Source organism: Nuphar pumila, chromosome 4 (assembly GCF_984573655.1).
Source record: "Nuphar pumila chromosome 4, dmNupPumi1.hap1.1, whole genome shotgun sequence".
Classification (NCBI taxonomy): domain Eukaryota; kingdom Viridiplantae; phylum Streptophyta; class Magnoliopsida; order Nymphaeales; family Nymphaeaceae; genus Nuphar; species Nuphar pumila.
The window spans coordinates 110,521,363-110,665,541 of NC_143252.1; the positions used below are offsets into that span (position 1 = coordinate 110,521,363).

Genomic DNA, 144,179 nt, shown 5'->3' on the forward strand with positions numbered 1-144,179 from the left:
GCAAAGTGTCCAAAGTATTATGGGCAAATGCAACTCAATTAAGTATCTACCAGATAAATCATATGCTCTAAAGTGTACTTAAGGGTATATCTCCATTTCAAAAGTTATATAAACAAGCTTCAAATTATGATATGACGAAAATATTTAGCCGTATATGTTGCTGCATAGGGCTGCCATTGCTTTATGGGCATGCAAGGTTGAATGGTTATGCCCTCAACCCCAGAGTTTTACCTCGCAGGAGGAAGGTAGCCCCATTAAGTGACCTGATTATTGGTAAGGGTTTTCCTTCATCATAAAAAAAAACACTACTAGCCGCCAAATTTATTTAAATTTTCTGGTCAATATTACCTATCTTAACCTGGTCTAAACCCAACCCAATTGGCAAATCTACCTAGTTTGTTTTCAAATCAAACCAAAATTGAACTGCCCCCACCATGCCAACCCCCCTTGGGGCAGGTCACAGGTGTTGGTTTTAGAATTAAACCATTAGAAGTTTGGACCATTGGGTTGGTTTCACGTGGAGCTAGGGTTATGGGTCAAGGTGCATGTGGGTCAAACTTAGATCAGATTTCATCAAAACTGATTTAGATCCAAACCCAAACCAAACAAGAATTGGGTTTGGGTTTGGTTGTGGCCTTGTGGGTATATTATTTATTCTACAACCAAATGGGTCGTCAGGTTTGAGTATAGATGGGTTGAATAGATAGCAGGTCAAGTATCTTAAATATTTGGATGTGAATTGGGTCGGTATGGAATGTTTTGGCATGTTTGTGCAAGAATAGGTTCGGGGTTAGGCAGTCAAGAATCCATTCTCATGGGTGTCGCCCTTCTGCGCAAGCCAACACCTAAAAAAAACCCCAGGGGCAGGGTTCCTAGCCTCAGAGTTTTATGCTGCCAGCACAACAACTGTAGGTATGACAGGCTGAGCCAGCGCAACCAGGTCTTTGTGCCGGGTGCGGGTTCTTTGAGTTATAAATATAAAAAAAAACACTTGTGACCTGCTAATTGCTCTATTTAAACATGATTGTCACATGTAACTATTAATATGCTAAAATAAGCAAAATTCAATAAAGAATGAGTACATGATTAAAAAGGTTTTACGTTTTTAACGATGAATGAAAAAGTGACACAGAAAATAAGTTTAAAATTTGATAAATAGCATATACGTTTTAATTTTGATACTAATTTTATAAAACAAGGTAAAAAATTTGACCTGCATATATGAAATTTCTCTTTTAAAAAAAAATTAGAATATGATAAATACAGGATTCAAATTTGAGGTTAAGTACAATTCAAGCTGAAGATTTTTTATAGACTTTAAGTTTTTTTGCTTCAAAAATGTATATATCTAAATATAATTTTTGGTGTTCTAAGCATTTCTCTCAAAAAGGAATTTATTTGCATTGAAACAGGCAGAGTTTTTTTTTAATTAGTATTGTCGAAGGCATGTTTTAAAACATAAGCTGAATATCAAAGTTGTAATTGCAAAAAATAAGTACATGTAAGGGTACTGGTATTGATACGTGGGAGTTTATAGAGTTTTAGCTATACAATTTAAAATGCCGTTGATATAGTTTCAAAAGAAATTGATACAAATTTCTAATAAACATTGATACAATTTTTAGAATAATTGGCATAAGCTTTTAAAAATTTGATAAGTATGCATTTCCTAACAATGCTTATGAATTCAAATATTTAAACATGCATATTTAATCAATCATGTATAATAATTTATTTTTAATTCATAATGCTTAAAAGTCTTGATGAAAATAGTGTTATTACAGGAACTGTGAAAGCATTCCAAAGCAGCAGTACTGAACAAAGTTCTGCTCAGCCTTAGAGACTACATAACTCAATAGAAAAAGCTAGAAACCAGCTTCTTAACAAACAGTTGATCTTTCTATTTATGGTTTAGTTTTGTAGAGGTATCTAGTGTAAGGTAGCCAAAAGACAACCATTGGGAGGGCCACTCCAACGGTTGGCCAAACCGGACATGTTAACTATATTAACATAAATAAACATACATCAAGATAAACTAAATACAGTAATACATGGTTATTTAGTCTGGTTCAAGGGTTGTGACACTTGGGGTTGAAGGGACACTTCTCCATTGGACATGTCCCAATCCAAGCTCCTTTTCAGGAATACAAGAATGACCCTTGAGGCCAGATTTACAGGATGATGCACAAAATTGCTTAGTTACCTATTTCTGAAAAACAAGAAATCAATCTGAAAGGCTAGAGGTTGTTAGTACAGATCAATTCATGGCGATTTTTTGCGTCACTGCGCATGCCTTCAAACCTGGTTCCACTCTTCCACGCATGTTAAGGCCCTTACAGTGGTATCATAGCATCAGGCAGGCTCTTTTGATAGTGCTCAAAACGTGCCCGGCGTGCACACATTGGCGTAGGAATAGACCACCATCGTTCTCAAAAAAATAAAAGGGCTTTTTAGAGAGAGGTCAGTGCAATTTTTTTTTCAACAAACAGCGAAAAAGAGCAAATCTTGTTTGTGTAAAGCCGAAGGGGTTCGTTCCTAAAGAGACTTACCCTATTTGCGGTGAACGACGCTGGAGTCCTCATCATCGGTTGCCCATATAGTCGGAGTGCTCTCGGCGAGCTCAAGTTCACTCTTCACTGTACATCAAAAGATTACAGAGTGTGATTAAATCAAAAAACACAAAGGTTTTTTTGTGCGTCGCCAAAAAATCAGGTGTTGCCAAACCTCTAAGAGCAGCCTTCTGAGCGCTCGAAAACCACCCATTGCGCTGTGGTGTCTGATTGCCCAAAAGAGAGATAGAAACCCTCATTCGTAGAAGGAGGAAGTAAGAGAGAGAGAGGAAAGAAGTGGCAGTCGGAGTCCGACAAGTTAGGGGCGGCGGGAGCCCTTGATGGAACTCTGAATAGGCCGTCCGGTTGGAAACCGCTGAAATTTTTGCTTCTTACTGATAGTCGCCTTTTCTTTTGCTTTGTCCTTTTGCCTATATCTGTGGAGGCAGAGCAATAGACACCTCACACGTCACAGAGATGAGAGGGCTCTGTTCTCTTATTTCGTGGTCTATTTTAATAATTTTAAGTTGCCTTTTTAGTATCACATATTATTGTTAGAATTTTTCTTTTGGACTACTTGTAAAACTATATCGGAGGTTCTATTTTTGAAAATTATAGTAAGAGACCTGTCTGCCGGAAATGTTTTAATAGCGCTTCTGTCTGTCATTTCTTCAAAAATAGACTGCCTGACTTTTATGATATTAAAGAAAGGTGCGTGAAACTTTATTAAAACAGAGGAGAAAGATTGAATACCTTGACATGTATTAAATAAAACAAAACCTTCAAATCAACTGAGAAAATAAATAAATTATTTAATAAATTCATTGAGGATGACCAACTCTATGCAGAATAACTCTCCTTACTTTCACGAAAGATCATCTCATACAGGTAGGATTATGACTTCGTCCAGAAAATGATCGAGGCAATTAAGAAGAAGTATGATGGTCCTAAATTTTATGAAATAGATTTTTAAATATGTATTTTTGATAAAACGTTTTGTAAAAAGTTAGACACCAAATAATAAAAATCGACTCACACTAGGGTGAGATCTGAGTCGAACTCAGAAAACAGAGCGAAAAAAATTGTGTTCAACAGAAATGCAATCTTTATTGCCTTAAAATAAAAATAAAAATAATTAACTAATTACAATGAGTTATCCTCTTACAAAGGGCTCAAAAATAATAAACAGACCTTATTATAAACTCAATTAATTGAAAATAACCTTAAAACTAAAAGAAGAAAAAAATAAAGGGTCTTCTTGTTGCTTGAGCTCTAGTCTCTTGATATGCACTACTTCTTGTGAACCAACAGACTTATAAAAGCTACTAATATTTTATCTTGAGGGCTCACTGAGAGACCTTCAGGGGACTCGAAAGGCCTTTTTGAAGAGTTTGAAGGGTCTTTCTGAGGGTTTATCGTACAGGCAAATGCTTTCCTGCAACACAAAAAGCACAAAAACAAAAAAAAAAATAAGAAAAAAATTTATCCCTAAAACTAATATTAGTCAAATCCAAAATAAGAAGCAAGAATCTAACAAATTTTAACAAACTTATAATAAATAAACTAACATGTAACAAAATAAGTAACAACTATGAAACAAACTAACTAACTAGAAGCAAATTAAAACAAACTTACTAACTCAATTCAAGAAAAATGAATAGCACTAATTAATTTAACAACTTAATTAAATCTAAGTATGAAATAAACTAAAACAACTTTTGGCTAACTAAAATCAAGAAATCATTAGATCAAAACTAAATAAATCTAATAATTAACTATAACTTGACTAATTATGAAATACGCTACACTAAATTCTAAATAACTAAATCTGAAACACGTTGATTCAAAAATCAACTAAACAAAGTCTATGAAATAGGTAAATCTAATCTAATTGATCAAACTTAAAACTGATTTTAATAATTCTAATTGATTTTACCTAATTAACAAAATAAGCTAAACTAACTCTAAGTAAAGGAAGACGTCAATTCAAGTATAACTACAAAAAGAAAAGATTAACAATTAAATCGAATATAACTAATCCAAATATTAATTTAACTATGTTAATTAATTAATGTTGGATTACTGTATTAACTAAGTGATGGGTAAGATGAAAGAAAACGCAAACCAAACAATAAACTAACTAGGCTTAACAGTAAAATCTAAAATAACAACTGAAATGAAAAACGTTGAATCAAGTGACCTAATCTAAATAGTTAAAAAAATGTAAATCATGCTAACTAATTAATGCAGTGACTACTATATTATACATGTTGTGAGTGACCAGCATCAATGACGTTGGTGTGCGTGATTGACGGTGGGTTCTGATAAAGCACGCAGATTAACGGCAGCAGGGTATGCTAAAAAAATCAAATCTAATTTATTCTATCCTACGCTAAAAGCGACAATCATATTTACGCTATATACAATAAAAAAATCATGTTTAATCTATGCTAACAAAATATTTAAATCTAACTACATGCAAAAATAAGTAAAGAAACGGGAGAGAAGAAATAAAACTTATGGCTTGCTTCCGATGGAAGGGTTGTGAAGAAGAAACGACCGCTCCCGTGGTTAAACGTATACTCCGACGATGAGGCAAGAAGGCACTGACGAAAGCAAAGGCTCGAAGAAGGATGAAATCGAGATTGAAGAAGGGAAGAGAAGAGGGAGAATCGATGATCGAGCGAAGCAAAGAAGGAAGAAATAAAGAGGAGAGGAAGAGAAGAGCACCTGCATTTTTTTCAAAGGGAGGATGCCCCCCTCCTTCTCAAAAATTATATTTATACTAAACATCTAGGGCAAAATACAAATTTTCTAAAAACTACATTGAATTTTCTACAAATTCTAAAAACTACCTTGCTAAAAACTTGTTTTCAGAAATACTCAATCCTAAACTGATTAAAATACGCAGGAGAGGTTTAGAATGTGCATTTTTCTTTTATTTTGAATTTCATACAGTATTTGGAAAAACTTCGATAAGAATGGGTTTTTAATGCCTTTTTTATGGATCATGCATAAAAATATGTATCTAAAATGCAAAAATTATGCATGATCATATGACCTAATATATAAAACACATATTCAACTTCTCTTGGAGCAATACAATTTGTGCAAGATAAATGAATATAAAAGTAGTTGATCATGTAAATCATATGTTGGTGATTGCCACAGATCTGGCTATAGCTGAAAATGAAATTCCAAAAAAATGCATATTTTCACCACACTGAACAACCTCTCTCCATCATGAAAAAATGTGTCAGTAGCTATACGGTTAAACTAGAAAAGCCTCACCCTAATCGAGTTTCTCCTGCAACTGGCTTTTGAGCAAAAGCACGTGAACAAAGATAAGAGGAGAGGAGTCATGAATGCACAAACTTCTTTCCAAGAATCATCTCGAAAGTTCAAACCTAAGGGTCCATTTTTTAAGAAATTTAAAAAGAATTTCAAGGGGCGTCAAGTGCAAAACAAGAATCCACAAGTTGCACCAAAAGGCTCATGTTTTTCTTGTGGAAAACTTGGGCATTTCAAGGACTTCCCAAACAAGTCAAAGAAGGAAAATCTAGAAAAGCAAGTGGAAGAAAAATGTGAAGTAATCTACATAGTATTTGAATCATTAATTAGAGATGGTGGCCACTCAAGATGGTGGATTGACTCAGGGGCAACGTGACATATCTTAAATATTGTGAAATTATAGGAGTTGAAGCTAGGTGACCACGTGTGTATATGAGAAATAACACCTATAATGATGTGGTCGGGATCAGGGCCTATAGGCTATAATTAGATGAGGCAAGTTTATTTTTAACCAATGTCTTGTGTGTACCTTTCATGAGAAGAAATCTATTATCTGTGGTAGGCTTTGTCAAGAAGGGCTTCAAAGTCTGTTTCTTTGCCGATAAGGTTACATTTGGAAAACACAAAAAGTTGAAGCTCAGGGGACACTATGATATAGACCACATTTTTTTTTCATTTGAATTTTATACCACCTTCAAATAGTAATGCAATAACTATTTTTGTTATATTGATTATGCAATGAATGTGTATGCACATTTATGACATTTGTGGTTAGGGCATGTGAATATGAATAAAATAAAAAGGATAATAAGCATGAGGGTGTTACCTTCACTAAAAAAGGTAAATTTTAAAAAATATGAACCATGCACATATGAAAAAATGACTAGAAAATATTTTTCTAAGGATAGAAGGGCATCGGAATTGCTAGTCATAGTGCATACTGATATATATGGGTCGTTACCAGTAGAAACACATCAAAAAAAATTTATATTTTATCATATTCATAGATTACTATTCTAGATATGGTTATATATACCTAATTTCTAAAAAATCAAAAGTTCTAAAAATGTTTAAGACATAAATATGAAGTTGAACAATTGTTAGGAAAAAAGATCAAAGTAATGAAATATGATAGAGGTGGTGGTGAATATAACTCATATGAGTTTAAGTCTTATAATAATGCTAACAACATAATTCATCATACAATTATGCTTTATATACCACAACGAAATGATGCAGTTGAAAGAAGGAATATCACCCTAATAGATATGACCAGATCTATGTTGGCACATGCAAACATTCCCAAGATATTTTGAGAAAAGCTATAAGCACTACCATGTATATTCTTAATCGAGTTTCTTCTAAGGTTGTAGAACTTACACCTTATGAGTCGTGGACTGACAAGAAGTCAAATTTAAGTCATCTAAGAAAGTGGGGTCGTCTGTATATGTATTAATTTCTAGTCATATGAAGGACAAATTAGATAGTAAAACTATTAAGTGCATTTTCACGGGGTACCCAAAGAGTTATCGATTATATAATCTTGAGAAATAATTTATAGAAAGCAGAAAAGTGAAATTCTTAGAAAGTAAAGAATGTATCTTTGATCCTGAGAAAATAAAGTCACTCTTGATATCTTAAATGATTTAGGGGTACCAATTCAAGAGTTTGAGCATTATGATCCAATTTTCAATGACGAGCAATCTTCACAACCTATGATTGGGTAGAAAAGGTTGAGAGCTCCTCCATCTTATTTAAATAGTTATTACCTTTTTTTTTAGTAAAGAGTTATGTTATTCCATGGACCTAGATGAAACTCTTGATAATTTAAGTTATAATGATCCAGTTACCTCAAAAGAATCTGAACATTTGTTAGGGATAATAAAAAATGAGTTAGAGTTCACAGAGAAAAATAGAGTTTGAGAACTAAGTACATTGTCTAATGGTACAAGACAATTGGTAGCAAGTGGGTTCTTCAAAAGAAACTCAAGGCTGATAAAACTATTAATAAGTTCAAGTCAAGATTGGTTATGAAAGATTATTCATAACATGAGGACATAGATTATGAAGAAACTTATTCTCCTGTGGCAAAATTGGCTTGTATTCATATTATTTTTGCATTGGTGACTTATTTTGTTCTTGATATGTATCAAATAGATATGAAAACAACTTTATTGAATGGTGAATTAAAAGAAACAAGGGTTATGGGGCAAATAATTTGGACCACTGTGTATATGCTAAGAAAAGTAAGAGTAAGTTTACTATTTTATCTCTCCATGTTAATGATATATGAATTGCATAAAATGATATAGAAATGATAAATGAGATTAAGTCTAGGTTTAATTCTCAATTTGAGATGAAGGATATGAGTGAAGCCTTATATATCCTTAGAGTTAAAATCAAGAAAGATAGAAAACGAGATTATTATGCCTAAGTCAAGAGAAATATCCTAATCATACGCTAAATAAGTTTAGAATGAAAAGTATCAAGATAAAGTCAACTCTTATGGTTAAAGGCCTAAGACTAAGCAAGAATGATTGTCCAAAAGATAGACAAGAGAAATTAGATGTTCCCTATGCTCAGGCAATTGAAATCTTGATGTATGTTATGCTATGTACTAGACCTGATTTGAGCTTTGTTGTGAGTCTAGTAAGTAGATACCAGAGCATTTCAGGGTTCCCTCATTGGGAAGCAATAAAGAAGATATTTCAGTATTGTAGATCCTTAAAATTTTCAAAACAAAAACAAGGGTTTCTATGAAAAAAGTTTTAAAAATGAGCCCAGAATAGGATCCAATTTTGAGTATTGTGGGGTCCATTCTGCAAGGTTGCACACATTTCTTCATCTGTTGAGCAAGGATCAACCGAACCAAGAACACTCAATCATCATTTTTAGAGCTACGACTTGCAAGTAAACGTACCTCGTATGAGAATCCTAAAAAAAAAGTGAGTTTGATAGCTGGAACCACCAAAACTAAAAAAAATGAAACAAACAAAATATATAAACATTAGGGCTTTCAATACTTATAAAAATACAATAAAACAAAAAAAGAGGAACTAAATCTTATATCGAGATTAGGAAGCCCTTTCTACATTGATGAGCATGAGCGAGCATACCTCGAGTTACAATGATCTTGGAAGTTATATGAGGATGATGAGCTTATGGCATCTATGGACGAGATTAGATTCGAATGTCTGGCTCACTGTGGGGTGACCAAGGCCAACCGAAAGCTGATTTTGGCTTTGATCGAAAGGTGAAGGCAAGAGACCAATACCTTTCATTTCAGTTGGGGTGAGATGACCATCACAACTACTGAGGTGCACTTCCTTTTGGGCATTCCGATGGGTCCTAACCCCATGGTGATTTCAGGCGAGGATCTGGTTAGGCTTTTTTATCAAATTTTGTGGTGATTGCCTCCTTTAAACAATAAGATTTGATTGCATTGTTGTGGGGCAAGTATATGACCCAGGAGGGTGGCATTCGCCACAATGTATATGTTAGTCGAACTGCATATCTTCTTTACTTGATGGGGTCAACCCTCTTTCCTTCAAGCAATGGTACTCATATGCCACTTTGATACATGGCATTTGTCGTGGAGCTGAGAAGGTATGACTGGTGCTCCAGTATGCTGGCCTACTACTACTTCAGTCAGTTTGTTTTGAGGTGGATGGATGATGCTTTGATGGGTTGCACCGTCCTTCTTAAGGTATAAAAACACCTTTCTTTTTTAACATTCTTTCATTGTTGTCTTACCTTTCTGATGCATACTCTTGATTATGCATGATTCTTCTTTGCATTTCTCAGTTGTGGGGATACAGGAGGATCTTTGTTAGCAAGATGATTCTTCTGCCTTCTAATGGTCGTTGTACGTTGAGTTGGTGGGTGGCTCACTATCTGAGGGATGAGTAGTTCCAGTTGATCGACTTGCTAGATCACTCTAAGGTATGAAATTTTTGCTTTTCTTCTTTCTAACCTTTCATACATATTGTTCTTCTTGTTCCTTTCATGCCCTAACTTTTCTTTCTTTTTTTTTCTTTGCTTTCAGATGGTGTGGAGGCCTTACACCGTGGAGGAGGAGCAGTTTTGGGGCATAACCCTTCGATTTGACTATGCCCCATGTATGCTTATTTTTTATTGGATTAATGAGCCTTATCACCCAGATCAGCTGATGAGGTAGTTTGGTTTTTGTTAGAGCATTCCAATGACACCAATCGGGCACAGACTCTTTACTTGTCCCTATATTGAGTCGGGGGCTGAGAAGATGGCAGTGGCCGAGAATGCTTGGAAGAGTCGGGGCGCTTGGGTGCTACAGGCGACACCTTGAGAGTATCTAGAGGATTACCTAAAGTACTTGAGATGGTACCCTTCAATTCAGTTAGTTCCACTTCATAGTCAGCTTGGAACAGAGGAGCATAGGCTTCTGAGTAGGACATAGCAGCTTTTAGTGAGACCTTGCTAGAGGAGGGCCAGAGGATGGATGGTGACATCGTTGTTTTTACTTACTCGAAGTTGATGGTTGAGTCACTGAGGCCACAACATACTTGTACTGAGCTTGCGGAGGGGGAGGAGCCACCTAGACAATGTATGCATTTTAAGCCTGCCCTTGATCCTCAGCCTTCTCGAGGACTTAAGGTACTTTTTCTTTTTGTACTCTTGTCACTTTTTTCCCTTGTACTATGACTTGATTATGTACTTGCTGACCCTATTGTTTCCCTTAGGGAGAAGAGAGAGATGTATGCGGCACATATTCAGAGCTTGGAGAATGCCCTAGTTGAGTAGACGGTTGTGGTGGACCAGTTGAGGTTTGCCCTAGAAGAATCCTAGAGAGCTCATGACATGGCCTATAAGGAGGGTGTGACGACCGCTTAGGCAAAGCTAGCGCAACTTCAGGCCACTGTTGCTTTTGAGGTATCATCTATTTCATTTATTCTTCTCTTGTTGTTGATTTTCTGCTTTTGGAAATATAGGTCTTCAACACTTAGGATAATGATATAAAGATCATACCCTATCAGTGCTCATAGATTCACTTTTATTTTTATATAGATTTTTTTATATAAAAGCAACATTTTTTTGAAGACACTGACATTGATTTTCTAAAAATTCTGCATAAAGAAAAGCATATGGAGTATCACGAGAAGCTGCAATATACACTTGAGGAGTTGGCACTCACAGAGGAGTTGCATGCATGAACGAAGATGTTGGTGACGCTACTCCAAGAGAAGATAGACTCTCTTAGTGGGCGAGCATCAACACCAAGAGTTGGGTCATCCCGGGGATGAGCGTTCCAAACCGACCAGAGGTATCCTCGTCGACCAGAGGCACGACAACTCAAGGGTTTGCTCTGAGGATGGTAAGTGGAGACTCTCAAGGTGCGCACTCCTACAAACCTATATGGAGGCTTATGTATTCTTTATGATTTCCTAAAAGTACTATATTCTTAATTTTCTTTGCTAGAATATTATTCTAAGGCATTTGGATGTCTATCATCAGTTATTCTTCTATACTAGATAAGTAAAGGACCACCATTAATGTTATGAGACTCACTACACTATATGTTATATTGAAGGTCAACATTAACAACATCATTGTTGTTTAACACTTTATCATTACTTTTAGGAGAAAATCCAAAATTAAATACATTATTTTCTTTGATAGACATATTTAAATCAAAATAAACTTTCTTGCTCTATAAAGGTAACATTCCATAATATATAGAACTTATCATTTTTAAAATCATAACATCTAAATCACTTTTGTGTTTTCCCGTAACCAAGAAAGATACAAGAAATGACTCTTGGTGAAAGTTTGTCATTTTTATTTCTTAGAATAAAACATTTATATTCAAAGGTTCTTAAATAGTCAAAGGTAGTTTTATAAGTTTTTTCATAAGAAAAAATATTTTGAAGTTTGGTTGAAGGAAGTCTATTTACAAGGTATACCGAGGTTAGCGTAGCTTTAGCCGAAAAATGTTCTGGAACATATTTGAAAATAAAAATGGTTCTAGTGGTTTCTACTATATGCTTGTGTTTTCTTTTGGCCAAACCATCTTGTTGACGTGTGTTTGCACAAGATCTTTGATAAAAATTGCCATCATTTTTAAAATATTCTTTAAAATCATTTGACATATATTCTCCATCTGAATTAGAATAAAATATAGAGATATTAGTTTTAAACAAATTTCTAACAAGGTTATGTAAAGTTTTGAAAGTTTCAAAAGCTTCATATTTGTGCCTAAGAAAGCAAATCCAAGTAAAACAAGAATAATCATTCATAAAAATTACGTAATAAGTAAATTCTCCTTTAAAGGCAATAGGAGCATGACCCCAAACATCCGAGTGTATTAATTCAAGTAGTTTGAAAGCAAAAAAGGTTCCCTCCTGATAAGGAATGACTTTCATTTTCCTAAAGATACATTCAGTATATTAGATTTTTTCATTACAACATGCAAAAACACTATTTCTTTTAACAGAAAAATGTTTTCTCACGGGAAACTAGTTTCTAAAACAGATTAGATAATGAATCCAAAGTGAAACCATTATTCGAAAGGCTTATCCCAATCCAAACGCATCACACAAGCAAACAAGGATAGAAAACAAACAACGGGTAATGGGATCGTGAGATCCCAAGACTCAAAAATGAAGATCTGATCCAAGCAAGGGATTTTACTGGATTTTCTAAAAATCTAAGATCTATAACATACTTTTTCAATGATTTCAAACCTAAAAAATGAATTATTCTATAAAAATATAAAAAAAACAGAGAAATTAGACAAAAATACCTTTATAACCCAAAGAAATCATTAAAAGAAAAGAGACATATCAAGACGTTAGCTTTCCAATGCCACCAAGATAATCTTGATCTGATGATCGATTGGGAAAAAATATCCTCTAGAAGATAGATTGTTCGGCTGTTAAAATCTGCAGAATAGTTTTCTGATTCGATTTTAGAACACAGAAACAGAAACCCTAGAGAGGTTTTTGCTTCTGACCCAAAATAGTAAAGTTCTATATCTATGTCTCATTTTTTCAACGACTATAAAAACTCAGGCTTTCGTCAATGGATCGTTGAGATACAGGCCTAAGAACAGAGATTGTTCTATAGAAAATAGTCAAGAAACTAACCATTTTCTATGTTCACCTATGTTTTCGGAGACCTTAAGTTTGGAATCTGAAATTGAGGTAAAGACGAGAATGAAAGAGCCAAATGTCTATTTTCTAACGAGCCCTAGAACATTGAAAAATGACATATGAACATGGAGCTATGATTTTGTTAACCAGACAATGTCAGACATGACATAATACAAAAAATGAGATTTTGGATATGAGGTGAACCCAATATCCAAAAATAAAAAAAAAACAAATGAAACTACTAACCTCGCAACACTAATTTTTCAGAAATTTTAATCTTAAAGTTTAGATAAATGGTTCCACCGTGAAAGCCATTCTGGATCTCTGATTTTTTTGAAAACAAAAACAAGGGTTTCTACAATTTTTTTTTTAGAAATGGGTACAAAATCTTATTCGAATTTCAGTGTTGTGGGGCCCATTTTGCAAGGTTGCGCACATTTCCTCCTCATTTGAGAAGGAATGAGCTGAATGGGGAACCTTTGATCTTCATTTTTGGAGTGATGGCTTGCGAGTAGGCGTACAGTGTACGTGAATCCTAAAAAAGATGCGAGTTCGATGGCAGGAGCCACCAAAACTAGAAAGACAAAATATACGAATGTTAAAGCTTTCAATACTGATAAAAATACAATAAAATGGAAAAAATAAAAAAAAGAAGAGAAACCAAATCTCACCTTGGGCTTAAATAACTTTTCTATGTCGGCGAATACGGGAGAGTACGGGAAACACTTCGAATAGGCAAGCACTAAAAAAAAGTGTGTGAGATAGGAGATCTTAGTCCTAGGCTAGGCTAGATTGGTTCAATTAGGCTAGGTTTGCTAGGCTAGACGTGCAGGGATTCTGGCAAAGTAGGGCTATAGCTAGAGACTTGAACTCTAAATACTGAAATAAGGGGAGAGTGGACCCTTATTTATAGTTTTTCTTGTGGATCTGAATACATTTTCTGCGTATCTGAGATCCACTACTCCAGATTACAATGGATGACTTCTAGTAGGCAGTTTTGGAATGAATGGTTGAAATTCGTCCAAGACATATTGTCTAAGATAAAAAGTTTTATTTTTGTAAAAGGATTTTGGGCTTTGAATATTTTGTTCTGATTTTGGAAGGGGGTAGGGCGAATAAGGTTGGCGACTGTCTTTCTCAAACATGCAAGGAGCTGCTGATGACAATTTATTTTGTCATCACCGACACATGTTGGCGATAATTTATGGGGAATGACTCATTCCTGACGGCAAATGAATGTCGTTAGGAAATATTGATGTCACTCCTAAAAAGGGCTAGTTTTTTATGACAATTCAAATAGATGCTAACAACAAACAATGTATCGTTAGCACTATCAAACATTTTGATCATAACTTTTTGATCTCGATGTTAAAAAACTAAAAAACCTGTTCATTAATTTTTTTTATCAAAAAACTTTAAAAATTTATTTAAAAAGTAAAAAATTATATTAAAGTTATCATTGTTAAAAAATAAAGATTTTTGGTATGGAAAATATTTTAGTAAAAAATAGAGTGCTTACAAGTATTTAAGGGAAACAAAAGAACTCAAACTATGCTATGAGGCTGATAAGCTAAAGCTTGTAGGTTGTTAGAATGTAGCTTTTGCCGGTGATAGAGATAAAGTAAAATCAACCTCTCTTTGTGTATTTGTTTTAGAAGCTGAGACAATTGTTCTTTTATAAATCTTGCAAGTATGATCAACACCATCAAACCCGAGAGCAGTTATGGTCATATAGTATGTAACCGCCGGTTATATTCAATCCTCACCCCCACGTCTCATTTGGAAAACCTAGAAACATCCAAAACTTAAGCCCAACAGATCTTAGTCAAGTCAGATGTGCGGTCGTGATGGAATATAATCATATAAAATAAAGCAATAACTGCTATCGTCAAACCCTTTTTGTAGCAAGCGAAAAAGAGAGAACTGAACGTTTCTCTCACCCCAACAAAAAAGCAAGAGGGACTATGATCAGCCCTCCCACGTAGATAGAAGCGTCTTCTCTGTCAAATAAAACCACCCAAAAGCCTCACTCTTTGCAGCCTCCATCCACTCACCACCGTAATCGTTCTCAAATCTACTGTCTCTCGAGTCTCGATCACCATTTACCCTTTCTCCTTCATATTCATGTTCCTCCATGGTCTTCACAAAGATGGTTCCCTCTTTGCCTGAACCCCAACCCCTTCCCTCTCTCCCCTTGAAGACGAGGATGAGATATGAATCTATCGTTTCTCTCTAAGACCACCACCCGAAAATCCCTTCATGAATCTGCAGCAAGGGTTCTCTCATCACCACCATCACCCTTCACACCATTATCACCACGACCATCATCACCATCCGCCCCGATACCACCACCACTATCATCGCTATTCATGCCATTACCGCCACCACCATCTTCATGTTCCGTCGTTCTAGACGGCAAGGAGCTCTCTTTTTCGCGGAAAATCGTCGCGATCCTGAATGACGATGGGCCGATCGAAGACGCGTTCAAGAAGTTCGCGGATCTCCTCTCGCAGGAAATGGTGTCTTGGATCCTCGTCGAGCTCGGTAACGTGAAGCGGGAGTTCCGTTTCTTCGCGTGCGCGATGAGGGAGAAGCGTTTGAGGAGCTGGGATTCCCACCACTTCATGATTCAGTCGATCGCGAAAGGGCGCAGGTTCGATTCGGCGTGGGAATCGCTTGAGGAATTGAGGAAGGGAAGGCATCTGATCGTTCCCCAGGCGTTCACCGTCCTGATCTCCGCCTACGCGGGCTCCGGCATGGCGGAGAAGGCGGTGGAGGCATTCGGAAGGATGGGGCAGTTTGGTTCTCGGCCCAACACACTCACCTACAACACAATTCTAAGGATTCTAGTCGAAGAGGAGGTGTTCGAGCTCACCCTCGCCGTCTACAACCAGATGGTGAAGACGGATTGCCGTCCAAATCGGTCCACGTTCAACATTCTGATCGATGGTCTCTGCAAGGCCGGGAGGACGGGCGACGCACTCTTACTGTTCGACGAAATGGCTGACAGAGGTATTCGTCCGGACACCATGACTTATACTATCGTGCTATCTGGACTATGTAGGGCTAATAGAATTGATGATGCACAACTGTTATTGATGAACATGGAACAGAAAGGGTGTAGTCCTGACACCATTACTTACAATTCGTTGTTGAGTGGGTTCTGTAAGGTTGGTAAGATCGATAGAGCGTTGGAGTTGCTTCGATCGATTAGCAAAAATGGTTTCAGTCTGGGATTGAATGGTTACAGTTGTTTGATTGATGGGTTGTTTAGAGCAGGCTTGTTTGAGAAGGCCTGCAAGTTTTATAGGAACATGGTGGAGGAGAATATAACTCCTGATTGTGTACTCTATACTATTATGATCAAAGGGTTATGCAGTATGGGCAGACTAGAGGAAGCTTTTGGAATGCTGAAAGAGTTGACCGAGAAGGGATTTGTTCCTGATACATATTGCTATAACTCATTGATTAAGGGGCTCTGTGATTTTGGTCTTTTGGATCGAGCTCAATCCCTCCAGCTCGAGATCTCGAAGAACGATTGCTTCCCAGATTCTGCAACCTATACTATTCTCATATGTGGGTTGTGTAAGGAAGGCTTAGTTTCCGAGGCCGAGCAGATATTTGAGGAGATGGGGAAGCTCGGATGCAGTCCGACAGTGGTGACATTCAACGCACTGATAAACGGGCTATGTAAGGCAGGGGATCTGCAGAAAGCTCACATTTTGTTCTACAAAATGGAAATGGGGAACAATCTGTCCCTGTTTCTTCGCCTATCCCAAGGCGCAGATCGCGTTCATGACAGGACTGGACTTCAAGACATGGTTGAAAGGCTATGTAGCTCTGGACAAATCCTCAAGGCCTAGAAGCTCTTGAGGGAGCTTGCTCAGAGTGGAGTTGTTCCAGATATAGTAACTTATAACATATTGATCAATGGCCTGTGCAAATAAAAAAACATTCATGGAGCATTCAAGTTCTTCAATGAGCTTCAGATAAATGGCTACAAACCTGATGTAGTCACCTATAATACCCTCATTGATGGTCTTCAAAGGGTCAATAGAGATGACGATGCTTTTGGCGTTTTTGAACAGATGGTTAAGAATGGCTGTACTCCAAGTCTGGAGGTTTACAATGCACTGATGGGCTCTTTGTGCAGAAAGGGAAGAGTAGTTCAGGCTTGCCATCTTTGGTTGAAATATATCTCAACACAGAAAGGCCCTCCCTCTGATGAGGAAACAAGAACCATAGAAATAGTGCAGCAATATTTTGAGCAGGGAAACATTGTTGGTGCAGTGGAGGAGTTGCTAGATCTGGATGCCAGACGCAATATTGCTGATTCATTTCCATATTCAATTTGGCTTGTTGGGTTGTGTAAAGCAGCAAGACTAGATGAAGCCCTAAGGGTGTTTTCTATCCTTAGAGATTACAATCTTGAAATCACTCTCAGGACTTGTGTAATGCTCATCAATCGCCTTCTTCAGGAAGGCAAGTTAGCTTTAGCTCTAGATGTTTTTCAGTACACATTGCAAAAGGATTTTGTTAATCTTTTTAACTTGATTTGGCGAACAAATAAGATGCCTAATGAGTGGAGGAAGAGTACTTTGGTGCCTTTATATAAGAATAAGGGTGATATACAAGATTGCACAAACTATCGTGGTATAAAACTCATGAGTCATACTATGAAACTTTGGGAGAGGGTGATTGAGTCTAGGTTGAGGAAGGTTGTCATGATATCGGAGAATCAATTTGGTTTTATGCCTGGAAGATCAACTATGGAAGCTATACATCTTCTTAGACAACTTATTGAAAGATATAGAGAGAGGAACAAAGATTTGCATATGGTTTTTATTGATTTAGAGAAGGCATACGATAGAGTACCTAGGGACGTTCTCTGGTGGACAATGATGAAGAAAGGTGTTTCTCTCAAGTACATTAGTATAATTAAAGATATGTATGAAGGAGTAGTAACCAATGTCCGCACTTGTGGAGGGGTGACAACCAATTTTCCGATAACGGTTGGGTTACATCAAGGATCTGCTTTAAGCCCTTTCCTATTTGCGATAGTGATGGATGAGCTTACGAGATCAATTCAAGAAAATGTACCGTGGTGTATGTTGTTTGCTGATGATATTGTTTTGATTGATGAGTCTAGAGCTGGGGTTAATGCTAAGTTAGAATTATGGAGACAGACATTGGAAGCTAGAGGTTTTAAGTTGAGTAAGAGTAAGACTGAATATATGGAATGTCGGTTTAGTAAGCAACGAAGTAGTGATGGGAGTGTAGTGAAGCTTGGTGAGCAAGATATACCGGTGAATGATTATTTCAAATATTTGGGATCCATCATTCAAAAGTATGGAGAAATTGATGGAGATGTAAATCATAGGATAAAGGTTGGGTGGATGAAATGGAAAAGTGCTACTGGAGTGCTGTGCGATCGTAGAATGCCATTGCGGTTGAAGGGAAAGTTTTATAGGACGACTATTAGACCCGCTTTACTATATGGTACGGAATGTTGGGCTGCCAAGCGACATCATATTCAAAAAATGAGTGTAGCTGAGATGCGGATGCTTAGATGGATGTGTGGAAATACAATAAAAGATAAGATTCGGAACGAAGAGATACGTAAGAAGGTAGGTGTTGCACCCATTGAAAATAAGATGCGAGAGAATCGTTTACGGTGGTTTGGACATATTCGGCGAAGGCCTAATGATGCTCCAGTTAGAAGGTTGGAGAAATGGGAAAATATATTAGTTAAAAGAGGTCGGGGTAGGCCTAGGAAGACTTGGATGGAGATGATAGGAAAGGATATGAATGCTTTGAACCTCACCGAGGACATGGCGTTGGATAGAAATGATTGGAGGAAAAGGATTCATGTGGAAGACCCAAAATGAATTTCTTTTTTGGTTCATATCGCTGACCCCAATTGTTTTGGGATGAAGGCGTAGTTGTTGTTGTTGTTGTTGTTGTATTGCAAAAGGATTTTGTATTAACACCCCCAATATGCAATAGATTGCCGAGGCACCTCTGTTTAAATGATAGAGAGAAGGAGGCTTTAGAAACTGTGCAGAGAATGAGTGTTGCAGGGTATGATTTGGAGCTCTATCTTCATTGTTCTACAAGATTTCTTGTATATGGTTACGGGAACAGATAATAGCCATGGGTGATTTTGCCTTTCCCCAAGTTCATTTTTGTTCAACAATCACCTGCTTCTGTATCAATATTTCAATTTAGTGTAATTTTTACCATGCCAATTGCTATAAGATGTTTTTCCACAGATTTTTCCCGAGCACAAATTCTTTGTCTGAATCACATGATTCCATGACTGTTTGGGGGTTACATTGATATCCAATTGCTATAAGATGTTTTTCCACAGATTCTTTCCCAAGCACAAATTCTTTGTGGTGTTATCTTGTTACTTTGCTGAAATTATTTATGTTCTAGAACCGTGACATGTTTCGAATCATAAACCTTTTCCTCATGCTAGTATGAACATTACTACAATTGGCTGAAACGCTTCGTATCTCCGTGTCATGCAGATTTTCTACATTTGCAGGTTCGGCTCCAGGCACAATCTTTGTCTGTTATCTTGCTGAAATACTATAGGTTCTGAAGCATCATTTCTTTGTGCTTTGTTTTTTGCTCTCTCTCTCTCTCTCTCTCTGATACATTTAGTTCAATATAGGCATTCTTGAATAATTTTCCCTACTTTAAACACGTTTTGACCATGGTCTGAATCGTAAACCTTTCCCCCATGCTACTATGACTATGAACATAACTGCACTTGGGTTAAAATTGCTCGAAGAAACTGCATCCGAGCATGAAGACATAGTCGCACTGGCTTAGCCTGCCATACCTATGATCGCTGTTCCGACGACGTAAAACTCCGAGGCTAGGACCCTCGCTCTGAGGCCTATGTTGTGCGTGGGCTTGTGCAAAAGGAAGATGCCCATAAGAATTGAACCTTGACTGCCCTTCTAACCGCCAAGACCCACCCCACTATGCCACCCCCCTTGAGGCTCCATATTAATGTGATCTGGCCATGATAATGTGAGTGCACTTGAAACTCCCTTAGCTGCGATAGGCTTGGGAGGCCAGACTTTTGGAGGGGCATATCTCAGCAACCACTCATGCATTTTGGGAGATCTTTGGTGCATTGGAAAGCACGCGCAGAGGAGATGGTGTTGGTTCTATTTGCACACAGCAGAGGTGTTTGTCGCCTGGGGTCTATCCCAGTGGAATAAGCGCCATGTAACCTAAGCCAGGATCAGGTGCCATCACATGGCACACTTTGAGGTGTACGCTGCATCTGATGCCCTTCTTCTTTGGCTGACAGTCTGTCAGTTGTAGGGCCCAAAAGCAGATGGAGGGCAGCCAGGCGCAAAGGCACACTCAAAGTGTGCCATGTGATGGCACCTGATCCTGGCTCCTGTAATCTAGCAGCACCCCTTGTTTAGCCTTGGGTTGGGAGTTGTGTGTAGGCCAATTTGTAATCTTGGACCCTTTCCCACTTGTTCCTAGAGCTCCTAGGTGTCTCGGGAGGTCCTAGGGAAATTTGGCCTTAGTCTGGTGCACAAGTTCTATTCCGAGCAAAAGAAGGATCGGCAAGAGCAAGCCCAAGCACAGTCCGGGGTAGAAATGGCTATGTCTAGAGGGGTCCCACCAGCTTCAAGGTGACATTTATAATTGTGCTCGGGTCTCCCTTGGATTGTACGACTTTTTACCAAAATAGCTATCACGTTGGATCCCAACAATTGTTTACCTTCCTAACTTGCATACCCTAATTCAGAAAATGGTTCACACCCATTAATTTTGTTCCATCCTTAGTCTTTCCATTACTCCATTTGATTGATATTGTGCTGACATTTCTACCAAAGAAGTTCTTGTATCTACATAAAGGGGAAAAGAAAAAAGAGAGAGGAAGAAAAGCCTACAAGTGCACAGACAAGAAACAGAAAAGAGTCACTAAATTGACAGTCAGACTCTGCAGTTCTGTGGCAAAGGCACCACTCCATCAAAGAAGTCCCCAAAGTAGCCAGGAGGTTCCACAACAAGCTTAGAAATGATATCTCTTAATGTTATGACCCCCTCTAGATTTCCCTCCTCATCAGCAACATATATCCTCTGGATCTTTTCTCCATCAATTTTTAAAATAACATCTTCCAATGTGTCATCCCTTTTGCATGAAATTGTTCCCAGGAGTATGGGGGAATATTCATGGTGCTCTACCAGGTAGCCTCTAACTGCAGTGAGGAAGTTCTTGGCAGTGATTGATCTGCATACATGCAACAGACCGTCACTAATAGCCACCCAAAATTCCACATTATCAATACTTTACTTTTTCTATGCCGAGTTAAACAAATCAAATGTTTAACAAACTGAGTCACGCACAAGTTTCTATTTTAGAAGCTAATGTGAGATACAAACTTATCAAGTGACCCAAAAGCTTGCCACTGCAATTGCCAGGACATTATCAAACGGATTCAGATATACTGAATGAGGTCACAAGACGCCATTATGGAGCTTTATCCAACTCAAGGCCAATCATGGTCATAACTTACATACACATTTAGAAAGAGATTGGATTGCGACAACAAGCTTATCAATCAGTTGTAGAAAGGTTTCTGTTCTGTGAGATTCAGCTCTTGAATGAGCACATGTAACAAGAATGAAGAATTGTATCACAGCAAACACTGAAAACAAGAAACCTCTGTTTGGGAGCTGGGTGTTGGAAGAGTTTGAGGGAAAACTGAGTTTTGTTTCAGAGAGAAACAAAAAGTCAAACACATGTTCCAAAAAGTAACATTATATTTTAGTAATTCGAATTTGAAGAATGAAAGTGACTTTTTTACCCTAAAAAGTAAAATGACAACAATTTTAAGGGTGCTATGGTTATTTCAATCAATTGAACGCTGCTAATGTTAACTAATCAAAAGTTAGATAAGCCGCATCTCTCTCTCTCTCTCTCTCTCTATATATATATATATATATATATATATATATATATATATATAGAGAGAGAGAGAGAGAGAGAGAGAGAGAGAGAGAGAGAGAGAGAGAGCATAATACCTGAAATCCTTGTAGATCTCAGGTGCAGTAATAAGATATTGCACATCTCGTATGCTAATATTCCCAATGGGTTTCCATCCACTATCATCAACAACAGGAAGCCCACCTATATCCTTTTCTCTCATCAGCTTGAAAGTCTGAAGAACAGGTTCATCCTCATAAACCTGGTACAGTTCAGCACCAAACAAGTTTCATTTGACGTTAAGTCTCCAAAAACTTCAATAGGCATTGGTATGCTGCTATCTTGTTTCTAACCATAATGATCATGGAGAAGATGTAGAAATTGGACGCTTTGCAGAGTCATAAATGCAGAAAAGTACAAGGAGAAGCACCTTGACTAACTAATTTGGTTTCATAACTGGAAGGCCAAGTTCAAACAGTTTCTTCGTGCCCCAATTCTGAAACCAAGGTAGCCTTACACATTCAGCAAGTACATGGACAACAGAAGATTGGGTGATGATGTTATCAATCTTTCCTTCACCAAGGTCAACCACAGGAAGGCTTTTCATACCATACTTCGATAGTAACAAGAGCATGGTTAGGAAAGAGTCTGAATTCTGCAGGGCAAGAAACGGGGCCCATCGGAACGATCCGGATATATCTCTAACCTGTTTAAGCACATGCACAGTTTAGATTTTTAGGTCCTTCTTAAGCTGCACCAGCATTAAAAAATCTGAAGAAGTGAGGCCTTCAAAAAAATCTCCTCCTTTTGATGCAGCAACATTTGAGTGTCCTGATCTTGCTGCTGTAGTCACACCAGCACCAACTAAATCACCATTAACAAACCCCGCTACTGCCGATCCATCCATCATCCTATGTTCTGCAACTTCAGACTGCAATAGAAGAAATGCGAGCATAGCTTGTTTCCCTCATCATCCTGGAGGAACTTCATATCAGCAGGAAAGCAAGACACTACCACAACAGCTATTTGATCGTGTAGGCAGAAATGAATGGAACTTCCACATAAACTCTTCCATGATGCCTTCATTTAAGGCTACTGAAACTTGGTGGAATGTTGTATGCACTTGCAGACTAATGCATGCTGGACATAAGCATCAAAACATCCGTTACTAGATTAACAAGCCTTAAATACAAATGGCCCTATGTCACCTGGGTACAGGTGTGGGTACAGGTACTGAGGGTACAACACGGCAATTCCAAAAAATGTGGGTATGAGGTCATGGCTATATATATATATATTAAATCTCACATAAATACAAAATAAATTCAAATTAAACTGAATATAATCTAAATATATATGTTATATCTAAAATATATATTATATACTGAAAATATAATTTTAAATTATAAATTGAATGCAAACTTGTATGTACGGAGGGTAAAATGGCGTGTCCAGGTGTTGCCGCGTGTCGACACGGGTACAAAGGGCAAAATGGAGTGTCCGTGTGACATTGAAATGACCTCAATAATGTGTGTGCACCACATGGGCATTCACGTGTTTAGACACCAACTGCTGGGATTTGTTGGCTTCAAGATTTGCATGTGACTAATCCAAAGCACGTGAGTGAGTAAAGCCGGAACTTGTTGGACCATCACCTCTTAACCTTCACATGCAGACAACCCAGAGGATTACATCCCTAAATACAATGTAAAGATCCTGCCTTGTGCTTTTTTTGGCATGGTAAATTTTCAGAGATTCGTCTTGCACTGTATGAAATATATAACTGGTAATAATTTTTACTTTTCCTACCTTATACTACAGTTACAGAAAAATTATTGGCAGCGTTATCCAAGTGGCATCTGACCTTTGTTTTCTTTGTTTATTTATCCAAGTGGCATTTGTCCTTTGTTTTCTTGGTTTGTACATTTTATCTCATCAACTCTCCGATTTCACAGCAATTCACATAGTTGTTTGACATCTTCTTCTATTTGCTTATGGATAGGGCTACCATTGCGGCTATTAATCTGTTTGCATATCCAGGTTCTCTGATGGCCATTTATATTGACTCTTGAAAGTCTGCTATTGTGTTCTATAATTTCTGTTGCATATCTCTTAGCCATATAACTTTAGGAACTCACCACTTTGTAAGTATGATGTGGAAGTAAATAATAACCATTAGGAACATGGTCATTCTTAAGCGTCTTGAATTGAAACCTTCTCAATATATAAAGTTGCACTTAACTGTCCTGGACTACTCTTTTCATTGATTATATAAGTTCTGCACATTAAGTTCTGCACATTTCGACAATCTAGAAACCTGTTTTGTATTCTAAACTCAATGAAGTTGATTCTCATTTACTGGGAACTTGGGAGAAGCTCATACCCTGGATTTCTCATGCTACCATATGATTCTATCCATTAAAACCAACAGGAGAGGACCTTTCTTGTGAGTAGAACTCCACTAGACACATTAGTTCTTTCTTGAAAAGCTCTCTTGATATGTTCTGTTGGTCTCTATGTAGTTGTTTTGATTGTTTAAAAGTATGAAGTACCTGCCTTTGTGTGAGGTTTAGAGTTGTAGGCATGTATTTATTTATTGATATTGTTGGGATCATCATCACTACTGGTAATTATGTCAACAATAATGACTCTTTGTTTATTCTTTTCTTGCTTATGTTCTTCTTGGTTCAATTTGGTGGCATCAAGGTTATTCTCATGATTAGAGTACAGAACATTGCATTGTTGCCTTCGCCTGTGTTTGCTAGGAAGGTCTTGCTCCCCTGTATGCATAGTGGTATGTATATTGCTAAATCACTAGGTGTTGTACACACCATGTTTTGTAAGTAAATTTATTATTTCTTGTTATGTTTCTTTTAATTTTTGGTGGCCTGTGAAAATGTGTTGTGCACTTCTTTTTTGTCCTGGTGAAAGATATATTTTCATATGCATAGCCCACAAGTTCCATTGTAGGAGCAAGTTCCATTGTAGGAGTCACTACATTCACGTGCATGAGTTGAAAAAATGCTATGGGAGAACAAATAAATGTTTTTTCGAGATAAAATTCCTGCATGGAACTTTCAATAAGAAATTGACTGTCTAAGTTTTGTGACAAATCACAATTATCTCAGGCCATTTGTTGACAAAGAATACAGTCGAGAACACAGTGGTATTTGAGTCATACTTATTTGTGATTACTTCTTATGCTATTAAACATATTGATGAGCCAGCCACAGTTCCAGTGCAGTTTGATCTATCATCACTTTTAGTACATCAGCGTTCTCAGGGCTCTGAGATGTTCCTATCTTAGATTTGATACTCCAGGATCTGAATTATTTGTGTCAAGTGTAAGGCTGTGTAGTATCTCCAGAACCACATTCGCATGTTTTGCTGGCGTCCAGACTTTGGATACATTTCACATTTTAAATTAGGAAGTTTCCTTTTCTCTAGAGTATAAATTGTGAAGTATGTTGAGTTTGTTTAAGCATATATAAATTCCTTTTAGAATGTTCATGTGCCTGTATACGTGTGTGTTGTGTGGGCAAGGGTAAGGGTGTTTTATATGTTGCATGCATGTGCCTACTATTTGCATGTGTATGAGCATGTATTTCTATGTCATGTAGGTGCGGGTGCGGCACTTTAAAAAAACTTGGGTGTGGGGGTGCGGGGAGGATATATATATATATATATATATATATATATATATATATATATATATATATATATATATAATTTTTAACAGTTTTAAGTTAACACTACGTGTATTTGTGTACATTTATGTATATATATATAATATAGATAAAAATGGACTTGATTAGGGTTAACTGAATCTACTTTTGGATAGAAATGGACCTTAGTGTGGTTGACTTCACCTAACACAAAGGAAGTTGTGTCCAAGTGTCGCACCCGCCTGGGTGCAGGTGCGATGCGGGTGCGGTGCCCTGTTAGAAGAGTCCGTGTGACATAGTTGAAAAGTTGATAATTCGCAAATCACAATGCTCCCAAATTTCATTATTGAAAAAAATCACATTGACCTTTTTTTTAATGTTTCTTTTCAGAGTACCATTCTGTATTGGTTGAGAATTTTAGTAGTTCCTATTGTTAAGAATGCATGTTGTGTCTGTATATTTGTTTATGTATGGATCAGATTACATAATCTGGTCTTATATCAGATCTGGAGCGGGTCTTATGCATCGTAAATTGTATTATGGGGCGGCTGGGGTATGTTTGTATGTGTTTTACTTATTAAGGGCATTATTGTCCGATATGTAACTCTATTTATATGTTATGAATAGACTGCCGCAGACCTAATAGTGTAAGGTCTGAGATTGCCGCAGACTCTTCCCCTCTTTTTCTTGTTTCCTGCTGCAACGTCTTCTAATACTCTACCATTTTTACATGGTATCAAAGCAGAGATCCTAAAGGGCGTCAACAGACTCTTCCAGAAAGTGCGTCCAAGAGGCTTCTTCTTCTACCGTCCTCTTACTGTTTCAGATCTGTCTTCACCTTATTTCTTCTCTCCTTCTCCCTCTATTTTTGGTTTTACATCAGAGTAGTGGGGTGAATATTGATTTCTCTTGGTTAAGTTTTCTCGATCAGTTTCATCTTTTCTTCCTCTAATATTTCCTTCTCTCAAACCCTTGTCTGTTTCTTTTCTCTCCTTTCTCTTAACGTCTCTATTCCTTTCTTGTGATTCCCAACCTCATTTTGAAAGAAACCCTATTCTTTGTTATTTCTTTATTTATGCTATTAAATTCACTATTCTTTTGGGTTACTTTAAATTGTGATATGATCCTATTTTGGCTGTCTTTTCATTCACGATATTTTTTGGGTTGCTGTTAAATCATAAAATCATCGTATTTTTGGTTGTTTCTTGGATTCTGGTCTGCATATTTTGTCATGGGTATCTTTCCTTGTATGTATCTCAATCTTGTAATCCGATACATATTTTATATATATAAAAGGTACTACATATACATATATTATATATATGTATATACTTTTTATATATATAAAATATGTATTTCCTCATTATTAGCCGTAGGGGTAGTTTAGGTATTTTCTATATTTTTGCGCATATTCACATTACGAATATGCATGCAATTTTTATACTTTTATTCTTTTTATTTTTACTTTTTTTCTTTCTTTTTCTTTTTGACTTTTTGACCAGCCTTGGGGGCCCAACCATATAGACGTTGAGCCCTTCCAACGGTCACAATTATTATCGTTGGAGGGGCTCCAACGTCTACATGTTGGCCCCTCCAAGGCCTCTTGATGTGTATAAATAGGGGCTCTCCCCTTTGTAAAATGTATTGCTTTGGGTCTAAGCCCAAGCTAGTTTTTTTATTAATGTTTATGATTCATTTGTATGTCTTTGTGCATTTGTGAGTTTTGTATTGTGCTTTTGTGCACAAGTGTTTCAAGTGTTTTTGATTGTGCGTGTGTGCACGTGTTCATTATCAAGAATATTGTAATCTTGATCCCAATATCTCGTTGAAGATACTTTTACATGGTATCAGAGCCTCGTTGAAGAAGGTGGATCGTGCATTTTTTCACTTTTTTGAGTGCCTCAAAAAACGTGTCTTCAAGCTAGTGGATTTTAGAGTGGATCATCTTCTTCGGGCAATATTTTAGAAATCTCCTTAGTCAAGAAAGAGTTGAAAATCCTTTGAGGTACATGTTATTTTTCAACTTCTATCCTCTCTAATGGGAGAAAATGACTCCCACTTCTCCCTTGGATTTAAACTCAATGGGCCGGTAATATGGAAGCCCATATTAAAGGAAAGGGGCTTTGGAGGTATGTTCAAGGTTCGATACCGGAACCTGAACAAAAAATTACAATCATTGAAAAGGAGGATATTAAGATTCTTGAAGGAGAAGAAAGACAAAGGGCTCTTGAAGATTATTTAAGAAAGCATGACGAATGAGAGATGAAAAATTTCAAGATCTTGTCTTGGATTTTTTCATTCATTGAAACCAAGATCAATGCCAACATTATCAAGTTCAAAAAAGCTTCCGAAGCTTGGGCATATCTTGAAAAAATGTATACTTCAAGAGATTTGTCACACAAATATTATCTCCAAAAGAGGGCATTGACCCTCCAACAAAATGAGATGACTATTCGGGAATACTTTGCCAAATTATCTTCCATTTGGGACGAGTTAGCTATGCTTGAACCAAAGTGGAGTGGTGAATCAATCAAATTAAGACATAAACAACTGGAGGAAGATCGTTTCTTTAATTTCCTAAATGGACTTAGACCCGAATTTGGACAAATTCGGTCCTCCCTTCTATCCGCTTTCACGTCTCCATCAATTGAAAATGTTATCACTAAATTAAGTGGGGAAGGAAACCCGTACGAGGATTAGTAAGAGTAATCCTAGCATACTTGCTGCCTCTTCTACTTAAGAAGATTGTGAAGGGGTGGATGTTGTATCAAGACTGGGGAATAATGTGAAGACCTACATACCTCCTCATTTTAAGAATCAAGGTCAAGGAGGAAATGATCGATATGAAAAGAGACTATAACAAGTTAAATTGTCATTTTTGTAAGGAACTAGGGCATATCAAGCCCATCTGCCCAAAATGAAAGAAATTACTTGCAATGGCTATGACATCTCAACCGGAGGAACGACCATCTTCATCAAATGGGTCTCTTTCTCTTCAACAAATCGTAGAAGCTTTACAACCTCTTCTCAAAGGAGGCATTTCCGGAGCCGCTATGTTAACTTCCTCTCCTCCATGTAAGACATCTTGGCTTTTAGATTCCTGCGCATCTTTTCATATGACTCAAAGTGCTTGTTCTCTTTCCAATTTTTTTAAAAACTTTCTTCCATCTTTTGTCTCAACGGCGGATGAAACACCTCTTGAAATTAAAGGAATAAGCAATTTTGAAAGACAAAATTTTTTTATTCCAAAAATTCATCTTATACCAAAACTAAATCTAAATTTACTTTCGGTCTCTCAACTCTCAGACCATGGTTGCGATATAAAATTCTCTTCTAATAAATATTGGATATAGGATCGCCGGTCGGGGAGGTTGATTGGGGAAGGCTCTAGGAATGAAGACCTTTACTACGTTGATTTTCTTCAAATTTCCAAGAATCAATTTTGTAATGTTGTTCAAAACAAAGATATTCATGTATGGCATAAGAGACTGAGACATCCTAACATTGTTAAAATCTCTTATTTGCTTTTTATTAAACATCTTTGTAAAAAAGATTTTATATCTAATGAATGTATCCTTGGGAAGATGAAAAGTCTACCTTTTTATCAAAGATCCATGTTTTCGACAAAACCTTTTGAAATCGTTCATTTCGATTTATGGGGTCCGGCTCTTGTGATATCTAAAGGAGGATTTTCATATTATGTGATTTTCGTGGATGATTATACTAGATTTTGTTGGATATACTTTCTTAAACATAAACATGAAGTTTTTTCAACATTCAAAATGTTTCATATGATGATTTTAAATCAATTCAATGGAAGTTTAAAAATTCTTAAATCTGACTCTGGAGGTGAATACTTTTCAAATGAATTCAAGAGTTATCTTGAAAGTTATGGTATTCTCCATAAAAAATCTTGTCCAAAAACCCCACAACAGAATGAGTTAGCCGAACGAAAGCATAGGCATATTATTGAAACAACTAGAACCTTGCTCATTTCGCAAAACATTCCAAAGAAACTCTGGGCTGAAGCAACTCTTACTTCAGTCTATCTCATAAATAGACTTCCATCAAAAAATTTGAATAAAATTTCTTCCTTTAAAAAGTTATACGAAAAAGAACCTGATTATAGCAGGTTAAGGGTTTTTGGATGTAAATGTTTTGTCCTTACGGATAAAAATAATAAGCTTTCCCCATAGGCCATTTTTTGTGCCTTTCTTGGTTATTAAGAAACCTAAAAGGGTTTTCGATGTTATGATATTAAAAATGACAAATTGTATGTTTCCAGAAATGTGAGTTTTTTGAAAAATCTTAGTGGTTTTGAAAACCCAGAATCACATAATGAGAATATAGACTATTCTTTTCTATTTGAACTATTAGCCAAAGATGATGATACTAGTGATGATGAGTCAAATCAGAATGACTCAAGTGATAATGAATTTGAGGAAACCATTTTTCTGCTCTCCTCTTCTCATCAACATATCGATGAGGGACCATCTAGCGACCCTATCACCTATGTTCATAGAGATAGAAACACCTTCAGAAGTGCTCTTGAAAGATATGATGATGCTAGTCAGACTGTTCCTCAAAGTGAGGAGAACCTTCGTAGGACCGAAAGACATAGGAAAGCTCCCTCTAGGTTCATCTCATATGACTCTTTTTCACCCAAATATAGAGTCTGTCTTAGTGCCATCCATTCTTACGTAGAACCTAGAAACTTTGAGGAAGCAAAAAAATGTCCTGAATTGATTATTGCGATGGAAAATGAACTAGGTGCTCTGAAAAGAGCCAAGACGTGAGAGTTTCAAGACCTTCCTAAGGGTAAGAAAATAATAGGGTGTAGATGGGTGTTTAAGGTAAAAACTAAGAGCGATGGATCTCTTGAGAGATATAAGGCTCGATTAGTTGCCAAGGGATATAGTCAAGAATATGAGATTGACTATGAAGAAACTTTTGCGCCTGTGGCCCGAATGGTTACTGTCCAATGTTTCATCACTGTTGCATCAATCAACAAATAGAACATCTATCAAATGGATGTTAAGAATGCCTTCCTGAATGGTGATTTAAATGAAGAGGTATATATGGATGCTCCACCTGGAATGAATTCTTATCACTCTCAATCAAACCTTTCTTCAAGTTTTCTCAACCAACTTGTTTCTGAAAAGTTAAACACCTCAAATTTCTTGATTTAGAAGAGACAAATTATTCCTTTCATAAGGAGTCAAGGCCTCTTAGGTCACCTGGATGGAACCACTTCAGTCCCACCAGAATTTGTCCCGAGAGAAGAAAAAGATGATCAAGGGGCGAGTTCAATCGTGTATGCAAAAATGTTGAATTTCTCAATTGGGAAAAGAAAGATCAATCAGTTGTTACATACATCACATCAACTCTGTCTCAAGAGATTCTTGTTGCCATTCCTGACAACTGTACAACGCTACAACTCTGGGAACGACTGGTTCAGACGTATTCGCAGGTTTCTCAAGCAAAGGTGGTTTTTCTAAAAAGAGAATTTCAGTTGCTAAGAAAAGATTCTATGACCATCATGGAATATTTGAACAAGATAAAAATCACCACAGACCAGCTTGCAGTTATAGGGTGTGTCGTTAGTGATAATGACATGGTGCAACAAACTCTGAGTGGATTGGGATCTGAATACAATATATAGTTACATCACTATTGTGTCTTCCTGTTCTTTCTACCTTCGATGAGCTAAGAGCCAAATTGATCCAGCATGAAATGACTCTGAAGGGATTCTCTGAAGAAACTCATAATCATCCAAATACTCAAGAAGTTTTGACCACAGGAGTGACTTATGGTAGAGGACGGGGACGAGGAGGACAAGGGCGAAGTTGACACAGAGGGCGTGGTTTGCTTCCCACTCCAAACATGTTAGCTCATGCGCAAGGACCAAGATCCATTCCTACTTGCTTCCTTTGTAACAAGAAGGGGCATATCAAGGCGAATTGTTGGCATAATCCAGAGAATAAAGGAAAGGGTCCACAGACAGAAACCAAAAGAAAGTTCACAAATACTAGAGACAATAGAGAGATTAAAGATTTGCTAATATCTGCCTTGTCAGAGTTAAAATTGAAGCAGAGTGATGATGGCACATGGTTTGTCGATTCAGGGGCAGCAACTCATGTAACCAGCGATGCAGGTAAAATTTCTAACCCTGTTCCTTATTTCGGAAAAAGTAAGATTGTCACTCGAGACAGATCCCACCATCCCGTTTCTCATGTTGGAAAGACTGTCATTTCCATGTCACATTCCACTCTTACTCTTTCTGACGTTCTTCATGCTCCTGACATTAAGAAAAATATTGTCTCCGTCTCCAAACTTATTGATGATAATAATGCTTCAGTTGAATTCACTCCCTTCTCTGTGCAGGTCAAGGACCTACGCACGAGGGAAACATTCACTGAAGGAAAGGGACGAGGCAACATGTATGTCTTTAAAGAAGCTCCATGTCATGATGTTCGCCCTGCTCACCTGATTTTGAAGCCTTCATTAGAGTCATGTTCATCCTCCTCTGCCAGTGTTTTTAGTATCTCTGAATGTAATAAGCCATTCTTATGGTATAGTCAGTTAGGACATTTTGGGAGTCATTTTATTGAGAAACTTGTTTCTAATAATCTCATTCCAAAAGAAAGTCTTAATGGGGATGAGAGCAGTCATAAATGTTCTAGTTGTCTTTCATGCAAGAGTTATGTATTGTCTTTCCATTCCATTAATAAGAGAGCTTCAAAACCTTTTGAGATTATTTGTTCTGATGTGTGGGGACCCGCTCCAATTGTCTCTGGGTCTGGAAGCAGATATTATCTAATCTTTGTTGATAGTTATTCTCGATACACTTGATTATATTTCATAAAAAATAAGTCGGAAGTCTTCTCTTTGTTTCAAAATTTCCTTTCCTTGGTCAAAAATTAATTTTTTGAGTCCATTCAATTTTTCCAATGTGATGGAGGTGGGGAATTCTCATCCTGTGATTTTATTTCTTTTCTTCGAAATAACGGAATAGGAAGAAGGGTGTCCTGCCCTCACACTCCTCAACAAAATGGGATTACTGAATGAAAACATAGACATATCGTTGAAAGTGCCATGAGTATGCTTCATGACAGCAATCTTCCCATCAACCTATGAACAAAAGCTTTTAATTCTGCCATGCATGTGATAAATAGATTACCCATGGTCATTTTGGAAAATAAGTCTCCTTATCACTGTCTCTTTGGAGCTCATCCTAGTTATCATGATCTGTGTGTTTTTGGATGTGTTTGCTATATGCATATTGATCGGTCCCTAAGAAACAAGTTTCAGGACAAGGCCCAGAAGTGTAAGTTTGTGGGATACGCAGATGACTACAAAGGATATAGGTGTTATGATCCCACCAATAAACGTATCAGAATCTCAAGAAATGTTGTCTTTGATGAACAAAATTTTGATGACAGAGCTGATACAACGAATATACCAACTGAAGTTTACTATCCTTGGTTGAGTTTAGAACTTTTTGTTGGCTCCAATGAAGCATGTTCATCAGATTGCGTGCAGCAAGAAGAAGAGATGTCTGAGAACACTGAGACGCCGGGACCACAAAATTCAGAGAAAGTACTGGGTAGATACAAAGGCATTGTCTATTCTAGACAAAGACCGACAACATCAAGCCATTCAGATCATGTCTCAGTCAGCAATCCGACTCCTTCTCACACTCTTGAGGTCAGAAAATCAAGCCGCATACGACATCCCATTGACAGGTGGGTTAGCTATAACAACTTTTCCTTGGATCTTCAACTGTTTTTAACTGCTCTCAATAAGGAAGATGAGCCCACTATGTACTACCAGGCAACCACTTCTACCAAGTGGGTAGAAGTCATGAATGATGAAATGCAAGCCTTGCACGAATGTGGAACCTGAGAAGTTGTTCCCGGACCACCTGACAAAAATGTTGTCAGATGTAAATGGGTCTACAAGATAAAGTACAAGCCAGATGGAACCATTGAACGATACAAAGCAAGACTCGTGGTAAAAGGATTCACTCAAGAAGCAGGGCAAGACTATGACGAAACTTTTAGTCCGGTTGTAAGAATGGGAACAATTCGAATTATTATTTCTCTGGTTGTTGAACATGGATGGAAGTTGAGTCAGCTTGATGTAAAAAATGCTTTCTTGCATGGGGACTTAAAGGAGGAAGTGTACATGGAGCAACCCCTTGGATATCAAGAACAAAATTGTAAAACTCATGTGTGTAGGTTAAAAAGAGCTATCTATGGTCTGAAGCAAGCATCTCGCTCTTGGTTTGATAGCTTCTCACTAGAGATTCAGAAACATGGATTTTCGCGTTCCATGCTGGACCACTCATTGTTTATTTTCAGAAGTCAGACTGTGACCACTCTGTTATTAATTTATGTCGATGATATTGTTATCACAGGAAACTCTGCGGCCCACATCTAAGAAATAAAAGACTTACTAGGTCAGAGGTTCAAAATGAAAGATCTTGGAGCTCTGTGCTATTTTCTTGGCATAGAAGTTGATAATCAAGCTCATGGCTTGACACTCACTCATCACAAGTACACCGTAGATGTTCTCAGCAAGGCAGGCATGAAAGACTGCAAACCTTTGGGAACTTCGAGTGTGCTTCATCAAAAACTTAGCGCTCATGATGAAGATCTGTGTGATGACTGTTAAAATATATATAATTCATATATATGTATATATTTATATACATATATATTTGTATAATCTAAAATACCCGATAGGGGTATTTTAGTCATTTCACAAGTACCCGATAGGGGTACTTGTTTCTTTTCTTTCTTTTTGTATTTTTTCTTTTTTATTTTTTATCTTTTATTTTTTGGTTTTTTGTCCACCTAATAGGGGCCCCACCATGGAGTCGATGGGGCCCCCAACGGTCACATTTGTGACCGTTGGGGGCTCCCAACGACTCCATGGGAGCCCCTAGGTGGCTCTTCTTTTAAGGCCATATGGCCACTCCTCCCCTCCTTCTTTTGTGTATAAATAGGGGTGAACCCCTCTTGTATTTTACACTCTTGAGAGTTCTCTCTCTTTCAATAAGAGGCATTTATATTTTTATGTTGTGTTGTCTCCTTTGGGTTTGGGTATTAACCCTTGTTGTTTGTTCATTAGTGGATGTTGTAAGTGCTTAGTGCACTCTTTACTTTTCCGCATATTTCATTACATGGTATCAGAGCCTTGTGTATGCTCTTCTTCTTAATATAGCTAGTTGTGTAGCTATATTTGTTTTTTGTTGGTTCTCTCTTCTTTTATCCTTTTAAGTGTGATTATTATGGAAGGAGAACAAAAGATTGATCTCTCCTTCAAGCTCAATGGATCCAACTACATGATGTGGGCCGCCGCCATGGAAAACAACCTCAAAGGGAAAAAGCTTTGGGGATACGTTATGGGCACCATTCCGGAACCACAACTCCAACTAACTAAGATGGAAGGCGATCAAGAAAAAGCTCTTGAAGGAGATGCCCGCATGAAGGCCATTGAAGATCACCAATCTAAAATAGAAGATTGGGAAAGTAAGCATGCCAAGATTCTTGCTTGGTTCATGAACAATGTGGAGCTTAAGATTTGCGCCAACATTGCTAAATTTCGGATGGCAAATGAAGCATGGTTCTTCATGAAAGGTATGTTTACCCAAAAAGACCTTGCTCGTCAATTCTTTCTTCAAGAAAAAATCCGGACTATCAAACAAGGAGAAATGAGTGTTAAGGACTACTTTAGCACTCTTGGCCCTCTATGGGATGAGTTATCCTTGCTAGAACCAAAATGGGTTTCTAGTATAGATGTGGAATTAAGGAGAGAACAAATGGAAAAAGAACACTTTTTCCAATTTTTACATGGGCTTAGGCCCGAGTATGAACAAGTTAGATCCTCTCTCCTACATAGATCTAAGCCTCTTCCTTTGGAAGATGCCATTGCCGAAATATGCCAAGAAGAAACCCGTCTTGGCATGATTAAAGGAGGAAATGATATCTTGGCCGTATCTAAACCCGGCAACCATATGAAAACCTACAAACCTCCTCATTTTGGAAGGCAAAATAACTATAATGGCAACTATAGAAAAGCCATTTGCCATCATTGTCAAGAACCGGGTCATATAAGACCTAATTGCCCTAAGTTGAATGAAGCACCAAAAAATAAAGTTGCTTCCGTTGAAGAAGCCACTCAAAAGAAAGAGGAAGCAATCAAAGGAATGGACTCTTTTTCTCTTGCTCAACTATCGGAGGCACTTCAAACTCTACTCAAGATTCCATCAACTTCGGGTGCCGCCGTAGCTTCTTCCTCTCCTCCAGGTATGTCGTCTTGGATCCTTGACTCTGGAGCTTCCTTTCATATGACCACCCTTGAAAATGAGCTTTCCGATTTATGTAATAATTATAAAAACTCCTATGTCTCAACTGCCGATGGTACATCTTTACAAGTAAAAAGTTTTGGAACTTTAAACTTTTCAAAAGACTTCTTTGTGCCAAACGTGAGAGTTGTACCTCAACTTAATTTAAATCTCCTCTCTGTTGCTCAAATATGCGATCATGGATGTAAAATCTCCTTCTCAACTAAGGATTGCTCTATACAGGATCTCCGGTCCGGGAAGCTGATTGGGCAAGGCCATAGAAGGGGAGATCTCTATTACATGAGCAACTTGAAACTCCCCATTAACTCTTTTTGTAACCATGTCCAAGATAAAAATATTGATATTTGGCATCAAAGACTTGGACATCCAAGTTTCTCAAAAATGTACTCCTTTCCATTTGGAAAGAAATTTTGTAATGAGAAACATTTTGTTTGCAAGAATTGTATTTTTGGCAAAATGAAATCTACTCCTTTTCCAAACCGAACTTTTGTGTCCAAAAGACCTTTTGAGTTAGTCCATTCGGATGTTTGGGGTCCTTCCCCCGTCATGTCTAAAGGAGGGTACTCCTATTATGTCACTTTCATCGATGACTACACTAGGTATGTATGGATTTACTTTCTCAATTTAAAATCCGAAGTCTTTGAGTTCTTCAAAAAATTTCATATGATAGTTAAAAATCAATTTTCAAGTAATATCTCTACTCTTAGATCCGATTCGGGTGGAGAATATTTATCAAATGAATTTCAAAACTATTTAGAAGTAAATGAAATTTGTCATCAAAGATCGTGTCCTAGGACTCCCCAACAAAACGGCTTGGCCGAAAGAAAGCATAGACATATCATGGAAACCACTAGGACACTCCTTATTTCCAAAGAAATTCCAAAGAATTTTTGAGCCGAAGCGGCCTTAACCTCAACTTACTTAATAAATAGAATGATATCTTCATCCTTACATAATACATCTCCATACGAAAAACTATTTGAAAGAACACCAGACTTCAATAGATTAAGAGTCTTTGGATGCAAATGTTTTGTCCTTACTCATAAACGGGACAAATTATCTCCTAAAGCTATTGAATGCGTTTTCTTGGGTTATGGAGAAAATCAAAAGGGTTTTAGATGTTTTGACTTGAAAAATAACAAACTCTATGTATCCAAAGATGTAACATTTTTGGAAAATGAAAATGGTTTTGTGAAAACTAAAGATATTGACGAAAGTGAATATACTTTTTTATTTGATCTTCTATCTCAAGAAGATGAGACTCCTCAAGAAGAGGAAATCTCTAATGAGTCTTTGAATGACCTAGAGGAAATTCCTCTTGATAATGCTATAGATGAGAATAATAGACCAATCCAAACATATGTTAGGCGTGGTCAACAAACTCAAATAAGTGCCTTAGAAAAATACTCTCAAGGATCCAACATTGAAGAAACATCTTTAAGGAGATCCAGTCGGATCTCCAATCCTCCTAATAGGTTTGTTTCCTATGAGTCCTTAACTCCTAGATATAGAGCATGTCTAATTGCGTTGCATTCATTTCATGAACCTTCACACTATAATGAGGCCAAAAATATTCCCCAATGGGTTGAAGCCATGAACTTAGAGCTTAGTGCCCTTGAAAAAGCAAAAACTTGGGAAATAACTTCGTTACCCACTGAAAAGAAATCAATAGGATGTAGATGGGTCTTCAAAATTAAAACCAAGAGTGATGGTTCATTAGAACGTTATAAAGCACGGTTAGTAGCTAAAGGATATGCTCAGGAATATGGTATAGATTATGAAGAAACCTTCGCACCTGTTGCCAGAATGACTAGTGTTAGGACTCTTATTGCTATTGCGTCAGTGAAAAAATGGCCTATCTATCAACTCGATGTTAAGAATGTTTTTCTAAATGGCGAATTAAATGAAGAAGTTTACATGGATCCCCCACCAGGAGTATGTATTGGTAAAAATAAAATTCTTAAACTTAAAAAGGCATTATATGGTTTAAAACAAGCCCCAAAAGCTTGGCATGATAGATTTAGTAATGTAATGACAAGTTTGAATTTTCGTTCATGTTATACTGACACTGCTTTGTTTGTGAAAAGTGCAGGGTCTTCAGTAGTTATTTTACTACTTTATGTTGATGATATGATCATCACAAGAAGTGATGAGAAAGACATTAATGATATTAAAAAGGTTTTGAAAGAAAATTTTGATATGTCTGACCTTGGATTCTTAAGATATTTTTTAGGAATTGAAGTGGCGTACTCTCCTCGAGGGTACATTCTCTCTCAGATGAAACTTGCTGCTGACATATGTTCCAAATCTGGTATTTCCGACGATAAGAAGACAGAAACCCCAGAAGTCATCAATGCAAAATTAAGGTTGGAAGATGGAACACCTCTCGAGGATCCTACTCCCTACCGGCAACTTGTTGGGTCTCTAACCTACTTATCCATCACACGGCCAGACATTGCTCATGCCGTTCACTCTGTCAGTCAATTTCAACATGCACCTACAACTGTGCACATGAGTGCAGTCTTAAGGATCGTCAGATATATCAAAAATACCATAACTAAGGGAGTTTTTCTTTCCTCTGCCTCATCCCTTGATTTAATTGCTTATACTAATGCAGATTGGGGAGGAAATCCCAATGACCGAGTCTCAACTACCGGATTTTGTGTTTTCTTAGGTGACTATGATTTCTTGGAGATGCAAGAATCAACACAAAGTCTCCTTGTCCTCAACGGAAGCCGAATATCGTGCTATGGCCACTACAACCATGGAACTTGTGTGGTTAAGAAGCCTCCTCAGTGATATGGGCATTGTCATCTTTACTCCTTCGAAGCTGTGTTGCGACAACAAAAGCGCAATCTATATTGCAAGCAATCACACCTTCCATGAGCGTACTAAGCATATTGAGATGGACTGCCATTACGTTCGTGATGAATACCTAAGAGGAACCATAGCACTACCTTACGTCACATCAGAGTACCAGTTGGCGGACTTCTTCACTAAGGCTCTTGCAGCTCCTCGGTTTTTGTTTCTTCTTAACAAGCTTTCGGTCATATCCCCGTAAAGCTTGAGGGAGGGTGTTAAAATATATGTAATTCATATATATGTATATATTTATATACATATATATTTGTATAATCTAAAATACCCGATAGGGGTATTTTAGTCATTTCACAAGTACCCGATAGAGGTACTTGTTTCTTTTCTTTCTTTTTGTATTTTTTCTTTTTTCTTTTTTATCTTTTATTTTTTGGTTTTTTGTCCACCTAATAGGGGCCCCACCATGGAGTCGATGGGGCCCCCAACGGTCACATTTGTGACCGTTGGGGGCTCCCAACGACTCCATGGGAGCCCCTAGGTGGCTCTTCTTTTAAGGCCATATGGCCACTCCTCCCCTCCTTCTTTTGTGTATAAATAGGGGTGAACCCCTCTTGTATTTTACACTCTTGAGAGTTCTCTCTCTTTCAATAAGAGGCATTTATATTTTTATGTTGTGTTGTCTCCTTTGGGTTTGGGTATTAACCCTTGTTGTTTGTTCATTAGTGGATGTTGTAAGTGCTTAGTGCACTCTTTACTTTTCCGCATATTTCATTACAATGACCTCACCAGGTATCGAAGCATAATAGGAATGTTACAATACCTCACATTCACTAGACCTGATATTGTTTATTCAGTCAATCAAGTGTCTCAATTTATGCATGCGCCACGTACTGGACATATGGAAGCCGTCAAGAGGATCCTTAGATATCTGAAAGGGACTATTGGGGATGGATTGATATACTCACCACAGCCATATGGCAAAGATGAGCATAGACTCACTGTATATTATGATGCAGACTGGGCAGGAGACCCTGATGAACGAAGATCTACATCAGGATATTGTACCTTCATTGAAAGAAATTTAGTCTCTTAGAGCAGTAGAAAACAAAAGGCTATCGCTAGATCAAGTACTGAGGCTGAGTATAGATCTATAGTTGTTGCTACTGCCAAAGCCACATGGATCAAATATCTACTAACTGAAGTAGGAGAAAAGATCTCCCACACTATCTTGCTATGTGACAACCAAAGTGCTATAAACATGTCATTCAATCCAGTACATCACAGTCATGCTAAGCACATTGAGATTGACCAACACTTTGTGAGACAGAAAGTTGAAGAAAAAGAGATTGAGCCTGAGTTCATCAATACTGAAAGACAAGCTGCAGACCTATTTACGAAAGGGTTAACAAAGGATCGTTTTTGGATGCTTAAAGGCAAGTTGTGCATGGTCCATAACCATGATCAACTTGAGAGGGGGGTGAAAAAGGTGAACAATGTTCCGGGTTTGAATCCAGTACCAGACCCAAGGTCATTCATGTATAAGCCTGTATTTTTATTTGTATCCGGGTTCAGATATTACACCAGACCCGACCCACAATGTAAACTTAAGTGTATTAATACAACCATTAGGTCACGATTTCTGAATGATGAAATCGTGACAGCTGCGACCCCCTCTTGTATCATTTTCTTCGTCTCTCTCTCTCGTTTTCTCAATACAGGTACCAAGGTGGAATTCTAACAGACACAACTGTTGTTTTGGTATACCAAAAAAAGTGACACTTGTGGATAGGTGGTACATGGTATCCCCGACATTAGATGGGTGGTCTAATGTTCCGAAGGCTATTTCGGTCGAGGGTTAAGTTTGAAATCCAGTAATAAAATACAAATTGTGTGCTAAGCTACCCTGGGGACCTAACTTGACCTCGAAGATTTTATCTGTTTGGTGTATCTGCGGGCAACAATAATTAAAAAGAGAAACTTAAATTGTGTGCATTTAATATGGACATGCATATGAAAAAAAAATTTAATAAGAGGTAATAATTTACTCATGTATTGCACTGAAGCCATGTATATTCCTGCTATGCATTAGATCATGCATATTTGCCTATTTTTTTAACTGTTAAATGTTGGTAAATGCATAATGTTGATCCCTAATGCATGTTAAATGATTTTATTGCTTAAGTTGTGATCCCTGTTATTTATGAAATGTTCCCTCATGCTTAATAATTGTCTCTATTGCATGAATGCTTAATCGAATTTTGAATTTATCATAATTGTTTACCTCTAAGTTATTACATGAATTCTTATATGTATTCGTTATGCTTATTTATTTCATTAGAGGGATTCGTACGCAGAATTCTTCAGATTTCTGACACCCCTACTTTTGTGGATTTTACAGTCGCAAGGGATCAGTGAAGCGACTTGCTTCTAGGAGAGCTACGAGTGCTACACGTTTGCTAGACAACTTAACAGATGGATAGCGTGGCTCTGCTTTTCCTTACTTTTAATTTACATTTAATCATTCATGCACTCTGAATTTCTTATGCAAATTGTTTCGAGACTATCATTAATTATTCAATAAAAGTTTGGTTTGGTTTAGTATGGATGATAAATGTAAGGTCTTTTGTGGTTGGTTGTTTTATCCAATTGGGAGTGGAACTGTAAAGGCCCCAAGTCTTTGAGAATATTTCTGCAATGGTTTTGTAGAAGATGAACCGAGCCCTAGATAGAGAGAGAAGAGAGAGAGAGAAGAGAGAGAGAGAGAGAGAGAGAGAGAGAGAGAGAGAGACGACTGGCACAAGAAACACAGAACTTGTTATGTGATTAGGGCCTCTCTCTATGTTAAATAGAGAGAGGCTTAAAAGCATAATTACAATAAAGCCCCATTATAAAAGCAAAATTACAAATAGCATATTAATATAAAAGAACTTTACTTAAAACCACCTATTTTCAACACTCCTCCTCAAGCTGGAGCATAGATATCAATCATGCTCAGCTTGTCACAACATTTTGAGAAATTTGGTCTAGCGAGAGGTTTTGTAAACATATCTGCAACTTGGTCTTCCGACTTTAGATATTTTGTAGTGATATGACCAGCTTGAACAATATCACTTACATAGTGGCAATCAACCTCAATGTGCTTTGTTCTCTCATGAAATGCAAGATTGTTCGCTATATATGTTGCAGCTTTGTTATCGCACATCATGGTCATGGGAGAGGACACCTTCACCTGAAGATCAAGAAGAACAGTACGAACCCACATCAATTCAGCAGCTGTTTGGGCCATAGCCCGATATTCTGATTCTGCACTCGAACTAGAAACCACATTTTGTTTCTTACTTCTCCAAGAGATCAAGTTGTCTCCCAGGAACACACAGAATCCTGTGGTAGATTTTCTATCCACTACAGATCCTGCATAGTCAGCATCAGAATAGGCCACTATCTCCAGAGTTCCACCTTTCCTGAACAATAACCCCTTTCCAGGAGAAGATTTTAGATATCTGAGAATCATAATAGCTGCATTCTAGTGTACCTCAGTTGGTTTGTCCATAAGCTGACTAACTTTACTTATTGCTAAAGCAATATCCGGCCTGGTCACAGTTACATACAGTAGTTTCCCTACTAGAGAGCGATAGCTTTTGCTATCAACTAGTTTTGACCTTTCTTCAAACAACTGAACTTTATGGTCCATGGGAATATTTGCTGGTTTAGCTCCCAACATTCCTGTTTCCTTTAATAAGTCAAGAACATACTTCCGTTGAGACAAAACCATCCCTTCACGGCTCCTGGCAACTTCTATACCCAGAAAATACCTCAGTGAACCAAGGTCTTTTGTAACAAAATGTTTTTGAAGATGAGCCTTTGTGGCATCAATAGCTTTCACATCATCTCCTGTAAGAATGATGTCATCCACATATACCACCACAACAACTATGCCAGAGTTAGTTTTCTTTATAAACATTGTATGATCTGTTGCCGACCTATTAAAGCCAAAACGTGACATCACTTCAAACAACTTTTGAAACCATGCACGAGGACTTTGTTTCAAGCCATAAATCGCCTTTTTCAGTCTACACACCTTCTGACACTCCCCCTCAACCTCGAATCCTGGAGGTTGTTGCATGTAAACGGTCTAAGATAAGTCCCCATATAGAAATGCATTTTTCACATCTAATTGGTACAAGCTCCAACCATCCTGAACAACTACTAAGAGAACAAGACGAATGGTACCCATCCGTGCAACAGGAGAAAAAGTTTCAAAGAAATCAATACCATATGTCTGAGTATACCCTTTGGCTACTAATCGGGCCTTGTACCTTTCAATTGATCCATCAGATTTGTACTTTATAGTATATACCCATTTACATCCAACAATGTCAGCATATGCTAGGGAATCAACTAGATCCCATATATGCTGAGATATTAAAGCATCCATTTCTTCTTGCATAGCCAGCTTCCAGCGAGTATCAAGCTCTGCCTGCTGATAGTTCAGAGGAATAGTTTTAGCAGATAAAGCTGAAATAAAAGATTTCATCTGATTTCCAATTCTGGCATCGGAGACAAAATGAGATATGGGATATAAGGTACATTGTCGTGTCCCCTTGCGTAGAGCAATCAGCATGTTATCACCATCATGAAGATCACTATTGTCAGTAGAACTTACCTCAGGGGAAGAAGAAGATGAAGGCACTTGCGGAGGTGGATCTCTACGCACATATACCAATGGAGGATTATGAAATCTGGAAGAGGATGAAGTTTGGTTCGGGAATGAGGGCACGAATTCCAAAGGAAAAGGAGGTATAGGTAATGGACAAGACTCAACTGAATCAACTTGCAGTGGGGAACCAGTACTAGAGTAATAGGGAGTGGATTCCAAGAAAGAGACATCCGCACTGACATACTCTCGGCGAGAAGTAGGATCATAACATCGATATCCCTTTTGATTTTTGGGATAACCGATAAATATGCATTTTGTAGCTTGAGCAGCTAATTTATCACGGTCAGGGCCAAGTTTGTGTACAAAGCAAACACATCCAAATACTTTGGGCGAGAGGGAGAAGAGGGGGGTATTGGGTTTTAGGATATGAATTGGAATTTGATCACCCACAGAAGAGGAAGGCATGCGGTTGATCAGATAGCAAGCAGTTGTAATTGCATCTCCCCAGTATAACGCAGGAACATTAGATTGAATCATAATGGTCTTGGCAACATCAAGTAGGTGACGATGTTTTCGCTCAGCCACCCCATTTTGTTGAGATGAATAGGCACAAAAAGTTTGGGGTTGGATGCCATTATCTTGGTAAAACTGTAACATACTTTTTTATTTAAACTCGAGAGCATTATCAGTGCGAACAATCTTGACACTAGATTCAAACTGAGTTTTTATTTCAAGAATTAAAGATTTGATAATACTTGGAATGTCAGATCGTTCCTTTATTAAAAACACCCATGACAACTTAGAGAAATCATCAACAATAACTAAATAGTATCGACACTGAGTCCTAGTAGGAATCTTACTAGGACCCCATACATCTGCATGAAGAAGTTCAAAGACTTTATTATTAGACTGACTTTGACTCGAAGGAAACGAACTTCGATGATGCTTGCCCAGCTGACATGCTTCACACTGAAATGATGTGGTGGAAGGAATCTGAGGAAAGATTGAACGGAGCTTTGACAATGAAGGATGACCAAGATGACGATGCCACTGAACAGGACTGAATGAATGTTGCACTGCAGCATGAACGGTACCCATTGGATGATGTAGGTAGTAAATTCTATTTTCTTCATAGCCTCCACCAATCTTCTTTCCCGTCAGCAAATCCTGAAAATGACAACCCATTGGATCAAATATTACTCTACAGTTTTGTTCTTTTATAAGGCAACTAACAGAGAGTAAACTTTGAGGAAATTTTGGAGCATGAAGAGCATTTTTCAACTGTAATGAGGATATAGAAATATTTCCCTGACCAACAACCGGGGAGGTGCTCCCATCGGCTAATGAGACTCCAAGCTGAGCCATAATATCCTTTAGATCTGAAAAAACAAGTGAATTTCCACACAAATGTCTGGATGCACCAGAATCAATAATCCACTTACTGTGAGTCGGATGAAGAGGATTTCCAGTTGAATAGGCAACCTCAGCTACAGGAGAGGTGAAACTCAAAGGACGAAGAGCTATCAGCTCATCATATTCAGCATGACTGAGGGTGATACTACTGTCACTTGCAGAGATATTTTCCCGTGCCTTTGTTGCCTCGAGAGTAGTAACATTTGCTTTAGGAGCATATGACTTTGATGAAGAGGAGGTTGGACGGCCATGCTTATCCCAGCAACGATCTTCTAAATGTCCAGATTTTCCACAGAATGTACATTAAAGCTTTCCTCTGCCTCCCACACCTCGTCCGCGACCTCGTCCTCTGATATTCTGAAGATTTCCACGCCCATAACCAGATGAGACAACTAAGGCAGATGACTGAGTCACAGGCTGAGACTGTGGAAGTGAGATCGCAAGTATGCTCAGACGATTATATGCCTCAGCAAGAGTAGGTACATCCGGCCCAGTCAACATTTGGACTTTTGCAACAGAGAATTTTGAAGATAAACCTGTAAGAAACCGAGCAACCATAGTTTGTTCTTGATGATCCTTTTGTTTCGAACAACAGAGGGGTCTGTGAGCATTAAGTCTTTCAAACGCAGCTTTTACGGAGGCATAGTACTGGGCCAAGGTTTGATCTCCCTGCTATAAATTATATATTTCCTGTTCAACTTGTAGGATACGACTCACATTCGTCTCTTGTGAGTATGTATCTCGAAGATTGTCCCACATCTGTTTGGTCGTATTATAGTAAATTAAACCATCTGCAATATGGGGTTCGACACTATTCATAATCCATGACATAACTATGTCATTATCTTCATCCCAGGTAACATATTTTCCCACCTTTTCAGTGGGTTCGTCTTCCAACAAGATATGTTTTCTACGATGTCCAGATACCGACATCATAAATATTCTGGACCACCTGGCATAGTTAGTGTCATTCAACCTTACAGACGAGCCGTACGAAAATGGATTGGCAAATGCCTTATATTCTCTAATATTTTCCAATTTTGAATCACATTTCGAAGTTTCAGCCATACTTCTGGTTCCAAAAAAAAACTGAACAGACTCCAATCAAAACAAAAAAAAAAACCCGTGTGTTACACTCACACACCAACTAATATTCCAAACAGCAGCTGTTCACACTCGAACAAAAAAAAACTCCACGACAGTAGTGAGCAGCAACCCACAAACAGAAAAAATCAGCACGTCAGTGAATCACGACCACATATCTTCTGCATACGCAGAACCTGTTTCATAACAAGGGAAGCTCCCTAGACATGTACAGCTCGACAATCAGTCATTTTTCAATCACGAGCAACACCACTACGAGTTGGATTGCTGTTTCTTAAAAAAAAACAAGAAGTCACGACATGAAAGCACGATAAAACCAACGCAGGGCCCAAAAATCAGGGTATCACGGCTGAAATAGAATCACTGATCTCCTTCAAACATTCATTGCAGATTAGAAAGCAAAGATAGTAACCCACAGAAACTAACGTAATTCAGTGCAGACTGTACCCATTTCCACGATATCAGGATCTCACAAAAAAAAACCAACAGCAATCAAAAGACTGTACCCATTTCCACGATATCAAGATCTCACGCAAACAAAACACCAACAACAATCAAACAGGGCCCCAAACAGGTGCAGAATCACCAACAACAATCAAACTTTTGCAGAATCACGGCAGGAGCTACCAACTCGGCAGTAGGTAGTCACGAGAATAACAAAAAACCGAGGAGTTACGAAACCCACAGCAAGCATCCACGACCAGCAGCATGCCCAGATTTGTCATCAGATCTAAAAAAAATATTTAATCGCTGACCTGATTGGAGGAAAAAAAATTCATTGGGTCGAAGTTTGATCACGATCAAGAAAACCTCCACGATCGACTGTGCTTTTAATCACACTCGATCATGCTCCCACGATCGGCTAGGCTTTGATACCATGTAGAAGATGAACCGAGCCCTAGATAGATAGATAGAGAGAGAGAGAGACGGCTGCACAAGAAACACAGAACTTACGGCTGCACAAGAAACACAAAACTTGTTATGTGATTAGGGCCTCTCTCTATGTTAAATAGAGAGAGGCTTAAAATCATAATTACAATAAAGCCCCATTATAAAAGCAAAATTACAAATAGCATATTAATATAAAAGAACTTTACTTAAAACCACCTATTTTCAATAGGTTTAAAAAAAAAATATGCATTTTCAAGAGGTATGAGTTGGGGTCATTACAGTTTGCTTGATTTGATTGTCTGCCAAAAAAAAAAAAGGGGAACCATTATTCCTATCTTATTTGTTTATTAATTTGGTCTCAATCCGGTCATGGACCCTTCTTTGTCCCAATCTGCTCTTTCTTCTAGTTTTTTGGGTCAATTTGTTTCAGAGAAACTCAATAATAATAACTTCTTGACCTTAGAAAGGCAGATAATACCCTTTATTAAAAGTCAGGACCTCTTTGGACACTTGGATGGATCTGTCTCATCCCCGTCAGAATTTGTTGTGCAGGAAATTAAAGATGCAGGTGAAGCTACCTCAACCAAACTCACTCGAAACTTTGAATTTGTTTCTTGGATAAAACGTGACCAAGCCCTAGTTGCATATATTACTTCCACCTTATCCCAGGAAGTTCTGATTGCCATTCCTGATGATTGCTTTGCCAAGGAGTTGTGGGAAAGATTAGTTCATACATACTCACAGATTTTAGAAGCCAGAATCATGTGCCTTAAGCGTGAATTTCAATTACTCAAAAAGGGGACTATGACTATTATGGAATTCCTAAACAAAGTCAAGAGTATCACTGATCAGCTAGCAGTGGTGGGGTGTAAGGTGTCACATCGAGACATGGTGCAATGGACATTAAATGCATTGGGAAAAGAATATCATGTGTTTGTGACTTCTTTGTTATGTCTACCTGAGCTTCGTAGCTTTGAAGATCTGCGAGCCAAGATGTTACAATATGAGGCCACGTTAAAGGGTTTAATAGGTGAAGCAAGTGGACAATCTGATTCTCATGAAGTCCTTGCTATAGGTTTTGGTTTTGGGCGAGGACGTGCAAACAATTATTTTGGTGGAGGACGAGGAATGGGGAGGTGTAACGCCCCAAAATTTCGAACTTTTAAACCTTTTGAAAATGGTTTAAAGGCTAGAAAATCCTTTTTCTTTTCAGAGTTTATTTATAAAATCAGCGAAAGCATTCCTTAAAAAGAAAGGAGGGCAAGTCGACAATCTTGGGCACGTTAGCTAAAAGAACAAAAAGACAAAGACATAACTTGCAAATATCTAGATGAAAACATTCGTATTATAAATAGTTTTTAAGTTGTACAAAATTTGGATTTCCTTAAGAAATCCGTAACAAAAACCCAAAACGATCAGGACAAGAGCTGCGAGTGGTAACAGTGGATCCTGAAGACATTTCGCAATCGCGCCATCGCCTGCTAAGCACCTAATCATCACCTGTACCCATAAAATGGGTTAGTTTCGTAAAAAACTAGTAGGTGCACAAATAGACAAAAATGTCTGAAAGAAGCATAAATAATTAACTATGTGTGATGAGTAACTAAGCAGTTACTGAACTAACATGAGTAGTTTATTAGCATAAGTAAAAGTCTAACTAGCACATGCTGCACGATGTAACAAAACATTTAACAATGAATTGAGATCACTGAGCATAAAACACAATTCTACGATTCATCAAGTGGAGTGCACAAGTTACTTTATGTTTCATCATTAACTGGCCTGCGGGTACGCGCAGACACGACTCGTGGAAACAACTGAGACTAGTTCGGACGTCTATTATTCTATGTATTTTGAATAACCCGAATAGCTAGTTGAGTCCGTTCCTAAGGGGACGACTGTTAGCCGAGAGAGGATTCCCCAAAGGCGTTCGTGGCTACGGATGCATCCTACTTCTGCAGAAGTCCAAAATATCTACCACCTAGGATAATATCTGATAGTCTCATTCCCTAACTCCGATGACTGGGGACACCGAGTCTTTGCTCGTAGAATGGTTGTTAACAACCTGTCCATCGAAGTGTGTGTACCAATCCGTCCTCTCCCTTGACAGACAACAAGAAAACAAATGGGTGTGTCAGGGGTTACTTAACCAACGACCCATTCTACATGCTCTGGCCTTTTGACCCAATCGAGCATCTTACCTGTGAAGGCGATAATCAATCAATGTGTAATATGGTTTACCAATGTGCTCATAGCACTGGCCGAGGTCGAATGATTGTCTCAACATCCGTCGTATTACTCGCATGTCATGCATGTCTATGAGCACGTTACGAGAAATGGTTCTAGGTCCTCAATAGGAGCCTCAACAACATAATTTGCAAAGATATAATGTCATCATTCTAAACTTTTGAAATGACTAATATCATGTGCCAACTTATGGCATGTGATTTTCTCGAATCTCACATTCGTTATCGTAGTGTCAACATGCAGCACCAATTTTGACACTGATAACAGTAAATGCGGATTTCGCATGAGAAAATTATGCGCATAAGCTTGCTCGAGTCCCAGATTTTGGAAAAACTCGAGCTGCGCCAAAAATACTAAATAGAGTAGAAAAACTACTCCTTCCGAATGCTTGATTCAGGATGACCCGTTGCGATGCTTCAAAACCAACATTATTTGCAGAACCGTATATTTGATAAAAAAGGGACTCCTTTCATCCATCGAGGTTGCAAATTTTAAGGACAAAAAATAGCAAATGCGAAAGCAAAAGCCTGGGCACAAAGCATGACGGCAAACATAGAACAAGTAGTGCGAAAGCAAATGATAAGGATCGCGAAACTGCGTCCTTGAGCTAAAGACAGAAAGCAGGAAATGCGAAAGCAAAAGCCTGGGCGCAAAGCGCGGTGGTAAATTAAAGACAGAAAGCAGGAAATACGAAAGTAAAAGTCTGGGCGCAAAGCGCGGCGGCAATTTAAAGACAAAAAGTAGGAAATGCGAAAATGAAAGCCTGGGCACAAAGCGCGACGGCAAATTAAAGACAGAAAGCAGGAAAATGCGTAAATAAAGGACAAGGATCGCGAAACCGCGTCCTTGAGCTAAAAACATACTTATATACTTATACGTATATAAATATATATTTTTGTCCTTTCGGTCTTTAATTATTTAAGCTAGCTTCAGTTATTTAAGTCCTCGTGCAATTTCCCCTACCTCGGGGTATTGCAAGAAAGAGGTCATCTACGAGCGTAGGTAATCGCCGGTTCGGTTCGCGGGGCGCAAACGGGCTCTGTTGCGCAAGCTGCAAAGGTACGTTATTAGCATACATTTAAGTGAATAAGGAAAATGACAACAAAGGATTGGGGTCTCGGCTTCTCTGCAAAACAAGGGCAGGGATCAACGGTCCCTGCAGACTTGAAACAGAACGGGTAGGGTCCAGTGACCCATGTCGCAAAAGAAAACAGGTGCAGGGGCCATCGGCCCCTGCCGGATATTTAAAGAAGGGCAGGGGCCATCGGCCCCTGCCAGACAAATAAGAGAGGGGGCAGGGGTCATCGGCCCCTGCTGGATTTTCAAAAAGGGAGGCAGGAGCCGAAGGCTCCTGCTTAGTTTTAAAGGAAGGGCAGGGGTCGATGGCCTCTGTCGGAAAAACGAGCAGAGAGAGGGAGCGCAGGGGCCAAAGGCCCCCTGCGGCTTTCCAAAAGACGAGGAAGGGGCCAAATGGCCCCTGTCGACCTTTGCTTGACAGAACACGAGACAGGGGCCAGAGGCCCTTGTTGGTCTAGAGAGGGGCAGGGGCTAGAGGCCCCTGCTGTGTTTCCAAGAAACGAGGCAGGAGCCGAAGGCTCTTGCTTCCTTTCTTAAGGGAAGGGCAGGGGCCATCGGCCCCTACTCGAAAGAGAAGGGCAGGGGCCATGGCCCCTGTCAGAATAGTAAAACGGGCAGGGGGCGGAGCCCCCTTGCTTGTCAGAAAAGGGAAGAGGAAGGCACGTCAGGGCCCCCCGACCACCTGCCGGCCTTCCGGCGAGCCCAGAGGAAGAAAGGGGGGGGGGGGGAAATGAGAGGAGAAGGGGGTTACCTGGGCTGCCAGAGGGAGAGAGGTCGCTGGGATGCTTCGACGGAGAGGGGCTTGCCGGCATCGGTTCAGCGACGAGAGAGAGAGATGGAGTCGGGGAGGGATAGCAGAGACAGAGGGGAGAGAGACGAGAGACGAGAGAGAGTCGGGGGAGAGGCTCTAACGCCTCTCCTCCCCCCTCTCTCGCTCCTTTCGTAGAGGGCGCAGGGGGTGGGCGGCCCCCTGTATGCCGCCTCTTGCTCGCCCCTGAAAGCCCGTTCGACGGGTTGGGGTTGGCTCGAGTATGGATCCGGGTCGGGTCCAGACCCGACCCGGGTCCGTTTTTTTTTTTACACTGGGTTTTAAATCTTACCCTCCTTAAAATAATTTCGTCCTCGAAATTAGATTGAAATTATCGCTCCTAAGTACAAGTCAAGGTATTTCTCCCTAATGTGAGAATCTGGCTCCCAAGTACATTCTTCTATCCCATGGTGCTGCCAACGTACCTTGACAAGGGATATCGTCTTTGACCTAAGCACTTGATCTCAACGATCCATGATTTTGATTGGTCTTTCCTCGAAAGATAAATCCTTCTGAATGTCTACATCATTATAATGGATGATGTGTGACGGGTCATGCACATATTTCCTCAACATGGATACGTGAAAGACATTATGGATCTGAGCGTATTAAGGAGGTAAAGCCACACGGTAAGCTGTTTGACCAATTCGATCTAGGATCTCGAATGGTCCGACGAATCTGAGACTTAGCTTCCCCTTTTTCCCGAACCGGAAAACACTTTTTGTGGGGGATACCTTAACAAAAACCATATCTCCTGTCGAGAAGGTGAGCTCTCGACGACGACGATCCGCATAACTTTTCTGCCGGCTCTGGGTAGTACGGAGTCGCTCTCGAATCAACTGCACTTGCTGAGTGTAGTGTTGTAGCACTACCGGAGAATCCAATCTTCGCTCACTGACCTCGTCCCAATAGAGAGGTGATCGACAGGGCTTCCCGTACAAGGCCTCGTTAGGGGCCATCCCGATGCTAGCGTGATAACTGTTGTTGTACTCGAATTCTGCCAAACTGGTATGAGAATCCCATTCTCCTTTCCAATCCAACATGCATGCACGTAGCATGTCTTCCAAAGTCTAAATCGTGCGTTCAGACTGCCCATCGGTCTGAGGGTGGAAAGCGGTGCTAAACTTCAATTTTGTACCCAAGGCTGACTGCAATTGTCCTCAAAATCTTGAGGTGAACCTAGGGTCGCGATCATAGATGATGGACACTGGAACACCGTGCAATCTTACAATCTCCCGAACATAGAGGTCCTCCAGACTGTCGAGTGACTGACTGAGGCAAAAAGGGAGGAAATGTGCTGATTTGGTAAGTCGATCGACGATCACCCAAATCGCATCATGCTTTCTCCGAGTCTTTGGCAAACCGACGATAAAGTCTATAGTGATGTTTTCTCATTTCATCGTTGATGCTCGATCTTAATCTGTTGACAAGTCAAACACTTGGCGATATACTCGGCCACGTCTCGCTTCATTCCGCTCCACCAATAACCTCGCTGCAGGTCTTTGAACATTTTCGTGCCTCCTGGGTGGATCGTGTATCTGGACTTGTGAGCCTCTGCGAGAACCTTGTCTCTCAAAACAGGATCATTTGGGACCTAGAGGCGATTCTTATGCCATAAACTTCCTTCTTTCTTCAGACAAAAGGGGGTATCGGCCTGCTGTGCTTGAGCCTTCAGCTTTACGTATTGTGCATCAATCCTTTGCGCAATAATAATCTTTGTTAATAGCTTAGGTTGGGCCACTAGGCTGGAAAGTCTGATAGAATGCTGCGTGACTGCAAATGGTTTCCAAGAAACCAAATCCTCAAAAAGCTTCCAATCAGCGTATAATAGATTGAAAGAAACACTGGAAGCCTTGCGACTAAGAGCATCAGCCACGACGTTTGCCTTCCTTGGATGGTAGGAAAGGGTGAAATCGTAATCCTTTAAGAATTCTAATCAACGTTGTTGCCTCATGTTCAGCTCTTTCTGCGAGAATAAGTACTTAAGGCTCTTGTGATCCGTAAAAGCCTCGAACTGTTCTCCGTATAAATAGTGTCGCCATATCTTCAAAGCGAAGACCACGACTGCTAACTCCAAACCATGGGTCGGGTAATTCTTCTCATGGATTTTGAGTTGGCGCGAGGCGTAGGCGATTACTTTCCCGCTTTGCATCAGGACATATCCCAAGCCTGTTCCTGAAGCGTCCGTATAGATCACAAAGCCGCCTTGTCCTGAAGGCAAGGCCAAGATAGGAGCGGTAGTAAGTCGCTCCTTCAGCATCTGAAAACTGTTTTCGCACGTATCGTCCCGCACGAACTTAGCCTCCTTCTTTAGCAGTTTTGTCATAGGTAGAGAGATTTTGGAAAAGTCTTGGATAAATCTTCGATAATATCTAGCTAATCCAAGGAAACTCCTGATGTCACGAACATTCCTCGGTTGTTGCCAATTTAGTACGGCCTCCACCTTGGCAGCATCTACGGATACTCCTTTCTCGGATATAACATGACCCAAAAACATAACTTCCTTGAGCCAAAACTTGCTCTTGGAGAACTTAGCGAACAAACACTCCTTCCGCAGGGTCTTCAAGATTATGATCAGGTGTTCGCGATGTTGATCCTAGGTCTCCGAGTACACCAGGATGTCATCGATGAACACGATTACGAAGGTGTCCAAAAAGGGTTTGAACACACGGTTCATGAGGTCCATGAAGGCTGCAGAAGCGTTGGTGAGTCCGAAAGGCATGACAGTAAACTCGTAATGCCCATACCTGGTTCGAAAAGCTGTTTTGGAGATATCATCTCCCTTAATTCTGAGTTGATGGTACCCAGATCTAAGGTCGATTTTAAAGAATACCCTAGCCTTCCTTAGCTGATCGAAAAGATCCTCGATGCGAGGCAATGGATACTTATTCTTTATTGTGGCCTGATTGAGCATTCGATAATCAATGCACAATCGCAACGATCCATCCTTCTTTTTAACGAATAAAACAGGAGCTCCTCAAGGCGAGACACTAGGGCGAATGAATCCTAAATTCATCAACTCCTGTAACTGCTTCTTGAGCTCCTCGAGCTTGGCTGGCGCCATACGGTATGGAGCTTTAGAAATTGGTGCAGTACTCGGTAGTAACTCGATGTTGAATTCCACTTCACGGGGCGGGGGAAGTCCTGACAACTCCTCTGGGAAGACGTCTGGAAAATCATGAACAACCTCCAAAACTCTGATCGAAACTTGTGATGACTCAGACTGGACGACACTGACTAAAAAGGCAGTGCATCCCCTTCTTAGGTAGCTTTGCGCTTTTAGCGAAGAAATTATCTTGCTAGCTTGAACCGGTCTCACGATCTTGAATTCCACCTTAGGCATCCCTGGTGGAGACAAGACAATTCTACTATCCCGACAAAAGATTTTGGCATGGTACTTGTGCAACCAATCCATGCTTAGGATGACATCGAATTCTGTCATCTCAAGCAGGATAGCACGAGCGGGCAAGTGCCGATCGGCTAAGACTACGTCCAGAGCTGGTACGTAGGTCGCACAAACTGTGTTCTTCCCAATTGGATTATACACGTCGAGAACATTGTTCAAAGGACTAACAGGTAAGTGCAAGTGTTCAGCAAACTTTACGGAAATAAAGGAATGGGTGGCACCACAATCAAAGAGTACGAAAGCTGCTCGGTTAACAACTAGAATGGTACCTTGCACGAGCTCGCCCTTGGTCAACTGCTCGACCGTGGTGGTGTTGACGCATCCTGGCATCTCCTTCTGACCGCTAGATTGCGGCTGTTGTGGTTGTTGCGGTTGCTGCGGTGGTCGAGGAAACAGAGGTACTCTATTGTTTCGCCTGAGATCATCGATCACCTTCTTGCGGCATTCCCGGATGTAGTGGCCCATCTTGCCACAATATAAGCATCCACCGGTCTCACGAGGGCATGCCTGTCCAGGATGGGGTCACGAGCACTGGGGGCAAGCATCACTAGCTTGCTGCCTAACTGGAGGGTTGCCCTGAGGGCGCTGACGCTTGTGAGGAGGAGCCTGCCTCCTTCCTCCTTCCCTTTTTATAAAAAAGAGCGGTCGCTTGGCTTGGCCGCTGGAAGGGGTCTTCTTTTGCTCTCCACCTACGACAGGTGACTTTTTGGCTTGGGTGCTCTTAGAGCGCTCCCAATCTTCGCTCAGGAGGGTGGCAGCCGCAACTGCCGCGGAGAAGGTTGAGGGCATGCTGGTGAGGATCCTAGGTCAGAGTCCTTTCCTCAATCCTCGAACAAACTTGCCGGCCCGTTCACATTCACCGTCGAACAGGCCCAGGAGTAACGCTCCAGCCTTTGAAAATTGGCGATATAGTCCGCCAATTTGGAGGTTCCCTAGCAGAGTTCCAAAAATTTGACCTTCTTCTTCTCTCGTGCATGAGGAGGAAAATAATTTTCCAAAAATGCCTTTTTGAAGGCTTCTCAAGGAATCACGGATGAATCTGGGAACAAAACATCTTGGGTCGTGTCCCACCAATTGCGGGCGTCATCCTTCAATCAGAAGGTTCCAAACAAGGTCTTCTTGTCGTCTGGGACATCCAGCACTCGGAAAACTCGTTCCACCTCTTTAATCCAGTTTTCTGCCAAGTCTGGATCAGTTTTGCCAACGAAAATGGGCGGATCAAGTTTCCGAAATTTCTCATATGAGACCATCGTAAGATTGCTCGGCTCGGAGGAGGGTGCAGGAGCGCGCATTTGGCCTCGAATTGCATCTACCAAAGCACCGAGAGAATCCATGACAAATCCTCGTTGATCTGACCAATCATCAGACGAACCTTCGTTCGTACCTTGCACCATTCTTAATATAAAAAGATACGTAAGTTAGGATTCAAAGAAACATAGTGAAGAACCCAAAATATCGTAGTATTTCTAAGTGTCAAAGTTACAAAAACCCAGCAGTGCTGGTACAAAAAGACACTTTACAAAAATCAACAGAGTACACAAACTCTGGTACAAAAAGTTACTTGATAAACAAAAGGATAAACCGATTATCGAGAAAAGATGAGTCCTATATCCTTTAGGGTCGACGAAAGTACTTCTTCAAGTACTCTCTTGCAATACCCGTATGCCTGATCCCTCGCGGAGGGGAAAAATGATGCAATTCTTCATTTGGGACTCTGACACCCTCTTGTCGTATGCTTCTCTAAGTTGGCAATTAGTCATTGTGTGCCCGTCTTCGCCACAGAAAACGCATTCTATCAGGGCCCGCCAGGAAGATTCCGCTTTTGATGATTCCAAAGTGGTATGATGGTTAAGCAAAACGTGTCTTGGTACGTGACCATTTAAGGGAACCCGCATTTCGAGAGGTACTGACTCATCGGGATGGTTAGCATAAATGTGCCATGGGACGTGGCCCCTATCCTGACAGTGCACTGATGCCCAAGTAGCGTCTAGTGGTGCTTGGTAATCATTTGGTAGCGTAAAGCCCCAAGGATCCGCAAAAGTAGGAGGATTCAGCCTTCTTGCCCAAAACTTAGCTCAGGACCCTTCACGGTCGTGACGAAAAGTCGTAGGGTTTCTTTCCCTTCTTGAACGACAACGCATCCGTCGTGCGCCTCTGCCTGGTACGTACTCCGCATCGTCCGAAGGATTCATATTCTTTAAGAGATCCCAATTACCCATGTAAGGTATGCTAAATTTAATAGTAAAAACATAAAAAAAAAGATTACTTACAACGCGATGCGGATGCCAGATGTCCAAGAATCACTGTATAACCTTCGGCTCTGATACCAAAAGTTGTAACTCCCCAAAATTTTGAACTTTTAAACCTTTTAAAAATGGTTTAAAGGCTAGAAAATCCTTTTTCTTTTCAGAGTTTATTTATAAAATCAGCGGAAGCATTTCTTAAAAAGAAAGGAGGGCAAGTCGACAATCTTGGGCATGTTAGCTAAAAGAGCAAAAAGACAAAGGCATAACTTGCAAATATCTAGATGAAAACATTCGTATTATAAATAGTTTTTAAGTTGTACAAAATTTGGATTTCCTTAAGAAATCCGTAACAAAAAGCCAAAACGATCAAGACAAGAGCTGCGAGTGGTAACAGTGGATCCTGAAGACATCTCGCAATCGCGCCATCGCCTGCTAAGCACCTAATCATCACCTGTACCCATAAAATGGGTTAGTTTCGTGAAAAACTAGTAGGTGCACAAGTAGACAAAAATGTTTGAAAGGAGCATAAATAATTAACTATGTGTGATGAGTAACTAAGCAGTTACTTAGTTTATTAGCATAAGTAAAAGTCTAACTAGCATATGTTGCACGATGTAACAAAACATTTAACAATGAATTGAGATCACTGAGCATAAAACACAATTCTACGATTCATCAAGTGGAGTGCACAAGTTACTTTATGTTCCATCATTAACTGGCCTGCGGGTACGTGCAGACGCGACTCGTAGAAACAACTGAGACTAGTTCGGGCGTCTATTATTCTATGTATTTTGAATAACCCGAATAGCTAGTTGAGTCCGTTCCTAAGGGGACGACCGTTAGCCGAAAGATGATTCCCCAAAGGCGTTCGTGGCTACGGATGCATCCTACTTCTGCAGAAGACCAAAAGATCTACCACCTAGGATAATATCTGGTAGTCTCATCCCCTAACTCCGATGACTGGGGACACCGAGTCTTTGCTCGTAGAATGGTTGTTAACAACCTGTCCATCGAAGTGTGTGTACCAATCCGTCCTCTCCCTTGACAGACAACAAGAAAACGAATGGGTGTGTCAGGGGTTACTTAACCAACGACCCATTCTACATGCTCTGGCCTTTTGACCCAATCGAGCATCTTACCTGTGAAGGCGATAATCAATCAATGTGTAATGTGGTTTACCAATGTGCTCATAGCACTGGTCGAGGTCGAATGACCGTCTCAACATACGTCGTATTACTCGCATGCCATGCATGTCTATGAGCATGTTACGAGGAAAGGTTCTAGGTCCTCCATAGGAGCCTCAACAACATAATTTGCAAAGATATAATGTCATCATTCTAAACTTTTGAAATGACCAATATCATGTGCCAACTTATGGCATGTGATTTTCTCGAATCTCACATTCGTTATCGTAGTGTCAACATGCAACACCAATTTTGACACTGATAACGGTAAACGGTAAATGCGGATTTCGCATGAGAAAATTATGCTTATAAGCTTGCTCGAGTCCCAGATTTTGGAAAAACTCGAGCTGCGCCAAAAATACTAAATAGAGTAGAAAAACTACTCCTTCCGAATGCTTGATTCAGGATGACCCGCTGCGATGCTTCAAAACCAACATTATTTGCAGAACCGTATGTTTGATAAAAAAGGGACTCCTTTCATCCATCGAGGTTGCAAATTTTAAGGACAGAAAACAACAAATGCGAAAGCAAAAGCCTGGGCACAAAGCGCGACGGCAAACATAGAACAAGTAGTGCGAAAGCAAAGGACAAGGATCGCGAAACCGCGTCCTTGAGCTAAAGACAAAAAGCAGAAAATGCGAAAGCAAAAGCCTGGGCGCAAAACGCAGTGGCAAATTAAAGACAGAAAGCAGGAAATACGAAAGTAAAAACCTGGGCACAAAGCGCGGCGACAAATTAAAGACAGAAAGCAGGAAAATGTGTAAATAAAGGACAAGGTTCGTGAAACCACGTCCTTGAGCTAAAAGCATACTTATATACTTATACGTATATAAATATATATTTTTGTCCTTTCGGTCTTTAATTATTTAAGCTAGCTTCAGTTATTTAAGTCCTCGTGCAATTTCCCCTACCTCGGGGTATTGCGAGAAAGAGGTCGTCTACGAGCGTAGGTAATCGCCAGTTCGGTTCGCGGGGCGCGAACGGGCTCCGTTGCGCAAGCTGCAAAGGTACGTTATTAGCATGCATTTAAGTGAATAAGGAAAACATAAACAAAGGACTGAGGTCTCGGCTTCTCTGCAAAACAAGGGCAGGGATCAACGGTCCCTGCAAACTTGAAACAAAACGGGGTAGGGTCCAATGACCCATGCCGCAAAAGAAAACAGGTGCAGGGGCCATCGGCCTCTGCCGGATATTTAAAGAAGGGCAGGAGCCATCGGCCCCTGTCGGGTTTATAAGAAGAGGGGCAGGGGCCTTCGGCCCCTGCCAGACAAATAAGAGAGAGAGGCAGGGGCCCCTGATGGGTTTTCAAAAAGGGAGGCAGGAGCCGAAGGCTCCTGCTTAGTTTTAAAGGAAGGGCAGGGGCCGATGGCCCCTGCCGAAAAAATGAGCAGAGAGAGGGAGCGCAGGGGCCAAAGCCCCCCTGCGGCTTTCCAAAAGAGGAGGCAGGGGCCAAATGGCCCCTGCCGAGCTTTGCTTGACAGAACACGGGACAGGGGCCAGAGGCCCCTATCGGTCTAGAGAGGGGCAGGGGCCATCGGCTCCTGCTGTGTTTCCAAGAAACGAGGCAGGAGCCGAAGGCTCCTTCTTCCTTTCTTAAGGGAAGGGCAGGGGCCATCGGCCCCTACTCCCCTGTCAGAATAGTAAAAAGGGCAGGGGGAGGAGCCCCCTGCCTGCTAAAAGAGATGAAGGCAAGGGGGCGGAGCCCCCTTGCCTGTCGAGAGGAAGGCACGACATGGGCCGCCGGCCACCTGCTGGCCTTCCGGTGAGCCCAGAGGAAGAAAGGTGGGGGGGGGGGGGAGGGGGGGAATGAGAGGAGAAGGGGGTTACCTGGGCTGCTGGAGGGAGAGAGATCGTCGGGGAGGTGGGAGGTCGCCGGGCTGCTTCGACGAAGAGGGTCTTGCCGGCGTCGGTTCAACGACGAGAGAGAGAGAGAGAGATGGAGTCGGGGAGGGAGAGCAGAGACAGAGGGGAGAGAGACGAGAGAGAGTTGGGGGAGAGGCCCGAATGCCTCTCCTCCCCCCTCTCTCGCTCCTTTTGTAGAGGGCGCAGGGGGTGGGCGCCCCCCTGTATGCCGCCTCTTGCCCACCCCTGAAAGCCCGTTCGACGGGCTGGGGCTGGCTCGGGTATGGATCCGGGTCGGGTCCAGACCAGACCCGGGTCCGATTTTTTTAACACTGGGTTTTACTGGAGGGGTGGGCAAGGAGGACGTGGATTGCTCCCCACTCCCAGTGGATCACCTAATCTATTTGCAGAAAGTCAGAACAGCAAGAGTGTTCCCACTTGCTATTTGTGCAATAAGTGTGGTCACATTAAGGCCAATTGTTGGTTTAATCCGCAAAATAAAGGGAAATTTCAAAAAGGAGATACACCAAGTAAGAAAGAGTCAGAATCACCTAAGGTTGATGGGGATGTGAAGGAATTTCTCCTAGCTGCGTTATCAGGGCTGAATCTTAAACAGAATGATCAAGGAACGTGGTATGTTGATTTGGGAGCAGCTGGACATGTCACAGGTAATGCTTTCTAACTTAGTTCCTTGTTTTGGTAGAAACAACATTGTCACTGGAGATGGCTCTCATCACTTCATTTCGCATGTTAGAAATGTTTCTATTCCACTCTCAGATTCCTCAATTTCTTTGTCTAATGTTCTTCATGCTCCTAATATTAAGAAGAACATCATTTCTGTTTTCAAACTTGTTGATGACACTAATTCTTCTGTTGAGTTCACTCCTTCCTCTGTTTATGTTAAGGATCTACAGACGAAGGAAATGTTCGCTAAGGGAGAGCGTCAAGGAAATATGTACATCTTTCAAGAACATCCTCCTTGTCGCAATAGTCACATCTTGAAGCCAATGTCTTCCTCCATTCTGCCATCTTCAAAATGCATTTTTAGTTTGTCCAAATGTAATAAGCCAGATCTTTGGCATTCACGTCTTGGTCATTGTAGTTTTGTCTTCATCGAAAGGTTAGTGTCAAAAGGACTGATTCCCCAGTCAAGTTCTAGCCGTGAGTCAAATGATATACTTTGTTCCAGTTGTCAACTTTGTAAGAGTCATGTTCTTCCTTTCAATTCCATTAATAAAAGAGCTTCAAGAGCTTTTGAAATTATTTGTTCAGATGTTTGGGGATCAACCCCTATTTTTTCTCTCTGGAAGTCGTTATTATGTTTCATTCATTGACAATTTCTCCCGTTATACTTTGATATATTTTATGAAAAATAAATCTGAAGTCTTCGACATATTTTGTCAGTTTCATGCTCTTGTCAAGATTCAGTTTTCTTCCAATATAATACATTTCCAATGTGATAGAGGGGGTGAGTACACTTCTCGAAAGTTTGTTGATTTTCTCCAAAGTAATGGAATTAAGCGCATAGTGTCTTGCCCGCATACCCCTTAGCAAAATGGCATTACTGAGCGTAAGTATCGACATATCGTAGAAAGTGCGATGAGCATGATGCATGGATGTTGACTTCCTATTGGGCTATGGACTGAGGCTTTTCATTCAGCCATCTATGTCATAAATCGGTTGCCTATGTCTGTCTTAGATAACGCATCTCCTTATTTCACCTTATTTGGAGTGCATCCTAATTATGATGAATTGAAAACTTTTGGATGTATATGTTATGTGCATGTCGGTCGTTCACTGCGTAATAAGTTTCAAGAAAAGGCCCTGTAATGTAGATTTATAGGTTATGTAGATGAATATAAAGGATACAGATGCTATGAACCAATCAGTGGGCGTGTAAAAATGTCCAGAATTGTTATTTTCGATGAAGGCAATTTTGGAGATGGCATGACCAGCCCTGATTGCTCCAATAAAAATGGTTCATTCTACCATCCGTGGCTTAGTGGAGAACTCTTGTCTGAAGCAACACATAATTGTTCTTCTGATTGCACTGAGGGACAGGCATCCTTAGGAACTAAGACCACTAATACAATTGAAGGTTTAATGTGTTCTATTGAGCACTCCACTGAAGACTTGCCATCTTCAGATTCAAGAAGATATAAAGGAAATATATATGTTAGAAGGGAAAAAGGGCCAGTTGCAACTGTTGATGAAGGAGTCTCCTCTACAAGAAGGTCTGGAAGGATTCGTCATCCAATCCAAAAATGGGTTAGTTGTGAAAATGTTTCTATGGATTTTCAGTTATTTATGACTCAAATTGAAAAACAGGATGAACCCATCAATTTTCAGCAAGCCGCTCAGTCAAATAAATGGATAGAGGCTATGAATGAGGAAATACAGTACATGAGTGTCAGACCTGGGAGATTGTACCACGACCCTCAAACAAAAATGTTGTTGGGTCCCGGTGGGTGTATAAAATCAAACATAAACCAGATGGCAGTATTGAGAGGTAGAAAGCCCAGCTTGTTGCTAAAGGTTTTACTCAAGAGTATGGACAGGACTATGACGAAACTTTCAACTCAGTTATTAAGATGAGAACAATTAGAATTGTCCTCTCATTGGTTGTGGAACATGGATGGGATTTGAGTCAACTGGATGTAAAGAATGCTTTTTTCCATGGGGAATTGAAGGAAGAGGTGTATATGGGACAACTGCCAGGGTACAACCAGGGTAATCCACAGAAATATGTCTGTCATTTAAAGAGGGCTCTTTATGGATTGAAGCAAGCTTCTAGATCATGGTTTGAGAGTTTCTCTTTAGAATTCCAAAAACATGGATTTTATCGTTCTCAGCTAGATCACTCGTTGTTCTTTTTTAAAGGTGATGGTATTGTTACTTTACTTCTGATATATGTAGATGACATAATTATCACAGGAAATACTCCGAGCCATGTCCAAGAAGTGAAAAAGATGTTGAATAGAAGATTCAAGATGAAAGACCTTGGAACTCTTCGATATTTTCTTGGGGTCGAAGTTGATCGAAAAACAAATCAGTTATCTCTGACACAACATAAGTACACATTGGATTTGTTGAGCAAAGCCAAGATGACAGATTGTAAGCCACTTTCCACACCAAGTGTGATTAATCAAAGGCTCAGTTTGCAAGATGGAGACTTGTATCATGATCCCAGAGAATATCGAAGTTTAGTAGGCATGCTCTAGTATCTCACATTCACTAGGCCAGACATTGTTTATGTTGTCAATCAAGTGTCACAGTTTATGCATGAGCTACAAACAGGCCATATGAATGTTGTCAAGAGAATTCTTCGATATTTGAAGGGAACCGTTGGAGATGGACTTTTGTATACTTGTACTTGGTTTGACACGCATGCACTTGATGTCTTTGTTTATACAGATGCTGACTGGGCAGGGGATCCGGATGCACGATGGTCTACTTCAGAATATTGTGTTTTTATAGGAGCAAATCTTGTTGCATGGAGTAGTAGAAAACAAAAGGCAGTAGCTCGATCTAGTAGAGAGGCAGAATATAGGTCCATGGCTACGGCTACTGCTGAAGTAACTTGGATTCGTTATCTTTTGATGGAGTTGGGAGAATCAATTTCATGTTCTTCATTACTATGTGATAATCAAGGCGCTATTCAAATTGCCTTTAATCCTATACATCACCGACCAAACATATTGAAATTGACCAACATTTTATAAGACGGAAGGTTGAGGACAAAGAGATTATACCAGAGTATGTGCCCTCCGAAAGACAAGTTGCTGTCTTGTTTACTAAAGGGCTCAGTCAACACAGGTTTTGGTTCTTGAACGGCAAGTTGTCCATGGTTCAAAGCCATGTACAACTTGAGGGGGGGCTGTTAAGAATGCATGATGTGTCTGTATATTTGTTTATGTATGGATCAGATTACATAATCTGATCTTATATCAGATCTGGAGCGGGTCTTATGTATCCTAAATTGTATTATGGGGCAGCTGGGGTATGTTTGTATGTGTTTTACTTATTAAGGGCATTATTGTCCAATGTGTAACTCTATTTATATGTTATGAATAGACTGCCGCAGACTCTTCCCCTCTTTCTCTTTCCTGCTGCAACGTCTTCTGATACTCTACCATCTTTACACCTATCTTGTTCAGGAAACCTACAGTTGATAATACTAGGCATGTGTGTGCTGTGGTTTAGTTGTTTTTCTCTGTTCTGATATGGCTAAAGGAGGGATATGTGTATGTGCTGTGGATTAGTTGTTTTCCTCTGTTCTGCTTGTTTCTTCTTAAGAGAAGCTAAAGGAAACAAATGTGTATGTGCTGTGGATTAGATGTTTTCATCTCTTCTGCTTGTGTTCTTAAGAGAGAAAAAATTAAGTGGTTACATCTTTTACCTTCACATGCATGCCAGGCTGTCATGGCTCATGAGCTAGGCCATTTGAAATGTGATCATGGTGTGTGGCTTACCTTTGCCAACATTCTGACGTTGGGTGCATATAATCTTCCTGGTAAGATAGTGATCTGGTAGAGGCCTATTTATACATTATATGCTTGGCTGGGAGCATGAAATTCACTCTATAAGTTGCTCCTTTTGTTCAGGGTTGGGTGGGTTTATTGCACAAAATTTGGAAGAGCAACTGTTCAGGTGGCTCCGTGCAGCAGAGTTGACTTGCGATAGAGCCGCACTTCTTGTTTCTCAAGATCCCAAGGTACAGATTCCTGAATGCATCAGCTTCTTCGATAAAGGCTGGTCAAATATATCTCATCTTTTTGCAGTACAGGTTATCTATAAAAACAATGTATGACGTATACTACATTGTATCATATATCTGTGTGTCAACACCGAGAAGCACCCAGCATCAGCACCTAGAAGTACCAGCATCAACATAGGTGTGCTGGGCATTTTGAAGTCCAGTGTGACTATGATCCCTCCTATGTACATGCATATGTAAAGTATGATGGACTGCTTACACTTACATATTCTGGCAACTGGAAATGGGTGGATTTGGCACTATCTCAAAGGGCCTCATTTGCTTTACCAAACAGAACCCATCTTGTTCAGCACCATTTCAGTTTTAGATTGGCTGGACATACCAAAAATGCTAGTGTATCATGGGCGTATATGCTTGAGTACAAACAAACACATACATGCACCTGCACACACACATGCACACCACTCATCCAGTATCTCTCTTGGCAATATCTTAGTGAGACAATTTGTTGAGTTTTTTTTTTATGTAAACCTGAGAAATTTCTTAAAATACTCCATAGAAAATAAAAATGTTTGGAAAAATAAAGAAATTATTCTTTTATTAGTGCTTTTTGAAATAGAATGAGAAGAACTAAAGCTTCCAATAACATTGAGAAAATTGTGATCATATTAACAGTTTTGTTTTAATTGCATAAATTATTTTTTGATAATGTTCTCATATTACCATGATATTTTCGCAACAATATCAGAAAAGTTCTTGGGAAATCCAGTTTGTCCAATATATTGTAAAATTATGAAGTTTTATGTGATTATGGAGGTTTTTCACAATGATCTTCAATGGACAAATCTGGTACCTTGTCTAATTTAGATAGCTATAGTTTTCTTTCCCTTTGTGCTAGAAAGTTTTCGGACTCAATTTCCATTTCTTCTAAATTATAAAGCTATTTTTTTCAATATATTGTAAAAATATGATGATTCTGTGACTATAGTTGATGCTTCGTGATGATCTTGAATGGACTAATCTGCGTACATTTGCCTAGGGATACTCTTTATGTTGTGTAACTATAGTTTTGTTTCCATCTGTGGTGAAAGTTTTCAGACTCAAACTTTCCTTATTTCTGCATCACACTATAGTCTGTTACCTAGCAGTATACAAGTACTGCTGTGAGCAAGAAGTGTTTCTAAGTGTTTTTTTTTTGGGAAGCTTGTGCTATTTTGATATTTGGGTACTTGCAAAGAAGAGTTCTTTTCTTTCTTAGCTTTATGCCTTACCAGTTTCCTTTTCACTTATTTGTGTCCTCCTCAGCCTCTAAACTTTATTTACCAAGTTTTGGACTTGTTTTGTTCTTGTGAATCAAGAGGTGGTCATTTCAGTACTGATGAAACTAGCTGGAGGCTGTCCATCCTTGGTTGATCAACTGAATGTGGATGCCTTTCTTGAGCAGGCCCGCTCATATGATAAGGCCTCTTCAAGCCCAGTGGGGTGGTATATAAGGCGAAATTTTGTGTCAAATGTCAGCTATTTTGATGTCTTTTTCATTTTTGCTCCGCCTTTTGCTTTACATTAAGATGGATGCTTGTTATTCTTAAGTTTTTTAATGCCTAGAAATTTATATAATATACACATCTTCATCTGTTCACTGTGTAAGGCTTGCTACGTCACTTGGATACAGCCATTTTTATGAAGTTTTCAATATGAACGGGAGCCAAAATGGAGTATCCGTGTGACATAGAAGGCTTGTATATGTGAATTTCAAAGTGCATGAAAGTTACATGATCATGCTAGCTTCAGTGATTCATATAGCTTACTGGTTTCGGTAAAATCTGGTTAAGGTGATTGAATTTGATGCAATTTGGTAGACTGACCCATAGTCAACCATCATATTGAAATGGAGTCGCAATTGGTTGATCGGTTCCTGTACAATCTCATTTCAGGAATGCACAAACAAGACAATTACCTCACCCATTGCCTGTTTTACGTGCTCGGGAAATTGATCAATGGTCGAGAAGTCGGGAATACAGATCTCTGCTTAAAAGTGCAACACAGACAAGCACCGTTTCTAATGCATAGTATCAAGCACGACACGATACCGTGAAACAGTAGATAAAGGTGTGCCTCTGGCTACTTACATTTGACCCCTATAAACTGTTCGTTTTTTTTATCTGGCAACTTCCGACATATTTGCTTTCATTCTGATGATTTGATATGTTCTCCATTTTCCCTCCTTCAGAATAGCAGCTGTAGATTATTATGATCACATTTGAGTACCATAGCGGCTCCCTTGTACCACCTATATGGGTGCCAGAGAGTTGCTTGTGGAATTGGCACTTTCTGAAGGCTAAATTTCAAAACCAGAGGGTTTTTTCCTATGATTTCAAACATCAGACATGGGCAACGCAGTGATCTCAAAGGCAGCCTGAGCATGATCATCATGGATAATATATAGTCCACTTTAGGGTGCGTGTATTTATGAGATGTGAAAACATTGTAGTCGATCTTTAAGATGTAGAAATTTCTCAGATATTTTGGTGATACAGAGGTAAAGTGCTAATACAATAACAGCAGAAGCTTAAGACACTGGTCAGATGGACCCTGATTCTTTGGCTATAGTGTTGTTGGATATGTTATACTTTTGGGGTATTCAATTAAATCTCTGTTGTTTTGTCACGGATCATACTTATTAATCTACATTGATTTTTCCCTAGTTTGGTAGGTAATGGGTTATTTTGGCACAATGGCTTCTCGAATGGCGTTATTGTGCTTTTGCATAATCTTGATAATGATAGAAAACCATTACAATTAAACCTTTTTTCAGCGGAAAATGAAAGGTCAATTCTAGGGTTGCCACAGTAATAGATTCTCATCCATCAGTCCTTGACACTTAAAACCCTTTCAGTGGAAAAAAAAAACGTTGGCAAAAGAACAAATGATCAGTAAAGCACAAGAACCCCAACTATTAATAATCACTAAATAAAACAAAAGAAAACATTTTTGGATATAAGAAATTGGTGGGGGCCGCGCGGACGCGTTCCCCCGCTACAACAAATTATGACGTCCACTCTCCCACTTGGGGAGATGGTAGAGAGACGCTCCTCCCAAGTGCAATGGAAGCCGCCTCTCTAGGCAATCGGCCTTCATGTTCACCGATAGACCCCGTCCAGGTAAGTATGTTTCTTCAATGCAAGCCCGTGGCTTTTTATAATCCATCACCCTCTTGCACTTATCCCGCTTCTTCGATATGGGACTAATGTTTTCTTCATCTCATCTCGTATGCTGACCAAACCTTGCTACCTACTTCAGATGACGTACAAAACAATAGGGTACGTGCATGGTTAAAGCTTGGCCTTGGCGACCAAAAAGTCTAGTCCGAGTAAGGGATCGACTATTGTTTGCAAGGGTGTGTAACTTGGGGGTTCAAGAACTCACCGGGTCAACCCAGTCACTTGGTTGACTCGGCTGGGATCGAATTTGGCTACCAAATCCAACTAATAGGATCTGAATTTGGATTCGGGTCCAATGTCAGGTTACATCCAACCTGCTCAATTACAATTGGGCTTGGGTTATGTCTGTCAGGCTCTATGTATTTTGCAAATAGGCCAGGCTTGTTATCAACGGGGGCTCAGATTGTTTGGTAGGAGCTGTTAGTGTTGAGATGTTGCAAGTTCAAAACCCAATGGTACCTTAACTGGTGGGGATCCGATCTGCCTAACCCCAGCATATAACTGATGGGAGTCCTGCCTAACCCCAGCTTGCCTATCCATAAAAAAGAAAAAGGCGAGGCTTGTTTGGACCTTGTTTGCCCAACACACATTGGATATCAGGCCCAATGTCCATTATGAATAAAAAGCAAGAAAGGTTATATTTCAAATTATTATTCAATTTCAATTTGAATTGAAATTGAATAATAATTTGTAATATATATAATCACTATACACACTAACCAAAAAAGAAGAAACAAAGTTTGTTTTAAATAGATGTAGCTATAAGTAGGATCAACTTTGAAGAATGCCAACTAAATACATAGTAATACCGCATCTTAGTATTTCAAGATCTATTTGAATTTGAGAAGACCTTGTCAATAGGTAATGTTGCTCCAATACCTAACCAATGGGACGGAATGGATTTTAGAATTTATTAACGAAAGAGATAAGTGAGTGGGTACAGTCCATCCTCATCTATACGATTCCAAACATCTATACATAATGTAATGTGTTGGGTTGGAAATGTCACAAAAATATGGATTCCGTACTACAAAATATCCTGATATAAAAAATATTAATAATAAACTTGTTAATAATATGAAAATAAATGAATTAAGTGAAATTTTACACATGAATTTTTTTTGAGTGAAATAAGATTGATCAAAGATTCTTAATGTAAAATCTAAAATCAAGAAAAAAAAAATTGACTAAGAATTGATGGGGGCCGCGCGAACGCGTTCCCCCGCTACCACAAATTATGACGTCCACTCTCCCACTTGGGGAGATGGTAGAAAGACGCTCCTCCCAAGTGCAATGGAAGCCGCCTCCCTAGGCAATCGGCCTTCTTGTTCGCCAATAGACCCCGTCCAGGTAAGTATGTTTATTCACTGCAGCCCCATGGCCTTTTATAGCCCAGCATCCTCTTGCACTTCTCCTGCTTCTTCGATATGGGACTAATGTTTTCTTCCATTTTTATATTCTCACGCCCCTTGTCTTGCCCCCCATTCGGTCCATCGTACCTTATAAAATGGCCAGGCATAACTTGTCTTTTATGGCTCTTTTACAAGGAAACTTTCTGTTACCCATTTCATGACTGCGGTGGGTTAAAGATAATTGCTTTATTCACTTGTTTTTTCAACAAAAAAAACTTGTTTCAAACATAACGTTTCATGCCATTGGTTCAATATTTCCAACTCGAATTGCTGGATTTGCCAGAGGTAGTTCTCGAGCTCTTTATGTTTGGTTGTCCCTACTTATATCCAGAAAAGTGAGATAAGCTGGGAACTTGGCATTGTGGTTTACAATTCAAATTTTTAGCTTATCCAACATTTCAAGATAAATGGATGCATCCAAACACCCAAGCAAGGAAATTGGCATTGTCGTTTCGATTCAAATTTTCAACTTATCCAACATTTTCAAGATAAATGGATGCATCCAAACACCCAAGCATTTATTATCGGACCCAGACCCGTTCTTCACATTCGGTGTGAACAGTTTGATCATGATAGAGATAACGCTGGCCGATTGGTCTCTCAAAGATATCAATAACCACATTTGGTCTCTCAAAGATATCGATAATCTCATTTGCCATACATATAAAATTGAAGAGAGAGATTTTTCTGATAACAAAGAGAAAGTTAGAAAAGATAAGAAAATTATCTAATCTCATAGAAGGGCTCATCAAGATACAAATGTAATGTATATAACAACGTGTAAAAACGTTCAAAAAAATTAAGGAAGAATACATTGTCAGCCCGTGGACGTAGGCGCTATTGCCGAACCATGTATATAGAGTCTCTCTCTCTCTCTCTCTCTCGCTCTATCTTATTGTTTTTCCTATTCATCATTGGCTTCCAAATTTTGCCTTTTTTTTCTCAACCCCATATCTATGAGTCAACCAATCGTTTGTTAACAGTTGGAGCCACTCAGTCCACTCTTATAAAAGTCAAAATTTTCAACCAAGAACCAATGTCACAAACCTTGTGGTGAATCGACCGATATCGATATCCATACTCAAGTGAATCATTTTGAATTGGTCAAAAAATAATTAAAAAATATTATGTGTCAATGAGAACATGACACGCGTTAAAACTATTAAAATACTTATAAAAAAATAAATTTACGTATTTTTAATATATACGATACCTATCGGCCGATATGCACCGATACTGACAACACTTATTGAAACCATAGATGAGCCTTATAATTGTGTTCATCGTTTTTTTTACACTAATGTTTATCAAAAAGCCAATTTTTTTATTAAAAGATTATTATTTGATCTCACCCAAATAAAGTAACAAAAATAAAAACATATCCACCCCCAACAAATACCATGACTATTTCACTATGTATGTTAAAACAATAACTAACAACAAATCAAATAAAAATTAGTTTGTATTTTCTGCATGTCAATGTATAAAATTTTACCGAAATACCCTGAATTTAGAAAAAGATAAAAAACATGAGGTCTATAAATTGATAAACAAAAAAAGAGTTTTTCTAAGAAATAGAAAATGGAGTTAGTGAAGATAGACTCTGGATAAACTAAAAGTTAGCTTGTGCAAACCACCTCGTCCTCACAAAATCAAGACTAATTGGGAAGAAAATTGGCCAACTATGTCAACTATTTGCTAAACCATGTATGTTGGCCATATCATAAAAAATTAAATATTATATAAATCGTTAATATGTTTTTGGTTTTGAATGACTTGCTAAAAAACCAAATAATGATCATTTAGTAAGATCATTTGCTAAAGGCTAACCAATGTAAGGAAAAAAAAGTTTTGTCATCACCAATATTGTCAGTATCGGTATCGGCCTTGTATCGTTTGGCCAATGATTCAGGTGAATCGGCCTATACTGATACTCAAGTGAATCATTCTGAATCGGCTAAAAAATAATTAAAACATATTATGTGTCAATCAGAACGTGTTAAAGCTATTAAAATAATATCAAAAAATCATTTTAGGCATTGTGTACATTTATTAAAAAGTAGCCCAATCAGGGGTGAAGAGTATCAATTTTCTGCCGATACAGGCATAGAATTATGTGATATAATGTGGCATCCGAATCACAAATGCAAAAACATGTACATGCCCATAGTAAGGAAGAAAATAAGGAGGGAAAAGAAGACAAGAAAGTAGAGGTCCATCTTAAAAAAGGATCTCCACTTGAGGGAGTACAAGGCAAACAAATAAACATACCGACTAAGCATGCTTTCATATTTCTTCTTATTGAGAGTTTTAATTGTGACTCAAACAACCGCATGTTGTCATGAAGCAATTAATGATCATGTTGTCATGGATTTTTGGCTTTGAGCCATGACATGTTTAAAGAGTGAGAGAATGTTACATTCCCAATTTTGAGGTGGGTTGTGCTTAGTATACTAGTCTAGTAGATGCCCAGCTTTTTCTTGAGGATAAGGCAAATTCTTAGGAGGGTGGATTGTTGGATACACACCCTTCACCATGTTGCATTGGATTGGATCTTTATTTTAGGGTCCATGTCTCATGTAGGATCTATTTAGGATATTATGTTGTATTTTGTGTTTGGTTTTTTTATGTGATCCTTTGTATTTTAGGGTTTGGGGTTTGCTTCCTTGTATTTGAATCTTGGATCCACTATAAGATGGGTTGCTTGTATGGGAAGCCCAACCCAAGGTTGGTCATTCTTGTATTTCGATCAATTCTTGAATAACAACTCTTGTGAGAACTTCTTTATTTTGGAGGTTTCTCTTTGGGAGGATCCCTATCATTATTTTAAAAAAAACATTGAGCTCTTGTGAGTGGATCCTTTTATTCACAGGAGAATAAACTTAACTCCATCTCCTCCTCTCCACCCACTCCCAAGTTTTTCCACTTCTCACTATTTGACTCTTAGTTACCAAAATTGTGCCCAAAATAGCCTTAACTACAATCCATATTACACACATCTTAACCCTTTTCCCTCTTTTCTACTCAAAATTTATCCAAAAAAAAAACCTAGAGATCCTACAAGATGTAATCTACAAGGTTTGTTTGGTGAGAAATGAGTTTGAAATCATATAATTGTGATACATAAACAGGTTTTTTAAGGGTTTCAAAAAATAACATTTCACAATGTACTAAATAACTCATGACTCAAAAATCATATTTTTTTTAGAAATAACATGATCCAATCTTTGATCCTAAGCAAACAATCCATCTTGAACACATCTATGTGACTAGATTGAGCCAATGAGAGTCGAAACTATGATTTTCAGCTCAATAGTTCCAGACAGTTTCGTGACTTCAATAGCACCAAATATTATCCCTTGTGTATATATATATATATATATATATATATATATATATATATATATATATATATATATATATATATATATATATATATATATATATATATATATATATATATATATATATATATATATATATATATATATATATATATATATAATCCCTAGACTATGAGAACTTAAAATATGAGAAATAAAGTGTGAACCAATATTTTCATGATTTTTTTGTTTTTTTCTCTTGAATCTAATCGTACAGATGTAATCTACATGCTTGGTTTTATAAGAACCCGCTCTTGAATAATCTGATTTTGAAACATAAACATGATTTTTTTAAGAGTGACAACATTGGTCATCACCATTTATCAATGATTAAAAAAAAAGTGTTACATTCTCTAATTTTTTGTCGGTTTAACTTTGTTTTTAGCATAATTTCTCTTAATAGTGTTAGATGCATGTTATAAGGGGAAAAATTAAAATAAAGATTATCAAAACCAAGAAAACCCGCAGTGTAAAGATCCAGCAGCAGAGCTTTAATAATAAATCAAATAAACAAAATACAACTCTTGATTCAGGGATTGGTGGAGGTCGCGCAAAGGCGTTCTCCCGCTACCACAAATTATGACATCCACTCGCCCACTTGGGGAGATGGTAGAGAGACGCTCCTTCTGAGTGCAATGGATGTGGTCTCACTTGTTATAAATAGGTGCAACAATCGCTATAAAGAAGGACCTAATCGAAAATGAGATATCAATCTAGAACTACCACTACAAGAAAAATGTTAATTAGCGACAAAAAATTGCGACGGATTTTTTCCATCGCAAATTAGCGACGGATTAGCTAGAGGAAACTTTCTTCATGAATCCGTCGCTAAGTAGTGACGTATTAGCTTTGAAAGTTTTCTCTAGCTAATCCGTCGCTAATTACCGACGGATTAACGACAACAATTGTTTCGTCACTAATTCTCAATACAAGAAAAACATTTTAGCGAGAGATTTAGAGAGGGAATTTTTTCGTTGCTAATTAGCGATAGAAAAATTCCCTCGCTAATTTTCGATTTAAACCGAGCGCGAAATTTTCCCTCTCTCCCCGTTCGAAATTTAAATCGATCGCGCTCGATTTAAACCGACTTTTTCAGAGGACGACAACGTCGGAGAGCGCGTTGGAGAGTGGAGGACGGCGACGCTGGAGGACGGTCGACGATCGCTGGAGGACGTCGGCGCCGATTCACGGAGGACGACGACGCTGGTTCACGAAGGACGGCGACGCTGGTTCACGGAGGATGACGGGGACGCCGGTTCACGAAAGATGACGGTGCCGGTTCATTGAGGACGGTGATGCCGGAGAGCACCGGTTCACATAGGACGGTCGGTGATCGTTGGAGGACGTTGGCGCCAATTCACGGAGGACGACGATGCCAGTTCATGAAGGACGACGACGCTGGTTCACGGAAGATGACGGCGATGATGGTTCACGGAAGATGACAGCGCTGGTTCATGGAGGACGGCGCCGGAGAGCATCGGTTCACGAAGGACGGCGATGCCGGTTCACGGAGGATGACGACGCTGGTTCACGGAGGACGGCGATGCCGGAGAGCACCAGTTCACGGAGGACGATACAAGTCCGGCTGTGAGGCAGAGCGATCATTCTGTGCAATGCCTGTCGGGTGCGGTATAAGTCTGGCTTATTGCTGCCGGAATACCGCCCGACAGGGATCATTTTTTTTTATTTTTTTTAATGTCCGTCGCTAATCTATCGCAAATTAGCGACGGAATTAACGACAAATAAGTTTTCCCGCTAATTAGCGAGCAAAAATTCGCGATAGCCTCTATCCATCGCTAATTTGTCGCTAATCCGTCGCTAAACAGTTTAGCGACGGCATAGCAACGAATTAATGATTGATATAAGCCGTCGTTAATCCACGATTTTCTTGTAGTGTACCTATTGTACAAGAAAATACGTTGCTATTAGAGGACATCCGTTGGAGAGATTTGGATGATAGCGCACAACAATCAAACACTATTTCCAAATTCAAACATAAAGATGCACAACTAAGAGCTCCATTACCTCCAATAATCATACGTACAAATAAAATTAAAGATGATACAAATCAATCCAACAAAGCTAGTTGAACTGGAGATATACAAGAGCGAAAATCAGTTCCTCAAGGTCGGATTGATCGTTTCTTTAACAGGAGACCTAGACAAGGTATGTTGATCTTGTGTTTTTTATTTTTGCTTTTTTCTTTATATGTGTTTTTTATATTTTAAATTTTGGTTTTTGAACATTTTAATTTTTTAACTTATTCATTATAGAAAATGAAGGAAGGAGCAGAAGACATGGTCGTGGAGGACAAGAAGCACATGATGATGTTGAATGTTCTCAATCTATTGTTGACTTGAAGGGGAAGAGAAAGATGATAGATTAATGAACTCTTGAATTATTAATTATTCTTTTAATGATGTAGTTGGAGTAGTCCAACTTAGAAACCTTTATGTTACTTTTTTGTCATGGTCTTGTAATATTTTGTTGGTTTGATAACTTTGATTGATATGTACTTTTATTTTGAACCTTGCACGATGAAGTTTAGAACTCTATAGCTTATAATTTACAGTTTAGACTTTATACCTTAAAATTTTAACTATAATTCTATGTAATCTTTGAGTTTAATGACTTGTCGTTTTTTATGTTGCAGAGAGATTTACAACAATCATAACATTAAATAACAAGTCATTTGATTATTTTATTGAAAAAGGTACGCTTTTTAATCAAATTTATTTATTTTCTTAATGCATTATTTAGTACTTGCATGCATTTGTTAAATGATTGCAACAACAATGGGAATTATGATCTTCTCTTGATGTATTATAATTTAAATGCTTGATATTTACAATATGATGCATTTGTTAGATAATTGTAACTTATATTATTTATTATCTTAGATAATGTTTTATTTTGTCAATGATGACATAAATCTTATTTTTTGATAAAATAAAAATATATAATTACATTTTTGTTTCCATTTCGATTCTTATTCGCTTTCCTTTCGCTTCTCACTCGACTTCTACGTCTCTTCCTTCTTCGCTTATTACGTTCCTTCTGGTTCGCTTCCAAGATGCTTCCGAGACGCTTCCTGGTTCGCTCCTAAGTCATTCTGCGCTTCCCGTTTCCTAAAATTTTAGAAGTGCCTCACTTCCCGCTCCCGCTTCCCGCTTCCTCGACTCGTAACTCTGATTTAAAACAAGCCCCTAAGGCTTGGTATGATAGGTTTAACTCCGTAATGTTGGAAAATGGTTTTTCATCTTGTTTAACTGACACTGCCTTATTTATTAGAAAAACCAATGCAGGAATTGTTATTCTGTTTATATACGTAGATGATATGCCTATAACCGAAAGCGATTTTAAAGGGGTTAAAGGCATAAAATCCATTTTGAAGGATAAATTTGAAATGTCTGATTTGGGATTTCTAACTTATTTTTAGGGTATTGAAGTAACATACTCTCATAGAGGGTATTTTTTATCTCAAACTAAGCTTGCATCTGAGATTATTGACAGGTCAGGTATTACAGATGATAAGGTTTGTGAAACTCCTACTATAGTTTGAGCCAAAATGAAGACAGATGATGGTATTCCTCTCTTTGATCCTACCCCTTACAGACAACTTGTAGGATCATTGATGTATCTGAGTATTACTACACCAGATATTTATCATGCAGTTCATACTGCAAGTTAGTTTCAACATGCACCAACATCGGTTCGCATGAGTGCAATTCTGTGGGTCATAAGATACATAAAGGGTACAATAAATAAGGGAGTATTCTTATCCTGTTCTTTTGAATTAAAATTAATTGCTTATACTGACTCTGACTGGGGAGGTGACCCAAATAATCGTCACTCCACCATTGGTTTTTGTGTTTTTTAGGAAATTCGTTAATCTCTTGAATATGCAAGAAGCAACAAAAGATATCTTTATCATCAACCGAAGCTGAATATCGTGTCATGGCAACTACTACCATGAAAATTGTATGGATTCATCAACTATTAGAAGACATGGGGATCACAATAAAAGGGCCCAGCAAGCTATGCTGTGATAACAAAAGTGCAATATACATTGCCAAAAAACATATTTTTCATGAGCGGACCAAGCACATTGAGATGGATTGTCACTATGTTCGAGAAACGTATTTGAAAGAAGTTATAGATCTTCTATATGTGAATTCAAAATATCAATTGGCAGATTTCTTCACCAAAGCTTTGTGTGCTCCACGGTTGAATTTCCTCTTTGACAAACTTTCGGTCATCCTGCTCTAAGTTTGATGGGGGGGGGTAAATTATGTAATCAAATCTTGTAATCCAATATATATTATATATATATATAAGGTAATACATATACATATATATAATATATGTATATGTATCTACCTATTATATATATATAATATATATTTATTTCATTTCAACTGTAAGGGTATATTCATCTTTTTACATATTCTTTTTTGAGAATATGTATGTAATTTTTGCTTTTTGTTTTGTTTTCTTTTTATTTTTTCTTATTTTTTTGGTTTTAGCACTTGGAGGGGCCCACCCAATGTGATCGTTGGGCCCTCCAACAATTATAATTATAACCGTTGGAGGGGTCCCACCCAATGTGATCGTTGGGCCCTCCAACAATTATAATTATAACCGTTGGAGGGGTCCCAACGATCATATTGGGAGCCCCTCCAAGGTCTCTCATATGTATAAATAGGGGTGTTCCCTCTTGTATTTAGGTGTGGCTTTGGGTCAAATCCCAAGTATTCAATAAAGCTTTTATTCATTTTTAGTCCATTTGTGAGATTGATTGATTTGTGCTTTTGTGCACAAGTGTTTTTTTGTATTCTTGTTGTGCATGTGTGCACTTGTCTTTCATCAAGAACATTGGGTCTTGATTATAATATCTTGTTGAAGATACTTTTACAACTCTTAGATATGAGAAGCCCGAGTTATGTACTTAAAAAATGAGTTTCAAAGTTTGAAGAAAGGCTCCATGACATTTATAGAATACATAGGCCGCTTAAAGAGTATTATTGACCAATTGGCTATTATTGGAAGTGCTATTTCAGATAAAGATAAAGTACAACAACTCCTTAATGGATTAGGCCCTAATTTTGACATGTTTACCACAACTTTGTCATGTCTTCCTCACTTGCCCAACTTTGACGACCTTCAAGCAAAACTTCTCCAGCATGAGATGATTATAAAACAAAGGGCAGAAGGAAATGAATCAGCTCATTCCCATTCAGTTTTGGTCATGGACACTTCTGTAGGTTTTGAACAAGGGAATGGAGGGCATCAAAGAGACAGAGGCAGAGGCCGTTTTGGGCAGGGGGAACGTGGTATCTTGCCTACACCTAATATTTTGGGTGTTTTTAATGCAGGGAATCAGAGGAGAGTGCCCACTTGTTTCTTATGTAACCAAATAGGACATGTGAAAGCTGATTGTTGGTTTAATCTACATAACAGAGGAAAAATAAACAAAATTGAGAATAAGTCAGCTACTACTATGGGCACGAAAGCGCCATCTACAGATGTGCAACAACTTTTGTTATCGGCATTGTCAGAGATGACGATCAAGCAAAATGAACAAGGCGAATGGTATGTTGATTTCGGAGCTGCCACCCATGTCACGGGTAATGCGGGTAAGTTATCTCACTTATTGTCTTATTTTCAAAAAGGTAGTATAGTTACGGGAGATGGAACTTATCACTCCATTAGTCATACCGGCAGTGCACATATTTTTATGTCAAAGTCCTCACTTCACTTGTCTAATGTCCTCCTTGCTTCTGATATTAAACAGAACATTGTCTCTGTAGCTAAACTTGTTGACGATATAAATTCTTCAGTCGAATTTACTCTCTTCTCTATTTATGTTAAGGATCTACGAACGAAGGAGACGTTCGCTAAAGGGGAACGATGCGAAAACATGTACATCTTCAAGGAGATTCCCTCAGTTCCAGTTCTCCAATTGAAGTCGTCCAAGCATTCTTCAGTGTTTTCGCCTTCAGCGTCTTTTGTCTTTCTCGCCATTGGAAGTTTTTAATTCATCTCATTGTAATAAGCCAGATATCTGGCACAGTTGCTTGGGACATTGTAGTCGGGGCTTCATTGAAAATCTTGTATCTGATGGTCTTCTTCTAGAGTCTAGTTTATGTTCCTTTTTAGAGAATAAAAAATGTTCATCTTGTGAACTCTGCAAAAGTCATGTTCTTTTGTTTCATATTATTAATAAAAGAGCTTCAAAGCCATTTGACATTATTTGTTCAGATGTTTGGGGACCCACACCTATTCCTTCTCTCTATGGCAATCGTTACTATGTTATCTTTATTTATTCTTATTCCCGCTATACTTGAATATATTTCTTGAAACATAAGCATGAAGTTTTTCAAATATTTCAAGAATTCCATTCGATGGTCAAAATAAAGTTTTCCTGTGATATTGTGCATTTACATTGTGATGGTGGAGGTGAGTATTCATTGAACGAGTTTATTGCCTTTCTTCAGGATAAAGGAATAAATCGATCAGTTTCTTGCCCCCATACCCCTCAACAAAATGAGGTTGCTGAGAGGAAACATAAGCATATTGTCGATAGTGCGATGAGCATGTTACATGACAGCAATATGCCCATTAGCCTCTGGACAGAAGTTTTTCACACATCTGTTCATGTCATAAATCGTCTTTCTATGGCACTTCTGGATCGGAAATCCCCTTATTATACTTTATTTGGGCAACATCCCTCTTATGATGAGTTGCGTGTTTATGGTTGTGCATGTTATGTGCATATTGATTCATCTTTGCGAAATAAGTTTTAGGACAAGGCCGCTAAGTGCATATTTGGTGGGTATGCGGATGAATACAAAGGCTATCGATGCTATGACCCTACTACAAAACGTATTAGAACCTCCAGGAAAATTGATTTTGATGAGCAAAATTTTCGGATCAATGACTCCGAAGAGTTGCCATCTCGAGAAGTAGAGGTATATGATCCATGAATGAATGCAGATCTTTTTGCTAATACAAGAGAAACATGTCAGGCGAATTGTCCTTCCTTCGACTTGAGTAGGGAGTTGGAAGACTCACAGATGTATGTTGAGCCATCTTCAGTTGAGCCACCTCCAGTTGAACGCTTCTCTGGATAGATATACACTAGAAGGGATAGAAATACAGGGTCGAGGGATGTGGAAATCATCTCTAATGATCCGGCTCAAAGGCTGTCATGCATCAGGCATCCTATTCAGCGATGGGTGAGTTATGAGACCTTTTCTTTTGATTTTTAGTTGTTTATGTCTCAGCTCACAAAACAGGATGAACCCACGTGTTTTAATCAAGCTCTTCAATTTTGTCATTGGATTAAGGCTATGAACGAAGAAATGGAAGCACTTCATGAGTGTCAGACTTGAGAAATAGTACCTCGGCCAGACGAAAAGAATGTAGTTGGCTCAAAATGGGTTTATAAAACAAAATATAAGCCCGAAGAAAGTATTGACAGATATAAGGCGCAACTTGTTGCTCGGGGATTCACACAGCAATATGGTGAAGATTACGATGAAACTTTTAGTCTAGTAGTCAAAATAGGCACAATTTGTGTCATCATATCCTTAGCAGTCGATCGAGGATGGAGGCTTAGCCAGATGGATGTTAAAAATGCATTCTTGCATGGAATTTTGAAGGAGGAAGTATATATGAAGCAACCTCCTAGGTATGCCGAGAAGGATCCTACTGCCTAGGTGTGCAAAGTAAGAAAATCTTTGTATGGGTTGAAACATGTGTTCCTTTATTAGTTTGATTGTTTCTCTATGCAAATTCAAGGCTATGGTTTTAGAAGATGCTCTCTGGACCACTCGCTCTTTATTTACCAGAAGACAGACATCATTACACTTCTTCTTATATATGTTGATGACATTGTGATCACTGGGAGTTTAGATAATCATGTGCAAGACGTGAAGCGGTTTTTAATGAAAAGCTTCAAGATGAAAGATTTAAGGGAGTTGAGGTACTTCCTTGGTGTGGAAGTTGACAGAGAAAAAGACACATTGATACTCATGCAACAGAAATACACTCTTGATCTTTTGGGAAGAGTCGGGATGAAGAATTGCAAACGAGTCAACACTCTGAGTGTATTACATCAAAGGTTGAGTTCTGAAGATGACCTCCTTTGTGTCAACCCTACAACGTATAGAAGCCTTGTAGGGATGCTGCAGTATTTGACTTTTACCAGAACTGATATAGTTTATGTTGTCAATCATGTATTCCAGTTAATGCATGCTCTAACGGAAGGTCATATGGAGGTTGTGAAGCGCATTCTATGCTATTTAAAAGGAACTATAAGACACGAACTTGTTTATCGCAAGAACGATAACCTACATAAAGGACATGAACTCATCACTTATACAGACACAGACTGGGCAGGGGATCCAGATGAGAGACAATCTGTCTCTGGATATTGTGTATATATTGGACACAATTTAGTGTCTTGGATCAGTAGAAAACAAAGGCAGTGGCACGATCGAGTACAGAGGCTGAATACAGGCCGATGGCTGCAGGCACGACAGAAGTTACATGAATTAGACACTTATTGAGTGATCTTGGGGAGACAATTATTCGATCATTTCTTCTATGTGACAATCAAAGCGCAATAAACATTGCGTGTAACCTTATTCAGCATAGTAGAACGAAGCATATTGAGATTGATAAACATTTTATACGGCAGAAAGTCGAGATGAAAGAGATAGAACTACGTCATGTTCGAACAAAAGATCAAGTGGCAGACTTGTTTACCAAAGGGTTAACAACACGCCAATTTTGGCTATTGAAGAGCAAGTTGTACATGCTCCAAAACCATGTACAACTTGAGGGAAGGTGTTAAAATAGAGCATGTGTATGGATCCGGATCTAGATCCATACGCACGTCAATCCTTTTTAACTATGCAGTTGACGTCTTTTTCATTAATGGCATTTGTGTAATATGGTTGTTGTGGTCTCATATTTTAGTCCCCACTGTAAAGTCGTTTTGATATAAAGAGATTAGGGCTTGGTGGTGGTTTACGTTTAGCCGCCCCAGCCATTGTGCATTTCCCTCGCTCTCCCTTTTTCTCTGTTTCCTGTGCAGGCTGAGTTGTGGAATAAACCCCTCTCGATTTCTCTTAATATATATGTGTGTGTGTGTGTGCAGAGACTTGTACACCCACCCAGAACTGTCCAATCAAATGTAGTGGATGGTTAAAGATAGCCTACAGATATGACCTGCATGGTTGGTTTAGTAAAAAATGGGCTTTAAATCATGTCATTGGAATGTGTAAGAAGGATTTTCAAGGGCTTCAAAAATAAATGGTTCACTATGTACCAAAATTTATGACTCAAGGATCATGATTTTACTTGGAAATAGCTCAATCCATGGTGTGGTCCAATCAAACAAACAATAGTGAACACAAGCACACAACTATGGGGTCATATTGAGAATGGTTGTTGACTTGATCAGAGGTGGTGTACATGAGTACACAACTGTTGCATGCCTACCAATCACTTGTACATATATATGTGTATGTGTGTTTGTGTCTATTTGCTACAATCGATTGTACATTAAATCTAGTTTCAATCTCATGAAGCAAGTCGTTTTGACTCAATCAAACCTCGTAGATGTGTTTAGCATGGTCGGTTTACTGGGAATTGACCCTTGGATGATGTTTTCTCAATGAAAAAACATGTGTTTTTGAGTCAGGAATATTTGGTATATTTTATGACCGTCAAATTTTGTATCACAATAAAAGCCCATACACACATTGGATTCCGGTGATAGACAAGTCGATTCCTACTAGACAGAGCATGTACCTCACATCTATGAGGTTAGATTTACCAAAAAATGGAAAAAAAGGTTTTGCTAAGACGATTGTAGGTACAATTGACCTTAGTGTGTGTGTCACTGTGTGTGTGTGTGTCTACACACACACACACACCATAAGTAGAATCTACCTTTTTTCAACATTTTCTTGATTATCTTGGATCAAGCCCTACGGCTATGATCTACATGGTTTATTTAGTCAAAAACATGTTTTTATAATAGTCCATTTGTATTATTTAAGAAGAATTATTAAGAGCTTGAAAAGTTGATAGTTCGCAAATCACATTCTCACATCGAGAACACTCAATTCAATATGTGACCAGGCTATGCCCTAGAGTCAAACACATTTGTGATTGATCTGGTGTTGCTTGCAATAATGACTTTGTACTAGAGATATGCTACAGTCAAGTGCACCAGATATTTTGTGTTTGTGCATGTGTATTGAGCATCTTTTTTGGTAGGTAAATCCATTTTGACCTTTTTTTTTAATGTTTCTTTGCAGAATACCATTCTGTATTGGTTGAGAATTTTAGTAGTTCCTATCTTGTTCAGGAAACCTACAGTTAATAATACTAGGCATGTGTGTGCTGTGGTTTAGTTGTTTTCCTCTGTTCTGATATGGCTAAAGGAGGGATATGTGTATGTGCTGTGGATTAGTTGTTTTCCTCTGTTCAGCTTGTTTCTTAAGGAAACAAATGTGTATGTGCTGTGGATTAGATGTTTTCATCTCTTCTGCTTGTGTTCTTAAGAGAGAAAAAATTAAGTGGTTACATCTTTTACCTTCACATGCATGCCAGGCTGTCATGGCTCATGAGCTAGGCCATTTGAAATGTGATCATGGTGTGTGGCTTACCTTTGCCAACATTCTGACGTTGGGTGCATATAATCTTCCTGGTAAGATAGTGATCTGGTAGAGGCCTATTTATACATTATATGCTTGGCTGGGAGCATGAAATTCACTCTATAAGTTGCTCCTTTTGTTCAGGGTTGGGTGGGTTTATTGCACAAAATTTGGAAGAGCAACTGTTCAGGTGGCTCCGTGCAGCAGAGTTGACTTGCGATAGAGCCGCACTTCTTGTTTCTCAAGATCCCAAGGTACAGATTCCTGAATGCATCAGCTTCTTCGATAAAGGCTGGTCAAATATATCTCATCTTTTTGCAGTACAGGTTATCTATAAAAACAATGTATGACGTATACTACATTGTATCATATATCTGTGTGTCAACACCGAGAAGCACCCAGCATCAGCACCTAGAAGTACCAGCATCAACATAGGTGTGCTGGGCATTTTGAAGTCCAGTGTGACTATGATCCCTCCTATGTACATGCATATGTAAAGTATGATGGACTGCTTACACTTACATATTCTGGCAACTGGAAATGGGTGGATTTGGCACTATCTCAAAGGGCCTCATTTGCTTTACCAAACAGAACCCATCTTGTTCAGCACCATTTCAGTTTTAGATTGGCTGGACATACCAAAAATGCTAGTGTATCATGGGCGTATATGCTTGAGTACAAACAAACACATACATGCACCTGCACACACACATGCACACCACTCATCCAGTATCTCTCTTGGCAATATCTTAGTGAGACAATTTGTTGAGTTTTTTTTTTATGTAAACCTGAGAAATTTCTTAAAATACTCCATAGAAAATAAAAATGTTTGGAAAAATAAAGAAATTATTCTTTTATTAGTGCTTTTTGAAATAGAATGAGAAGAACTAAAGCTTCCAATAACATTGAGAAAATTGTGATCATATTAACAGTTTTGTTTTAATTGCATAAATTATTTTTTGATAATGTTCTCATATTACCATGATATTTTCGCAACAATATCAGAAAAGTTCTTGGGAAATCCAGTTTGTCCAATATATTGTAAAATTATGAAGTTTTATGTGATTATGGAGGTTTTTCACAATGATCTTCAATGGACAAATCTGGTACCTTGTCTAATTTAGATAGCTATAGTTTTCTTTCCCTTTGTGCTAGAAAGTTTTCGGACTCAATTTCCATTTCTTCTAAATTATAAAGCTATTTTTTTCAATATATTGTAAAAATATGATGATTCTGTGACTATAGTTGATGCTTCGTGATGATCTTGAATGGACTAATCTGCGTACATTTGCCTAGGGATACTCTTTATGTTGTGTAACTATAGTTTTGTTTCCATCTGTGGTGAAAGTTTTCAGACTCAAACTTTCCTTATTTCTGCATCACACTATAGTCTGTTACCTAGCAGTATACAAGTACTGCTGTGAGCAAGAAGTGTTTCTAAGTGTTTTTTTTTTGGGAAGCTTGTGCTATTTTGATATTTGGGTACTTGCAAAGAAGAGTTCTTTTCTTTCTTAGCTTTATGCCTTACCAGTTTCCTTTTCACTTATTTGTGTCCTCCTCAGCCTCTAAACTTTATTTACCAAGTTTTGGACTTGTTTTGTTCTTGTGAATCAAGAGGTGGTCATTTCAGTACTGATGAAACTAGCTGGAGGCTGTCCATCCTTGGTTGATCAACTGAATGTGGATGCCTTTCTTGAGCAGGCCCGCTCATATGATAAGGCCTCTTCAAGCCCAGTGGGGTGGTATATAAGGCGAAATTTTGTGTCAAATGTCAGCTATTTTGATGTCTTTTTCATTTTTGCTCCGCCTTTTGCTTTACATTAAGATGGATGCTTGTTATTCTTAAGTTTTTTAATGCCTAGAAATTTATATAATATACACATCTTCATCTGTTCACTGTGTAAGGCTTGCTACGTCACTTGGATACAGCCATTTTTATGAAGTTTTCAATATGAACGGGAGCCAAAATGGAGTATCCGTGTGACATAGAAGGCTTGTATATGTGAATTTCAAAGTGCATGAAAGTTACATGATCATGCTAGCTTCAGTGATTCATATAGCTTACTGGTTTCGGTAAAATCTGGTTAAGGTGATTGAATTTGATGCAATTTGGTAGACTGACCCATAGTCAACCATCATATTGAAATGGAGTCGCAATTGGTTGATCGGTTCCTGTACAATCTCATTTCAGGAATGCACAAACAAGACAATTACCTCACCCATTGCCTGTTTTACGTGCTCGGGAAATTGATCAATGGTCGAGAAGTCGGGAATACAGATCTCTGCTTAAAAGTGCAACACAGACAAGCACCGTTTCTAATGCATAGTATCAAGCACGACACGATACCGTGAAACAGTAGATAAAGGTGTGCCTCTGGCTACTTACATTTGACCCCTATAAACTGTTCGTTTTTTTTATCTGGCAACTTCCGACATATTTGCTTTCATTCTGATGATTTGATATGTTCTCCATTTTCCCTCCTTCAGAATAGCAGCTGTAGATTATTATGATCACATTTGAGTACCATAGCGGCTCCCTTGTACCACCTATATGGGTGCCAGAGAGTTGCTTGTGGAATTGGCACTTTCTGAAGGCTAAATTTCAAAACCAGAGGGTTTTTTCCTATGATTTCAAACATCAGACATGGGCAACGCAGTGATCTCAAAGGCAGCCTGAGCATGATCATCATGGATAATATATAGTCCACTTTAGGGTGCGTGTATTTATGAGATGTGAAAACATTGTAGTCGATCTTTAAGATGTAGAAATTTCTCAGATATTTTGGTGATACAGAGGTAAAGTGCTAATACAATAACAGCAGAAGCTTAAGACACTGGTCAGATGGACCCTGATTCTTTGGCTATAGTGTTGTTGGATATGTTATACTTTTGGGGTATTCAATTAAATCTCTGTTGTTTTGTCACGGATCATACTTATTAATCTACATTGATTTTTCCCTAGTTTGGTAGGTAATGGGTTATTTTGGCACAATGGCTTCTCGAATGGCGTTATTGTGCTTTTGCATAATCTTGATAATGATAGAAAACCATTACAATTAAACCTTTTTTCAGCGGAAAATGAAAGGTCAATTCTAGGGTTGCCACAGTAATAGATTCTCATCCATCAGTCCTTGACACTTAAAACCCTTTCAGTGGAAAAAAAAAACGTTGGCAAAAGAACAAATGATCAGTAAAGCACAAGAACCCCAACTATTAATAATCACTAAATAAAACAAAAGAAAACATTTTTGGATATAAGAAATTGGTGGGGGCCGCGCGGACGCGTTCCCCCGCTACAACAAATTATGACGTCCACTCTCCCACTTGGGGAGATGGTAGAGAGACGCTCCTCCCAAGTGCAATGGAAGCCGCCTCTCTAGGCAATCGGCCTTCATGTTCACCGATAGACCCCGTCCAGGTAAGTATGTTTCTTCAATGCAAGCCCGTGGCTTTTTATAATCCATCACCCTCTTGCACTTATCCCGCTTCTTCGATATGGGACTAATGTTTTCTTCATCTCATCTCGTATGCTGACCAAACCTTGCTACCTACTTCAGATGACGTACAAAACAATAGGGTACGTGCATGGTTAAAGCTTGGCCTTGGCGACCAAAAAGTCTAGTCCGAGTAAGGGATCGACTATTGTTTGCAAGGGTGTGTAACTTGGGGGTTCAAGAACTCACCGGGTCAACCCAGTCACTTGGTTGACTCGGCTGGGATCGAATTTGGCTACCAAATCCAACTAATAGGATCTGAATTTGGATTCGGGTCCAATGTCAGGTTACATCCAACCTGCTCAATTACAATTGGGCTTGGGTTATGTCTGTCAGGCTCTATGTATTTTGCAAATAGGCCAGGCTTGTTATCAACGGGGGCTCAGATTGTTTGGTAGGAGCTGTTAGTGTTGAGATGTTGCAAGTTCAAAACCCAATGGTACCTTAACTGGTGGGGATCCGATCTGCCTAACCCCAGCATATAACTGATGGGAGTCCTGCCTAACCCCAGCTTGCCTATCCATAAAAAAGAAAAAGGCGAGGCTTGTTTGGACCTTGTTTGCCCAACACACATTGGATATCAGGCCCAATGTCCATTATGAATAAAAAGCAAGAAAGGTTATATTTCAAATTATTATTCAATTTCAATTTGAATTGAAATTGAATAATAATTTGTAATATATATAATCACTATACACACTAACCAAAAAAGAAGAAACAAAGTTTGTTTTAAATAGATGTAGCTATAAGTAGGATCAACTTTGAAGAATGCCAACTAAATACATAGTAATACCGCATCTTAGTATTTCAAGATCTATTTGAATTTGAGAAGACCTTGTCAATAGGTAATGTTGCTCCAATACCTAACCAATGGGACGGAATGGATTTTAGAATTTATTAACGAAAGAGATAAGTGAGTGGGTACAGTCCATCCTCATCTATACGATTCCAAACATCTATACATAATGTAATGTGTTGGGTTGGAAATGTCACAAAAATATGGATTCCGTACTACAAAATATCCTGATATAAAAAATATTAATAATAAACTTGTTAATAATATGAAAATAAATGAATTAAGTGAAATTTTACACATGAATTTTTTTTGAGTGAAATAAGATTGATCAAAGATTCTTAATGTAAAATCTAAAATCAAGAAAAAAAAAATTGACTAAGAATTGATGGGGGCCGCGCGAACGCGTTCCCCCGCTACCACAAATTATGACGTCCACTCTCCCACTTGGGGAGATGGTAGAAAGACGCTCCTCCCAAGTGCAATGGAAGCCGCCTCCCTAGGCAATCGGCCTTCTTGTTCGCCAATAGACCCCGTCCAGGTAAGTATGTTTATTCACTGCAGCCCCATGGCCTTTTATAGCCCAGCATCCTCTTGCACTTCTCCTGCTTCTTCGATATGGGACTAATGTTTTCTTCCATTTTTATATTCTCACGCCCCTTGTCTTGCCCCCCATTCGGTCCATCGTACCTTATAAAATGGCCAGGCATAGCTTGTCTTTTATGGCTCTTTTACAAGGAAACTTTCTGTTACCCATTTCATGACTGCGGTGGGTTAAAGATAATTGCTTTATTCACTTGTTTTTTCAACAAAAAAAACTTGTTTCAAACATAACGTTTCATGCCATTGGTTCAATATTTCCAACTCGAATTGCTGGATTTGCCAGAGGTAGTTCTCGAGCTCTTTATGTTTGGTTGTCCCTACTTATATCCAGAAAAGTGAGATAAGCTGGGAACTTGGCATTGTGGTTTACAATTCAAATTTTTAGCTTATCCAACATTTCAAGATAAATGGATGCATCCAAACACCCAAGCAAGGAAATTGGCATTGTCGTTTCGATTCAAATTTTCAACTTATCCAACATTTTCAAGATAAATGGATGCATCCAAACATTCTCTCTTTGTATATATATATATATATATATATATATATATATATATATATATATATATATATATATATATATATATATATATATTATCGTTTTTTCAATTCATGGTTGGCTTCCAAATTTTGGCTCTTTTTCTCTTACCCCATGTCTATGAGATAACCAAACGTTTGTTAACTGTTGGAGCCACTCAGTCCATACTCTTATAGAAGACATAATTTTCAACCAAAAACCAATGTCACAAACCTTGTGGGATTTTTTTTGAAAAGATATGGATTCTGTTTCAAAGTCATAAGCATTCTTTCTCTACTGCTTCACATGTACTAGCGGCCCTGTAATCATTTGGCCAACGATTTCGGTGAATCAGCCAATACCGATACTCAAGTGAATCATTTTGAATTGGCCAAAAAATAATTTAAAAATATTATGTGTCAATCAGAAGTGACCTGTGTTAAATCTATTAAAATACTAGTAAAAAAATAAATTTATGTATTTTATATTTAGTAAAAAATAGCATATTCAGGTCTGTATCATATCAAATTTCTGCCAATACGATACCTATCGGCCGATATGCACAGATACTGACAACACTGATTGAAGCCATAGAAGAGCCTTATTAATTGTGTTCATCATTTTTTTGCACTAATGTTTACCAAAAAGCCAAAAATTTTATTAAAAGAATATTATTTGATCTCACCCAAATAAAGTAACAAAAATCAAAACATATCCACCCCAACAAATACCATGACTATTTCACTAATAACTAACAACAAATCAAATAAAATTAGTTTGTATTTTCTGCATGTCAATGTATAAAATTTTACTGAAATACCCCGAATTTAAAAAAAGATAAAAAACATGAGGTCTATAAATAGATTGACAAAAAAAGAGTTTTTCTAAGAAATAGAAACCCCGGAGTTAGTGAAGATAGGCTATGGATAAACTAAAAGTTAGCTAGTGTGAACCATCTCATCCTCACAAAATCAAGACTAATTGGGAAAAAAATTGACCAACTATGTCAACTGTTTGCTAAATCATGTATGTCAGCTATATCATAAAAAATTAAATTTGATATAAACCGTTAATATTTTTTTGGTTTTGAATGACTTGCTAAAAAACCAAATAATGATCATTTAGTAAAACCTTTTGCTAAAGGCTAACCAAAGGAAAAAAAATTTATCATAACCAATGTTGTCAGTATCGGTATCGGCCCTGTATCATTTGGCTAACGATTCAGGTGAATCGGCCTATATTGATACTCAAGTGAATCGTTCTGAATCAGCTAAAAAATAATTAAAACATATTATGTGTCAATCAAAATGTGTTAAAGCTATTAAAATAATAGAAAAAATTAATTTTAGGTATTGTGTACATTTATTAAAAAATAGCTCAATCAGGGGTGAAGAGTATCAATTTTCTGCTGATACAGGCCAAGAATTATGTGATATAATGTGGCATCCGAATCACAAATGCAAAAACATGTACATGCCCATAGTAAGAAAGAAAATGAGGAGGGAAAATAAGAGAATAAAGTAGAGATCCATCTTAAAAAAGGATCTCCACTTGAGAGAGTACAAGGCAAACAAATAAACATAACGACTAAGCATGCTTTCATATTTCTTCTTATTGAGAGTTTTAATTGTGACTCAAACAACCTCATGTTATCATGAAGCAATTAAAGATAAGTATGGCTATAAGCCAAATGTGAAGACATGTATTTTCTCATGCTTTTCATTGATTTTTGCTTTTGAGACATGACATGTTTAAAAAGGGAGAGAATGTTACCTTCTCAATTTTGAGGTGGATTGTGCCTACTAATTCTCGTTCTCCATTTACTTGCTTTTCTGGAGTCTTTTTCTTGGTTCTATTTGGGCAATTATTCTTAAAATGCTAAACTTTTCCACAAGAGAAACATGCCCCCCTGATTGCAGTCTTGGAGATCTTGGTTTGCACTGAACGCTTCTTGTTGAATTTATTCTTCTTAAAATTCTTGAAGAATCTGCCTTTAGGCTTAAACTTGTGAGAATTTGCTGAAAAAGATTCTTGAGTATTCATAACTTCTCCCTTTTTGTCTTTTGATATGTGCTCTTGCTCAAGAGCTAATTGCAGAGGGAGCTCTGTTAGAGTAAGGCTTTTCTGGTTTAACCTTATGACAATCGACACTATCTTTCATAATGGAGGAAAACTATTTAATATGGTGGGGATTTGTATAAGCTCGGGACACTACAAGAAAAACCTTGATTAGCGACAAACATTTGCGACAGATTTTTTTCATCGCAAATTAGCGATGGAATCAGCGAGAGAACATTATCCGTTGCCAATCTTTAAAATATTTTCGAAATTAGCGACGACACAAATTCCATCGCAAATCCGTCGCTAATTATTGACAGATTGGAGATAAAAAAATTTTTGTCGCGAAAACCGTAGCAACTTAGCGACGGATTTAGCGAGGGAAATATTTCATCGTAAATTAGCGACGGATTTGCGAAATCCGTCACTAATTTTTGATTAAATTAGGGCGCTAAATTCTCCCTCCCTCAGTCTCTCTCTCTCGTTACGCTAATTTTCGATTAAAGAAACAAATTAGGGCGCTTTGCCTCCCTCCTCCCCCATGTCGACTCCGTTGGGCTTCTCCCATTTTGGGTTTCCCCTTTGTTTCTTTTGTTGTTGGTTTCAATGATCGTGGTGACGCTAATGTAGGTCACGTGACCTAGAATAGGGAAGCTCTGGGGGAGGTTTTGAATGGCGATCGTTTGGTGGTTGCGCCATACAAGTCCTTATTTTCTGCTGTTCTTGGGTCCGGGACACAGCTGCTGACTCTGTAAGTGTCATATTTCCACTCGAATTTGCAACGTTCATGAATCATTTTGCAATTGTATGAAAAATTGATTCTCATCTATGTAATTCCAGAACAATCTTCGTTTTCATCCTTGTATTAGTTGGGGTCTTCTATCCATATAACAGAGGAGCTCTATTCACTGCACTGGTTCTTATATATGCGTTTACATCTGGTATTGCTGGTTACACTGCAACTTCTTTCTATCGTCAGCTTGAGGGAACAAACTGGGTATGTGTTTTTGTCCTCCAGGAAGCATGCTTTCCTAGATGTTGTACTGAGAGGACTCTATTTGACACACAATCTGGTTTTACAGGTGAGGAATTTGTTGTTGACTGGATGGCTTTTCTGCGGGCCTCTGTTCCTTATGTTTTGTTTCATGAACACTGTTGCTATAGTGTATAGCGCTACTGCAGCATTGCCATTTGGCACCATCCTGGTTATTCTTCTCATATGGATGCTAGTTACATTGCCTTTGCTTGTTTTGGGTGGAATAGCTGGTAAGAACAGTAAGGCCGAGTTCCAAGCTCCAGTTCGGACCACAAAGTATCCCACGGAAATTCCACCATTGCCTTGGTACAGAGGAACTGTTCCCCAAATGGCCATGGCTGGATTCTTTCTCTTCAGTGCTATCTATATCGAATTTTACTACATCTTTGCGAGTGTATGGGGTCATAGAATCTACACAATCTATAGCATTCTATTCATTGCCTTCATCATTCTTATCATTGTCATTGCATTCATTACTGTGGCACTGACATATTTTCAGCTTGTTGCTGAAGATCATGAATGGTGGTGGAGGTGAGTGAACATAATTGGATTTTGTCATGTGTATTTACTTATGATCTATTTAACATCCATACCTTTGTTGATTTTTCTTATTTCTTCTGTTTATGTTTCTATTTCTAGTTTTTTGTTAGTATACTCATGCATTTCCGTTTTTTTTTTCTTTTCCTTGTGTTCTTTTGACATGTGGTTTTCCTTTTCTGTTATTAATTTCTTGTTGCAACGTCATATAGTATTTGAATCTGACCATCATAGAATCTAACTTCCTATAGTTTATGTTCAGGTTCATTCTATCTGCACTAAGAATGGTTCTTTATCTTTAAATATTGTTAATTTTCTTTTTATCTATTTTTTCCTAATGTCTTAGACCTATAGAGAATACTGTGGAAATTTAGTTTTCCTCTGCAATCTATGGTCAATGATTTTAACAATCGGTTCTGTCAATGTTTGTGCTTGAATTAGTAATGTACACTTTAGACCTGTTATCTGAGTCCGATTGTGACGCATTATGAGATCAAATGCATAGGCTACACATAAGGGAGGGACCAAGGTATTTCAGGTAATGGTGGACAAAACTAGTGAACAAATTAGAAGATATATTCATGTAACAACATCATTCTGCTTTAATTTTTATTTTCTCTGAACTTCAAAATACTTTTTGGCATTGAAGTAAATTATCTTTGGAGGACTAATTATTATAAGCCGTTTTTTTAATGAGAAGAAAGAAAATTTTTGTAAAGCAACAAAAACACAGCCAAAATGATTTCAAGTAAGAAGTTATTCCCTTAAAAAAAGACGTTGGAGGACTAATTTTTGTATTCTTAAGTGAAATACCAAATTTTCCTTTTCTGAGAAAAAAGTTCTTGAAAATGCTAAAGTCAGAAAAATGGTGGTATCTGTGTCTACATTATTGTTGAATGAACTTGGTCTAGGTTCTATACACATTCTGCTTCCTCAAAACATTTTGTATTCTTCTGCAGCAACATGCCAATGGTGAAAATGCTTGGGTTGGGATAGATGGAAATACAGGTGTAATAGCAGACATGAAAGAACGTAAGGTACTGGTATGGTTTGATTATTTATTTATTTTGCTTGTGTATATTTCTAGCAGTGACTATTGTTTTGGCCACCGTTCTTTGTTTCAGATTTGGGATGCCTATAATGTGAAAGTGCATGCATTCAAGACAACCATTGAGGCAGCTTCCATGCTTCTGAGGATTGATGATATTGTGAGTGGCATCAAGAAGAAGCAGGCGCTGGCCAAGCTCCATCAAAACCTCAGATTGAAGAAGAAGGTGATGCAGACAACTAACAGATACTTCTAGAGTAGAAGAGAAGAGATCACTTTGCAAGAATTTTTGGCAGTTGGCTGTCCTTGTGTTCTGTTGAAAAAAAAATTGGTTTTACAGTGTAGTTCATTTGTTGTTCTGCTCACAGTTTTCCTTCTTTATGAAGATTTGGTTTCATGTTCTGAAGGTGCCTTAAGAATGGGATGTATTTTAGGAGAATGCTAAAAGATGATGAGGCCTTTTACTGCTCTATACGTGTCAAAGCTACTTCTCGAGGTACAATTACAAATGTATTGATTTTTTTCAGATAAAAGATGAAGTCGGGTCTGTCTTGGATTTTATAAAGTATTTCTATGATGTTTTTGGTTTCACATTTGAGTTGGAGCTGTGAGAATATCAACCTGTGTTATTCCTTTGCATACTTCATTAAAAGTATTTGCCTTTTTCATTGTATTACCTTTTATGGTTAGTAACTTAGTATTGTCATTTATTCTTTTATTCTGCAGATCGTATAGTCTTTTAATTTTTGTTCTACTATGTATATTTGTATTGTTTCCTTTTCACAAGACTTGCACTATATTGTACTATAGGTGCACGCCTCGGCTTGAGGTGCGCCTCAAGGTGTGTGAGGCGCACGCCTCAGTGGCTCTTTTTTTTAAAATTTTGTGATGGATTAGAGACAGATATTATCCATCGCTACTTTTCAGCGATGATATGTTTTGCCACGGATTGTATTCTGTCGCAAATACGTCGCTAACTTGCCGACCAAAAGTTAGCGCCAGAATTTATCCAGATATACTCCGTCGCAAGGCCGTCACTAATTAGCGACGAACTGGCGACAAATAAATTTTGTTGGGATTTAGCGAGTAAAATTATGCGACAGATGCTATCTGTCGCAACTTCGTCGCTAATCTGTCGCTAAACACGTTAGCGACAGAATTGGCGACGGATAGCGTCCGTCATTACTTGGTGTTTTTCTTGTAGTGGGAATATCATTTCCTGCTATGGCTAAGTCCTTAGACATTACCAACATTTGATTCACATGATCAACTACATTATTTGACTCTTTCATCCTGCAAGAGTTGTACTGCTCTAGAAGAAGTTGAATATGGGTTTCTGAAGTCATGTCATACTTTTTCTTGACTTCTTCCATCATTCTCTTCGCAGTGTCAAAATCTTCAAATACTCAGATGAGATCATCTTGCATAAATGTTAGAAGAGTTGCTCGAGCAAGTTGATCATCTTCAATAAACTTGTTCTAAGCTTTCTTCTTTTCTTCAGTTGATTTATCAGTTAATGAAGATTTCACATTGTTCAATACGTATAGGGTCTTGTCATGTGTCAATAGATATTTCATTTTTCTTCTTCATATTCCAAAATTCGTTCCATTGTGTTTTTCGATTTTGGACAACTCAGCCATGACTATTCGATTTGCCATTTTCCTAATTATGAACAAATATAAGAATTAATAAAGTATATTCCAACTAATATATGTAAATATAACTAGTTTTAATCCTTCTAAACTAATTTATCATTCAATACAATCTTTAAGTATGCAAGAAACTCACAAAATTGTTAAATTTAAGCACTTTTTGACAAAGATAAGTAACAGGTGGTTTTCTGAAACTCAGAACCACTTTTCTATAATTTTAAAAAGTATTTAAGAGGGGTTGTGTGTAAACAAAAACACAAAAACCTGTTTATGCAACTTTCTGAGTTAATCAGAAAGTTCATACGCTTTTCTGCAATTTCCAGAAAGGCTGAAGCCCTTTTAAGCAAAACTCAAAACAGAAACCTTAAAATAGAAAATTTTGATTTAAACAGAAAGATTTGATCATCTTTCTGTAATTTCAAAAATATTAGTGCCTTTCCAAAATTACAAATTTTTTTGAAGTAATCAGAAAAGAAAAGAGCTACTTTTCTGTAATTTTAGAAAAGTTAGATACGAGTTGTTTCTATTTGTTTAAGAAAATTAACCCATTTTCTGAATTTTCAATAAATTTCAAGCTTATTATGATTTTTTTTATTTTTTTTATTTTAATCTTTATAAGTTAAAACAAAGAGGAACCCGATTAGGGTTCCTATTTGTTAAAAGAAAAGTTTAGGGAAAAAAGTTCAGAGAAGGGCCACCGTCGCTGCCTGTCGGAGCAGTGCTCAATTTTCTGACAAAAAATCTTTCGGTGACTCCCTCCGACGTGTCCGACGATTCCCAGATATGCAAGAATCCCTTTCCCTTTATTTCATCCTCTTTTTTTTCGGTTTTTGATGTCTTTACAGACGAAAAAAGAGGGTTTGGTCGGTGTTCCTATGAGTGCTCACGGCACTCGGCTATTAGTCGATGGTAGGATGCCGTTTGAGACTGAGTGATCGACAGTCGACGCACGCCGCTGCAGGCATCTTGTTCGGCGATCGTCGCACACTGCTGCAGACCGCCTATCCGACGATCATTGCACGCCGCTGCAGGCGTCCGGTCCGACAGTCGTCGCACGCTACAATACCCGGTGACTAACCCCGATAGCCTTCCTCCACCGCACCAAACAGGGTGACTGGTAGTCACCACACGTCCTCAGAGAGTGGGTCTTTCGCCGATGAGGGGTTTTGAGGGCTTGAAAGAAAAAAAAAAACTGGCAACAACGCCACTACCGACACCTCGGTGGTGAATATCGATAGTCAACGCTCTCTGCCGTTGTAATTTCTCTTCGGTGGGAGGGCTGATGCTAAAAAGAAAGTGGGAAGAGGGCATCAACCGAACCCTCTTCCTCTTCCCCTGTTTTTTTTTTCTTTCGAGTTTATGCAAATCGGGAACCCTTGGTTCACCGATCTGTCTAAATCATAAAATATAATTGACCTCCTATTTGTTTTTTTTTATGTGCCTCTTTTTCGGCGATGAGTCCCTGCCTTAAAAAAAAAAGGCATTTCAATCTAGCGTCACTAGAGATCGATTCCTGCGTCAACACACTTTCACGCACAGGTTGCTTATGGCAGCTCTGTCAAAGGTCTTTATCGAACTTGCTTAACCTGTGCTTTGATACCAATGTTGGGTAGCAACCACGTACGGGGCTGAATTTGCAGCCGAGATGAAGGCTTCACAGTTACGCTCGAAATCGCCAGGGAGTCTGAACTCTCAATTCTCTTCTTTTCTTAATGCTATGAATTCTTGTGTATCTTGTGTTGTATGTTCCATACACTGTTTCACTTGCATTTTATAGACTACAAAGAGGGTTCAAGCTTTGGGACACAACCTTTGAGAGAAATTCCTTCATCCCTCAAGAGACTCTTCTCTTGAAATGTGTTGGTTGAAATGTCTTCCAACCTCAAGAGACACTTCTCTTGAAACGTGACTGTTGGAATAGCCACTCCGACAGTCACTTATGGCCATATGACCTTACAAAGCAGAGATGTTAACTGCTATATTGGTGGAGCAGTTGTCGTCGCTACTTCCAGGTGACAGGCTGAACGTTAACATGTATGCATGGGAGCCATCCGATCTGAAAACTTGGCTGATGTTGCCATCATGTCCCAGCTGCAGTGCATGGCCGTTTCCAGGCAAAGATATGTTGGCTGTAGCAGCACTGTACTCTACAGTACCATTGAGGCTCCATCCAGGAATGGGTTGGATGGTGTAAAGAGCGCCACTGGTACAATTTTATTCACTGTTATATTTTGAGGTGGTATTTCAAAGTTCCATTCTGCAGCATATCTGGGAGAGAGAGAGAGAGATTACATATATATAGCATGAAGATTCAATTTAATGGTGATGGTGGAAGGAAGAAATGGAGGCATACCTGCAGCTGCTGCTGTAAAGAGGAGGAAAAGGAGAGTTTTCATGGATGAGAGAGAGAGAGACCCTGGTGGAGGATGGAGATATGTGAGGCTTTATTCAAGAATCAAGAATAGTTGGCACTGGTTGACTTAGGCATTTCTATCCAAGTCTTTTGCTACTAATTGTTCTTTCAGACAGAGGGTCTAATCACTGTATACTGTTCGTTAACTTTGGCAGAGGCTTTTAAAAAAATGTCAGGTTTTGGGAGAGAAGTTTCTCAATTCTCGTGTAGGAAATTCATCAGTTGACCAAGCTGTAAATCTTTAACTAAAAAACACCTGACAACCATTGGTTAAACGTTGTGGAACTTTTCACCCAACAATCGCTTCAACCTCATTTTTTTTTAACCAAAAGTACTTTAAGATAGTCCACCTTAGAAGCTAAGGGTATAGTGGTTTGTCATTTGACATGCAAAACCATGGTTTAAAACCTAAATAGGGGCATTCCTTTTCACAAGGCAGAAGCTGGGTGTACTTCAGATGGGCTGAGATAGGGGTGGGCAATGGGCTGGGCGGCCCCGATGAGCCAAGCCGACCATGCCCACCATGGGTTGGGTTTGGATCAAGGTTTTAGGCCCGAGCCCATTAGCTACAGGCCGAAACCCGACCTATTTTATACGTGGGCTGGGTCTCAAATGGCATGCGGGCTACTGGGTCGGCACAATAGGCCTGACCTATTTATTATTTTTTAATAATATATATATATATTTTAAAAATAAATAATTTTATAGTAACTTGATAACTATTCTTATTTACCTAATTAGTTACATTAAGTTTCTGAAAACTAGAAAGATAATTAGTTAGGTATATAGAAACTTATTAATTATTTATTATTTACCTAATTAGTTGATTTGAGCTGGGCCCGCTTCACATTAGCGCATTGGGCCAATGAGCCGGGTCATGGGCTGCTCTTCAAACCTGATCCCGTTAAGAACCGTGTCAAAGCTCAGCCTATTAGTAAATGAGTCGGACCATCTTCGGGTTGGGCCACACTTAAAGCCTGACAGGCCGAGCTCTAAACGACCCAGGCGATGCCCAACCCTAGGCAGGGAGACCTCAAAAGTTTTACGAAAAATGATTGTACTGTCTTTTAAAAATGATGGGTTCCATTTGGAGCACCTGAGGAGGCCCTCAAAGGCTGAGACACCACCATTGGCAACAGTTCTTCCTAGCATGCAATCTTTCCTGTATATACTGCTACGTTGAAGGCATAAAAAATATGTTCCTTTTTCTATTCATGAAAAACCATCATAAAGATGTCAAGCTAAATTTGAACAAATTCAACTTGTTAAATGGTGTCTTGAAAGCTATGCTAAAGTTTTTGAAAACATTTAGAATGCAATAAACAAAAATGCTGCATGGTAACAGTTCTTCCAGGCATATGCAATAAACATAAATTCTCTGGCAAGTTCTTGGATGAGGAAGATCTCTTTACGTTTGTTGTTCATCCTTTATCCCTGCAATCTTTCGTTGCCAAACTCTGCAATTCCCATGGGTTTTGTGACATTTATGCTCCTAAAGCCTTGTATCCATTTATCATAAATGGGATCATTTTGATGCATTTGGAAGTAAACCATTGCTTGCATTTCATGCTGTTATATTTTTATTGTGTTTTTATTCGTTAAAAAATTTGTGTTTTTCACATGCTTATAACCTAAAAAATGATAGCAGTGTGCTTGACTTTGAAACCACAATATGCAGTTTTTGTAATTTTGGTGATTCCTACTGCTAAAAAAGACCAACCTTTGTAAATACGTAATTATTTAAACTTTTTTTTTCAATGAACAGGTAGGGGTCTGGCCCCAAAGGGGTTTGACAGAGTGGGTTGGGGCCTAAGCTGCTAGGCAGGCGGTCTAGGTTGAAATCTCATGGATCACCCCTTGAGCAAGCTGAAACGTGGCAACTCCCTGGGGGCAAGGGGTAAGCCCATTGAGTTTTATGCTGTCAGGACAGTGATTGTAAGTACGACACGTAGAGCCAGCTGACTAGGTCTCTGATCTTGGGGGCAGTTTCTCAGTATAAATATAAAAAAAGGTACGAGTCTATCTAAGCCTTAGCTTTCTACCTCGAAAACAAAAGACTTCACAAATTTTGTGCGATCACACTACTATGAAGTAGGGACGGCAGTGAACCAGGGCAGGGGTGGCAGACAATTTCCATCCCCGCCCCGTCTCAAAATTCTGCCATCCATCCCTGCACAGGTTTTGATTTTAACCTCCATCCCCATTTCATGTCCTCCATCCCCGGTTCAAATGTGCCCGCCCATCTCCCCTCGGTTCACTGCCATCCCTAAAGAAGGAGAGAAAAGTTTACTAACGGGGATAGGGAATGAGGCAAGGCGCGGGAAAGCGTAAGTCCATCTCCGCACATGTTTTGATTTTAACCTCAATCCTTGCCTCCATCCCTATTTCATGTCATCCATCCCCGATCCAAATGGGGCGTGGTCCCGCACTTCCATCCCTACCATCAAGGTTTACCCCTGTGGATGTCTTGCTTTTGAACTTTCATAAAAGCACATAAGGGTGTGGTTAGAAGCTAACTGACTCCCCTCGATGCATTATGCTGGTGATTATTTATGTGTTCTTAATCATGTTATAATTATAGAGCCATTGATGAAGTTGACCATTACAAATAAAAACCGACATTGTTAAACATTAACATTAAAAGTTTTCTTCTACTTTTAACATGTGGTAAAAGCTTCACTCCATTATATTTATTACCTTCAAGGATATCTAGTGGAGGTCCATCAGGACAACAACGGTAAGTACGTCGTGCAAAGTCAGCACAATTAGGTCTCTGATTCTAGGGCAGTTTTAAAAAAAATTACCCTGAATAGGGTGTATGGACGCATTCAGGCGCACACACAAAAAAAGAGAGAGTTTGTATTCCTGATTGATTATGTTTAAATGTAGATATGCCAACAAATGCACCTCTCTCTCTTTATTATTTTCTCTGGTTTTGAAATCTGTGGCTTATAATTGTGCATTGGTATTTCCTTTTTTCACAGTAATTCTTTACCAGGAATTCAAATAGTTTTCGTGTTTTCAGAGGTTTTAGGATTTTGGTTGATAAACCACCAATGGAGAATCATATTGGTGCTAAGTGGACGCTTCGACATTTGCTTTTTTGGTTATTTTCTAATGGGGTTTTGGTAAACCGAAAAAGCTTTTCAGTTCTTTGGGTGTTCGTTGCATTCTAGGACTGCCGTTTCTTCGTATGTTGATGCTTTCTCTTTGCGTCCTTTCTTTCTACTTATGATTCAAAGAAACTGCACTCGGCATGAAGACCTGGTCGCGATTGATCAGCTTGCCATACCTATACCTATGGTTGTCGTCTGTGTAAAACTCTGAAGCTGAGACCCTGCTCATAAGTCTCAGCTTTTGTAGAGAGCGGATGCTCATGAAAATCGAACCTTAAGTGCCCGTCTAACAGCCAAAGCCCCCACCCCACTGTGCAAACCCCTTGTGTTTGTTTCTCAGCGTTTATGGAATAAGAGGCCCACTTTCATTGAAACAAATGCCTCCTGAAAATGTTGGACTTATGCTTGCTTCCACCATCCACTATGGGAAGGTTAATATTTTTCTAGAACAGTAGTTCCTCACGAAAGCTTAAAAATAAAAAGAAGCAAAAAGAATTTGTTCTTTGTTCTTAAGGGGACTAGTCCATGTAAATTTGCTATAATATCAAGTACCTTGAATACAATATATTTTTATTTGATTGCAGTTTATGTAGATCTATCAGCAAATGCATCCAAAGGAAAGAAAAGTGAAGGCTCACTTGCTACGTGGAATTCCAGACCAGTGCCAATTCAAGAGTTCTAGAATCTGACGATTCATGAACAAGAGCAGAAGTGGGAGGTTGAAGGAGGTATTTTTTTTCTTTTTTCGATAGAGAAAGTTGGGGTTAGGCAGACCCCTACCAGTTATACAACCATACCACTTGGAGTTCGAACTTGCAACATCCCAACACAAGGTGACGTGCACTAACTGCTCCTGCCAAACAAGAGGAGGCCCCATTGGTAGGTATTATTTATTCTCTATTGCTTTTCATGATGCTCAATTTTTCTTTGTCCATATTGGAGTGATTAGTGGTATCTGCAAATGCATGACACTAAGACTATGTTGGAAAGATGATTTCTTGTTGTGTATGTTCATTTTGCTGATTACTTTTGTGGAACTCATGCTCCTAAAGCCTTGTAATCCATTTATCATAAATGGGCTAATTTCTGATGCATTTAGGGGTAGACCTCTGCTTGCATTTCATGCTCTTATATTCTTATTATTCTTATCCATTAAAAAATCTATGTTTTTAATATGTTTATGACCTATAAACCAACAACTGTGTGCTTGACCTTTTTGGATTTATAACCCAAAGCAACCGCACCCAACACGAAGATCTGGTCACACTGACTCAGCCTGCCATACCTACGATCATTGTGCTGGCAGCGTAAAAATCTGAGACTAGGACCCCTGCCTCTGAGGCCTATGCTATGCGTTGGCTTCCACAGAGGGGCGATGCTCCATGAAAATCGAACCTTGATTGCTCCCCACCCCACTACGCAACCCCCCCTTAGAGTAGTATGCTTGACCTTGAAACCACAAAATGTAGTTTTGTGACTTTGTTGGTTCCTACTGCTGTAAAGAATTCATGAATGATCCTACCACTATCAAGGTTTGCTCTTGTGAATAAACACACACATTCATACATGCACACACTCACACAAACAATTTATATTCTTGATTGATTATGTTTAAATGCAGATCTACCAACAAATTGATCTGGAGGAACAATGTTGGAGAGAATCAACGTACGAAAGATGAGAATTCTTATGTCAATAACTTGGATGATTTTGAAATTTGTGGTGTTGATATACCCATGGATGACCTTAGTGATGTGGTCTTTTAAATGGAATTGTAAACCAATGTTAGATGAAGAGTTGACTGCAGAGCAGAACTGAATCCTGTGGTTCATCCTCAAGAGCATTGAGCAGTCATCTCTAAGAATGTGTCAGTACTTTTTGAGTTGGCTAAACAGGGTCTTCCACCCCCCCCCCCCTTCTCCCTTTTCAAGACTTTTTCACTTATGGTTCAAATTTAGGTCTTTATGTATGTTAGGAAAGCACATATCTTGTGCATTACCCAGATATTTCACCAAATCATGTTGATTTTTTTCCTTATCTTGAGGATAAAGATGATACTCCACCATAACCGTTTCCACACGTATATCTTTCCTATTGCATATCAATCTTTTCTGCTGTATATCATTTCTGTAAAATGTATATATAGTGTGTACGATGTAATATGAATATAATCAAGTAAATGAAATATCAAATTGACCCTTTTTCATGATCTCTGAATTTCCTTCATGGTATCAGAGCAGGGAACTTGAGGCTCATCATTCATGTCTTATAGCGATTCCAATGGTAGTCAAGTGGAGAAGGATGAAGACGCAATAGATTTTAATCCTTTTTATACATACCATTATGATAGCCGAGGAGCATTGCTTGTATTGCAAGTTCTTAGAGAGAGAATTATTCGATATGAAAGCAGACAATGTCTATGGTGCTCAATGCCAAGAACAAGATGGACTTCGTCAATGGCACCATCACGAAACCCGCGAATCCACCAAAGATGATAGCTCCCTAGGAGTGGTTTAACACTATGGTCATCTCTTGAATTTTCAATATTATTCATAAGGATTTATCAAAAAGTGTTATATATGCTCAAAGCACCACAGAGGTATAGAAGGACCTGGAGAATCAATTCTCTCAATCATATGCTCCAAAGATCTATCAGATCCCTCATCAAATAATAAACATGAAGTAAATGCAATCTTCAGTGGTAGAATACTTCACAAAACTAAAGGGCCTATAGGATGAACTTGATTCATATACTCCTCTTTCTGAATGCGCCTACAGTGCCATGAAGACCATACATGATCGTCAACAATTGGATTGCCTCATCTAGTTCTTAATGAGACTAAATGACAACTATGACATGATTTGCAGTCAAGTCCTCATACAATTGCCTTCGATCGTATCGAAGGCTTATTCTCTAGTCATGCAGGAAGAGCGACAACATGGCATACACATCATCCTTAATATTGCTATTGAAACTCCCTTGCTGCGATAGTCGAGACCCAAGAAAGATCATGTCAAGGCCGATCTCGACCGCACTACGATCACTTCAAAAAAGTCGGCCACATCAAGGCTAAATGCTTCCACTTACACGATTTTCCTAATCAGAAAAATGAGAGGGGCATGAATCAAGTAAAATCAGGTGATGGGACGCATAATGCAAAACAGAAACCTTCGGCCCTTGCAAGCACAGTCGATCAGTCCACACCAAACTCGTTGTTCACAAAAGATCAGATTAAACACTTTTTTGCATTTATCAATCAAGGTAATCGAGCAATCCACAAGTGAATATGACAGGTAATGTTTTGAACCTCACTGTCATCGCTTCTCTTTTACAACAATGGATTCTTGACACCAGTGAAACCGATCATATGATTGGATTTTTCTATAACCTCACTTCACCTATACCAGCGTCTTGCCCTCCTGTTAACCTTCTGAATAAAATTCCAACCCACGTCTCTTATATCGAGAATGCCATAATCTCTTCCAAAATTCATCTTTCAAATGTTATGTATATTCTCAAAATTAAGATCAACCTAATCTCCATTAGCAAACTCACTCAAGACCTGAATTTTATAGCTATATTTGACAATGACCGTTGTTTGTTGTCGGTTTGTGTCTCGAAAAAGACGATTGAAGCGGGTAAGCGGCAGAATGAACTCTATATTTTTTAGACTACTACTGAGAAAACCGTGATTGCTCTTGCCCCTGCCCATATTTGGCATTCCAGACTTGGTTACATTTCTAATAAATATTTGCAAACTTTTGTTAATTCCAATAAGATATATGTTTGTTTATTTGATGATCATTGTGATATTTGTCATTTTGCCAAACAATCTCGTTTGCTTTTTTCCATAAGCTTCATCTCAACTAGTGTTCATTTTCAATTGATACACTGCGATTTGTGGGGAGGATACCAAAGCCCTTCTACTTTGGGTGCTCATTATTTTTTAAACATTGTTGATGATTTTTTAGAAGTGCTTGGGTTTATCTAATGAGATGTAAATCTAAAACCTTGCAGCTTATGCAAGATTTTTTTTCTATTATCAAAACTCAGTTTGGTATCCAAATACAACATCTTTGAAGTAATAATGAAACCAAAATTTTCCTTCGTAATCAAGAGGTAGTGCATCAACATAGTTGCATCTTTACACCACAACAAAATAGAGTGGTAAAATGCAAGCATTGTGATGTCTTGAATATGGCACGTGCCCTACGGTTCTAAGGTAATATCCCCATAAAATTTTGAGGAGAATGCATTTTCACGACTGCATATTTACTTAACCGAGTTCCTACCAAAACCCTACTCGGTAAAACTCCTTATGAGGTTCTTTTTGGCAAAAATCCTAGTTATAAACATTTATGTGTATTCGAATGTTTATGTTATGCTCACAACATTTATCATTCACATAAGTTTGACACTCATGTAAAATGATACATGTTCATTGGATATCCTTATGGCCAAATGCTTATCGGGCATATGATCTTAACAATCATACCATTTTCACCAGTAGGGATGTGATTTTTTATGAAAGTATTTTTTCCTTTTGCAAAATACTTGATGCACCAAAAGATGGTGGTGGTTTGGTCTTACCTATACCAATTTCTGATGTATCTTAAGAACCCAATAGAGACCAAATTTCCTTAACCGATACTATGCCCCCTCACCATGATCCAACTCTAGATCCAAATAATAATGTGCTACCTGATCAAGCCCTTGAGCAAGATTCACCTCATGACTCAAACCAAGACCCACATACTGATTCAGATTCAAACCCAAGGGGTTCAACCAGACCAAAATCTTAACCTAGGTACCTTAAGGGTTATAGATGCTACACCGTCGTATAAGCTCTTTTGTCCAGAACAAACATGTCCAAAAAAACTTAGTACCCTCTCACTTATTTCTTGTTTTATGATAATTTTTTGGATTCTCACAAAGCCTTCTTATTAGACATTACCCAAACCATTGAACCTAGATCTTTTCTTCAAGCAATTCAAAAACCCAAGTGAAAAGATGCGATGGGAGTTGAAATTCAGGCATTAGAAGCTAACAACACTTGGATTCTTATTCCCTTGCCTGTTAATAAAAAGTTCAACTGCAAATGGGTTTATAAAGTCAAATATCATTCGGATGGATCCATCAAGCAATATAAAGTCCACTTAGTTGCCAAAAATACTCAGATTGAAGGGCTCGATTACAATGAGACATTTGCACCAATTGCTAAACTTGTCATTGTACGATGCTTCCTAGTTCTTTCCGCTATTTTCAAGTGGGCTATCTACCAATTTGATGTCAACAATGCATTTCTACATGGTGATTTAGAGGAGAAAGTCTATATGAGTTTGCCTCCAAGATTTTCGAGTTAGGCGGAGTAAAAAATTTGTCACTTGAACAAGTCTATTTATGGACTTAATAAATCTTTACGCAATTGGTTTGCAAATTTTTCATCATTTCTTAAAGATCTTGGTTTCACACAATCGAAGGCAGACTAATCATTATTTTTCAGATCTATGCAAGCAGACCGTGTGTTCTTTTTTGTTTATGTTGGCGATATTATTATCACCGGGGATGATATTGCTTACATTGAGAGCCTCAAAGCAACCTTGAACAATCTATTTCATATTAAAGATCTTGGGAAGGTAAAATACTTCCTAGGACTTGAGGTGACCCAGTCCCAACAAGGTATTTTCCTCTCTCAACTAAAATACCATTTTGATATCCTCACTGATAGTGGTTATCTTGAGGCAAAACTACTAGACACACCAATGTATCCATATACTAAACTTGACAATAAGCATGGCGACGTTCTGCATGATCCCACAACGTATTGACGGCTTGTTGGATGGTTTATTTATCTCACCATCACCAGGCTCGACATTGTCTATTTAGTGCATATTCTCAGCCAAAGAGTACCATACATGTAAGCAACCCTCCATGTATTAAAATACCTTAAAGGGATGCCTGACCAAGGTATACTCCTTTCATCTTCTTCATAGATTTATCTGACCAGTTATTGTGATTCAGATTGGGCCTCCTGCCGATGACCGGGTGATCCATATCAAGATATTTTATCCTACTTGGAGAAAGTCCCATCTCATGGAAAACGAAGAAGCAGACTACAGTTACTTGATCTTCGACTAAAGCAGAGTACATGGCTATGGACTTGGTATGCTGTGAATTAACTTGTCTCAAATTGCTCCTTACTGATCTTGGCATCCGTCATCCACAACCCATGACATTATGTTGTGATAATCAAGTTGTCCTACATATTGCAACTAATCCAGTATTTCATGAGCGAACAAAACACATTGAGATTGACTGCCATGTCATCCGTGACAAGATTCAGTGTGGTGACTTATGTACTCAGTTTGTTTTGTGTTTTGTCTGCTTTACAATATGTAGATATCTTCACCAAGCCACTTGCGCGTGTTAGGAATAAGTTGGGGGTGTTGAACCCACACGCCCCACCTTAGGAGGAGTGTTAGGAAAGCAAATATCTTGTGCACATATCTTGTGCTTTATCTAGATGTTTCACCAAATCACGCTGATCTTTTTCCTTATCTTGAGGATAAAGATGAGACTGTACCATAACCATTTCCACACGGTTTTGTATATCTTTCTTGTTGCATATCAATATTTCCTATTGCATATCATTTTTGTAAAGTGTAGATATTGTGTGTACGATGTAATATGGATATAATCAAGTAAATGAAATGTCGAATTGACCCTCTTTCCTGATCTTTGAATTTCCTTCAATATATTGTTAGTTGAGATGTTTTCTAGTTCATTTGTTTTTGCTAGTTTTACCCATTTTTTGATGTGTTGGACATGATTAAACCTGCTAGCAGGTGCTAAACACCTGTGTAGTTGGATCTGATGTTTGGTGGTTAGATCTATGCGAACAAGATTTATTTCTTGCAAATGATTTAAGTGTTTGGCTTTCAAGCAATAGGTTTAAAGTTCAATCTGATTGTTTCTAGCTTTGAGACAATGCTTATCTTTTCGTAAACAATCTAGCTCCAGCTCAGCTCAATAAGTCTACAGTTCAAATCCTATTACTTTCTACTTTGAAAGAAGCAAATAAGCTAGTCGCTGCGACCACATGACAAGTTTGAGCACTGCAACCTTGGCTTGTTCGGCTTGATTATTCGCCCCAACTGTTGCAGGCTTTGCCCGGTAGACACTTATCCCTTAGTTCAAGTAAATGAATGCCTCCAAGTTTAAGATCCAAGTCAAATTTGAGAGCCCAAACTGTGAAAACTGCATCATCATCGGCCAGGATGCTCTTCGAAGTTTAATGCCCTGTTGCCAAAAAAATAGTAAACTATGAGGGTTTCCACTGGAAATACTTGGATGTCATTGGTGTAAAAACTCAAGTTTCCCTTCCCCACTGCAGGAGTATGCATGGATTCAGCCTTGTGGCAAGGTATTTGTACTCGTGGGTTTTGAATCGTGACATCTCTTTAGTTAGATGGGGTTTATAAGTTTGTTTTTTTTGAAAGGCAAGCTGGGGTTAGGGGGACCCCTACTAGAACAACAACCACCTCATGTGGTAGGGGGATTCGATCCTGGGACTTCAACTTGACACAGAACCCCGCTTACCACATGGGAAACCACCTCGGTGGTAGATGGGGTTTATACGTTGCTTCTACCAGATCAGTGGAGCCTCACAAGCGCTTTGGTAGGGGCTACTTGTGAATGTCACCACGTTGAATAGAATCATTTTGGAACATATTCGTGTGGACCTCCAAACATTCACAAAAATATGTTGTGAACCAACTCATGTTTGTATGCGAACTTTGTGACATTCACACAAATATGTTGCAAACTTTCTAGCGTTCACACAAATAACTTCTTGATATTCACACAAATATGTTGTAAACTTCCTGGCATTCTCACAAATATGTTACAGACTTGACATTCACACAAATATGTTGCAAACATCATGATATTCACATAAATACAATGCAAACCTCCAAATATAATTAAAATCAAACTAAAAAAAATTGCATGATATTTAAGAGACTTTCCGACATTGTTCATACTTTCTACATATTTTTCTCATGTTTCTTTTCATGTTTTCCATGCGCTTCCTCTCACGCTTCCACTTACTTTCCACGTGCTTTCTCTAAATTGCTAACATCATTTTTAGATTTTAACAAAAAATTAAAAATTTTTACTGAAAAATCATGAAATATAAAAATAATCAATTTATTTTATTTTTTATTTGCTTCTTGTTCGATTTCTATTCAGTTATGATATTGTTTTTTTTATTCCTATTTCGCTTTCAAATTGATACTTTGCTTCTCACTTCCAATAACTTTTACAAATGCCTCACTTCTTGCTTCTACTCCGGTATCGTTTTCTGTGCTTTAGCTTCCTAATCTAGCAACAATGGTTTTGAAACCTAAACCGATAGTCATCACTTAAAAAAAGAATGCGTGATCAGGTTTTAGGGTTTAGTCAGTCCGACACTACAATTGCATGTAAACGAGCACCGAATGATACCCTTGACACAGCTAAAAGGACATACTTAATGTCATCAAAGTTGATACCAGAAACACCCAAAACGTCAAAATCATCCAAAGACCAATTTCCATCTTTCATATCTTGATTCTCCCAATAAGATATCTGAATGCCAATCGAAAATAAGTGTTTAATTAAAAAACACATCTATGAAACAAAACAATATGTCAGCAAAACAATCTCAGTTAATCACTAAGAGAGTAAGAGACGATCATTAAGTGCAGCAGAATACCAAGTGAACATAGCTATGCTCTGCGCAACCACTCATCAAAGCCAATACAGATTCTTAAATAGTTTCCAACATGCTGGCTGCATTGCTGCAGTACCACCCAGAACATGCTAGCTAGTGATCAGGCTACCACCCATCTTAAACCTACCATAATATATTATCCAGAGTCACCAATACTGCTGTTGTCTTCAATATCGCAATTTTCTCTACAACAGCTGAAAAAGGTGAAAATATCATGATATTTCCAAAATTTCACCAGTGACATTTTTGCAAGATGTTTGAATTTTTTCTCTTATTTTACGTATTTAACGATACATTTTCTGCTCTGGGTGTAAGGGGTAAGCCCACGGAGTTTTACGCTGCTAGGACAGTGACCATAAGTACAGTAGGCAAAGCCAGCATGGCTAGGTCTATGATCCTGGGGCGGTTTCTCCCTGTAAATATGCAAAAAAACATACATTTTCTGTTTTTTGTTTCTTCTGTACTTTTAACAACTTTTCTAGCTTTTTGTTATATCATCATCATAAGAAGGAAACAAAAAGTATTTTTTTGACTTTCTATTTATTATTATTTTTAAATCTTGGAGATTTTCCCAAGAAAAAACACTTTGAAAAGAACTCCTGAGAAAAACCTTGCAATGAAACTGCCCACAGGCCAACTGATACTCTCTATAAATAAGACCAGCCTTCTTGTCAAATTCACATAATGTGATCGAAAAAAAAATGATGCATCAAAAGTAACAAGCAAAATGAACGTAAATAGCGAGAGATCATCTTCCAACATGGTTTTAGTGTCATGCATTTGCAAAATGTCACTAATCACTCCAATATGAACAATGAAAAATGGAGCAACATGAAAAACAATAAAGAATAAATAATACCTCCTTCTACCTCCCGCTTTTGTGCTCATGATCATGAATAGTCAGATTCTGGAACTCTTGAATTGGCACTGGTCACGTAGCAAGCGAGCCTGGAGTAGTACCGTGTGACTTAGCTCCAAACTCAATTTCAAGGTGGTCATGAAAGTCTATATCGAGAGAACCAGCAACAAAAATTGTTTTCGGTACTGCATGTGCTTAGAAAGAGGGAGTCTCCCCTAGTAACATTTAAAAGTGGGGTTAATACGAGTAAGATAGATTTTTTTCTACTTAGAAAGAGAGATAGGGGTTATTGCATCGATTGTAAGGTTATACCGGGAGAAAGTGTAACTACACAACATAGAGTCTTAATTTTAGATCTTAGAATTAGATAATGCCGCAAAAGGGATAGACATAGGATAAATCATAGAATTAAATGGTGGGCACTGAAAGGAGCTAAACAAGAAATATTTGTAGAGCAGGTAGTTAAGGAAGTTGATTGGTGTCTCGATGATGATTCAGAATCAATGTGGAATAAGATAGCGGGTGGCATGAAAAAGGTGGCTAAGGAGGTATTTGGTGAGTCTAAAGGCGGTGCACCACTAGGTAAGGATACATCATGGTGGAACGAGGATGTCAAATTAGTTATTAAGGTTAAAAGATAGTGTTATAGAAATCTAAGTAAAAGTCGTGATAATGAGAATTTTGAGAAATATATGATAGCAAAGAAGGAAGCTAAAAAAAGTAATTCGAAACGCGAGGGATAAGGTATATAAGGAGGTTTATGACAAGTTGGATACCAAAGAGGGCGAGAAGGATATTTATAGGCTTGCAAAGATGAGAGACAAAAAATCGAGAGATCTGGGTATGGTTAGATGTATCAAAGATGAAACGCAAAGAGTTTTAGTCGAAGATGAGGAGATTAAGGAGAGATGGAAAAATTATTTTGATAAGCTATTTAATGAAAGTCATGCTCAGGATCTTGGAGACTTCTCAATTCCTTTTCATGAGATGAATCATGACTTCATGCGCAAGATTCAAAAGAAAGAATTTGCAGAGGCTTTGAAGAAAATGAAATCAAGAAGGGCAGTTGGCCCAGATGGTATACCTATCGAGGCTTGAAAATGCTTGGGAGAGAAAGGTTTAGAATGGTTGACAAATTTTTTTAACAAGATTTGGCGGACAAATAAGATGCCTAATGAGTGAAGGAAGAGTACTTTGGTGCCTCTATATAAGAATAAGGGTGATATACAAGATTGCACAAACTATCATGGTATAAAACTCATGAGTCATACTATGAAACTTTGGAAGAGGGTGATTGAGTCTAGATTGAGGAAGGTTGTCATGATATCGAAGAATTAATTTGGTTTTATGCCTGGAAGATCAACTATGAAAGCTATACATTTTCTTAGACAACTTATTGAGAGATATAAAGAGAGGAACAAAGATTTGCATATGATTTTTATTGATTTGGAGAAGGCATACGATAGAGTACCTAGGGACGTTCTTTGGTGAACAATAATGAAGAAAGGTGTTTCTCTCAAGTACATTAGTATAATTAAAGATATGTATGAAAGAGTAGTAACCAATGTCCGCACTTGTGGAGGGGTGACAACCAATTTTCCTATAACGGTTGGGTTACATCAAGGATCTGCTTTAAGCCCTTTCCTATTTGCTATAGTGATGGATGAGCTTACGAGATCAATTCAAGAAAATGTGTCGTGGTGTATGTTGTTTGCTGATGATATTGTTTTGATTGATGAGTCTAGAGCTGGGGTTAATGCTAAATTAGAATTATGGAGACAAACATTGGAAGCAAGAGGTTTTAAGTTGAGTAAGAGTAAGACAGAATATATGGAATGTCGGTTTAGTAAGCAACGAAGTAGTGATGGGAGTGTAGTGAAGCTTTGTGAACAAGAAATACCGGTGGATGATTGTTTCAAATATTTGGGATCTATCATTCAAAAGTATGGAGAAATTGATGGAGATGTAAATCATAGGATAAAGGTTGGGTGGATGAAATGGAAAAGTGCAACTGGAGTGTTGTGCGATCGTAGAATGCCATTGCGGTTGAAGGAAAAGTTTTATAGGAAGACTATTAGGCCCGCTTTGCTATATGGTACGGAATGTTGGATTGCCAAGAGACATCATATTCAAAAAATGAGTGTAGCTGAGATGCGTATGCTTAGATGGATGTGTGAAAATACAATAAAAGATAAGATTCGGAACGAGGAAATACGTAAGAAGGTAGGCGTTGCACCCATTGAAAATAAGCTGAGAGAGAATCGTTTACGGTGGTTTGGACATATTCGGTGAAGGCCTAATGATGCTCCAGTTAGAAGGATGGAGAAATGGGAAAATATATTAGTTAAAAGAGGTCGGGGTAGGCCTAGGAAGACTTGGATGGAGATGATAGGAAAGGATATAAATGCTTTGAACCTCACCGAGGATATGGCATTGGATAAAAATGATTGGAGGAGAAGGATTCATGTGGAAGACATAGAATGATTTTTTTTTTGGTTCATATCGCCGACCCCAATTGTTTTGGGATGAAGGCGTAGTTGTTGTTGTTGTATTGCATGTGCTTATAGATTCAGAACACTTCTCATTTTTTCATATTTTCAGTCTTCTCTTCACTCTCCTTTTCTTAGGATGCATTTGTTGATAGGTCTACTCTCTCTCTCTCTCTATATATATATATATATATATAATACAAAAGCTAAATATTTTAGAGTTTTATGGTGTTTTTTTTGCAATTCTAACCTCATAGATGTGTTTGGCATTATCAATTTACTAAGAATCACTACCAAGATCATGCCTTTTTTTTATGAAAAAAGGATATTTGCAGCCTCAAAAATTTGTGAAGATTTTGAGCCATTGATTTTTCAAACATTATAAAAACCTATGCAGGGGCAGCTCAAGCGAAGTTGAAGCCCTAGCATATTTCTCCATATTTTTTTATTGGAGGTCCTCAGCATGAGGCACATGGATGTGCCATGCTTCATGAGAGGCCCTCGGCATGTGAAATATATATATATATATATATATATATATATATATATATATATATATATATATATATATATATATATATATATATATATATATATATATATATATATATATATATATATATATATATTCATTTGAGGCCCTTGGCTGTGGCCTCAAAGAGGTCAGCCGGCCCTGTGTGTCAGAATTGAATGCTCCAAGAGCTCATCCCTATAAAATCTAACAGGATCTAGAGGGTGCTAAGTGCCATGACTATTTGACAGAGGCAGTCACATGACAACTTTTCATGTGGGGGCCTGCACTATGTGGTGGGGTGCTAAGTGCAATGCTGTATTGTCACATAGCCATGGAACTTAACCGAGCCTTTGATCTCAACTCTATAAAATCAGTTATGTACATTTTATCTCTAGGGTCAAATTTAAAAATAAAATTAAAAAGCTTTAAAACCCCATTTGACATGTTTTCATTACCCTCCCCATGAAGCACCTACTTAATCTCTACCGTTGGATTATTTTTAATCTAATGGTTTAATTAAATTCGATTAAAATTTGTATAGCTTTCCATTTTTAATGGCTTCCAAAATGTAAATGAAATTGGGGTGGAGGCATTAATTTCAATGATTTTCCTTTATTAATACACTGTTGGTGTGGGCAGATTCCAAAGTTACCGGTTAAACATGTGGTTGACATTCATTCTCTCCCTCTCTCATAGTTATCAAGAGAGAGTAATGATATATTTTTTATTTTTTTTGTATCGTGTTCCTCGTCGACTAAGTCAGCAGACAAGTGACTATATACAGTCATTCATTATTTTAGCATTTAATTGATGTATGCTTTCATGAACTACCCAAAGTTATATTTAATGCTTCAACTAGAATAATTTTAATCAAAGCATTTATTTGATTTTAAAATAAAAGGTTAATGAAAATACATTTTACAGATCTTCACTACAAAATAAAACAAAAAAATCAAATAATTATGTCTAATCAGTTAGGATGAAGGTTTATTCATATTCATAAACAATACCAATAATAAATTATTTTACATTAAAATAAAACATTATGATTCTTCAAAGAATTGCATCATTTATGTAAGAGAACATATATTGAATAACATTTCTAGTTGAAAGCCTATGAGCTTGAAATACATAAATTTGGGCTCTGCTCATTTGGTAGGGTGACTCGTGAACATCGCCCACATGAGCCAGCACGGCTAGGTCTGTATTTCTAGAGGTGACATTTCCGTGTAAATATAAAAAAAAAAGGGAAGCCTTTTGTTTTGTGCAAATGAACTCAATGAGTGAGTAATGCTTAGACAATGAACATAGTACCGCGTGGTTGGTAGGAGCTGTATGTGCACGTCTCCTTGTAGTGGGATGTTGCAAGTTCAAAACCCAATGGTACATTGAATAATAACTCGTGGGGCTCAGCCTAACCCCAGCTAGACTGTAAAAAAAAAGAAGGAACATGGTTATAAGTGATGAATTGCAAGAATTGTAAATGGTAGATTATATCTAGACTGTTTGATAACTTAAGATGAAGATGCAAATTTCTTTTTGTTTTGGAAAATGTTTTTATTTCATTCTTTTTCCTAAATGCATAGAGAATAACTTGCATTGAAGTTGTGGTTATCCTTCCTATATAAACATGAATGGGAGCATGAGATGATGCTGAAATCTACTTTTTTTAAAAAAAAAATTGTTGTCTTCTATTTCATGAATTGGTTTTAAAAAATGAGTTATCATCAAACATAAATTTGGAGCACCGAGGTGGTATCTCATGTGGTAAGCGGGGTCCTGTTCCAAGCTGAAGGCACAGGTTCGAATCCCTCTGACACATGGGGCTTAAGAGTTATCTGATAGGGGTCTGCCTAACCCCATCTTGCATATAAAAATAAATAAATAAATTTGGAGCTCTAAGTATTCAACAAACCAAGGTATATGTTTTATTTTATTTATTTTTGCTATTTTAAGAGATCATATAGTTTTTCGATGAAATTACAAAATTTTCAATGAAAACATCACCATTTCTTTTGCTGAGTGACTGTGATCTCTCTCTCTAAAAGAAATGTTTCATTTTTTTTTTGAAAAATTTTCAAATACCCACCAAAACTTTGGGTCTAATTCATATGCACACCAAACTTTTGGTGGTTTTCAGTTCCACCAGTTAAACAAATGTCCCTGTTCATAATCCACTATCAGTTGAACGTTAGTTTAGATCTAACTCATGATTTAATCTTACTATTTTATCCCTGTAACAAACATAATTTTTCTGCATGGTTGCTCAAAAACTTTTTTTTCCCTCTATACATGAATTCTTGTGATCTGTATGTTTCTGGAAACCTTCACATTTGCTTCAACGAGGGGCTGGAGATTGGGTTTCTCTCTGATTGGTTCATCTTGGGATTTTGTTTTCTTTGAAAAATCGCAAAAATAACTTGAAGTCATCAGAAAAGGTGGGCTGTGGATGGAATGACGTCTCCTTGTGGTGGGACGTTGCAGGTTCAAAACCCAGTGGTACTTTGAATAAAAACTGGTGGGGTCTGCCTAACCTCATCTTGCCTATAAAAAAAAAGAAAATAAAGAAGACTATGCTGCAATGGCTTGTGAAGCAGGAACTCATTTCACATTCCTCTAGTCAACTCCTTATTCAAGATGTTCAATCAATTTGTAAATACAAAGACAGAGAGAGAGAGTAATTTGGTCATTTTAATAAATAATAAACAAAAGTTTTGTTGGTAACCTAGGTGTCATTTGCTTAACAAGGAAAAAACTTTGGTGGGCAGTTGTAAATCCCCAAAAGTTTGGTATGTAGATGAATTGAACCCAAAGTTTTGGTAGGTATTTGGAAAATTTTCCATTTTTTTTCAACGGATGGACACATTTTGTGACCTTTTTAAAACAGAACACAACATATTATTATTTTTAAATATCATTTAATTAAAATTATTGATGGGTAAACACTTCCCCCTCTCTCCCATTTTAATTTTTTGCATGTCATGTTTTTAATTGTTTCTTACTATTTGTGTAACAATGAAAGATGAATATAAGCCCACAGTCACAAATATCACCAGATTTTGGAAATCATGCGAAATTTGTCATTAACATGGTGAGATCTTTTAAAATCTCACATATTTTTAATTTATTATGATATTATTATGACTTTTAAATGCTAACGCTGTGATAAGTGTGTTTATTATAAGAAAGCAAATTTGCACGTCAGCTCACTTTCAAACCTGCTCAGACTAAATGTTAAAAAAAAGGATTTATAACATGAAGAAACTGCATCCGGCCCCTGGTCGTGCTTGCTCAGCCTGTCATACCTATAATCATCGTGCTGGCAGCGTAAAACTATAAGGCTAAGACCCCTGCCCCTGAGGCTTATGCTATGAGTTAGCTTGCGCAAAGGAGGGGTTAAGCAAGTCCACCTTAAAATTATAAAATGAAAAAAAGAACATTTTTTCGTTCAAAAAATGATCGTACTATACAGCAAAAATGATACATTTTCTATAAAATTTTAGAAATTCGTATGCTGTATAAAATCATAAATACTGTTATTTTTAGGACATTTTTAGCCTTTGCATCTATCATTTTCGATGCAAATTTCTTTTATATGCGAATTTCCCTCGTCTCCACAAGAAACACCTGAGCCACCACCATCACCGATGCCTGCCACCTCAACCAACTTTTAATCTCCAGCACCCTGTCAAAAACTAATATTCGGTGGATCCCCTGGTGATGCGGGTATGGCAGATTATGCCATGACTAAAGGAGCTACCACTTGACGACAGAGAATGGCCCGTGTTTTTTGATGAAAACTCAAACCTCGAAACCTTGTAGATACCTAAGTTACTGCGTATTAAAAATTTACCAAATTCACATAAATAAGTGTGAGGAAACATTTTTTAAACTCGAATCGACAAACATGACAAATACTTGAGTTACCTCACATAAAAAATACAATAACATTGCATAAAAAAGGTATTTTTTTAACTTGATCTGACAAACTCCTCAAATACTTGAGTTACCTTGCATAAAAATCTATGATTTTTTTTTTTAACTTGAACCGACAAACCTCGCAAATTCTTGAGTTACCTCACATAAATAATTTACGAAATTCACATAAAATAAGTGTAAGGGAACTTTCTTTTAAACTCTCAAACCTCCAAACATCATAAATATCTGAGTTATTTTGCATAAAAATTCCTAAATTGGCATAAAAAAATTGTGATTTTTTTTTAAACTCGAACCAACAAACTGTGCACATATCTGAGTTACTTCGCATACAAAATATAATAATGTTGTATAAAAAATCTGTATTTTTTTTTCAAACTCAAACCTCCAAACTGCGCAAATACTAGTTACTTCACATAAAAAATTCATAAATACGCATAAAAAAACTATAAAATTTCTTTTAAACTCCAACCTCGCAAATAATTGAGTTACCTCACATAAAAAATTTACTAAATTCATATAAAATATGTGCAAGCGAACTTTCTTTTAAACTTGAACCAATAAACATTGCAAATACCTAACTTACTTCGTATAAAAAAATATAAACAATTCACATAAAAAGTATGCAGACTGTCTTTTAAACTTGAACTGACTCTTGGGCTTCTCCGTGTTATATAAATAGTAGCAGCCAAGACATCACATATTCTAGGGCTCATATTTTAGTGCTATTATCACATAATCTAAGGTTTTCTTTGTGACCTCAAAAATAATTTGGCAGTTATTTCTGGCATTTTGGTGACATTTTTTCAACGTTATGGCAAATGAGAACACTGTGTTTGTGAACTACATCATCCTTCTTCTATTATACCGTGAAGTATGTGAATGTCTTGAAACTTGAAGAGAGGCCACACCCTCACCGTATTTGCCTCAACAATGGCTAAAACAAAAATTTTTATACGTTTACCATAGAAAAATGCAAGCTAAAATTTTTGCGACTTCGTAAGAAGCAGCCACAAACACTAACCAAAAAAATGGATAAAAGGGTTGTTGTCACAATGATGTTTCTTATTTTTGAAGCATCTAAGGAGGGGGACTCAATGAAGGAGCATTTATTTAAGCCATGCACTCACTTGGATACTGGAGATATAGTTGAGCCGCCTTCTCCTCTTATTGAGAATGTGAATGATAGAAGAGTAGTGGATGAACTTGAGCAAGGGGAAGACCAAGTTGTATAACAACTGAATGCTTCTCAGTCCAGGTTGGGGGCATTTGTGCAACAGAAGGATGCTTCTCAACAAGGAGAGAAGACAACTGAGCAAAGGATGGCGACATTGCAGCAAGGGGGTGGATGTCGAGAAGAAAGTGCAAGCTTTGAGGATTTTCTCGAAGAGGGGAAGAAGGTCTGATGCTCCTGAACAGGAGCTACAAGCTGATGACAGCTGTATGCACCACTTCTATTGTCACGCTCGAAACCCTCAACTTGAAAATTTTCTTAAAAAAAATTGGAAAATTTTGTTTTAAACTTTCAAGCAACGAAAAATGAAGTTTTTCAATTTGATGTTCATGCCAGAGGATTCCAGCGGGTGACAGGTGGGGGTAAAACACTTTTCAAAGATCAGAGTACATTGAAAGTTTTTAAAATTTGCACATTTATATACATCAAATTTTTAAAAATAGTTTACAACTTCATGAAGGCTCAAGATTCATAATAATACAAAAATATCCTAAGCTGGTCTCGAGATCCTAGAAGTTGTTGGTTCTGAATGCTTTCCTTGCCTCCCACCATATCCTATTCATTGCTCACCTGAAATTTTATAATAATAAGGTTAGACTTTTGATAGCCTGGTAGGTATCTTATCAATTCTAGGTAAACAATATAATATTCAATATTTACAATACAATGTTAATAAATCTTGAGAGTATGGTTTGTTTTATTAGCAGTGTGGTTCTGATAATCTTATGTTTCGATATTTAACTCTCACTGTGGGTACTCATAAAGAATACTTCGAGTTAGCTGAGACCATACAATGATTTATTATGTTGTATTTTAATACCTCGTATGACTAACTGACTTTGTGACTCCACAGGGGGCAGTTCAATAACCACGACAGAAGTTCACCTTGGGCCATAAAGAAGGATGCACTCTAACCTTTTGTGGAAGTATAAAAACTACCCACCTATGATACATATGTGGTAGATTATGTCTCGTATCTTCGATGGCCAAAGACGTTGAGTCATTACTACTTGAGAGGCATATTAACAACAATATCCATTAGAGTTTATACCTTCTATCCTCTCTAAGGCAGACATGAATCTGAATAGAAAACAAGAAGTTTTTCTTTCTTAGTAAGTGTTTTATTACTGTGTCTATTTCTTATAGGCATTTTAGAGCATTGATAGCCCGCGTATCCTATCTGAGTAGCCAAAGTTTGTATGATACAATTATATTTTCCTCATATTCAGTGATAACTCTATATATATGAGCCCGCAGCTATGAAGATAGATGACACTTTAGGTGTATGTAGGCATGAGTTATTCTATTCTTTCAGTGTTGTTCTCGTGCTTTTGGCCTTTCTAAGTACTTCACCTATTCAGGCAGATCTCGACTATCATATTTTTTACATACTACAAGTATTTAGGTTGAACCCGACAGGATCCTTAAACCTTGGCTCTTTTTTTGGAGCCGAATGTATGCTTATTAATAGAGGTCGTTACTATGACCCTTAGAGTTTCACAAACTCTAAATGAGTATTATTGAACTATTCATATAGTTTTATGCAAAAAACTCTTTATGAATTATGTGAGTATGTATATAGTTTGTAGTAATCAAGGATAATTATTTTAAGGGATATTTGCCAAGTATTCGTTTTCTTGAGCCTTAGAAATCTTTGTCTAAAATTTCTTGCCTTGCAAGATACTTATGAAATATTTATCTGAAAAATCATTTATTTTTTTTAAAGTGCTATAAATTCTTTGAAAGTATTTATCTCTTTGAAAATACTTTATTTTTCTTTGAGAATATTTATTTCTTTGAGAAGCACTCATTACTTGTAAAATCTTCATAAAATACTCATACTTCCTGAAAAATATTAATAATCGATCACTTATTTTGAGAAGTCATGATAAAGCATATATTCAAAGAAAATAATTGCATATACCAACTATTATACTCTTTACGAGAATTTGAGAAGAGAAGATCCTACCTTTGAATGCTTGTCGAAAGAAGTAGACATTTTTTAAAATAATCAGAGAGAATTTTTCTCTGAAATTACTATGATAGCTTTGGCGATTCCTCTGAGTGTGTAACTTCATTGATGGTGGTTAGCAGAATCGAACCTTACTAGACTGAGCTAAGTTGGAGAGAACTTAGCTTTGGTGGAGAAAGGTGGAGCTGGGTGAGCTAGGCCCGAACCTAGTAGTCTGTTTGGTCAAACATAGGCTTGAACCAAAACCGGGCTAGGTCTTAAAAGAAAGTAAGATAGGTTTGCTAGGGGATGAGTTCAGACCAAGAACTTAGCTAGGTTAGGTAGGTCTGAACCTAGGAAGGTTGGGTCTAGCTTAGTGGCTAAGGAAAGAAACAAGGCAAAGGAGGCTAAAGAGGGACGTTGAGAACCACCATGAGGGTGACATCACTCTAGAGAAAGAGAGGGGGAAGAGAGGAGAGAGCTTGGGAGGAATAAGAAAAATGATAGGAGAGGGGAGAAATATTTATAGGTGGTAGAGAGTGAGGAGAGGCAGCCAAGTGGCAAGAACCACTTGCCACTTGGCCTTGGGCCAAGTGGAGAGACAAAAGGAAGGAGAGGAAAGGGAGGGGGGGGGGGGGGGTTGAAAAACCATGGTTGACCCATGGTGGTGCTTGTATGGGTCTAGACCTTGGGTAAAAACCCGAGTCTAGTCCTCTAAAGCTCAACTAACACCAAACTAGGTTAGTTTCTAGTTTGGTTAGGTTTTTAATTTAGTTGCTTAGGTTAGTTAGCTTTTCTAATTAGACCCCTAATGAATTTTTTTATTTCATTTATAGGCCAACCTATAATTAAGGGTATGATTTTGAATAAAAAATAATTTTATGGGTTTGATTGAGCATAGTCAATAGAGAATTAGACAACTATGACCTTTATGTCATATTTGCCTCTAAAAATTTGTAAAAATTATCACTATGCCCTCAAAACTTGGTAGAATCACTTCAAATGTGTTATAACTCTGATTTTTATAAAATTGAGATTGTTCTTCTTGGAATTTCGATACAAATGCAACCTGAAGTTCAAAATTCTAAAAATAGATCGATAAAATTATGATTTTATCCTTAACTCCTTTTTTTTAGTAATTGTGAGTATATATATTTATTCATATATGTGCCTATATATATTCAACATAAATCCATTGAAATATGAAAAATCCTTTTTTTATTTATTCAAAATTTTTATGGATATTACATCTATTGGTTCCAAGCATGACAGTAGTTCTAAGCTCTCCTAGAGGACATGAAAGAAATGCTTGATGAAATGCATTTTTTAAGTTTCTTCAAGATCTCATCATGAAAGATCAGACACCCCCACTTAGAGGTCGTGGTGTAGTTTTGAGATCTAAAAATCGACACCTTCAGATTTGAAGTTATGGAGATGAACATCATGTTCGAGGATGTGGCATGAATCATCAGCTTAAAGTATCATGGGGTGCCAGTGAGTGGTTAGCGGTAAAAAAATCATAAGCAATTAGCTGCCCTGGTTTAGGAGCAATTGATGGTGCCTTCGAAGGAGAAAGATTAAAGTTTATATGGTTGATGAATTATCATGACTCCACAACGGCAAGGAGGATGAAGGACAAACTATCATGTGTTGAAGGGAAGGTCGATAGTACTTGAGAAAAGGATCTGAGAGCATTCTTGTTCTACTTCTTCGACACATGCCTATTCATTGACAATGGTGAAAAGTTGATCCATAGTTCCTATGTTAATCTAGTGACAATCTTGGATCGTGTCGACGAATACACATGGATTGCAACTGCAATTATACACCTTTATGTCTCTTTGAATAGCATGAAGGTCAAAAAAGTAAACTTGACCTGCATGTTGATGTTATTGGAGGTAGTTACTTTTTCATTGTACTTAAACTATTGATTTAAGCTAAAATATTAGTTATTTAGTTCTATTTTATAATTTTTTATGTAATTTACTGTGTTGTTATGTGTTAATTCATGTATGAATCTATGTATGTTTGGTTATGAGAGCATATATCTATTGGAAGGCCCTTAAGAAGTCAAGTTGTTCATGAATTTTCATGTCTCACAATGTGGAGACAATATAAATGAAGATGCACCTCATCGAAGGAAGTCTCGTCATCATATAAGTTCTGACTAGTACCAATGTAAGTATATTTTTTTTGTTAAAATATCATGCGTGTTTTTAAGTAATGCAATATAGGACTTACCATAAATAAAACTTTATTACGTAGGTAAAGTGGTGCCCCTATGAAGATGTAGGTGTGGAGGAGGAGAATCGAGATGTCTTTGTACAAGTAAAGGTTACTGCGAGGATGGATATTAAGTTGCACAACATGAATGAAGTAAAGCATCAAATGACCAATTGAGTGATCTGGCAATATGGTTATATTCAACAACAAACCGATTACCCCGGCATAGTTAGCAAAACTACCCTGATGACAATCAATGATACGTCAATGGATTACTCCAACCTATTCTAATTGGAACTTGAAGAATGGTGTGAGGAAGGTCAAGACATCTACTTGTCTTCCATGATAGTTGTCGATGATGATGAAGATATAGCTTCTCATCATGATGCAGACAATCCCTCCAAAAAGGAGATCGAGGAGGAGGAGGAGGAGGATGAGGAAAACAAAAAGGAGGAGTGTGGCTAAAAGTGCAAAAAAAAAAAATACAAATGGAGCATACACTCAGTTGGCTCTTATGCTGGTAGATATCAAACAACTAAAGGATACACTTGCTACAAAGGAGGCTAAAATCGATATGTTGAAGGAAATACTTGCTGCAATGTCTCCAACCAATATACAATATCAAGCTGCAATTATAAAAAACTATGCTAAGGTAAATGAACAACTACATGCACGACTGAGGGATCTAGGACAATGATTTCTGTTTTCGATTATTTTGTAAATCATTGAAATAAAGTTGAAAATACTTGAATTACCTCACATAAAAAATAAAATAACGTCTCATAAAAAATCTGCAAACCTCACAAATACTTGACTTACCTCGCATAAACAATATAATAACGTTGAATAAAAAATTTATGAAATATCTTTTAACTCTAATCAACAAACCTCACAAATAATTGAGTTACCTTGCATAAAATAAGTGCGAGGGAACTTAAACTCTCGAACCTTCAAACATCATAAATATTTGAGTTACTTCGCATAAAAATTTATAAATTGGCAAAAAAAAATTATAAAATTTCTTTTAAACTTGAACCAACAAACTATACAAGTATCTAAGTTACTTTGCATAAAAAATATAATAACATTGCATAAAAGAACTGTAAAATTTCTTTCAAACTTGAACCTTCAAACTTTGCCAATACTTATATTACTTCACATAAAAAATATAATAACTTTGTTTAAAAAGTCTATAATTTTTTCTAAACTCGAACCGACAAACCTCACAAATACTTGAGTTACCTCGCATAAAAAAATTATGAAATTCAAATAAATTAAGTGCGAGCGAACTTTCTTTTAAACTCAAACCTCTGAACATCGCAAATACCTAAGTTACTCTACATGAAAGATGCAATAACACCATATTAAAAAACTATAAAATTTCTTTTAAATTCAAACCTCCAAACCTCGTAAATACTTGAGTTACTTCGTATAAAAAATGTAATAACATTACATAAAAAAACTGTAATTTTTTTTTTAAACTCGAACCTCCAAGCTGTGAACAATGACCATTATTTGCAAGGATGAGTAAGTCTGCAAAAAATATTTGCAAAAAATGATGAGGAAGCCTAGAAAAAAAATTATGATCAATGACCAATATTTGCAATTTTCCTCCTTAACATGTTAATTTCCTATATTTTGTACATGTTCTTGTTAAAGAACATTAAACCTGAAATGAAGTTAAACATACAAACTTGAGAACATCCAAAATTTTAAAAATATCATAAAATTTGTTAAATTCATATTTAAAATATCATCTTGAATTAAAATAACATCCATACATTCACTGTTTACTTCATCTCAATATCCTCATCTGAAAATATTATCAATTTTGCTCCACAGTTAGTCATTATCCTTCTCCTCAGTCATCAGTTTTTTTTTCCATTTTGAATATTGCCACTCCGTTTTGTGTGAATGTTACTATCAAAACTTTGATTTGCACTTCTTTTGCCTTTGCCGACCACGGAGCTTCCATTCACACTGCCTTTGCCACCATTAGAGTGTGTTCGTTTAGCAATGCCAATAGCCCTACTTTTCACGTTGGCTATGCTATTGTAGTTTCCTGTAGCTTTGTAGTGTTTAATCCTGCTGGCCGCACTATTGTGGATCTCATTGCCTTTTCTGTTTCGACTACCTTTGCCAACTCAAATTCATTAATTTGCTGGTAGTAAGCGATTATTTGTTTTCTATCGTCCATGATATCAAAGTGATAAAAGAGTTTATATTCGTTATAAAAACAACTACCAACCTTTTGATGCTCATCACAAACAAGAAGATTTAAACACTTACCTAGGTGAAATTCTATTATACTCCCTACTCCAAGAGTGACATGTCAGTGATCACAAAAAGATCACATTCTTTCTTGTAACAATTACAATCCAAGTCAACATGTAAAAAAACTAATGTTTTTGGGGACCATTAAAGATCTCCAACTACGATCATCAACGACATGGTAGTGCACTTTAGTAGATACTGAAGTCATCTTAACTACCTACACCAACCACGTGGAATATACAATATCTATTAAGAATAAAATACATAAAACAACAACTCTACAAAACCAACTACCAACATTAGCACCTTATACACGGTCAACTCAAGCCCCTTTACACATATACAAAAAATAAAAAATCATATAATAATGGACAAGCATATTCAAGGAAGAGAAAATATTAATTTTTTATACGATAAAACATTTTCAAAGCAAACACAGATCTTCAAAATAAATATATTATATTCTTAAAAAAAAACCCTAAACTATATGTGCAGAAGAGATTTTGGGGTCCATAGGTTGGGGACCACAAAGAGCTCACCTTTTGATCTAACAAGTGAAGTCGATGAAAAGAATGTCGCAGCCTATTCAGAATCACCAAAAAAGTCACCAGAGATAAGAAAAACTCAAAAATTGTGCGAAAGAGATTTTGGGGACCATGAAGAACCCTCAAATTTATTTATTTTTTTAAAAAAGAAAGCATTTTGAGATGCTGGTACCAGGTCGAAAATAACTCTAAGCAAAAATAACCCTGATCCAGACTTGGTACCAACATCTCAATCCCAAAAAAAGGTGCATGTTTTAAATTTTAAAAGACATTTTGCGGATATCTGCGTAGTTTTTTCGTTCGAGTTTAATAGAAATTTTGTAGATTTTTATGCGAATTAAGGAATTTTGTATGCGAAGTAACTCATGTATTTGTTATATTTAGGGGTTCGAGTTTAAAACAAAGTTTTTTCGCACATATTTTATGTGAATTTCTTAAACTTTTTATGTGAGGTAACTCAAGTATTTGCGAGATTTGTTGGTTAAAGTTTAAAAAAAATCACAGTTTTTTTATGTGAAGTTATTATATTTTTTATGCAAAATAACTCAGGTATTTGCACAGTTTGAAGGTTCGAGCTTGAAATTTTTTTTGTAGATTTTTTATGTGACATTATTATATTTTTTATACGAGTAACTCAGCTATTTATGCAGTTTGTTTGTTCAAGTTTAAACAAGTTTTATGCCATTTTAAGAAATTCTTATGCAAAGTAACAAATATTTGGATGTTTGGAGGTCCAAGAGTTTAAAAGAAAATTTCCTCACACTTATTTTATGCACATTTCATAAATTGTTTATGTGAGATAACTAAAGTATTTGTGAGGTTTGCCAGTTTGAGTTAAAAAGAAATTTTATAGATTTTTTATGCGATGTTATTATATTGTTTATACTAGGTAACTCAAGTATTTGTGAGGTTTATCAATTCGAATTTAAAAAAAATGCACATTTTTTATATAAGGTAACTCAAGTATTTGTCATGTTTGTTGGTTCAAGTTTAAAAAAGTTTTCTCACACTTATTTTATGCGAATTTGGTAAAATTTTAATGTGAGGTAACTTAGTTATTTTCAAGATTTCGAGGTTCAAGTTTCTATGAGAAAACTAGGGCCATTCTATGCTGTCAAGTGGTGGCTCCTCCAGTCACAACAGAATCTGCCATACTCGCACCACCAGGAGATCCACCAAAGACTAGTTTTTGACAAGATGATGGAGATAAAGTTTCAGCTTAGGTAGCGATTGCCGATGATGGCAGCGGCTAAGGCATTTTTTGTAAAAACAGAAGAAATTCACATAAAAAATGATAAGTGCGAGGTCCTAAAAATAACAATATTTATGATTTTAAACGACAAACATATTTATGAAATTTTAAAGTCTTTGAAAAAATGTATCATTTTTTGCCGTAAAGTACATTCATTTTTCGCTTTTCTTTAGTAAGAGGGCAACAGCTTAGAGAGTTTACTTATTATTTATTTTCTTCTTTAAAAAAATCTTATTATGTATTTTTATTTTATAAATTTGTGTCAATATTTTTTTATGATGAATTTGGTTTCATGTTGTAACAAACGAGATACTCTTGAAAAAAAACAGGATAGTTGGGAAAAGAGGGTTAGTGGGACCCACACGACGAATAGAAAATCAGACATTGGGGGGCGCATATCAGGTGATGCTGAACATGAGCGTTTTTGCTCATGCTGACATCGTGGCCGTCTGTTTGCATTTTGGATGAATGCCACGTGGTTTTGTTGACTTTTGAGATTTTTAAAATGCAAATCGGATGGCCACGATGTCAGCATGAGCAAAAACGCTCATGTTCCGCATGACCTGATCCGCTTCCGACATTGGGTCGCGGCGATGGTGTAGATAGCAAAGCACCAGCAAGACGGAGAAGAAGCAGAAGCAGAAGCAGCAGAGTAAGAAGAAGAAAGACGATTCGCTTCTTCCTACACGAAGAATTAGGGTTAGGGTTTGTGATTTGGTGGTTTTTAGGGTTTGCTGAGGAGGAGGAGGAGGGATGGCGGCCGTGGAAGGGGACGAGAGGGTGATGGCCACGGCGCAGCAGATCGTGAAGAGCCTCGGGACGACGAAGAACGTGACGAAGGACATGATCATGATCCTCTCGAGCTTCGACAACCGCCTGTCCACCATGACCGAGCTCCTTGCCGCCGGTGGCGGCGGCAGCGAGATGGAGGAGAGGCTCGACGCGGCGGAGGCGAAGGTCATGCGGCGGGACCTGAGCTCGGAGTCCGTCCGAGTTTCCTCCCTCTGGGGCGATTTCCCCGACGAGGATCGGGACTTCCTCGACGCCGTCGACGAGGTCGCGGGGCTGACGGAGGGATTGGGGAAGCTCTCCCTCGCGAACGACGATGAGCGTGAGCTCCTCGATCGGGCGCAATCCGTGCTCCAGATCGCCATGGACCGCCTCGAGGACGAGTTCCGGCACGTCCTGATCCGGAACACGGTGCCGCTCGAGGCTGATCGGCTCAACGGAAGCAGCTCGATCCGTCGGGAGGACGAGGCCGGGTCGGAGTGCTCCGGGGGAGGCGGCGAGCAGGAGTTTGGCGGAAGCGAGGAGGGCGATGCAACCGATCGGGTTGAATGTGTCCCCGACGAGGGGCTGGTCGCTCTGGAACTGATCCGGCCGGAGGCGATTCCCGATCTCCGGGATATCGCCCATCGGATGATCCGATCGGGCTATGGAGGAGAGTGCTGTCAGGTCTACACCAGCATCCGGAGGGACGTCCTCGAGGAGTGCCTCTCCATCCTGGGCGTCGACAAGCTCAGTATCGACGACGTGCAGAGAATGGAGTGGAACACCCTAGACGGGAAGATTCGGCGGTGGATCCAGGCGGTAAAGGTCGTCATCGGCGGCATCATCTCCGGCGAGCACCACCTCTGCGAGCAGATCTTCGGGGAGCTCTGCGGTGATGTCCGAGATCTCTGCTTCGTGGAGACGGCGAAAGGAGCGGTGCTGCAACTCCTAAACTTTGGTGAGGCCGTCGCAATCGTGCGCAGGTCGCCGGAGAAGCTCTTCCGGATCCTGGACATGTACGACGCGCTTTCGGAAGCCCTGCCTGATCTAGAGATTCTCTTCTCCGGCAAGGACGGGGAGTCTGTGGTCGAAGAGGCGAGGAACTTGCTGGTGTGCCTTGGAGAGGCGGTAAAGGGGACGTTCAATGAGTTCGATAACGCAATCCAGAGGGAGACGTCGAGGACACCGATCCAGGGAGGGGCAATCCACCCGCTGGTGAGGTACGTCATGAATTATCTGAAGTTGCTGGTCGATTACAGCGACACTCTGAATGTACTCATGGAGGATGAGAGCGTCGATGTTTCGGAGGACGAGGAGATCAAGTATTTGGGGAGCAATACGCCGATGAGCAGGAGGCTGTTCTCCTTGATCTCCTTGCTCGAGGCCAATGTTAACGAAAAATCAAAGCTTTACAAAGACAAGGCAATGCAGTACATATTCTTGATGAACAACATTCTCTACATTGTGCAGAGGGTTAAGGATTCGGAGCTCAGTGCGCTCCTCGGCGACCACTGGATGAAGAAACGGAAGGGGCAGGTCAGGCAGTACGCAACTGGCTACCTGCGGGCAGCCTGGCATAAGGTTCTCTCTTGCCTAAAGGATGAAGGGATTGGGAGTGGTTCTGGGAGTTCGTTTTTGGGAGGCTCGGTCTCTAAGGTGGTTTTGAAGGAAAGATTCAAGAGTTTCAATATGGGGTTTGAAGAAATTTACAGAAACCAGACAGCTTGGAATGTGCCGGACCCGCAGCTTAGGGAGGAGCTCCGCATATCGATCTCGGAGAAGGTTATTCCGGCATACAGGTCGTTCATGGGTAGGTTCAGGAGTCATTTAGAGAGCGTGAGGCATGCAGATAAGTATATAAAGTATACGCCAGAGGATTTGGAGACCTATGTGCTGGATTTGTTTGAAGGGGTGCCTGCAACATTGAGTAACCCACGGAGGAAGCTGAGTTCGTGATGAATAAGAAGACAGTTGTTGGATTTAACTGGTAACTCTTTCTCTTTGAACTGCTCTGTTCGTTTTGAGAGATTTACTCGGAGAATATGCTCAAGGTTCTCTGTTGTATGATAATACAATTGCACACCAGCCATTATAGCTTTTATCAGTTCTTTGGTTTTCCATATGTGGTTGTAGTCTCATGCTATCTCGGCGCCTGTTGTACCGTTTTAGGAGTGTACATATGCTCGTGATTTCTTCGACTCTGTATATTGGATTGTTAGGTTTAATGATCTTGTGCTCTCACATGAAGCTTGATATGAACTTAATAACCGATGTTTATGCTGTTATGTATGCTTAGTTATGCAGTGAAGATGTCTCTAAATTTTCCTATGAAAGGAACACACATCCTTGATAAGCTTCTTGTTTGTTTCTTAACCTCTTCCAGTTCTTGAGAAAGTAACTTTTACTTGGAAATTTCTTGGGATCATAGACAGCTGATAATGTAGCCCATTGTGGAAGATCTGGCCTACTCTATTGTACTACTTAAGTTGCATGTAGGGTTAGTTACATGCATGATACCATCATCCCTTTTTTGTCAATACTATTCGAACCCTATCCTTTGCATAGGGTGCAACTTAGAAGCTTTGAGTAATGGAACAAGCTGTAAAAGTATCATTGTTGGTGAAGCCTTTTGAGGTAGATCTCATGAGGAAATAGAAGTTTGTATGGATCAAGGTTGTATATATCGTAACTTGTATCAGTCGGGCCCATAGTTACACTGTATCATATTGCATCGTAAACATATCGTAAATTTTTAATAAAAAATTTCTAAAAAATCGGAAAAAGTCAGAAAAAATTCTAAAAAAATCATATCACATGGAACAACGATGAATTGTGCAAAATACAACCATAAAATCACATATTAAGCATTTATGTCTCTATGAGCCGCATAAGACATCATCAAACATCAACTAATATAGAATCATAGACTATGGTACCCAGACACTTCATTTTATCCTCCGTACCCATGTCAACATGCGTATCCCCGTGTTGACACTCGTCGACATCTGGACATGCTATTTTACCCTTTGTACATACAAGTTTTATTTAATTTATAATTTATAATTATATTTTCAGTTTATAACTTTATATTTTTAGTATATAATATATATTTTAGATATAGCATATATATTTAGATTATATTCAGTTTATTTTGAATTTATGTGATATATATATAGCCGTGTCCTTGTGCCCACATTTTTTGGAATTGTCGTATTGCACCCTCCGTACCCGCACCCGTACCCAGGTGACATAGATCATAGATAATATTGCATGCATATCTCACAAGAACATTGCAAAATATTAATTATCTTGCAATTAAGGACATGACACAAGACTCATATTTTTATATTACATAAAAAAAAAACCAAGTTTATGAACAATTAAGTGTTAAATAACCAAGTTTTTTAAAAATGACCCACATTTTTCTACCAATTCTTTACGTACTACCCTATAATTTGCTGCATTATCAATAATAACTGTACAATGTTTTGAGTCTGAACTTCTTCCACAACATGATAAAAAACCTTTTGCAATACATCTGTTGTCTTGGGCGTATCAGACAAATTAATTGATTTAAAAAACATGGTTATTTTGGGGTAGTACACAAGAAAATTTATTAAGGACCTTAATTTTTTGTTTGTCCACCCATCTGCCATGATGCTACATCCAGTATCTCTTCATGACTGCCTTATCTTAACACAATAGGCCTTCACTTTATTCGCATTAACATTTAAAATATTTTCTTTATATAGGCATCTTGTATCAAAGCTTGATATTGGTTATGACATCTGCCATGACCATAAAATGAAATAAATTTGCCGCATTAAAAGGAATGCAGGCATTATAAAATCATCTCCCAACTGTGACATTCGCATGCTCGACTAAATGCTAAAAAGTTATAGCAGTACGAATGTCTGGTTGTGCGGCAGAGGCAGTCATAAGAAGGAAAAATGTCCTAATAGAGCCTCTAACTCTACTTCCTCTCGAAGAACTCCCATGACACTACTACTAGCACTAGCCACACCTTTCTCCTTCGCTGCAGAACTTCCTACTTTTGATGCTACGTTAGGAGTTGTAGGATCAGAAGTAGGGAGTTTATCTTCGTCCTCCCAAAACTCCGCATTCCTTATTTTTGCCTCACCCATTTATTTTTCTTGTCTTTTTTTCTTTCAAACCAGTAAGTAATTGCTGATATTATCATTTCACGACATCCAACAATTTTCTTGAAATAAAGATACCACCCGAAATAATAGTATGACAATAGTTTCACTTGATTTTCAACTGGTTTTTACTCATTATTCGAATGCCTCATTGCCATGCCGAATCATTTGATATCATATTCCTAAAAAAAACTCAATAAAAAGGGCGGAATAGGTTTCTTTTACCTTAACCCACTTTCTTGAGTGAAAAAATGGTGGAAATACATTCTTGATGAAATCGCAAAAGCCTTCTCCCTTGCGTAAGGATCGGCTCTCAAATCTTATTCGCGAGTCTTAGGTACGTGGATACCTCTCTAATGAGGGAGTATACCCTCAAGAGGTCTTTAAAACCTAAAAAGAAAAAACTTACTTTTCAGCCCTTTTTACGTGCGCCGAGCCTGTATCATACAATACAGGCTTGTATTGTATGATACATACAATACAAGTACAATACACACTTGTATCGTTTTCCTTTGCAGTTACGATGTATGATACGGACAACCATGGTATGGATCCTCATGGAAAACCTTGGGCACCTAACACCAGCAATTATATGGCATCAAAACTCTTCCTAATGCTATTATTCCAGGTAGTCATATATTGCATACCTAAGGGTGATAAAAATGCTTTGCATACTTTCAATAATATACAAAGGTTGCATTTCTGTGTTAGAAAGGTCGTGATCTTCATTTTCTTCGTATAGTGGTAGATCATCAATTTCAGTCATGAATGGAGTAACTGTGTCTGTTGTGGATTAACATGTATCTAGTATCTTCCGCTTTTTCACAGTATTAAAATGTCTATGGCTCCGTTCAATTTTGCTTCTTGGTTATTTTTTGCATAAACCCTCTTGCATGTCAGCCTTATTAACTTTTCCTATCAAAACTATCTCCTTCCTCATGACTGCAATACTTTTCCCTTGTCCTTTTCTTGTTTCCTTTCAAAGCCTCCAATGCATCCCATTCATTTTTCACACCCTTCACTCTAGATATGCTGTGAAGTCCCTGTATTTCTGTAGAGCCACATTGTTGCAAGATGTTTAATGTATCCTAATGTGCTAGGAAGAAAGTCATTTATGCTGCCTGTTGGCGTCACATGCTGGAAAAAAAAGAAATGGGAAAAACCACAATTAGATCACATTTTTTTTATAGGCAGCACAGATTTACGCCAAGGATTGGCACTATCAGATTGACAGTTTGCTTTTTAGAGCAAAAGACAATAAAACCCCTTTGCACAGTAAGAAACAAGGAGATGAATGCATTACTTTTGTCTGTATAATCGAGAGATATAACCGATAATGTTAGCATTGTGCACTTCTAATTCATAGAGAGTATATCTTGCTGGAAAAGTTTATTGGTAACTGAATGGATAACCACAAAAATGAAAAGGATCCCACAAAACTAGAACTGAAAAATACTTCAAACGTTCATCTAGGAAGTATCATAGCTATACGCTAATAAATGTTGGTAGGAATTCTTAAAATCTGAATTATATAGAGAACCAGGAATCTGGTGCATGTCTGATCACTTTTAACATTTTGAGCAAGAAAGATGGTCTTAAAGCATGTTACTACTAAAACTTAGAATTTAAGGCAGCTTGCCAGTTTGGTGCAACTTGTTGGGGACCCAGGTCAAATGGATCAACTGATTCCTAGGGGTTCTTGGACACCTTGAAAACAGTCATAAAGCAGATGATTGGGTTGTATTGGTATCAGTGTCATCCCAGATTGTTGCAGGCGTCCCTGGAGCCAGGTTCTTCTTCTTCTTTAGGATAAAAGATAAGGCATGTTGTTGGGTTGTGTTGGTATGATGACAAAAACTTGGTTGGTTTGTGTTAAGGATTGGATAGAACATCATAAAAAACCCTACTTGATGTAGATTTCAATGTTTTATAAGTAAAATCTAAGCATCCCAAACAATATCTATGATACCGAGCTGCCTACCCTCGTTTGTTGCAATTGAGAGAGAGAGAGAGAGAGAGAGAGAGGGCCATATGTGGTACACACTTTTGTTTGCATAGCCACCAAATATTGGACCTAACCATATAGATATGTTTGGCATGATTTATTTACCACGTTAGTGGGCGTAATCATCTTCAATACACCAACAAGTTTTAATTTTCAAGATAGTGAAAAATCAATAGCTCACGATTCATGTAGTTGAGTGTAGTTTAAAAATGGCCCAAAGCATTGCATTTGACCCACTTTTAACACATGAAGACGGTAAACATGACCAAAGTTTAGCTTTAGCTTTTGGAGACTAGATTTATGTAAATCAAGACTACCACCAAAAGTTATGGTTGTTGGGTACCACAGTAGATGCTGGAGATCTTGATTGTTTCTGTGTTGAACCTAATGTTGCTTTTGTCAGTACTCAGTAGCGTGGGTTGGAAGAAAAGGACAGCCTTGGACGAGGCAAAGATCTCCAACATTTCCCCGTGTGTCACAAAACAATAAAAGTAATGAAGTAATCAGAATGTTCTGGAGTGATAAACGGAAAAATCATAACAGTAACACAAAGTCGATACAGATCTTTTTCATATTTCCTTTTGATTGCATTTGGTCACAGATTTGATCAATTTTCTGCATTTGTGTGATGGAAGTCATTCTGTCTATTATTGCTACCATCTTACAATTGATCAAGATGCTACTGTGGTGTCACGCACATTTGTTTTGTACTAAAAAAACTGATATTTTTTGTCCTCTCACTTTTTTGGTGTCAGTATTCACAGCCTGTAAGGCTCCACCCTTAGCTCTGTACCTTGTTTGCATGTAGTGACTCACTCATCGTGGGGAGAAATGAAAGGGACAAAGGGGATACAGGAATGTCATGTGAATGTTTATGATATGGGAACTTTTTGAGAGTGTCCTTCAGCCTTAGAGAATAAGGAAAGGAATTGACACAAAAGGAAGTGAAAAGATTCAGGTGCAATATGATTGCACAAATATTTGTGCATTAAGCACCTCACTCTCCATCTTGGGGACAGGACTGTCAGTTGTGGGACAGTGGGACTCAAGGCTATCAGGTGCCTAATGCACAAATTTTGTGCCATGTGATTGCACCCGATTCGGACTCCAAAAGGAATGACAGAAAGTCTGTGAAACTGGCATTGCATTATAGTCCTATGGTGATTAGAAGTGACAACGTAACCTCAGGTCTTTTTCAATTGGGATGCTGCCAAGTGCCAATTTGTACTAAATTGATTGCACTCCAACAACAGTAAAGCTGTGATGAACTTTGTCTTTCTTGCTTTTCTTCTGACGTTTTTTTGGCTTATGTGAAGTTTTTTAATGTAGACAGTTTTTTTTCCACATTGATCAACCAATCGTTTTTCATTTTAAATATTAGACATAGCACAGACAGATCTGGATTTGAGGTTGAGTGGGTCTCTCTTACCAATTCAAATGTCTCGTCACCTTTACGGGAGTTGATTTTACATGCTTATTTGGTTTGTGTTGTCAAACACAATTAGGCTTCCTTTCTTGGATCTTGACCTCAGATTCTCAAAGCAGAGTTGAGACAACACAACTGGATTTGGTGATCATCCAGTAAGACCGGATCAGGTCAGGGATACCATTAGGGATCCAGTTACGGGTGACTCAATTATGCGTGGGCTGGGCCCTTTAGGCGTTACCCCGGTTAATGGGTCGGCTTTGTTGAGCCTTGTGTAAACTTGATTCAGGCCTGGGCTGCAAAATGCAACCTGAGCCCCACACAATACAGGCTGGGTACCCAACAGCCCATCGGACACTCAGCCCTAAGGGTGTCAATGGGTCGGGTTTGGTTTGGACCCAAGTGAAATCAAACTCAGACTTGATTTGAGATGATGATACCAGTCTGGACTCGGGTTCAATGAGACCCATCATAAATAAACCATACTCGGATCCTATAAGGTCTATGAACCAGACCTGGACCATACCAGGTAAAATGATATTTTTATGTTTTTTACATTGAAAATTGTGGATCTTAGTTGGAACTCGGGTCGAGCCCAGATCTGGTATGAAATTTCACAAACCATACCCTGCTCCGTATATTAATTGAACCCTTAAGGTCTGACCTGAATTCTATATCGAACCTTCTTATTTATCACCAAACCCTAACCATAGAGGGTTTGGTATTTGGTATGGGTCGGGTCTAAGTCAAACCTGACACATTGACACCCCTACCCTGCCCGATGGCCACCCCTAGATCCAGCATCCAACCACATGGCATTCTCTATACCAAAACATCTTCCACAAAACTAGCCCCAAACAGTTGAGAGTGTTTGAAACGCAAACAAAACCCACTTGGGGACAAAGCAGTTCCCAGCATCTGCTAATCCCACGTTTGCAAAACACATGTCCCAGCACAAAAAGGCCAAGCGTCCAAGGTTGCAAACGCCCCCCTTAGATTCAGGATGTTGTGCAACATCTCTGGCTACCACAAATGCCAGATTTAAAACGAAATAGAAACTGTCCAAGGCAACCAATCAAGCACCTCAGGTAAAGCTTACAGGGAGGTTTCATTCCTTTTTGACCCTGGAATTATGCAGCCTATGGATTGAACTACTTCTGTCTAGGGTGTCAACGGGTCGGGTGTAGTTCAATCCCAGGTAGAACCAGACCTGGTTCTGATTTTCGGGTATGGTATCGAGTTCAGACCCGGGTTTAATCGCACCCATCATAAGAGAAACTATACCTGGACCCGATAAGAACTACATAAACTAGACCCGGGCCATACATGGTAAAACATTAGTTTTTATCACTTTTACATTGAAAAACTGCAGGTCTTAATTGTAATTCGGGTCAGGCCTGGGTCTGGTATAAAATTTCACAAACTATACCTGGGTCCATGTATTAATCGGATCTTCAGATCCAAATCCGAGTCTTAACCGGGTCTTCTTATTTATCACAATACCTGGACCTTATAGGGTTTGTTACGGGTCGAGTCTGGGTAAACCCAACCCGTTAACACCCCTACTTATGTCACCTAAAAATCAAGTCAAGTCCAGCACAAAAGAAGAAAGGATAGCAAGTCAAGAAGTACCAAGTTTTATTTATTTATTTAATGAGGATGGAGAAACCACCCCCAAAGTAGAGATCAGGCCGCACTGGACTAAGCCTACCAACCTATGGTTGCTTCTTTTAACGGTGTAAAACCGTGGCTTACCCCTCACCCCCACAGAGTCGTGGCTTCAGTCAAGGAAAAGGACATGTGGCTTCAGAAATGCTCATGTGTGGCCTTTACCGCCTTGAAAAGCAGGGCTGGTAAATGAGCTGAACCAACCAAACACCTTGTGCTCGGGCTCAGCTCATTTATCACAGGGCTGAGCTTAGTCTCAGTTCAGGTCCAGCTGCGCCTAAACTCGAGCTGGCTCGTGAATAATTATGCAAATTTTTACATGATTATTACTAAGGTCATGGTGAACCGGATGCGAGACATCCTCTAGAGAATCATTTTTGAGGATCAACGAGCTTTTCTTAAAGCATGATTGATTCAAGAGAGTATTCTGAGATGGTGCACTCTTATAACGATTGTATTCAAGACAGACCTTGTCAAAGCTTATGACAGGATTGACTTGGGGATTTCTTAGGAGCTCGCCGGGGTTTTTCGGGTTTAGCCAGAAGCGGATTGCGCATTAAGACTTGTGTTTCCACTGCATCATTTGTGGTGATGGTTAATAGTGAACCTAGTGAGGTGTTTTGGAGCAGCAGAGGTATTATTCGCCAGGGTGACCATATTTCTTTCTAATTGTCATGGAAAGACTTACTCGTCGATTAATCCAACCAAAACGGGATTGTGAGGTGATTTCAGCATCAAGTCTTAGTTTCACCTGGAGCCACTCCTTCTACACAGCCGATGCTTTATTTTTTTTTTTTATCAAGGACAGTGTCTGTTCGGTGGACAAGTTTAGAGTCATCTTAAACCACTTTGAGAATGTCTCGGGTCTACTCACAAGGAAAACTCATCTTTTATGTTGTTCAACTTGTCAATGTCGCGAATTATTCACATTCTACGTTCCTCGGGTTGAAAGATTGACCAACTTCCGTTCAAATATCTGGGAGCCCTTTTATTCACTTGAAAGCTAAGTTCAGATTTATGTGGTGCTAGGGATGGCAGGATGGAGGTTAAAATCAAAACCCGTGTGGGGATAGACTTTCGCTTTCTCCCCTCCCGATCCCCGCTTTGCCCCGCCCCGCCCTGCCCTGCCCTGCCCTGCCCCAATCATTCTTTAGGGATGGGCAATGGACCAAAGGGAAACAGGGCCCGTCCCACCTCGCCCTGTTTGGACTGGAGATGAAAGACATGAAACGGGGATGGAGGTTAAAATCAAAACCCGAGGCTGTGATGGAAGGCAGGATTTTGAGACAGGGCAGGGGTGGGGACCTTGTCCCCCCTCCCCCGCCCCAGACCACTGCCTTCCCTATGTGGTGCCTTGATATTAAAGATCTCTAGTACTTTGGAAGCCTGGTGTGAGAAACTATTGTCTATGGCGGGATGTCTTGTGCTCATTAGGTCTACTTTATCCTCCTGTTCAATTTATTAGATGATGAACTTCAAAATCCCGAAGAAGGCTGAATGTAAGATCTATCTAACACCTCAAAAGTAATTTTCTCTTGAGCAGAACTGATTCTAAGGTGCATTCTCATTTATTATCTTGGAAGGCTGTGTGCTACACGTGAGAGAGGGTGGCTTAGGCATTCTTCGTATGAAGGATCTAAATATCACTCTGTTGGCAAAACCTGCTTGGATGGTTCTTGCTAAATCTACCACCCCATACCGACAGGAGCTCTGCTTGTCTGATAGGAGCAGCTAGTGCACGTCACCTTGTGTTGGGACGTTGCAAGTTCAAATCTCAATGGTATCATTGTATAACTCGTAGGGGTCTGCCTAACCCCAGCTTGCCTATAAATAAAAAAAAGATCTACCACCCCTTGGGCGCGCTTAATCATGGTGAATTATAGCACTCGGAATGCCATAGGAGATGAGGGTGGATTTCGTGGTGTTTCTTTGGGGTGGAAAGGGATTGCTGAAAGCATGAGGATTATTAAGAAAAAATTGTGACGGTGCAACGGTTGAGTTCTGGTTTGATCACTGGGTGGGTCCATTTGCCTTAGTCGACATATTGGATAGAGACTTATCGAAGGAGGAGGTCTTGTCTCTTCAGGGTATCAAAGTACAGGACATGGTGGAGTTTAAGGATGGGATCGTGTGCAATCTCTTGCCAGCGGCTACACAATCTCCTTTGCTGATGGAGTTTCCACAGATAAGTGATATGATTAAAAATGTCCCTCAAAGAGTTAGTGGTGGAGACAATTTGCTGTGGCTTGATGACTGAATTCTCGTCTAGAACAGTGTGGGAGTTGATCTGAGCTAGGGTAGTGTCCTTCCCATCTACAACCTCGTTTGGTGCCCACAACATGTTCCTCATGTTGGGGTCATTGCGAATTGCTTCGACTCTTGACCCAAAATCATCTTCAACATCTGGGCTGGGGGTTAGCAAGTCGGTGTGTTCACCATGAAGCATTCATTCCTAAATTGTTAATGAGTTGCGCACTCATGTTTTGCCGATCAATGGTTCCCAGACCTAGTGAATATTGTGTGATCTTTTTGTAACCTGGTCAGGGTCGGGCTAACCCCAGCTTGCCAATAAAAAAAATACATGAGAAGTGAGTGTGAGGCGTGAAAGGAAGAACATGAAAAGAAACGGGAGAGAAGCACATAGAAAACATATAGGGAAGCAATGAAGAAACAATGTGCAAAGCATAAGAGGATCGTAGGAGAATCTAGATTTCCATCAAGTTTCAGAAACTATCATGCTTTCGAAGTGAGTCTGAAAAGCGCACTTCCCACCTATCCATAAAGCTTTCAGCAACACTGGCTAGCATCTAACAGAAAATTAAGTTCCACCATTGCAAAATATGGAGTTTTCTACATGAATATGGTAAAAAAAAGGCACTCACAAAATATAACAGGAAAAATTAGACCAAGGGTTAAGGCTTTTTGAACTTGGTGGTTGGCATCGTAGATGTTATTTAACTTGTAATTATTTCTTTCTATTTTGCAGGATGAGGCTAATGGAAAATGGTGGTTGATATACGAAGACGAATTGGTGGGGTATTGGCCAAAGACGATTTTTACAAATCTTGCAGTTAATGCAAATACTGTACATTGGGGAGGAGAGATGGATCACAAACAAGAAAATGGAAGGCACATATCCACTGGTATGGGTAGTGGCCAACTTCCATACGAAGGATTTGGAAGACCAAGCTATTTTAGTAATATTAAGGTTGTGGTGGATGAGCACAAGACTTAAAGATCCTCAAAATCTTGAAGCTTATGCAAGCAAACCCCAACTGCTATGATGTGAAAGATCTTGGAACCATGGTGGTACCCTAAACTATGCATTTTTGTATGGTGGACCAGGTTTCAATGAAAACCGTCAGTAAAAAAGCTAAAACTTTCATTCTCCGGTGACTGGTGAGATCAATAAAGTTCCACAAGTTTCTTAGTGGTGGTGCATTTCAAACATTTCTTTTTTTCTTTCTTGCCTATTTCTTTTGGGCTGTGATGAGGGGAGAGAAGAGGGTGAAGGCGGGGTCAACTTAAAAGAACATTTGTATTTTGAGGGTTCTAATAAGTGAAAAAGAAGTTTATATTACATAAAGGGCACTTTTTATGCAGTGGTGCTGCAAGACTGCCGCCGCTGACAGCCACCTATCTCAACATTTATCGAGATGGACCATCTCAAGAAATGCTTAGATGGGTGTCTGTCAGCCGTACTGCATCACGCTGAGCCGCAGCATATAATGTGAACACATTGCAGAGGGCATTTTTATGCAGTGACACTGCATGATGCAGCGCTGCTGACAGCCACCCATCTCAACATTTCTCGAGATGGAGACCACACCCATCTCGAGAAATGCCAAGATGGGTGGCTGGCAGCGGCGCTGCATATAATGTGAACACTAATGTATATGACCAAAAAGTCTGGGAATATTCCATTTCCATACAATCACCACCAAACACCACCAACACTGGATATATATGTCAAAAAAATCAAGCACAATTTTCTTGCGGTTTTCAATCATAGAGCCTTGGGTTTTAAAACCAAAATGCTCAGAATTTTAATTTCATATTTCTAAAATCATAATTGATTTTTTCAATCAAAACATAAAAAAATTCTATCAATTTCTTTTAAAAACCCAAGTTTTTTCATCAAAATGTGAAAGTATAAGCTAAAAGAACCCAAGGATTTGCCCTCCAATATGTCATGTTTTTCTATGATCATGATGACTTTTTGTAATTGTGTTCATATTTCATATGAATCATCAAAGATCAATGAAGAAGTTACACAAATAAAAAAGTACATTTCATATTTCACTAGTTCTCAACTATATATATCAGTAACAATATGGTGAACCAGGTGCACATACACCCACCTAGATGGAAAGCATGGATGTAGGTTGCATCTGAACCCATACATGTGTTTAGCATAGTCTATTTATTAGAGATCACACCCTGGATCATGTTTTTTGGATGCAAAATATATTCAAGTCATGAAAGTTTGGTTCATGAATCAGGGCATTGATTTTTTGAAGCTCATAAAAACCAATATATATATGTCACAATCATATGACCTAAAACTCAATGCAGATAATTTTTCTAAGGTTTAATCAGCAAAACAACTCAAATAGAAAGAGAAGTTATGGTCTCTACTAGATGAGTATACGTGCATCCTAACCCTATCATTAACCACCACCACACACACAAACACACACGACATCCACATATCTAAACTTGTAAGCTATGTAACACAGACTCTTCTAACAGGGCACCGCACCCGCGTTGCACCTGCACCCAGGCGGGTGCGACACTTGGACACAACTTCCTTTGTCTTAGGTGAAGTCAACCACACTGCGGTCCATTTCTATCCAAAAGTAGATTCAGTTAACCCTAATCAAGCTCATATATATATATATATATATATATATATATATATATATATATATATATATATATGCACACACATACACGTAATCTTAACTTAAAACTGTTAAAAATTATATACATATATATACCCTCCCCGCACCCTCACCCACACCTATGTGACATAGCTTGTAAGGCTCATCGTGTCCGACACCAATGGTAGTGTCAGTGTCCAGGAAACATAGGTTATACACAACTTATCTCTCAATGATATCCTTAATTTATTGAACAGACTAACATTCACAAACAAGAGTAACCACTTTAAGGGGTCCCTCAACGACCATCTTTTTATCTACTCTAGTGGAGATTGTATCATTACTATCCCAAGATATGTTGAAGACTAGAACTCAAGTCCCCTTTTGACCCTAAAGGGCAGTATGGCCTACGGTTGCACAGTCTTGACCCCTTTTTCTCCTTTTTATCTTCGAAAAAAGAAGAAAAACATAGTGGATAGACTTAGGGTAAGTTTGGTTTGCTTGGCCACGTGATTCTAAAATTTTGATTTGAAGTCATATGAATCAGAATCACATGAGGCTCCTTGCGGTTCTGATTCTCATTTGAATGAGAAAACAACTCTCATTTTTAAAGGCAAATGAGATTCCATTTCTCACAACTCATTTTCTGATCATTTAGCCAATGCAAATGAGATTCATTCTAATTTGCATGAGAGTCCAAATCTCATGAGACTCAACATGGCCTTAGTCAAAAGATAATTAATCTCATGAACTCTCTTAATGTGTCACACGTGAGAATAGAAGAAAAACCAAAGAAACATCAATTGCTAAAAAACAATCTAACAGGGAATCTGCTTCTTCACTAGGTGAAGCCCAACCAGTTGCCGAACAATCAAATTGAGTGAAAAAGATGGCATTATCCTCTGCCAACAAAACCTATGTGCTCTCATAAGAAGATAAACTGCTCATCATTGCACCCTCATTAATTCTACATCCAGGGGGGCAGACAACATGGGTACCTAGCAAAGCTCTCAATAAGATGAATATGGTGATACTGAGAGAAAATGGTTTTAGATAACTTGCTGGAGAGGATTGATGGGGTTTAATGTTCAAGCATTGCTCTATACATGAAAAAAAAACCACAAGCGTTACACACACGCTTGTTCAACCAATAAGAGTTTCAAATTATTTTTCTATAAAAAAAAATCTCATTGAACAACTATCCCAAAATAAAAAGAGAAAACCATAAAAAAAAGTACCCATTGAACAGCTAAAGAAGATTACATATGTTTTAGCTTTTTATTTCCTTTTATTTGATGAATAGATCACAGTCTCTCCATTGTTGACACAATCACATAAAGATAACCATGTCCACATTTGCTGGACATATTTAGCATTCTTTTTGAAAACAGAAGCATTGGAAATAAAACGCAATTTCTCTTTTTTTTAAGCAACTTCATGAATTCAAATCGCTCTACCTATTTGATACTTTGTTTGCTTCTGATGCATTAGCATTTTCTGTGCACATTTTCGAAATCTTTCTGAATTACAGGAAAAAAAAGGGTTTCTAAATATGCAAAAAGATAAAGTAAACTGATAAAACCAGTGTGATTTTCATCATGCTCGCAGAAGCCACTCAAAGAAAAGAGCACAAACATCTTCAGCTCATCATATCGACAAAGTATACAAAAAAATACCATTTTGCATAATACAAGACAGAGATTAGAAACGATCCAAGGAAAAGAAAAAAGATGAAAAAAGAGAACAATCTGATTCCAGACTAGTGTTGTCTAAATCCGTGTACAACAAACAATTACACGATTCAGAAAAACAAGAGGAAAAAAAATGCAGCAATTTTTCACCTGGCGGATGCAAACTGCAGGAGAAAAAACGAGTGGAAGAATGAAGGAACCAACAAAATTGATTCAATCGATGACGGTTTGCAAGCTCGGACTAAATGGGCAGCCGAAGAATTCGACGCCCGCCGAAGAAGAACTCGGCCCGATACCAGATGAGGGATGTCCCGGCAACCAAACCCACTTCCTGGTCTTGACATCCATGGCCAGAATCTCAACTCTCTCATAGATGATCAAGCAAATCATCTTTCCGTGCCCCACTGCCCTGAAATTCAGCTCCACAATGCCGCCTTCCCCGCCCAAAAAACGCTCGAAAACAGCCTTCTTCATCTTCGCGAACCTCCTCCACAACCTATCCCCGCCGCAGAGCGCCCAAACCCTGATACCCACAACCCGGCCATCATCGCTCCAGACCCCTCCCACCATGAACATCCTCCCTGCGCTCTCGGCGAACCTGGGGCACACGACCTCCGGCGGAATCTCCGCCCGGACCCTGCTCCAGACCCCCTCCCGGAGATTGAAGCAGAGCAGGCCCTCGGGCGGGCGGCAGGTCGGAACGTAGAGATCCGAATCAAGGATGCCGGTGCCGAATTCGAGCTCAGCGCCCCGGGGGATCGGTCCAGAGAGGGACCATCGATCGGAGACGGAGTCGTAGACCTCGGAGGTGAGGTCGGCGACGGAGGGGCCGATGGGAGAGTAGTCGTCGCCGGCGACCACCACGGAGAAGAAGGGGGAGGGATTGGGGACGAGAGCGACGACGGGGACGAGGCGGCGGCGGAGGAGAGGGGGGAGGACGCGCAGGGAGCGAGTGACGGGGTTGCAGATGAGGAGGCGGAGGGAGGAGTCGATGGTGGCGCGGAGGCAGAGGAGGCCGGAGGGGGAAGAGGAGAGGAGGTGGAGGGAGGGGAAGGGGAGGAATGAGGAGAGGTGGATGGTGGACCAGATGCCTGAGGAAGGGCTGAGAAAAGAGAAGAAAGGAGAGGGGCGTGAGGGGGAGAAGAGGGCAAGGCAGAGGTCGTCGGGAGGAGGGGATGGGAGGAGGGAGC

The 144,179-nt window shown here is 38.6% G+C and overlaps 3 protein-coding genes, 4 non-coding genes and 2 pseudogenes across 9 annotated transcripts in view; 3 read left to right on the plus strand and 6 right to left on the minus strand.

Moving 5' to 3' along the window:
- Positions 1–14,987: 14,987 nt before the first annotated feature.
- On the plus strand, positions 14,988–66,869 carry LOC149840548 (uncharacterized). The gene is made up of 7 exons (XM_090003202.1): positions 14,988–15,979; positions 19,501–19,517; positions 64,078–64,174; positions 64,266–64,375; positions 65,739–65,872; positions 66,313–66,487; positions 66,609–66,869. The coding sequence occupies exons 1-6, from the start codon at positions 15,181–15,183 to the stop codon at positions 66,446–66,448; spliced, it is 1,293 nt and encodes a 430-aa protein (XP_089859328.1). The 5' UTR covers positions 14,988–15,180; the 3' UTR covers positions 66,449–66,487; positions 66,609–66,869.
- LOC149840549 (SNF1-related protein kinase regulatory subunit gamma-1 pseudogene) lies at positions 20,869–22,839 on the minus strand (annotated as a pseudogene).
- Positions 66,870–67,386: 517 nt separating the features above from the next.
- On the minus strand, positions 67,387–67,547 carry LOC149840550 (U1 spliceosomal RNA). Its single transcript, XR_016431770.1, has one exon. It is a non-coding gene; the product is annotated as a U1 spliceosomal RNA (small nuclear RNA).
- A 1,249-nt stretch (positions 67,548–68,796) lies between these two features.
- On the minus strand, positions 68,797–68,957 carry LOC149840551 (U1 spliceosomal RNA). The gene has a single exon (XR_016431768.1). It is a non-coding gene; the product is annotated as a U1 spliceosomal RNA (small nuclear RNA).
- Positions 68,958–83,020: 14,063 nt separating this feature from the next.
- LOC149840552 (plastoglobule-localized metallopeptidase 48, chloroplastic-like) lies at positions 83,021–85,815 on the plus strand. Of its 2 annotated transcripts, XM_090003203.1 has the most exons (5): positions 83,027–83,120; positions 83,212–83,321; positions 84,685–84,818; positions 85,259–85,433; positions 85,555–85,815. In XM_090003203.1, exons 1-4 carry the CDS (start codon positions 83,030–83,032, stop codon positions 85,392–85,394), a joined length of 471 nt encoding a protein of 156 aa, XP_089859329.1. In that variant the 5' UTR covers positions 83,027–83,029; the 3' UTR covers positions 85,395–85,433; positions 85,555–85,815. The 2 variants fall into 2 exon arrangements, 1 of the variants encoding a protein (XP_089859329.1); XR_016431398.1 differs by lacking the exon at positions 84,685–84,818 and having other exon boundaries at positions 83,021–83,120.
- A 517-nt stretch (positions 85,816–86,332) lies between these two features.
- Positions 86,333–86,493, minus strand: LOC149840553 (U1 spliceosomal RNA). The gene has a single exon (XR_016431771.1). It is a non-coding gene; the product is annotated as a U1 spliceosomal RNA (small nuclear RNA).
- Positions 86,494–87,742: 1,249 nt separating this feature from the next.
- On the minus strand, positions 87,743–87,903 carry LOC149840554 (U1 spliceosomal RNA). Its single transcript, XR_016431769.1, has one exon. It is a non-coding gene; the product is annotated as a U1 spliceosomal RNA (small nuclear RNA).
- Positions 87,904–126,917: 39,014 nt separating this feature from the next.
- On the plus strand, positions 126,918–129,412 carry LOC149840555 (exocyst complex component EXO70B1 pseudogene; annotated as a pseudogene). The gene has a single exon (XR_016431397.1). The product of XR_016431397.1 is annotated as an exocyst complex component EXO70B1 pseudogene (transcript).
- A 13,790-nt stretch (positions 129,413–143,202) lies between these two features.
- Positions 143,203–144,179, minus strand: part of LOC149840556 (protein ABERRANT PANICLE ORGANIZATION 1-like) — a 1,224-nt gene continuing 247 nt past the window's right edge. The window contains exon 1 of the mRNA XM_090005091.1: positions 143,203–144,179. This exon is cut by the window's right edge and continues 247 nt beyond it. Within this exon, the coding sequence (XP_089861217.1) occupies positions 143,203–144,179 (977 nt within the window).

Coding starts and splice junctions, on each gene's coding strand:
- LOC149840548 (XM_090003202.1), top strand. CDS start 15,181: ATGAATCTATCGTTTCTCTCTAAGACCACCACCCGAAAATCCCTTCAT. Junction 64,175..64,265: donor GGGTGCATATAATCTTCCTG/GTAAGATAGTGA, acceptor CCTTTTGTTCAG/GGTTGGGTGGGTTTATTGCA. Junction 64,376..65,738: donor TTGTTTCTCAAGATCCCAAG/GTACAGATTCCT, acceptor GTGAATCAAGAG/GTGGTCATTTCAGTACTGAT.
- LOC149840552 (XM_090003203.1), top strand. CDS start 83,030: ATGGCTCATGAGCTAGGCCATTTGAAATGTGATCATGGTGTGTGGCTT. Junction 83,322..84,684: donor TTGTTTCTCAAGATCCCAAG/GTACAGATTCCT, acceptor GTGAATCAAGAG/GTGGTCATTTCAGTACTGAT. Junction 84,819..85,258: donor CCAGTGGGGTGGTATATAAG/GCGAAATTTTGT, acceptor ATCTCATTTCAG/GAATGCACAAACAAGACAAT.